The sequence below is a fragment of the Pygocentrus nattereri genome, chromosome 12, assembly GCF_015220715.1.
Source record: "Pygocentrus nattereri isolate fPygNat1 chromosome 12, fPygNat1.pri, whole genome shotgun sequence".
In the NCBI taxonomy this organism is placed as follows: Eukaryota; Metazoa; Chordata; class Actinopteri; order Characiformes; family Serrasalmidae; genus Pygocentrus; species Pygocentrus nattereri.
Genome location: NC_051222.1, coordinates 17400186 through 17544364, shown reverse-complemented (window position 1 = coordinate 17544364; position 144179 = coordinate 17400186). Strand labels below are relative to the sequence as shown.

The 144179-nt window shown below is 39.0% G+C and overlaps 9 protein-coding genes and 1 long non-coding RNA gene across 11 annotated transcripts in view; 5 read left to right on the top strand and 5 right to left on the bottom strand.

Moving 5' to 3' along the window:
- Nucleotides 1-31517: 31517 nt before the first annotated feature.
- On the top strand, nucleotides 31518-36002 carry LOC108434738 (protocadherin-8-like). The gene is made up of 4 exons (XM_017710084.2): nucleotides 31518-33965; nucleotides 34239-34318; nucleotides 34531-34664; nucleotides 35324-36002. Exons 1-4 carry the CDS (start codon nucleotides 31593-31595, stop codon nucleotides 35674-35676), a joined length of 2940 nt encoding a protein of 979 aa, XP_017565573.1. The 5' UTR covers nucleotides 31518-31592; the 3' UTR covers nucleotides 35677-36002.
- A 3390-nt stretch (nucleotides 36003-39392) lies between these two features.
- On the top strand, nucleotides 39393-43628 carry LOC108434722 (uncharacterized protein CXorf38 homolog). The gene is made up of 6 exons (XM_017710064.1): nucleotides 39393-39750; nucleotides 40106-40240; nucleotides 40428-40550; nucleotides 42724-42873; nucleotides 43012-43167; nucleotides 43276-43628. The coding sequence occupies exons 1-6, from the start codon at nucleotides 39541-39543 to the stop codon at nucleotides 43411-43413; spliced, it is 912 nt and encodes a 303-aa protein (XP_017565553.1). The 5' UTR covers nucleotides 39393-39540; the 3' UTR covers nucleotides 43414-43628.
- A 489-nt stretch (nucleotides 43629-44117) lies between these two features.
- LOC108434721 (inactive all-trans-retinol 13,14-reductase-like) lies at nucleotides 44118-47619 on the bottom strand. Its single transcript, XM_017710063.1, has 11 exons — nucleotides 47373-47619; nucleotides 46727-46909; nucleotides 46372-46613; nucleotides 45868-46063; nucleotides 45592-45789; nucleotides 45292-45411; nucleotides 45084-45222; nucleotides 44899-45008; nucleotides 44647-44810; nucleotides 44388-44529; nucleotides 44118-44311 (listed from the first exon to the last, which is right to left on the bottom strand). The coding sequence occupies exons 1-11, from the start codon at nucleotides 47530-47532 to the stop codon at nucleotides 44166-44168; spliced, it is 1800 nt and encodes a 599-aa protein (XP_017565552.1). The 5' UTR covers nucleotides 47533-47619; the 3' UTR covers nucleotides 44118-44165.
- Nucleotides 47620-49453: 1834 nt separating this feature from the next.
- Nucleotides 49454-54275, bottom strand: LOC108434717 (inactive all-trans-retinol 13,14-reductase-like). Its single transcript, XM_017710058.1, has 9 exons — nucleotides 54266-54275; nucleotides 52650-52677; nucleotides 50986-51119; nucleotides 50772-50891; nucleotides 50543-50681; nucleotides 50362-50471; nucleotides 50119-50282; nucleotides 49653-49809; nucleotides 49454-49563 (listed from the first exon to the last, which is right to left on the bottom strand). The coding sequence occupies exons 1-9, from the start codon at nucleotides 54273-54275 to the stop codon at nucleotides 49454-49456; spliced, it is 972 nt and encodes a 323-aa protein (XP_017565547.1).
- Nucleotides 54276-56030: 1755 nt separating this feature from the next.
- On the top strand, nucleotides 56031-76213 carry si:ch211-91p5.3. 2 transcript variants are annotated; one of them, XM_017710082.2, is made up of 21 exons: nucleotides 56033-56358; nucleotides 58507-58638; nucleotides 58797-58922; nucleotides 59622-59777; nucleotides 59931-60086; nucleotides 60423-60591; nucleotides 60955-61062; nucleotides 61980-62159; nucleotides 62379-62516; nucleotides 62641-62766; nucleotides 62985-63215; nucleotides 65282-65464; nucleotides 66147-66284; nucleotides 66409-66534; nucleotides 66769-66999; nucleotides 68800-68964; nucleotides 69257-69469; nucleotides 69570-69710; nucleotides 71927-72232; nucleotides 72494-72634; nucleotides 74208-76213. In XM_017710082.2, exons 1-21 carry the CDS (start codon nucleotides 56182-56184, stop codon nucleotides 74300-74302), a joined length of 3438 nt encoding a protein of 1145 aa, XP_017565571.1. In that variant the 5' UTR covers nucleotides 56033-56181; the 3' UTR covers nucleotides 74303-76213. The 2 variants fall into 2 exon arrangements, with proteins under 2 accessions (XP_017565572.1, XP_017565571.1); XM_017710083.2 differs by lacking the exons at nucleotides 65282-65464; nucleotides 66147-66284; nucleotides 66409-66534; nucleotides 66769-66999 and having other exon boundaries at nucleotides 56031-56358.
- Nucleotides 76214-79636: 3423 nt separating this feature from the next.
- On the top strand, nucleotides 79637-89017 carry LOC108434720 (SH2 domain-containing protein 1A-like). The gene is made up of 4 exons (XM_017710062.2): nucleotides 79637-80208; nucleotides 80601-80661; nucleotides 84368-84512; nucleotides 88689-89017. The coding sequence occupies exons 1-4, from the start codon at nucleotides 80075-80077 to the stop codon at nucleotides 88718-88720; spliced, it is 372 nt and encodes a 123-aa protein (XP_017565551.1). The 5' UTR covers nucleotides 79637-80074; the 3' UTR covers nucleotides 88721-89017.
- A 9341-nt stretch (nucleotides 89018-98358) lies between these two features.
- Nucleotides 98359-115270, bottom strand: LOC108434736 (granulocyte-macrophage colony-stimulating factor receptor subunit alpha-like). The gene is made up of 11 exons (XM_017710081.2): nucleotides 115146-115270; nucleotides 113308-113372; nucleotides 113126-113178; nucleotides 112964-113042; nucleotides 112697-112814; nucleotides 109483-109664; nucleotides 108825-108958; nucleotides 108601-108748; nucleotides 108398-108509; nucleotides 100701-100782; nucleotides 98359-100600 (listed from the first exon to the last, which is right to left on the bottom strand). Exons 2-11 carry the CDS (start codon nucleotides 113363-113365, stop codon nucleotides 100532-100534), a joined length of 1035 nt encoding a protein of 344 aa, XP_017565570.1. The 5' UTR covers nucleotides 113366-113372; nucleotides 115146-115270; the 3' UTR covers nucleotides 98359-100531.
- A 14857-nt stretch (nucleotides 115271-130127) lies between these two features.
- LOC108434735 (P2Y purinoceptor 8-like) lies at nucleotides 130128-140939 on the bottom strand. The gene is made up of 3 exons (XM_017710080.2): nucleotides 140220-140939; nucleotides 136762-137023; nucleotides 130128-135135 (listed from the first exon to the last, which is right to left on the bottom strand). Exons 2-3 carry the CDS (start codon nucleotides 136996-136998, stop codon nucleotides 134335-134337), a joined length of 1038 nt encoding a protein of 345 aa, XP_017565569.1. The 5' UTR covers nucleotides 136999-137023; nucleotides 140220-140939; the 3' UTR covers nucleotides 130128-134334.
- LOC119264760 lies at nucleotides 139067-139508 on the top strand. Its single transcript, XR_005131195.1, has 3 exons — nucleotides 139067-139124; nucleotides 139240-139290; nucleotides 139419-139508. It is a non-coding gene; the product is annotated as an uncharacterized LOC119264760 (long non-coding RNA).
- Nucleotides 140940-141074: 135 nt separating the features above from the next.
- Nucleotides 141075-144179, bottom strand: part of LOC108434734 (zinc finger X-chromosomal protein-like) — a 6741-nt gene continuing 3636 nt past the window's right edge. The window contains exon 4 of the mRNA XM_017710077.2: nucleotides 141075-143522. Coding sequence (XP_017565566.1) covers nucleotides 142440-143522 — 1083 coding nt within the window. The 3' untranslated portion in view covers nucleotides 141075-142439. The remainder of the gene's footprint in view (nucleotides 143523-144179) is intronic.

The window sequence follows — 144179 nt, the reverse complement described above, 5'->3', positions numbered from 1 at the left end:
GCAAAAGAATGAATATTTTATGAGGCGATGTGGTTCCATTGCTTGTAAATGCTAAGCAGAATTATGAATTATGGTCGAAATGTTGTTATTCAGTTGTTTTTGATGTAGAAGTCTCTAAAGTGAGATTTCCTGATTTAAAAACTAGGAAAAAACCCTTTTGAAGATGTTTCCTGAAAGTGGAAGTCATTTACAAGTGCTTTGAGGTGCACACTTGGCTTGGGGCAGACTGTTTGAATATTTTTCACTAGCTGAAAAAATCCTTTAATGACAAAAAAGTTGGACGGCCAGTTGAGGTCATTGCGATATCAGTATCTGTATCAGTATCATATCATGATATCAGTATCAGTATCGTAGGAGGACAGATAGCAGCACAGAAGTATTTATTAGACTCTACATCAGTGCCCAGCAGTCTGGATTCATTGAGCATTGTGGGATCCCCAACTTTTAATGCTATGGCTGATCAGTGAATATGACTTTTTAACTTGTTTTCAACTCCATTCTGGTCATCAGCTTTGGATTTTTGTCCAGGTCAGTACCATAATAAGTCATATTCCCTGTTAGAACTGGTTTTGTGTTCAGCACAAAAAACCTTTTTCTTTTTTTCAACTTGTTTTTCAACACCGTTCTGGTCTGTTGTTCTGTATTTCTGTATTTTTTCCAGGTCAGTATCAGCAGAACAGCCCTCGCTCGCCCCTTCATAATGTAATTGTTAATGAACGTGCGTGCTTTGCATAAAACAAGGCCGTGTCTTGCCTGGACAGAATGACATGAATTTGTGTATTTATGAGTCATTAGCACCCGGGTCTGTGTCTGTTTTTCCACCTTATTTATTCTGCTGAAGTCACATGCACTAATTAGTCCCTAGGAGGACCTTGGGGCGATTTCAGCCTCCCACTGATTAAAAAAAAACAAGAAGTCTGCCTCCACTTTTCACTTTCACCCAGCATGTGTGAGCAAGACACACACACACACACCTACGTCGACACACCATCGCGCACAGAGGCACAAGCCCATGTGACACACCCACACACCCTTACACAAGCAAGATAACACAAACTAATTGCCTACACACTCAGCCTGTCAGTCTGTCCTCTCTCTCCCTCTCACTAACAAATACAGAAACACAAGCTCTCTCTCCCTCTCTCTGACACCGCCTCTTTTCTCTTGCTGTTCCTTCTTTCTCTCCCTTTCTTCTATTCTCTTTACCTCTTCCTCTCTTGCACTCTCTCCCTCTCTGATAAACACAGAAACACAGGCTCCTTCTGCCTGTCTTTCTTTCTCTCTCTCCTTCTGTGACTCTCTCCATCTTCCATCTCACTCTCAGTCCCTATGTCCCTCATGTGCGATCTCTTTTCCTTCCTCCCTTTCTCTCTTTTCTCTCTCCGTTTCTACCCCTATCTCCGTCTTTCCCTCTCTTTCCATACACCTCTCATGTGTGATCCCTCTCTCTCTCTATTTCTCTTTGTCTTCCCTCTCTCTCATTCCTTAGCTCTCTCATGTGTGCTCTCTCTCTCTCACTCTCAAACAAAAAGCTCTGTTTTTGTCTTTATCTATCTATCTATCTATCTATCTATCTATCTATCTATCTATCTATCTATCTATCTATCTATCTATCTATCTATCTATCTATCTATCTATCGACATTTTCCCCTTCCTTCCATTTCTCTCTCTCTCTCTCTGTCCCTCATTTCTATCATTTAAGCACAGGATTTCTCTTTTCTTTCTCATGAACACACTCTCACCACTTCTTTTCCTTTCTCTCTTCTCTCCTCTTCTCTTTCTCTGTCTCAAATACACAAACAGGCACAGTTTGTGTTACGACCCAACACAAGCCAAACCCAGACCCCCCCCACCCCAGAACCCCCTCCTCCGTCTTTACTGCATAATGTGTTGACAGCCTGTGCCCCTGTGAGCAGAAGGCAAGAGCTCCTCCGGCTTTTCCAGCGCACAGCGCCTCCACCTTCACCCCTCCACCCTCTGTCCTCCTCCTGCTCTCCCCCTCTGTCCATCCCCCCTCCTCTCCCCTCAGGTCTGCGCATACAGATTAGCTACAAACTCAACTTTGAGGTTAGACGCCCTCTTGCTGAGAGGCCACACTGTTGTCACCATTCGCCTATAATTGAATCAACAGCTTGATATTAACCCACCGTTAATTTGATTTAAAGATTATGAAGTGATACCTCGCAAATATTTCCATGGTCCATTTAAACTGCAATAAGTTTCATGCTAATTTTACAACGTCTCGGTTTTGATAATCACATTGACTCCACTGGCCTAATAATAAGATGCAGTAAGGGTCCCAGAGAAGACCTAACTACCAAAATAATATGTTGTGAGCTAACCTACAGTTTGGTTCCAGATGTCTCTCAGTCATCACATTTGTTTAACATAAAAAAGCATTGATCAGCCAAACCAGGTATTTAATGATAACTGTAAATATACTATATGTACTATATAATACTAGGCTGCCAAGAGGAGGGGTTTTGTATTATTGTATAAATATATTATTGTAGTTATTGTATTAATATTATCTGTATTGACTGTAATATTAATGTTTTTCTGAGCAAATAAACACTTTCTGCCCAAATAAATATGTTTTATTTATAATTTTAACGGATGCCTAAAATCTTTGCACATGTTTATTCATGCTGAGCAATTCATTTATTGACTATGTGAACTGGGTCATGTTTCTATTCCTATTTTGAATGTTTTGAAGTCATTCAATTTTTTACAAACGTAGTTGTTAAACTGACAAAATCCTACTTATTTGCTGAAACACTGCTAGCATCAAAAGACTGACATTAGCTAGCAAACCTGTGTGTAGTATGTTTGTGACTGACTGCTAGTTGAAACCCTGGAGAGAATGGTATCCATTGGGGGGATCCAGACAGAAATGAACCAATCGAAACTGTTGATGATGTGAAATCAACCAGTTGTACTCCCTAAATCTGGCATGTGATGTTTCCGTTCTCTCTGACCAGTAATGTGGAGTAAAATAAACATGTGGGTATACACATAAACAAATCATTAGAAGACAGTATATAGAAACAGCCTGATAAATGGCATAGTATATGGCATATATGTGTGCATATGCCCAACACGCCACTGAGCATGACATGGTGTACTGTTAATATCCAGGTGATGGGAGTGGCTATGTACTTCCATAACTGCGTTTTTGTGTGACATTATTTGCGTTAAGTATAAGGACTTCAAAAAAAGTAAAAATTGTTTCCAAGTGGAGAATACAGGTTGAAACTTATATACTAAATCGATTGATTTGTGCACATTGTGTTTATTTAATATTAAATAAATAATGTTAGTTATTTAATATTAATTTCACATAGTTTAAAATTACCTCTCTTGCTCTTACACTCCCTTTGCAGGCTTCTCTGTCCTCACTGAAAAAAACATACATTAAATATCTGCCTCTACCAAACCTTAGCTAATGTGAAGGGCAGTAAGCTACTCATACAGTTAACCGAACACAGTATAGCCTAATCTACCTGTTGACTTCTGAATTGCGTGACAAGGCATTACATCAACACACCAGGTTACAATGAACTTTCACATATTTCTTGTTGCATGTGTAGATAACATAATACAACAATTCTGAATTAGCATTAAGTTCTCATTTCTAACACAGCCAGCTATGTAGATTGTAGCCTAAACTGAGCAGCGTCCGTTATGGCATGCTGACATAGCTACATTATCTGTTAATTACCCTCATGAACTCTTACATTTTTATCAATGCTATATCACACTTCAGCCTATAGCATGTATGTTGCACACCAAGGTAACTCTGAATCACTTACAGCTGAACACAGATGGCAACCTGAGAACCAGCTGAGAACCAGTCACGGCTGATTGTGTAGTCTTGAGATTGAAGCTCTGCACAACAGGCTATGGCATCTCAGGGCAGCACTGTTTTCATATTGATTATCTGAAATCAAACCTGCCAGAACTACCGTACCACAGTGTTCTTATGCTGCACATAAATTATATATGTTGTATACGGTACTACATGAAGCTTTTTTGAAAATGGTTCTAAATAGCACCATAAAGGGTACAGCTACTTTCGCAATGTTATGCTTCCAATAGAAGAATCACATAGATTTTACACATTTTTTGCATATTGCTGTTGTTGCGATGTAAACAGAGCAGTTGGTTTGATGTGAAATGGTTCAATTTGTAGAGACTCTGATTTCTGTACAGTGGTGGCAATAAGAACCAGGGGTTACCATGTCTACAACACAAATCTAACAATTTTATTTACTATGCAAAACCTCCAGTGAACCTACACAAGCGTTCTGAGTTTTTATAAGTAATGTTGAGTGATTCAAATCTGAAAATAATAAGTTTTCTTCAGAGACTATTCTGCCTCACAACACTCTGTGTGTACCCCTCTGTCATGAATGGAGTAAAATAAATGGATTAACAAGACATTTTTGGCCTAGACGTTTTCACAAAACGATCGTAAAAACACTTCAGGCAGTGAATTCCTAACCATTTAATGTAATAACTACATGAGAGAGCTTTTAGAGTTGGATGTCTGGTTCCTATCACCACTGTGGCATTTCACACCAAAACACTCAGAATTAATTTGTCCACATCTCAACCATTTAATTATGGGGAAATTTTGAAAAATCAGTAGTTCCCCTTTTAGTGTAAAGCTCTATACAGTGAGCCAATTAATTAAAGCTTTTTTAAAGTCTCCCTGAAAAACACCCTCTCAAAGCTGAGTCATTCAAAAGAAAGAGTGTGAGAGAAAATCTTCTCAGCACTCAACACAAAGTGGTGTGTTTTTTTTATCATGCTCGAGTGAAAAAAAGGGATTCATTTTGGAAATGAGTTGAAGCGTACCCCCCACCTCGAGTGCCCTCTCTTTCAGAGACAGGACGCCCTTCTCAACTTGACCAAGACCTAATTACATTACTAACATAATCGCTAGTGTAGATTGAGTGGCTCCGGTGTTTACGACAAAGAGCTTTCTTTTCTGCTGCCCTCACGCTCTGAAAATTGCCCCATGTGGTGCATGAGGTGCTCGAGGAACACACACATACAGATATACACACACACACAAAGAGACGGGGTGAGACTTGGGGTGGGAGGGGGGAAGGTGAGGTGTTGTGTGGACGGAAGCCACAAAGCTTTTCCAAGCCAGTGCGCCTCAACACTAATCTCTCATTCTCGCTCTTGCACACGCTCCTCACACACACACATACATCAGCACGACATCATGTCTAGCCCTGTGAGAACACCTCTCAGCCTCACACACACCTTAAAGGCTGCATAATGACAAAGTCTGTCATATTCACCACCCTGATGACTGGAATCTAGTCCAATTTCACCACATTGTTATATTGTTACATTGAGACCCTCACTGGCGGTTGCAAGCTGGGTTGATGTATTCTATAAGCTATTTGCATAAAGGCTATTCAGCATGTCAGTCTGGGGGGTCCTTCATTGCCATATTTGTATTCAGGACAGCGAAGAGCCATGTTCTGAATGGTCTGAGCCAGTTTCAATACAGCAAATCACTCCTTTGCCAAGTTCTGGAAATGAGAAAAAAAAGCCTTCCAAGCAAACGGTTATCTCAGGCCCTAGAATGAAAGAGGATCCAAGGACAGAGCCTCTGATCTTCAGCCTAAGAGAGCCTGAGGGTGACAGGCCCGATCCAAAGCCTTGGTCCCTGATCTAAATCTCCGAAGAGATGCAAACCCGACCACTTTATTAGCCCTCGCTTCAAAAAGTCGCCTCGAGATCACAGAGGAGTTGAATAGACATGTGTTCTCAGTGATAGTAGGTTAAAGATAACTCATGAAGGTGAATGCATGAAAGAGATTAAACAGCCCCTGTGATGTTAGCTCGAGAGCAGGTCCTGAAGCCACTCCAATGCAGTCATTTAGCTTAAGAAGTCACTACATGCACACTTGAAACCTACAGGTCTAAAAGGTGTGCGTGTTCAGTTTTTCGTCCTAGTGCATCGTTTGCCTTCCATCCATTTGCGGAATTAAGGCAACGCGAGATAAACAAGAGGGAGGGGGTGGTGAGTCTAAAGCTCATTTAGGTAACCATAATCCAGTTGTTTTAACCATAATAAACAATCTTTTACTGTCCCTAATTATGGATTGGAACATGTGGATGAAAGCTTTCCGCTAAGCTTTTGATGTTTGTGTCTGACCCCATTTAGTGCAGGACAAACCATGACAAACTCATGAGCCTTTTAGCCTGGCGACAATGGGATTTTTTCAATTAAATTATTACCCTAGCTAATCCTTATTAATTCATTTTTGTTCTTTTTTTCCAAGGCTGATTTATTTAATTTGTAGATTAGCCATTACAGCACTTCATTATTTCAGATCAGTTTTTAAAAGCTGATTTAATTAAGGAAAAAAGCAGGGCAGGAGAATTGTCTCTGGATGAGATGTTTTTCTATCAGAGAAGATAATTATCAAACTGATGGATATGGAGGACAGTTGATGTTTTATTAAAACTAAAGCTTATTAACCCATTGCTTTGTATTAGGCAAATTAAGCAGCTCTCTCCAGCCTGTCAACTGTCATTTCATATATACCTGTGCTTTCATCCTCCTCTAATATCTGTACATGTTGTACAAGTCTCTTACTATCACAGAATGAATGAGTATGTTTAGCCAGAGAGTGGGCAACATGACAATACTTTATATAAGCTTTATGTAGCTTTCAATTTTGGGATCGTATGAATGAACCTAAAACATCCCAATGTAAATATTTCTTCTCTTAAAAAAACAGAACTGCTTACAATCCATTGTGGTGATGACACAAAACATTTTCTCAGCACATTCTTTTACTATATTTATGCTTTTTAACAGCCACGAAGTGCTGGAGAACACTGCACTGTGAGCAATGCAGCGCTTTGAAAAAGCAGCTAGCCTGCAGCTTCGGATTTTACAGCACAGGAAGCGCGGATGTGTCTTTAACATCGGCACTGGGCAGAGACTTCCTGAAGGACTTCTGCAGTGCCCCCAGAAACACAAAACATTATGATGCATTCTGAGTATCAGGAAAACACCCTGAGGTATCACAATGTTGCATTTTTGTCATGTCAGCCATCTTCTGCTTAACCACTAACTTTTAAATCATATCCTTAAATTAACAAGGACACTATTGTCTCGCTGTGTGTGAAATATTGTTACTCTGTGTTAAGCTGCTAGTGAGCAATGATGGTGAAATGGGAGGGGTGAGAGCCCCTATACATGTATGCATTTACATACATGTATACAACATATATGTAGGTCATGCTATGCAGTTTCAAACGCTAGCTAATCCTGCTCTCCTGGTGTACAGCAATGTGGGTTTTAAGGTGAAAACTCATGGTCTGAAGAAAATGTCAAACCCACACCTTCACCGGCACATGCTCAATGACATTCATGATGCAGCCTGCCAGCCAGGCTGTATCACTACTTCCACTGCTTCAAGAAGTCAGTTCTAGGCGTTAGAAACCACCCGCAGGCAATCTTTCTCCCTCTCTCTCTTTCTTTTTCTCTCTCTGGTATGTCTAAACCATCCATATCACCTCCAGCTGTCTGCGCCAGTTTTGCTATAGCCTTGTGATGGATTGATTTTTCTCCAGTGCCTTGACACAGGTGTGAAAGTTGTAGTTCTCTCACCAACAGAATGCAATTGTCTTGCAGTACCACAGGCACCACTATGTTCGGGCTCACGAACACAAGCATTGTGGCTTTCCAAATCGCCATTTTATGGCACGCTGAGAAAATGCTATGCTGTGTCATTTGCCACATTCCACCTTCAATAGACCGCCTCACTTTGTAACATCCACTTCACTTTGTAAGCACCGCACCTGCTGCGAGGACGCTCCTCAGCACAGAACAGCAGCACCACAAAGCCTGCACAAACCTCATCTTCTCAAACCAATATCCACCTCCCGCCAGCGAGGGCCTCCAGGAGAGCAGGTTAACAAAGAAAGGACCCTTTTGCTCCTCACGCACCGCACCTCCAGCCTGCCTGGAAACTGGACTGCTGCTCTCCTTGGCCATGCTACAAAGAGGCTGCAACAGCATCATCCATTGTTATGGCAGGAGGGGGAGCCTCTAGGGATGCTTGCAAGACGGAGTAGCCACCACAGGCCTACAGAGGGGATTTATGCCACATTCCTCTGGCGCTTCTCAGAGCGCCATAAGCAGAGGCAAGCAGCGAGCCAGGGAAGGCAAACAGAGCCTTCGGCCAAAGTATAGCCCTTAGGGGCAAGAGGGTATTAGGGATGTGGACAACAAAGAGGGAAAAAAGGAATGGGAGTGGGATCTTCTTTTGTGAGAGGACGCTTATATCAACCAACAGAGGAAACAAACCTTTGGTTTAACTTAAAGACAAAAAGGTTTCAGGACAAATCTGTAGTGTGGCTAAGCCTTAAGAAGAGGACATGTTTTTTGTTCTGAAATTCAGCAGACATGTTCTCATTTAGTGCTAAATAATAAAATCAAAGGTAATTATATGATGTGGATGTGGTCATTCATGGCTGTGGCATATTTAAGGTGCTCTCAACAGTAGAATATATGAGAAAAAAAACATGATTCAGTAGTTTAGCGTTCCACCCCAGGGACCAGGGCATAATAGAGATGGAGAATTAGTTCTGAGACTGGACACCAGCCATGACCTAATACTGGAGGGCTGTGGTTTCAACTGACCATGTAAAGTGAAGGCTTTTGACCTCAGGTTACTCCAAGGGAACACTACAACACAACACTCCTGAAAATAGCTCAGGAACCCTACTGCGCATAAAGAAAGTGTTAGAAACAAAGACGATTCTCACACTGATTTCCAGCATCACCTCAGAAATGACAACCGTAAAGAAGTCACGGTAATGTTTGTAGTATGGAGATCATTTTCTCATTCAACTAATCAACACACTGCCAACCCCTTACTGAGCTGAAGAAGGTGTCTTAAAGCAGGGAAAGCTGTTAAATGTATAGAGCAGGGGAGCAGGACCAGGGCTGGACAATACAATAGTACATCTATCTAGCTTAGACTGCAGCCCACATGAAAATATGAAATATGGCTATTTATGGATTTCAAATATATTACATATATGGATTTCCCATATATATATTACTTACACTCACCGGCCACTTTATTAGGTACAATTGCTTGTTAACACAAATAGCTAATCAGCCAATCACAGGGCCTCAACTCAATGCATTTAGGCATGTAGAGGTGGTCAAGACAACTTGCTGAAGTGCAGACCGAGCATCAGAACGGGGGAAGAAAGGGGATTTAAGTGACTTTGAACGTGGCGTGGCTGTTGGTGCCAGACGGGCTGGTCTGAGTATTTCAGAAACTGCTGATCTACTGGGATTTTCACAAACAACCATCTCTAGGGTTCACAGAGAATGACCCGAAAAAGAGGAAATATCCAGTGAGCAGCAGTTGTGTGGACGAAAATGCCTTGTTGATGTGAGAGGTCAGAGGAGAATGGGCAGGCTGGTTCGAGGTGATAGAAAGGCAACAGTAGCTCAAATAACCAACCAAAATCTCTGAGGAATGTTTCCAACACCTTGTTGAAAGTCTGACACGAAGAATTAATGCAGTTCTGAAGGCAAAAGGGTGTCCAACCTTTTACTAGCAAGGTGTACCTGTTGAAGTGGCCAGTGAGTGTATATTTGTTAAATATGGACTTATCTGTGATATACACTGATCAGGCATAACATTATCACCTTGTTTCTACACTCATTGTCCATTTTATCAGCTCCACTTACTATACTGGTGCTCTTTGTAGTTCAGACTGTAGTCCATCTGTTTCTCTGCATATAGCCCTGTTTTACCATTCTTCATGAACCCTCACAGAGCAGGTACTATTTGGGTGGTGGCTCATTCTCAGCACTGTAGTAACACTGACGTGGTGGTGGTGTGTTAGTGTGTGTTGTGCTGGTATGAGTGGATCAAACACAGCAGTGCTGCTAGAGCTAATATGTAAGATGCTACAGTATGAGTTAATCATCCTCTATTCCTTCATCAGTGGTCACAGGAATGCCAGCTGGATATTTTTGGTTGGTGGACTATTTTCAGTCCAGCAGTCACATTGAAGTGTTTAAAAACTCAGCAGCACTGCTGTGTCTGATCCACTCAGACCAGCGCAACACACACTAAAACACCACCACCATGTCAGTGTTACTGCAGTGCTGAGAATGATTCACCACCTAAATAGTTCCTGGGGGGTCCTGACCACTGAAGAACAGGGTTAAAGGAGGCTAACAAAGTATCAGAGAAACAGATGGACTACAGTCTGTAACTGTATAACTACAAAGTGCACCTATGTAGTAAATGGAGCTAATAAAATGCACAATGAGTGTAGAAACAAGGAGGTGGCCATAACATTATGCCTCATCAGTGTATATGCCAACTTATTTTTGAAAATGGGACACAAATTTCAGCCACACATCAATGTAAACAAACACAAAATCCATGTATGCCAGCTATCAACTACGGAAGTCTGGACAGGCCAGGAGGTGGCCACAGTTTTCTAGACTGTTGAGATAATGGCTTAATTGGCAACTAACTTTTGTTATCTTGAGATCCCAACAGTTAAGTTGTCTCATGGCCTCTCTGGACTTTAAATAAACACTTATGTGTAACTCATATATTTAACAATATATGATAGAAAACATTCATATACAGATGACATATCGTCTGTCACCTGCCTGAATGACTACTGCCCTGTTGTACATCTACAGTTATGAAATGCTTCGAGCGGCTAGTCAAAGCTCACATCTGCTCAACGCTTCCAGTCACCATGGACCTTCACCAATTTGCATACCGCTCCAACAGATCTACAGACGACGCCATTGCACTAACGATACACACAGCTCTCACACACCTGGACAGAAAGAACACACATGTACGAAAGCTGTTCATAGATTAAAGCTCAGTATTCAACACAATCATCCCTGCCAAACTCGTTCCTAAGCTCACAGACTTGGTTTGAACTCTCATCTGTGCAACTGGATACTGGACTTCCTGATGAGCAGACCCCAGGTGGTGAAAGTTGGGAACAGCGTCTCCTCCACACTGACTCTGAGCACAGGGGCTCCCTGTGCTCCCTGTGCTCAGATCTGAACTGAGACACAGTAGTGTGTGACTACACGTCTTATATTTGAGACTACAGCTCCCTAATCCATTACAAGTCCAGTGTTGTGTTTCGTAGGGTCAGTATTACTGCCTAGTATGTGAATGAATAAAACTCCCTTAGTATCTCTTGTCCCAGCACTTTTTAACATAAATTGAAACATTTCACTTTTAAAAATCCTTATTTTCTATAACATTTACACATTTTTTTTTAAAAATGCGATTAATCGCGATCAACTACATGAAATTCTGAGAATAATCATGATTACATTTTTTAACCGTTTGATAGCCCTAATATATGTATAAAATTATATATATATATATATATATATTTTTTTTTTTTAACTTATTTTCTGTAGAGTGATTACCTGAGCCTCACCACAAGCCTTTCAATGCATAAATATCCTGACATGTTGTGCAAATGACAAATAAACTTGAAACATATTACTCATATATGCCCCTTCTTTGTTTCTCCCACATAATAAAGTGAAAATTAGTAAAGATAAAGAAAACTTTAAGCTGTACAGTGAAATCATTTAAACATGAAATTAATTAAAGTTTTGCTCTGGGATGTATTCAACAACATATGAGACATACATGCATGATCCATATGTTTATATGTCCAATATTTGATACATATATGTACACAACATATATGCACATACATTTTTAAGAATATGCTTGACCATTTATATGTGCATATAAAGCCATGTATCAGAATACCGTATTGAAGGACAGCTAACTGTCTGCTGAATTTAATGTAAAAACACACACACACACACACACACACACACACACACACACACACACACACACACACACACACAAGCCACTGATGGTGTGTCCAGGTAATTTACAGGGCTGAAGTGGAAACTCTGTTCCCTGTCATTATGTGCAAATCCTTGTATGAGAGCTAATAACAAGTCTTCTGCTTGAAAATGAAACTGCAGTGGAGGGAAGCTTAGAGATAACCCTTTGTCTTTCACGCAGGTCATATCTTGCTCGCTACTGCCACCTACCGGCAGTCTGCGGCTCCACACTACATTTCCATAGACATCTCGTGAGTCCTTCCATCCTCATTAAATCTCCAGCGGACTAAACTCTAATGACTGTAAGGAGGGGGTGCGTGTCACTGGCTCAATCGTCTCCCTGTATCGTGTAGAAGTCGGTCAATTTATGTCGCCTGTTAAATTGAACAGGTCTGCGAGAGAACGCAACGCTTTTAAGGCCTTCATGACAGTTTAGCGTTGAGAAAGTGTGGCTCTGGAGGTCTGCTGTGATGGGTCCCCCCTGCTGGCCTGCTGAGTCCAGTCACCTTGAGTGAAGCAGTGTATGCGATTGCATCAAACAATGCAATCCACTCTCTCTAAGAGCAGTTGGCTCTGAGGGAGATTGGGGCAGTGTTTACTAAATATTATTTAAAATATCTGAGCAAGGTTAATGATTCTGCTTTTACTAAAAACCCACACATCTCTGCTACACATGAGAATGCAAACTTTCTCTCCAGCAGCTACTTTTAGTGCACAATTCAGCCGAAAGCGGAGCGGAGCACAGCACAGCACAATTGACTCAGTACAGTTCTATGGTGAACTGAATCAGACAAGTTTTCCAACTGCTGCACACCCTTAAAAAAGATGGTTCTTCAGGGTTTCTTTAGTAAAGGGAATGATTCTTTTTAGAACCACGAGTTCCACATAGAATTGTTTCGTGCTTAAAGGGTTCTTTGCATAGCAAGCTGGTTCATCACATTGATGAAGAATGTGTCGCACATGGTTCTATACAGCACCAAAAATAGTTCTTCTATTGTTATGGTCTCAAGCTTCTAACAAAAGAGGAACCGTTTTTGGTGTTTTATAGAACCATTCCCAAAAAGGTTCTATGTAGAAACATATGCAACAAATGCTCCATCAATCTAAAGAGCCATTTCAGCAAGTGTGAAGCATGAAATGGTTCTATCTAGAATTCATGGTTCTATGTAAAACTACTCCCTTTACTAAAACCTTGAAGAAACATCTATTTTTAAAGCGTGTACCATAAGGACACCAGGGTGTGGTTGTTTTGGAAGGTTTTATTATGCTGTCAAAATTCACAGATGAGGTTGCTATTGGAACACAAGAACATTTCCAAGAACACATTCTTCTTGGGCCTCTTTAAGTAAACAAAATGTCCATGGTACCTTTTACCCCAGGTTATTTTGTCCCTTCTTTACTGCAGTAACAGCCTCTACTCATTTGAGAAGTCTACAATAAATGTTTGAACATTGCTGTAAGGATTTGTTTGCATCCAGCCACGAAAGCATTAGTGAGGTCTGCTACTGATGTTGGATGACAAGTTCTGGATCACAAACGCCACTCCAGCTCATCCCAAAGATACAGGATGGTGTTCCATCGTTCCAGAGAACACAGTTGCTTGGGGGCTTTACACCCTTCTAGCTGACGCTTGACATTGGACATTTGACCTAGACTCATGCACAGCTGCTCCAGAGCGTCCCATTCTATTAGCAGTGATTTTCTATGGAGAAAATACAATTGAACTCCTGGCTCAGTAATTGGTACACCTTAAAGTTGCTGAATGGACTAATAAGGAGGCATGTTTGCATACTTTTGGACACATAGTGTACATCTGTCTGGTCATATAAAGGATGTGTTCTGTTAAGGCAATTTAGGGTGAAGGGGGAGTGCTGAAAAGATGCACACACGGTTGCTTGTCGCTCTGGGTTTCCATCACCTTCACCTTCAGGTGATGAAATGCAATATGTGCTGTGAAATTGGGTCAACACAACAGGAGCCACAGCATACGCTGTAGGAAGAAGACATTTGCATATTCATATGGCCAGAGCAGGCCTTCAAAAGGACACTTTTCCTCAGCTCTGCCTTCTTCACTCCACGCCGGCTCGACATGCAGGAGAGGTTTATCATGAACTGTTATGCCAAGATTACAAAGGACACATATGTGGATTTAACTCAATAAACCATTTAATGCATTATGTATCACCTTCACATAAAGCAGTTTGTAAAGACTACATTATGTGAAGGTTCTCTAAACTTGTGGTTCTCAAACTGGTCCTGAGGGCACCCTCCAGGCATTTGCTCGATCCCAACTCAACAAGAATGGAGCAAAAAGTTAATCTTGTGGGCATTAGGGCCAGTTTGAGGACCTCTGGTCTGAAGTTGAAAAGAGCTCTTCACATTTGGACATCTTAATCACAAAGAATGGTGCATTAATTGAAAGGTTCTTTACGGCAGTGGTTTTAAATCCTGCTCATGAAGAAGGTCTGTGTCCAGGACTGAGAACCCTTTTGGCACCTATCTTTTTCAAGTGTGATTTGGGGAACGCATACCATCTTTTCAGTCCTACAGGGGTCACTCTCTTTTGCCTTTTGAGTCTCACTGACCTTCCTCTCAAACATCTCCCATCACAGCACTTATGGTCAATTTCAAGGACAGCAACATTGTTCTGCAGTACCATTTGATGCAGGTGTGTTTATGATTTCCAATCAGTTTTTTCCAATCAGTTACTTTTTAAAAATTTACACCGATTTCTCAAAATTCTGCAGAATTCAGTCACTTAGATGTATCCAAAGACATTTAGAATGGTCTGATGTGATGTACAGTAGTGCATTGTACAAAAACTGCCAACTCATATTTCTTTACAGTGGTGGCGATAGGAACCAGGAGATATCTACACCACATATATAGTCATTTTTAGTTTCTATCCAAAGCAACCAGTGAAAAGGCACTATAAAGAACTTCATATATGTAGTGTTGATGATAATACAATAGTGGTAAATCTGAGTTTTCTTTGGAGACCATCTTGCCTACTGACCTCTTGCCTACATTAGTGGTACACAACTCTAGTCTTGGAGGGCCAGTTGTACTATATGTATATATACATGTATATAACTATTGAATTATGCAGAAATTTTGAAGAAAATGTGAATTTCCCTTTAAAGCAGCCTGTTGTGATCTCCTATTGGTTGAGAAGTTTTAGACTTAGTTTCTGTTTTTCGAATATCAATTTTACATTATTTAAAAAATTAGAACCGGAATAAGCGAATAAGCAAGGTCATCATGCACAGTGTTCGTTCATTCAGCCTCAAAGGGGAAAGGATTTGGGGATTTTGGGCTTAAGCAATGAGGTACGAGACCGCAAGTGAGTGTATGTGTGCGTGTGGTGAGGAGGAGGGGATGGTGGAATTGTATGTGCTTCATTTCGGCATGCTAATGTTTCTTTTGATCTCCCCTCGCTTTCAGAAACAGACTTGCTGTGATCACACGCTGAATTTATTGTGGTGTCCCTCTCAATTCCTTGTTAAGTAAGGGTCTTCAGAAGCGCCGCACATGCATTCGTGTGGACGCACACACACAGATGTCTATTTTAACTCGCATCAAATCCACAGGGAGCCAATTACAGAGATATTTATTTTGCCATGTGCATCCTAAAAGACTAATTAATTTTTCATGTAAAAGTAAGAAATATTTGATATTTACAAACTGCTTCTTGCATTCATTTTCGTAATTGCTCTTTGTTGTACAAATCTCTCTCATTTTCTAACCTACGTTCTCTGTGCTACACAGATATATATATATATATATATATATATATATATATATATACCATCAACAATACACATAAAAACTCAGAAGACTCGTGTAGGTTTACTGATCATTCAAATAAAATGGCTATATTTGTGTCGACTTTGCAACATTTGCGCGAAGAAGTTGGTAAGTTTCTCTACAATGAAACATTTCACATCAAAATATTCTTTGAAAGTCTTTGTTTATATCTCAGTGATTAAACAATTGAGAAATGTTAATCAATGATGGATTTTAAGGACCCATATCAGAGACAGGCATTCCTTACATCTAGCATAATGCTAACATAGTATTCCACAATAAGAATGTCATACCAACAGTCAAACATGGTGGCGGTAGTATGATGATGTGGGGATGCTTGATTGCTTCAGGGCCTGTGTGACTTGCCATAATTGATGGAACCATAAATTCTGCTCTCTACCAGAAAATTCTGCAGGACAAGGTCTGGTCATCAGTCTATGATATGAAGCTCAAGTGCAACTGGGTTATGCAGCAAGACAACGATCCAAAGCACAAGAGCAACAAACGAAACAACACTGTTCATTAAGTTTAGGGGCAGTTATTTTTTCACATGGGTGATAATGGCATTGCAAAACTTTTTTTCCTTCAGCAAATGATCATTTAAAAATGTTTCCTCTTTTTTTCATCCGCCTCATACTGCATTTCATATGAGGGTCCTTAACCATTTAGTGTAACAAATATGCAACAATATAGTACATTAGGAGGGGCAAATACTTTTTCACAGCACTGTGTAGAACAGTATGTTATTGAACTGCAGCTAATGTAATACAGTTGGACAGCTCAACATGCTTAGAGGAGAATGCTAACTGCTAACTCTGTTCTGTCAGCTAACAGGTCCCCACTTTGAACACTAGCACTGAGCTGAGCGGCGAAGAGAGGGAGGACCAGCCTACCTACCCAGAGAGAGTGAGACTTAATTGTAAATGTAATTCAAATGTAATTCATCATTTCAAATAACACTTTTCTTTTGTATTTGCTCTGATTTTAACCTGTTCATGTCCAACAACTAAACACTATTGGTATGATGAAAAGAAATGCCATATAACTTGTTTTGATTGTTCTAAAGCGACGACTAAACATAACAGAACCCATTCGATTTTTTTATCTGACGACATCCTCATACTGTTACTCACAATCAAATTCTGTTGCACAATTGCTTTGTTAAAATCCGTCCAAGACCAAAAGATAGTGATATGTACTGATCAATTACAATTAATTTCTTCAGATTTGTGCTCAGGCAAGTTTATTTATACAGCACATTTCACACACAAAGGCAGTTCACTGTGCTTTATACAAACAAAAGCAAAAAGAACATCAAAAGGAAAAACAAAGACAAAGCGCATAAGAATTGGGAACAATTAAAAGATAAAAAATCTTTTAGAAACATTAAAGAAAGTACAGAGTATATGCAGAAGAATAAAACATATAAGGGAAATGAAACAAATGACTTTAGTGTTATTTAAGTTAGCTAATTAAGGGTAAAATGCAGGAAGAATAGAGTGCAAGTTTCAGAGTTCAGTCATAAACACATGACTAGTGCTTGAAACCTGCCACGTTCGGGGCACATCTAACACCTTTTATGGTCTGTTACAGTTGTTGGCAGCATAACAGCTGAATTCTGCGTCACCATGTTTGGTTTGGACTCTGCTAGTTTAACTGAATCCATGGATCTAAGAGACCTACTCAGTTTCTATGAGAGATGTATTCTGGGCCTAAACCATTTGCAGACTAGTAGCAGTACTAGTACTGTATTCTGGAAATACTTACTGAAGTAACAGTTTCACATCATATCTACTGTGGCTGTACCACCAACCACAATGTGTGGTGGGTGTGTCTGTGTAGTGAAAACTGCCTCTGAAAGACTGCTGAAAATAGAGAAGCCAAAACTCATGCCACAGAAACTGGCTACAAGTAAACCAATGACTCATAATGACACTGGTGTGCTAAGCAGATGGCCATCATTTGAACAACTGCAGTTGCAAAAAAAAACAAAAAAAACCTTTAAAACTATGGTCACTGAGATCACCGACAATGTTGGGGACAAGCTTCTGTTAAAAGGAGATTTTACCAACAGTACTATGTCGCCCAAACAACCGCTGTGAATCTTTCATCAGCAAAGCACACATTATCGTGGGTGAAGCTGAACAGAAGGTGAAACGGTCAGCATCACCCATCATAAAGGAAAGGTTAGAGGGTAAAGAAGGGAACAGTAAAGCAACACAATGAAAAAAAACCTTTCTCATGTCTGGTAGTGTCCGTGTAAGCATGTCTGGCGGCCCATGGAGTTGGCTTACTCATCTTATTGACAGAACTAAAGATGGCCACACTGTAATGACCTTTCAGACATTGAACTACACTCACAGAAAAAAGGTACCAAACTGTCACTGGGCTGTTTCCCTCTTGTCTCTAGGGTGGTACCCTGTTTGTATGTCTTCAGTACCTTTAGTCAGGAACGTAGTGATACTATACTATAGTACTATAGTCCATTAAAATTATATTTTTAAAGCTGTATTGACTTCACACACACCCCATCTTATCTCCAGGCTTTTTATTTTGCTGTTCTGTTTTAAAATATTGGGATATTAAATGGTACAAATATGTACCCTTCCTCTAGGAAAAACATTTATACACACACACACATTTTCTAAGCTGCTTATCATCATGGGTTGCGGAGGTTACTGGAGCCTATCTCAGTGGTCAGAAGGCAGGAAACGCCCTGGACAGGTCTTTAAGGACCTTAAATTCATTGCTGTACTGTTGAAGGTGCATTTATATTGCTCACCCCTTGATGAACAAAAAAAATTTACCTGCACAGTACCTTCTTTTCCGACAGTGTAGATATCTTTAGGTTCTTTGGGTGCCAGTTATCCAGCAAGACCAAGGCCATTTCTCAACATGTGAGAGTCCTGAACTACCCCCTCCCTCCAAACAAACAAACACACACACACACACACACACACACACACACACACACACACACACACACACACACACACACACACACACACACAGCCATATTTTCTTAGCAGGTATAGTGTTAAAGGCATTACTCATTTCTTCACTTAATTTTGATCAGGACAGTACAAACAATATTGTGTAAATATTAAAAAGTGCATACTTGGGGCCCCCTAGTGGTTCACCTAACTTCTACAGGTTACAGCAAGAAACAGTCCTGTGCAAGACAGGTACTTAAAATTCTTAAAAATAGAAAACTATTTTTACTGCTTTATATTGTGAGCTTCTTATTCCAATATTTATGCTAATTTAAAATTAGAAGGGATTAAACCAATTAAACCAAATGCTAACGAATAATAAAAAATAACATTCTATATTACTGGCTTTGCATTATCAACAATATTTATCTAATTGCCCACACGTTTAAAAATAAAGATGCCAAAAGGGTTCTTTGGAGCCACAGAAGAACAACATTTGGTTTCTTAAAGAACCTTGACGGTATCTTGAAAGGACCATTCTGTAAATAAGGCTGTGAAAAGTAATGAGACCGTGTGAAGTGCGAAGCTCCATAATGTAGAGCAGCTGTGCCCAGCTTTTTTTTTGCTCTGGGAGGCCAATCACTGTTTGTACTGAGCCAAAAAGACAAAAGAATGTATAAGTAAGGCTGGCAGGAATGTTTCTAATTGAGTTAAAAATGTATCTTATGATGAAAATGATTTAAATATACAAGTTTAAAATGTAGAATATAGTCGTATGCAACAGTATTAATATCTCCAGTCATATTACACATTTGAAGTTGATTTAAGTGAAAATAAGTTAACCCCTCCTCTACAGCGAACAAATTTAAACTGTGCAAAATTTAGTGCAAAACTTCTGTTTTGAGTTTAACACACTTGATAAAAAAATAAATAAAATGTGCCATAATTTTTCCACAGGCCACATTTGTTTTCCCTTCATATAGGAACAGTAATTGTGGATTACAATGTGCAGACGTGTGTTCATTCTAGACAATATGTTCATTTATTTTTACTTAGAAAATCAACAAAAACATGACATTTGACCAGGTGTGTGTATATATATATATATATATATATATATATATATATATATGTGTGTGTGTGTGTGTGTGTGTGTATAAAAATATGAGAGTTTGTTCTCTCATTGGTTTCTCTCATTCTCAACATTTTGCTGTCCAAATACATTGGGGAGGATATTGTATAGCTCCTCTTCCCCAATATGTTAAATCAATTCTTTCTCTCTCTTGATCTTTCAGTGCCCTTTCTCACTCCCTCTCAACACGCACAGCTAGAGCTGAAGGTGTTAAGTCTCTGAGACTTCTGGCTGGAGTGCCCTGATATGTCATCCTCCCATCTGCTCCCCACAAACACTCACGCCCTCCCATTTGTCACTTTAGCCCTCTGCTAAAACTAATCCGGCTTTTCAGATCAGCCCAAATGGCCCAAATTATGTGTCACCTCGTCCAAATTGCAACTGTCCCCGCACCACCCTTTAGGTGACATGTACACCTCGACTTAAGAAGCCACTAGAGGTTGAGAAGTGAATAGTTTAAGAGAGGCCCTTTGAGAGTGAAGTTAAGACGGTCATTAGGAAAATACTAAGGGTCAGTAGAGGCGAAGTCCACTGACTGTTTTCAAGATGTATGTATAATTAAATAATTAAGATGTAAACATTCAATTTGATATGAAATGCTCCAGTCTAGAGAAACTTGCCAAGACAGAATTGTTGACAGTGGTGGTGATAGGAACTAGATGTCTGAAGAATTTATTGCCAATAAAAGCATTAAAAAGAAGGCGTTAGACAATGTTTTAAATCCTTGATGGGCTCTTTCATTCTGCTCTTTCAAAAACGTTACATTAGCCGCATGGACTTTAATCCCTTAAAATCTCAGGCCTATTACATACTAAGGCTTATTCTTAAGTTACTATGGGGTCTTCAATGGACACTGGGTGAGCTATTCTTAGGGTATAGAAGGGTGTAATAAAACCTTAGGCCTGCCAGTGGCTACTAGCCATTTAAGGGTTAGGTTTTATAATTCTGAAGTAATTTTGAACAGCTTCTAAAATAGACTCAAATCTGTGCACTTTCATTATAGCAAATGGCGCACTGGAAGGTCAAAATTTCTATACAGCATTTCTATACAGTCCTTGAGACCTTGAAGTCATTTAGAGTGATTTGATGTGGTTGCACTGTATAGAAAGCTCAGATCTTTATTACAGTGGTGGTGAGAGGAACCAGGGGTCACAATGTCTACAATGCAAATATTGCCATTTTATTTACTGTCCAAAACCACCAGTGAACCTACACATACCTTCAAGCTTTTGTATGTAATGTTGGAAAAACAGGGATAAATAAGAAACATATAATTTCTTTGGTGGCTATTTTGTCTCATAACACCCTGCATGTACCATGAATGGAATGAATGAATGAAAAAAGACATTTTAGCAAAGCAAATCTCAAAATTATTGTAAAACAGCGTATCAGGCAACAGGCAGCACATTAACAAATATTCCCTGAATAAACTTTCTGTGAAGGCGCTTTTAGAGGCATCTAACACTTCAGACATCTGGTTCCTATCACTACCATGTGAACAATTCTGACTTGGTAGGTTTCTTTCGATTTGAGAATTTTACATCAAGTACACTGAATGACTTTATTTAAAACTTAACCATGTAATTATGCAGACATTAAAAAAATATCAGTTGGATTCCCCTTTAAGAATAGCTGCATCTTTTTGTTTTCTATAGTTACTGAATAAGAAGCCTAAATTTTAACTTTTGACTTAACTTAGCTTAAATTAAACTGTTAACTTAATTTTATTAATTTATTTACACACACACACACACACACACACACACACAGAGCCAAAAGTATTCACTCACCCATCCAAATCATTTAATTCAGGTGTTCCAATCACTTCCATGGCCACAGGTGTAACCAAGCAGAAGGCATGCAGACTGCTTCTACAAACATTGTGAATGAATGGGTCTCTCTCAGGAGCTCAATGGATCCTAGTGTGGTACCGTGATAGGAAGCTACCTGTGCAAAGTCTATTTGTATAATTTCCTCACTACTAAATATTCCACAGTGAACTGCCAGTGGTATTATAACAAAGATAGAATGACTGGGAACGACAGTAACTCAGCCACAAAATGACAGAGCAGCGTCAGCGGATGCTGAGGCACATAGAGCGCAGAGGTCACCAACTTTCTGCAGTCAGTCGCTACAGACTTCCAAACTTCATGTGGCCTTCAGATTAGCTCAAGAACAGCATAGAGAGCTTCATGGAATAATAAAGCTTCATGGAATGGAAAAGCTTCATGGAAAGCTGCATCCAAGCCTTACATCCAAGCACAATGCAAAGTGTGGAATGCAGTGGTGTACAGCGGCACCACTGGACTCTAGAGCAGTGGAGACGTGTTCTCTGGAGTGACCAATCACACTTCTCCGTCTGGCAATCCGATGGACAACTCTAGGTTTGGAGGTTGCCAGGAGAACGGTACTTATCTGATTGCATTGTGCCAAGTGTAAAGTTTGGTGGAGGGGGGATTATGGTGTAGGGTTGTTTTTCAGGAGTTGGGCTCGGCCCCTTAGTTCCAGTGAAAAAAACTCTTAATGCACTAATATAATATATATATATATATATATATATATATATATATATATGTGTGTGTGTATGTGTGTGTGTGTGTGTGTGTGTGTATAAAATAAAACCGATTTCACACTGACACAATTGAAATGCACTAAACTCAGTGCATTCAACTGTATCAACTGTATTCCAACCCATTTAATAAAGTGTTTTGCTCTGAAAACCTCAATCACAAGTTCACTGCATGTCCAAAAGAAGCCAGGCACTACTTCTAATTAGCGAATTCAGCTACTTTGGTGACAAAATTGCTGACATGTTTAGCTACATAAATATAGTTTATATAATCCACACACAAAAGCATTGGCAATAGAATGAAATGCTCTAGAGAAGCCACACGTAACTAAAAGACCACCATCCCAATGCCAAGTATCGGCTAGAGGAGTATACAGTCTCCCAGCGCTGGGCTGTGCAGCAGTGGAACTTTGCTCTCTGGAGTGATGACGCTCCAAATGAGTTATTAAAATGTGCAATTTGTTTAGTTCTGAAAAATAAGAGGAGCTCGTTTGATTTCAGCAGAAATACTGATTGTGAAGGGGTCTACAGAGCTATAAGGTGGCCTGCTACATAAAGTTTAACCCCATACTACACATTAAGGCTTATTATTATACAGTAACTACAGGGTCTTTAATGCAAACTGGCTGAGCTATTCTTGGTTGTAGAAGTGTGTAAAGAACTTTGGTACAGGGTTAAACTTGAAATTTAAAAGCTTTTCTTTTAGCACCTTAAGAGATTAGTTTACCAGGTTCCTTCAAGTTGAGGTAATTCAAAAAAGCTGTGAAGTAAGTTGCCTTCAAATTTTAAGTTTAGCTAACTTTTTTAATGTAATTGCAAATTCCACACACAAGTCATGTAATGCTTTTCACATTTCACAAACGATGTCAAGTTTCCACTTTCCAAACTACTTTTTCCACAGCTTGTGAAAGCGCCTCCATGAATAGCACATCTGATCGCACTCACACCTCAACACATGGCTCATCCTGACTGACTGGTGCTAATGCTCTTACAGGCCCCAGGCGAGGTCCTAATCGTGCCTGTGATCTGCCTTTAGCACCCTGCAGTACGGCCCAGCCCAAGAGGCAGCCTGAGGTCACATGACATGCCAACTTCTTCTCTGTTACTCTGAGTAAAAAACAGACAAAACATTGTTTATTAGTAAATTTAGCCAGCGTTCCCCAACAGCAGTAGAGGGAAAGCTTCGGACATTTCTCAGCTGGACTGAGAACCAAATTGGCAGCTAAAGCTTTTGGCATGCTTAACAACAGGATTATCCTCAAACCCGGATGAGTGGCTTAGTGGCACTCCCATTGCCTTAATTATTCGGCATTAAGGACTGACACAAGGCCGCATTAAGTTTGAGAGCTTTGATTGAATTTCAGTCTGTTTTTCACAAACGCTCTTTGAAAAGAGGGTTCTTCAAGGGTTCTTTAGTTAAGGAACTGCTTCTATTTAGAACCATGAGTTCTAAATAGTACCATTTGCACGTTGTGTTTCTTGGCATGGTGAAATGGTTCTTCAGACTGATGGTGAATGTGTTGTATATGGTTCTATATAGCACCAAAAAGCATTCTGCTACTGTTACATGCTTGTCATCAAATAACGGAAGAACCTTTTTGGTGCTAAATAGAACGATATAAACACTCTTGAAAAAGATGGTTCTTCAAGCGTTCTTTAGTTAAGGGAATGATCTCTGCCCTCGCAAAGAACCACTTAAGCATGTAAATGGTGCTATACAGAACCATGAGGTCTACATAGTACCATTTATATGCTTAAGTGTATCTTTGCATGATGAAAGGGTTCTTCAGACTGAGTCAAGCTTGTAACAATAGAACACCCTTTTGGCGTTACGTAGAACCATTTTCTCTAAGGTTCTATATACAACTATATAGAACACATTTTCCATCAATTTGAAAAACGATTTCACCATGCAAAGGACCATGTAAGCATGAAAATGTTCTACATACATTCTTAAATTGATGGCTCTTTAAGGGTTCTTTAGTAAGAGGAGTGGCCCTGTACATAACCTTGAACACTCAAAGAACAATTTGAAAAGTTCTTCGCTTGGTAAAGTAGTTCTTCAGATTAACGGAGAATGTGTTGCATACGACTCTTTAAAGAACATTTTCAAAAATGGTTTTATACAGTACCAAAAACGGTTCTTCTCTTGTTACAAGCTTGACATCGTAACAATAGCTGAACATGTTTTGGTGCTGCATAAAACCATTTTCAAAAATATATACAACACACTCTCTATCAATCTGAAGATTCATTTCACCATGCAAAGAATCATTTAAGCATGAAACGGTTCCATATAGAACCACTGCCTTTACTAAAGAACTCTTGAAGAACCATCTTTTTTAAGTGTGTATATACTCATATATGATTTGAAAGCCCACTATAAGTAATGTTAGCCAGCTAACATGAAATAAATGCAGTTGTGTCCTGATGTGGGTAGGGTTGGTGGCAGTGTCAGCCTGCCCAAGTGTAGGGCTACTGCACATCCACAAATACATAATATTTTACAATACACACTGCACTCATGTTAAATAACACGGTAAACAACTCAACTATAATGCTATTCCAAGATGAAAAGGACAGACCTAAACTATTTATTATGTTCAAATATGATTCTATTTATATATACTTAGGTTTAACTTTATTTAAACTTATATTTTATTGTAACGAGAAACTGTTTAATTTGCAAAATATAGAAAAAATGTTGCCTAAACAGGAGACAAAATATTCTGGAGAGTGGCTAATGAAAGAAAATAAACGATTTTTAAATTGAAAAAGTGGAATTTTTTTGTATCATCGTTTTCTTACTGTTCTTTAATATAAGCTTGTGATAAAATACATAAAACAGCCCTCATATGTAATTCAAAAGCCTTATTAGGTTGCCACTAAATGTTTATATTTGTCATTTGGTATAAGTTTAAAAGCACTGATTATCTCTATCTGCTGCTTCATTCTTTGAAATGTGAACGTTGCACCGACCGACTCCATGTCGTGCCAACCAAGCCGAGGTTGGTAATAGCTGGCACACATGCGCAACATGAATTTAGTCATGAATTCACTAATTGTTGTAAACACTTTCTGTTAGTGCAAGTGGCTGTTTTAAGCTGAGATATTCAGCGTTCATGTACACGATAGCCGGATGTAACGTGGTCGGAGTGGGATTTACTGTAAAGCGAGAAAACTGTACCAGCCCCGCTCTCCTGATTTCAAACCTGTCTAGCTTCTTTATGTTAGTACTGTAAACTTAGAGGAATTCATGATGTCCGTTTTATCACATAATATCACAAAACGCCCTATATCTACCTCTACCTCCAGACTTGCAGTGTTACAAGAGAAGAGGAATGTTCCTAACTTTTAATGGCAAGCGGCAATTCATTTTTGGAAACAAAAAGCTGTAAAGTAAGTATGTCACCTTCAAATTTCACAATGACCCACTTTACTTTTCTTCTTTTCTTTGTTACAATGTAATTTCAAACCCCTTTCAAAAGCTGCGTCATGTTTTTCACACTTCACAAATGACGGCATGTTTCCACATAAAAGTCCTGACAGTGACAACACTGAAAAGGACAATTCACCGATTTTTCAATTTCATTTGGCATTTGGAGCAGTTTGATATGAAAATGTAGAGAAACTTACTTCAATTTAAAGGGCAATTCCAAGGATTTCTCAACATTTTAGCACAATTCAATCACAGAGACGTAATCAAAGTCATTCAGAGTGCTCTGACGTGAAATGATTCATTGGAGAGAAACTCCAACAATTTTTTTTTTTCAAAACAAAACAAAATCATTTTGTTTACTGTCCAAAACCACCAGTGAACCTTCATGTGTGTTCTCTGGATGTGTATGTAATGTTGATAATGGACAAATAGTGGAAAATCTGGTTTATTTTTAATTGAGGTTTATTTTCTCTTACAATCACCTGCATGTACCTCTCAGCCATGAATGGCAGGCAGCCCATTTGTACATTTCATGTAATAACCTTCTGTGAGAGGCATTAAACTCTTCAGTCGTCTGGTTCCTATCAGCACCACTGTGAACAATTCCCTCTCTCTCTCTTCACTTCAGTTTGGGACTTACTTGAGAACAAAAGGGGAGGCTTTCTTGTTTTATCTTGTTTTAGTCGGGTGCCATATGCTGAGCGGGTAACAGGTTGCAGGCAGCCTCACTGAAGCACTTCAGCTCCCTGTGCTGCTCACAGTCAGTGAGCCATACTGAGATCCTGTCGGGATGAGCGCAAAGACAATAGGAGCTCAGACTGGACAAGTAAAGGAATGTAAAGAAGGACGCTCCATTTAACCTGAGGCCTCGGCAGCACAAAGACTGGGTGTTTAATTAAAGAGCAGCACTGAGGAAGGTGCTGTGAATGGGGCCATTTACACTGAATAACCACATTACTGCCAGACACCTTTGATCAGGAAGCTCAGTAAACATTCATAGCAATTAGTCACAATCGTGTCTGTTGGAGTCACTGTCAGCACCATTTACTAAAGCTTTTCAAAGTAATTCGAAAACTAAACACGAATCTCACACCCTCGCGTAAATGAACGGCTTTAAGGAGACATAAATTGATGGATTGATGTTTTGCAAACCTGTTACGACAGACTAGTCTTACGTATATTATGTATGCAAACTTTAAACACACTACACCTCATGTTGTAATTACTGATGCATCCCCGCATTTTATTGTCATCTTTCATTGGCATTTTCATTGTCATCTGTCATTGGCATTTGAAGGACATCAGCAGCCTATACACTGGATTTTGGCAAAAGCATTGCCATTTTGAATGTCTTCAAAGTTAATGATGAAATTGTACCAGTTCCTGGCAACTTTTTGCTTTTATGCTCACCCTTACATTATTCAAAAATACAAATATTTACATGTTGACTTTGTCCATTTAGTTCTCTACATTTTGATAAAATGATTTTGACTAAATGTAAAGGTGCAATGGAAATAAATGCCACAAGATGCAAACATTTACTTATTTTACAAGGCTGGAAATTTCCTTCAAGACATTTGTTGATATTTTTTTAAGCGAATATAAAGTTCTCCTTAGAGCACAATTTCAAGTTTGAGTTAAAACTGAAATTGTATCAAATTCATACTGGACTGTGTGACTTGATACTGGGAACAAAGACGGTAATAAAATTTTATAAAAATAAAATGGTTTTATTTTTTCCAATATCTTAAATTCACTAACAGCAATTGTGCATGAACTGTGCAGAAGTGTGTTCACTGTACAAGATGTGTTGACTTATTTTCACAAAAACAACAACAGGGAATTTGACATTATAAACGTGGATGGTGCTATGCTTGAAATGAAGTTTAAGAAATTACATGGTTTCCATTTAATTACTTTGTATTCAATAAAGACGACAATAAAGGCGCTGTGATGAAGAAAGCTGTTCTATATAGAACCATGAATGCTCAAGAAACCCATTTGCATGATTAAAGGGTTCTTTGCATTGTGAAATGTTTCTTCAAGCTGATGGAGAATGTGTTGTACATGTTTCTATATAGAACTTTCTTGAAAAGGGTTATATATAGCATCAAATAGGGTTCTTCTACTGTTACAAGCTTAATATCGGAACTATAGCAGAAACCTTTTTGGTGGAGAACCATTTACAGCACATTCTCCATCAGTCTGAAGAACCATCTCATGATGCAAAGCATCATTTAATCATGCAAAGGGTTCTCTTAGTGTTCACAGTTCTACACCGATCAGCCAGAACATTATGACATGATGACCACCTCCTTGTTTCTACACTCATTGTCCACTTTATCAGCTCCACTTACTCTGTAGCTGCACTTTGTAGTTCTACAGTTACAGACTGTAGTCCATCTGTTTCTCTGATACTTTGTTAACCCCTTTTTACCCTGTTCTTCAGTGGTCAGGACCCCCATGGACCCTCATAGAGCAGGCACTATTTGGGTGGTGGATCATTCTCAGTACTGCAGTAACACTGATGTGGTGGTGGTGTGTTAGTGTGTGTTGCGCTGGTCTGAGTGGATCAGACACAGCAGTGCTGCTGGAGTTGTTAAACACCTCAATGTCACTGCTGGACTGAGAATAGTCCACCAACTTGAAGAGTTGAAGAACCCCTTGAAGAACCATCTTTTTAAAGAGTGTAACTAGCCAGTAACCTAGATAGATTAATTTTATGGAATATTTTTCATGTTTTTTTTTTTTTAAGTTGTGTTTTTTTCCAAGTAATGGAAAATGGATATTTAATCACATATATTTACCTTAAGTTTCATCACTGAGGCGCAGGCGCTCAAGGATTTTAACAAAGAATATGCTGGACTGCGAACACTGGCACAGAAACCGGCTGGGACGTGTTTTATTGGACACGGCTGGATTTGTCCCACCTAAAAATTACACGGCGAGTGAGGGAAAAACTTCATTTTGAAGGCGACAGACAGAAAAATCAGCGCGTTTGCCAACAACTCAGACAAAACTTCCCTCGTTGTTGGCGCCGGGCCTTCTTTGGCCTTCGTGAAGGCTCGTGTTCAGGTGCCTGTTCAAAAATGAAGAATAAAATTAAAGCTAGGTTTGAATATTCTCCAGTTATTAGCTTCACTGGCCTCAGCTTTCGCCTGGTTGGTAGTTAGTGAGGTTAGATTTCACCAGCTTTGAACATGGGGCTAATAACGAGAGCACAACGAATAGCCACGACGGCTAATTACAGCTCTGAAACCAGCTTTGTGTGGAAGTTGTCGTTCCGCTAACTACCGCACTAGGAAGGTTTGGTTAGATAACCTTAACGTTAGCTTTGCTCAAGTTGCCAAAAACACTCTGAGACGTTAACGTTAGCCTCTGGCTGCGTCCCAAACTGTATACCGCCACACCAAGTAGCATGTGTAAACAATACAGCAGCGTCAGAAGTGCTTGAGGGAGCGAAGTGTGTGAAATTCCAGAGGGTGCCGATTGGGACGCAGCCGCGCTGTCTACCGTTAGTCTCGCCTACAGTCTTGTAGCGCTAGAACTTTCTCGGTATTAACACCAATGTAAATGGTTCTTTCAGACCCCTGAATGATGATCGCTCCTTCAAAGCTTACAGAGACCCTCGTGATATTCCAGCAGCGTTTCTACTCTCCGCATCTCTGCTAGCTGCAGCAGCTGATTGCCGGTCTGCCTGCGGAACCTCGCTGTGAGGCCGCGGTTCAATAATCTGAAGTGTGACGAGCAACAGGCTGTAACATCCTAACACCTTGTGCTTGGCACGTCTGACAGATGGCGGGCTGACACCTGCCTCGCCCCCCGGCTCACAGGGTGACAGAGCTCCGCCGCGAAGATACAGGCGCTCATTTGTCTCCCATCCGTTTGTCGACCCCACAACGTGTACGAAACTTGTCCTGTCAGCATGATGTATAATAATAATAAGAATAAGAATAATAATAATGCTGCAATGAATTATATGTGGTAAGCTGAGTTCAGGTGTCAAGCGAGGCACAAAAGCTTTAGTGGCATTGTGTTTTGTTTGTTTGTCGACCTATAGAAACAAATGTTGAATAGACGTTTCCCGTGAATAAACGTGTTCACATCATAGATGTGGGTGTGGCTACATTTCCTAAATCAAATACGCCGGTAAAGCTCATGATAAGTGGTTCTTGACAGTTTCGTGTATTGCGTTATCGCATTTTTCTTTTGTTTTAAACTTTTTTGTTGTTTTTCAGCTACTGTGACATCATAGTAGTGGGCGTGTCTGTGGTTCTTAATTCAAATGCATCGTTAAAGCTCATGATTAAGTTTGAATGCAGAAGAATTCCTGGACAAAAATGTTGAGGTTGTAGTTTTGCCAAGTATTACGTCATTGCAATTTTTTCTTTTTTCTTTTTTTTTAAAGTAATAGCTTCTGCAAGTGATTTATCTAGAATATATGTTACTGAAATGTTGCTGTATGAGTGCCAAAGATTAATGTTTTTCTACTATTGTGACGTCATATTAGTAGGCGTGGCGTTGGAATTCTTATAAAAGTGTATTTTTTAAGGTTATAAAGGCGTATTTTTGCCAAGTGTCCTGCAGTTGCAAATGTCTTTATTGCTGTACAATAGATTTAGGCTCTAATTGAATTACATCGAAAATAAATATTACTGATGTATGTGTGCTAAATATGAATAAGCGTTATCAAATGTAGTGACATCACAACAGCGGGCGTGGTTCGATTCTGTAAGTCAAATGCATCAGTGAAGCTCATAAGTTTGAATGCATAGGAATTACTATTCAGTTTGTAGTTTCCTCAACTGTAATGCATGTTTGATGAAAATGAGTTAAATCAAGGTCTGGACAGTGATCTAAACTAATCCAAACAACTGTAATCTTTTATCAGCTTTTGACACCGAGCTGTTGATAATGCTTATCGAATGCAGAAGTATTGCCCCACTTTATCTCTCCAGTTGTGCCGCTCCAGCTGAAAGTCACTGTGAGAGAGAAAAGGTATCAGATCTTCTTTAAGCAGCTCGCGGTGAGAAAAACAAACATCAGCACAGACGTGTAGATAAGCACCAATGTAGGTGAAGCTGATAACACTTGTGAAGTTTTGATGGCCTGTTGTGATGTTTGTGTTTCAATAGTAGGGTTAGTTACTTGTTACTGAATATGTTCGTTTAAACTTCCCAAATGGCTAAATAAAAGTAATCTTTATTGTTAATGCACTTAACAAGATCCTTCTGGAAAATTGCACTCTTAAAAAGATGGTTCTTCAAAAGGTCTTTCATATAAGGAATGGCTCTTATTAGAACCTTGGGTTTTATGTAGAATCACCCAATGCTTCAATGGTTATTTGCATGGTGAAATGGTTTTATATATATATATATATATATATATATATATATATATATATAGTGTGTCAAACCCATGAGTAAAAGATACACGTGCCTTAGTCCATGTGCTTAAAGTTAAATAAACACAGTTTGCATTTGTGTTCAACAAAATGTGAATTAAAACAGCCCCAACTGGCGTTTTGCTTGTCCATAAGGAGACAATTTGTAAGGAATAAATGTCACACTTTTGTCTGGGCTAAAAAAGGGGGAGCCTTTTGGTGGGGCAGAGCTGAGCCATTGGCCGTGGGGGCCCTAATTTGCATAAGACCCGTGGCTTAAATCCAGCCCTGTCACACACCTTCACTTCAGATGAGCTTTGGAGAAAGAGCGCTTCATCAGCTTTAGATGGCCAGCCACTAGCTTTTTTTTTCTTTAGAAATCTGCTAGTTAGTTCAGTCGGAGATGGAGCTCAGAAAGATGTTAGTAAGTCTGAGCTTAGTTGTGGTTTTTGGTGCTTGGGCGGCGACAGCAACAACCACAAAGTATTACACCTACGAGGAGGACGCGCCAGGCACTTTCATTGGGAACCTGTCAATGGATCTGAACATCGACCCGTCCGAGGACCCGCACACGAGCTTCCGCTTCATGCAGGAGGGCAACTCGTCGCTCATCCGCATGCGCAAGAGCGACGGGGTCCTCACGGTGGCCGAGCGCATCGACCGCGAGAGCCTGTGCCAGCGCTCCCCGCAGTGCGTCATCGCCTCGGACGTGGTGGTGTTCTCCAAGGAGAAGTTCAACCTGATCCACATCGAGATCCACGTGAGGGACATCAACGACCACGCTCCTCGCTTCCCACATGACGAGACGCAGCTCGAGATCTCCGAGGATGCGGCCGTGGGCGCGCGCTTTCCCTTAGAGGTCGCCAGCGACCTGGACGTGGGCAGCAACTACATCCAAAGTTACCAGCTCCTTCACAACAGTCACTTTGGCATCGAGGTGAGAAGTGGAGACGATGGTGAGAAGGTCGCTCAGCTTGTGCTGGTGAAAGAGCTGGACAGGGAGCTGGAAGATGCATACATGCTGCTGGTCAGTGCAAGTGATGGTGGGAGCCCACCAAAGTCTGGGTCGACGATGGTGCATGTCAAAGTTTTGGACGCCAATGACAACAGCCCCCAGTTTGAGCAAGACACTCTTAAAGTTGAGCTCCCTGAAGACGCACCAGTGGGGTTTCTCTTGGTGAAAGTGCAGGCGTTCGACCCCGACCACGGCATGAACGGTGAGGTGCGCTACGACTTTGCTGAGGACGTGCCCGAGGACATCAGAAGCACTTTTGATGTTGATCCTATCACCGGAGTAGTGATCCTGAAGTCCGTGGTGGATTTTGAGGAGCGAAAGTCGTACGAGCTGAACTTAAAGGCGTACGATTTGGGAGAGAACTCTGTTCCGTCGTCTTGTGTCGTCGTAGTGGACGTCGTTGATGTGAACGACAACGCTCCAGAAATTAAGATCAAGCAGATGACATCACCAAACGAAGAGATGGCCTACATCACTGAAGCTGCAGCGGTGGAGAGCTTCGTGGCGCTCATCAGCACCACCGACAGAGACTCGGGTGCCAACGGGTATGTACGTGTAAGTCTGCATGGCCATGATCACTTCAGACTTCAGCAGGCATACGGCGAGACGTTCATGATCGTCACGACCTCAGCTTTGGACAGAGAGAAGATCCCTGAATATAACCTCACTATAGTAGCTGAAGACCTGGGTTCTCCACCATTTAAAACATTTATGCAGTACACCATCAGAGTTAGCGATGAGAATGACAACCCCCCGCAGTTCAGCAAGCCTGTGTATGAGATTTCAGCGATGGAAAACAAAGCACCAGGGTCCTACATCGCTTCCTTAGTAGCTCGTGATCCTGACGAGGGAGCCAACAGCAAAGTCAAGTATGAGCTTATTGAAAAGGAAGTTGAAGGAGTCCTGCTCAGTTCTTTTCTCTCAGTGGACTCAGCTTCGGGAACTCTCTATGCAGTAAGATCTCTTGACTATGAGTATGTAAAGCAGATTGAGGTTGTCATTCAAGCAACAGATGGGGGCTCTCCTCCATTGTCGAGCACAGCTCTGGTCAAGGTCAGGGTAGTGGATGAGAATGACAATGCTCCTTTTATCACTCATCCCATTCTCATCAATGGCTCAGCAGATGTGCTCCTACCTTACAATGCGCCGGCTGGTTATGTCGCCCTGAGGGTCAAAGCACGTGACATGGACGACGGTATGAACGCCGAGCTGTTTTACAGCATAACGGAGGACAAGCAAATGCTGTTTTCCATGAACAAAAACTCTGGTGAGGTTGCTCTGAAGCACAGCCTGATGCTTGAATATGGGGATGTGCTGGAAGTAAAAGTGGAAGTGAGCGACCATGGCCGGACACCTCTGTCTTGCACAGCCACCGTCCGTTTTGTGGTTTCAGATGTGGAGCCCTTGGAGGAGCGAATAGTAGTGGTCCTCGAGGCCAGTGAAGAAAAGAATGAACCCGACTTTGATGCCTCCCTCATCATTATTGTGCTTCTAGGGGTTGGATGTGCCGTGTTGTTGGTTGCCATTGTGGCAGTGGCCTTGTCGCGCAGGAACATTTCAAGAGGAGGCACCATCAGCAAAATGGAGCGGGCTTCTACAGGATACTTCAAAAAGAGTCCACTGCCAACACATAGCATCGACTCATCTGACTCGAACAGCTTCTCTGGAGGCAGCACCACTATCACAGAGCAAATTTCCACCTCAAGGGATGACTCATCTTATTCTTATGAAGAGGAACCCAGCAGAGACTCTGACAATAAGGTAAATGGCATTCATAGGAATATGGTGTGTAAGAGTGTTTCTCAGCCCTGCCCAGCACATTTTAGTGCTTTTCCTGCCACTTTAACTCAGTAATGGGATGTTAATGATAAGCTGAATAGTTGTGTTGGGAGCAGGGAAATCACTAAAATATGAAGGACAGTGGGTGTCCAGTACCAGGCCTGAGAAACACTGGTGTGCAAGTTGTAACCTCATTTATTGTTGGAATGTGCAAATGTGAGTGCAAGTACTTACTGTCTTTTTACTTATCCCTAGGTGTTTCGACCTCTCTTCAATAAAGCCAGCTTTGAGCCCGTTGCCATTTGGCAAGGAGACCGATACACTCTTCAAATGAGGTATGTTGTACACACTTCCTGTTTTTGATGAGTCTGTGACTTTGACGTGACCAGTCCAGGGCTTTAAATAAATCTAAATATACAGCGTCATTGACCCCAATGTGCATTTGTTCTAGATGCAAATTATGGCTCAAATCTGCCAGTGTTTGTCCTCTGGCATTGCTATTATTGGATGTCTCTGCGCTCCTCTGATTTTGTTATTCCATTCACAGTGGGATCGGGTCTACTGACCAAACGAGCGTGAAGGACAGCGGGAAAGGAGACAGTGACTTCAACGACAGCGACTCTGACACCAGTGGAGAAGCCAGCCGAAAAATGACCATCGTCAGCCACCAGCGGGCTAACAGTAAGTTTTGTAGGCTTTTTGCTTTCGTTTTATAGGGTAGGCCAAGTACAATTGCACTACTACACAAAAACTGGAGGTGGAAAAATCTGATTGTTTCTTTCCTCTGTCTACTCACAAATTCAGAGTCAAAGATACATGTACATTGTTCATATTTTCCACAATATGTGCATAAATACAAGGTACATCAAAAGGTGCAATGGGACAGTTGCAACACTTACTTATTATTCCATAAATTAACCTATAGAATAATTAAAGTAGTGAAATCCAATTTTTAAAAGAAACTTTTATAGTTTGGTCTGTTAGTGGTCACATATTCCTTTTCAGAATGTGACAGATTGCTGTATTTTCCAAAACAATTAATGCAGCATTTTTTATGCATTTGCAAATCTGCAAACTTCAGTTGTTGCTCTACAAACTAAAGTAAACATTATAGGTTCATAAGACGATGCTGTACAGTGGTAACACTGTCCTCTGCTGACCATGCTGCCTGTTTGTATTTCTCAGAAGCCTAGTGTCCTGGCATATTACCAAATGTGTTACCAAATTTTCAGTTATTCGAATCACATGATTGTGGTCTGACTTTCATAGATTAACACATTGCACTGGACTAAAATGTTCTTTTGGTGAAAACTAATGCCTTTTATAACTTTCAACCTCAGGTTCATTCCACCCTGGACCTAAGGATGGAGCCTACAGAACCAGAGAGATCCCAACACACGCTACCAGCACTCATTTGCGCAATGGTGGGTACACTATAGCCTATCGGACACCAGCCTATGGACATCATCAAGCTGCCATGCACCAAGCTCCTTCCTGGAGGGACTACAGTTACAACCCAGTCTTTCCACAAGCCTCTGAACACCCACCAGGGTCAGTGTGTCAAAGGATGGGGACACTCCCTTCTCCTTTATATTATTACCAGCATAATGTGCAAGCTCAGGTCAACAGGCAAGCCACATCTACCACAGAACTGAAGACAGACATGATTGCCACACCTGTAACTTCCTTTTGAAGACTGACTGTGGTAATTATGAACACAAGCCCAACTGTGAACATTACAGCAGTCATTTCAAGCCTATGAGATCATCCTGCATTTCAGGCTAAACACCTTCAGGCTTGAATTAAATATTTGAAAGCTTGTTATTGTTCTGCTCTATGTTCTTGTAAGGTAGAATAGTCAGCTGTAAAAGTAGACCTAGTACTCTGCCTTATTTGGCCTCTCAGAAGGGTTGATGTATTTAATCATTGCACATAACAGCTCTGTAAATAAGTGTAAATACTGTTTTATATTTATTGATTTTTCATGGATGTACTTCCATAATGTATATTTGTGAATAAATGGATGAAATTAAACAATTTTGCTGTAATGTTTGAATCCTATGCACTGAAAAACATTCATTTAATTTACTTGATTCAAAGTACATCATTTCCACATGAATAAAATATATCAAAATAACATCAACACACTTGGTGCCAAAAATCTGTGCAGGCGTATATGTCAGTCAATTGTTCCAAAATGTGTAAAATGCCACTTACATTAATTTTCTTTTTTTCTTCATATACAATTGTGTGCAAAGGTTTGGGCACATAAACATAAAATACATGTACATAAAATATAAAATGTTTGTACCGGCCACATTTTATATTAGATCTTTTCTCCCAAGATGTTAACCTCGGCCAATAAACAATGAATGCATTAAAATGAAGAAGTGTGCTGTCTGTAGAGGATATGTAACTTTTGTAACTAGATAATTTGATTAGATAACCTAAACTTTTGCATACAAGTGTATGTTTTTGGAAGAGGGCTCCATATGTACCAGAAATATCAATGCTATATTATGATTAATGCTGCATTGATTGAGGAACTTGAGATAGTCTATCTGGACTCTAAGGCTTCCTAATTTCCACCTCAGAAGCGTTCAAACAACTTCAGCTGTTTGTGGTCAGAACATATGGAGTTAAAGAGTTCTTTGGTCAGAGCTCAACTTATTTAAAAGAGTAGCTGGAGACTGTAACAATTCACTGTCTTTAGCAGAAACTCCAGCTTTCTGATTGGGAATTACTAGTTGGAGGGCCCTTCAAATGGACCTCTCCTATTTGAAAGTTGCAAACTTCCCAGTTCTAACCTGGTCATGAATGCAGCATAAGACCACCTGCAGTAGTCCCTTTGTTAGAGAAATAAAAAGGTGCGTTGACAAACTGCATTAAATGTCAGTTGTTATTCTGTTCAAAAGTGTTTATATCCAAAATCTATTTTTATTCATGTGTTATGTATTTTACTCGCATGAAAATGACATGAATGTTACAAATACATAAAAACACTTCTTTCAGTGTGGATACCTGCACACACACACCTGCACACACACAAGCACATAACACTGAAATCTGATACATGGCCATAAATGCAAATATATCACAAAGGGTCAGGCATACATATTCAAAAAATACACACACACATAAATTGGACATATATGCATATTATATGGAGCACACATTTGTGTGTGATGTGTTTGAATGTATCCCGGTACAGTTCTATGTAACAATTCTACACGTTTTCACTTCATTACGAAGTATGCAGAAGGACAAAGAAGATGCTTAAAAACCTGTTATTATATAACATGATGCTACTATATATGTAATCCATATATAAATAATGTTTACTATATATATATATATATATATATATATATATATATATATATATATATAGTAAATAAATATATATAGATATCTACACCACCGTGGACTCCGGGCGCATGTGGCAAGGACTACACCCACTACCAACAGATGAGCAGGGCGGTCACAACCAGCCACGCCACACTACCTGATGAGCTAAATAAGTTTTATGCTCGCTTTGAGGTCCTCAACCCTGGCCGACCGAGAGACATTATGGCCACACAGAACACATCACTCACTGTGACATCCGTGGATGTGTGCAGGACCTTGAAGAGAATAAAGCCACGGAGAGCAGCCGGCCCAGACAATATCCCCAGGTGTGCATTCAGAGTTTGCTCATCAGAGCTGGCTGACTTGTTTGTGGACATATTCAATCTGTCCCTCGCGCAAGCTTTTGTGCCATCCTGCTTGATGGTCCACCACCATCGTACCCCTCCCAATGAAAAGCATTGTGACCTGCCTAAATGACTATCGCCCTGTTGCACTCACCCCAATCGTGATGAAACGCTTCGAGAGAATAGTCATGATTCACATCCAGGAGACCATTCCAAACAATATAGACCCTTTTCAGTTTGCATACTGTCGGAACAGGTCCACAGATGACGCAGTGAAAACGGCTCTTCACACAGCCCTCACACACCTGGACGGCACATATGTCAGAATGCTCTTCATCGACTACAGCTCAGCATTTTACACGGTCATCCCACGCAAACTCTCAGAAAAGCTCCTCACCCTCGGACTGATACCCGCCCTCTGCAACTGTGTGCTGAACTTTCTATCTGATAGACCCCAGTCAGTCAGAGTTGGCAGCCGCACATCCAGCTCAAGAACAGTGAGCACAGGGGTCCCACAGGGCTGTGTGCTGAGCCCCCTTCTGTACACACTCTTCACTTTTGACTGCGTGGCCTCACAGAACAACACCAGCATCATCAAGTTTGCTGATGATACTACAGTCGTTGAACTGATCACTGGTGGGGACGAGACAGCGTACAGGAAGGAGGTGGCAGAGCTGGTGGCCTGGTGTCATAGCAACAATCTTTCCTTGAATGCAGACAAGACCAAGGAAATGATTGTTGATCCAAGGAGGAAGCGGGAGCTGCACACACCCCTGTACATGGGTGAGACAGAGGTGGAGAGGGTGAAAACCTTCAAATTCCTCGGCATGCACATCAGTGAGGATCTCACCTGGTCACACAACACACACCTCACCATCAGGAAGTCCCAGCAGCGACTGTACTTTCTGAGAAGACTGAGGAAATTTGGCATGCCAGCCAAAATTATCAGCGCCTTCTACAGGAGTACGATCGAGTGTTCTTACCAGCTCCATCACGGTCTGGTATAGAAACTGCACTGCTCAGGACAGAAAGGCTCTCCAGTGTGTGATCAAAACTGCCCAGTCCATCTTAGGAGCAGCCTTCCCCTCACTACAGGACATTTATCACGCCAGGGTCATCAGGAGGGCCCACAACATCATCAGGGACAGTGCACACCCCCAGCACCACAAGACTTACCAACAGTTTCTATTCACAGGCCATCAGGCTGGTGAACACCTCACTTACTACCTCTCCCCCCCTCCCATTCTGAACTGGTTTAACCTTCACTCAACAACTGCACCTTACATACACTGTACTGCTCCTGTTAGAACAATACTGTCTACATCTATTACTGCACAGAACCGAACTGTTTACTGTTTACATCTGTTACTTGATGTACTTTATGAACAGCTGCTCTACATATTTGCACATATGCACGTGTAACTTTAATTTTATTTCAACATTGCACATACTGTACGTTTTTACTTTTACTTCTTACTACTGTTTTTAGTTATTATATTTTCTGTTTTTAATTCTCTTAAGATTATATTTGGTGAATGGAGGAACAGCAAAGTAAGAATTTCATTGTACAGTGTAACTGCCTGTTCTGCTGTTCATATGACGATCAAACGCTTGAATCTTGACTCATTTAGCAACAGCGCCGCCTACGTCATCGTGGAACGCGTGAAGTCGTTACTGCCTACATTTCCCATAATCCATTTCTAATTGTGTAGTGCGGAAGAGATTCCTGTAAACAAAAACTCGCACTGCTCGTTTCAGAAAGACTATTCTTGTGTGGAAAACAATCGTGGACAGTGATTTTTCTTGACGTTGTGTCGTCGCCTGTTCCTCTGCTCGCCTTCACGGAATGATTTTATTCTTCGGAAATGGTTCACGAAGAGTTATTTGCACGTCTGAACGAAGTCGGGTACAAGAACTGGCTCAAAGCCGGTTACTGTCTTCTGAAAGTGAGGGACGGCTTGTGTGGATTTGCGGACAATGAAATGAGGTCTTTTCACAACACTGTGGTCAGGAACAACACGGTTTTAAGGAGAGGACAGCAGTGCAGAAGCAACTGCAGACCAAGAGGAAACCAGGTAGAAGTTTTTCCACTGTTTGTAAATAATTCCGAGGCCACAGGACCGTCAAACACATACAACCATATGACATGAGTAACCATATGAGTAATATAGGTTAGTTAACTGCTCTGTTAAGGTTATACAGTTTTTATGACCAAAGGTGGGTAACCAGTTACATTCTACTTAGTTAGGTGTGTGCTTTTATTTCTTCTCAAGTCACTGCGAGGAAAGGAATCTACTTTTCACCCAGTAACATGTAATTAATTCCTTTTTTCTGTTTAAGTTCATTATGTTTGGTTGGTGACAGCATCTTTATGCTACTACACCCACCTCTTGTAATTGTCCAGTCATTGCACTTTGCTTTCCCTTTCAGTTTCAGTCAGCTTGTCCTGTCTGTAGTGAGTGGCAGAGGGAAATACTGAGGCACCACACAAAGCCATCCAGCATGATTAACTGGGGAAACTGCAGAACCTGGCTGTGGCCCACTGAACATTGGGAACTGGCAAAGGTAGGCCACACAGACTTGAGTAACTTGATTTATGGAGCTGCTGTAGTCTGTAACTGTACAGTCTGGCAACACTGAACATCACCTCTATATGCTGGGTGGAACGGCTCCGACTGTCGGTCTTAACTTCTCTTCAGTGAATAAGATAGCGAGTTTGAATGTGTTTAAACGGCGCATTTTATTTTCAAAGGCTTTCATGCCGCGAGGACTAGCAGACGCAAACAGAGCTGAGCACTGTGATGCTGCAGCGCTACTCAATCTCCTCCACTTCTGTGACCATTTCAGCTTCATCAACCAGGGCCTTGTTACAGAGGTAAGAAAGTCACAACTGTTTTAAAAAAATATATTAAAAAAACACACCTTGCATGTCAAGACAGGTCAGACCTGATGCCAGGACAGCTTTGTCGAAGAAGGTGTCTGTTGTATGGATGCATTTTATACGTCTTTCAAAGCACTATAACCTGTTGCTGACAGCAACATTATGCTGTCCAGTCCAAAACTACAATAAAATACCAAAAAACTTCTCAGGGAGTTTTCCCAGGCCTTCACACAGGCAGACGTCAGACTCGTTACAGACCTGTTACAGATATTTAGGCCATATTAAAGTTAATTCAACATTTTATGAAGAATTGTGACCACAGTCCATCCATCCTGTACATAGATATGTAGTGTTTCCCACAAATTTGGAATAAACTTATTCTATCCTATTTATTTTTAATTTCACCCTGATTGCCTCATACAGTTTTAATAACAGGGTGCTACAAATATTAATCATGTTTTTTTTATTTACAAGCTAAATATATTTCTTTGTCATCATTGAGGGCGAGTGGTGTGTTTTTTGTAACTATATACTATCATATAAATATATAGAAAATATTTTTTATACACTCTAGCAGGAGAATACCAATGAACTGAAATGTTTTATGACTATCGAAAGGAACAGTAATCACAGGCAGAAAGGTTTAAATAACATCTTTTACTGGAATATCAATAGCTGAAATGACCAAAATGCATCTCTTTAAGATGCAGCCCTTTCTTGTGCATTTCAGTAAGGTTTTTTGTAAACATCAGAGCACTTAAGCGACGAGTCCCTCCTCCCCCTCACGTGGTTTCTTGTTATAATTTTCTCAATAGTAGTGCAACCACAACTAGTCATTCTATCAAACTAAGGGAAAGCACTCTGTCTTACTCTCCCACTCCCCAAACTGCATTCATATTTTTTACTGAAATATACATACCCAAATGTATTTAGCATTTTACATTATCAGCATACACTCACTCTGAAACTGATTCCTGCACCATATTAAAAATGTAGTAGCAAGCAATTTAAGATTAGAAACATTGTGAAATGTTCAGAAAACATTTAAGAGCAGCATGTAAGAAAGGACAAGTCCTTTATGAGCAAGGACTTCGCCAAGAATGCATTTCAGTGTTCACCAGGCGATTGCAAGTATTTAAGCTATATCACCCTCTGCAGACCATAACATCATCAAAAGATTCAAGGAATCTGGGAAAATCTCTGAGTAAAGGGCAAGGCCGAAAACCACAACTGCATCCCTATGACCATCAATCCCTTAAATGGCACTGCTGTAAAAAAACAATATTCAACTTTTGCTTATTTTTTTAACTGCTTCTATGATCTACATCATCTCATGGGTTCAGAATCACTTTGACAAACCTCATCAATACACACACTGTTCATCGCTTCACCCACATATGCTAGATAAAACTGTACAAACTGGAAGTCATATGTCTACACTGTCTAGAAACGCTCACTTCTCTGGCCTTGGGCCCATTTGAAATGGACTAATACACAGTGGAAACGTTTTGTGGTCTGTGACCAGGCAACTCTGTCTTCATCTGTTCATAGCACATTGTTTTAGAAGTCCTATTACTTGCCTTGTTGGGGCAGCCTGTCCTAGAGATGCTGGCAGTGGTTTTAAATCATCTCCACTTCTAGATGATCTTCCAGACAGTGGAATGATTGATCTCCAACATATTTGATATCTGCTTAAACCCCTTCCCAAATGCATAGGCATTTCTAACTTCAAAATCAAAACCAGAACAAACCAGACTAGATATGTGAGCTTTAAAAAAGACAAGTTCTTCTAATGACGTTCTAAATCACGATCACCTGATTTTAGTTTGACACTTATAAAGTAGTGCTGTGTGTAGGGGTGTACTTACTTTTTCCACATCAGAAAACTGTTTTCAGTTTTATGAAGAATAAAAATGTGTCGCCTGTTAAATTATATCACCTTTGAATATCAACAATGGTTAAAGGATTATGTGAAAAGTCTAAACAGTCTAAACAGTCATGGACTGTTTGTTTTCACATCAGTATAGTTGAAGGCACCCCTGACAAACACATTTTGAGCAACATATTCTGCCTTCTAGACATACAGGTACCCATATACCGGACCACACCACCAAAACATAACCTGTGTGGGGAAACACTGTAGATCTCATCCATCTGTCTCTCACAGGTGATTCGTTGCAGGAATGAGCTCATGCACTCATGTGAGATGCAGGTCTCAGATCAATGGATGGGCCGCTTTCAGAAGAGTTTATGGCAGCTGCTAATACAACTACAGCATGTACCTGAAGTGGCTGCAGCAGGTCAACAGATCCAAGAGGTAAAAGACAAAGTGCTCCTGTTTAAAGACTAACCTGATGACGCTTATACATTACCACCATAAAATGCTCCTAATCACCTAGTACACCATGTTATAATTATACTGAATGAGTGTTCCCTTTCATACTTTGGTCTTCAGATGCTGTCAGTTAATCTATCAGTGCATGTCCCTGGGGTGGACAGTGTGGATGGACATGAAATTGAAGGAGTAGCAATTGAGTCAGTCAGCCAGTGGGAGACAGAACTGCTCAGGGAAAGTCTAAAGGACTTGTTAAATAATGATCTCGTACCTGTGGTAAGTTATGTAAAGCAGTCACACTGTCCCTAATACTTCTAAAGTTGACTTCACAAATGCATCTTTAATAAACTAAAACAGCTAATTTTCTGGCCTTATTTTCCCCAGGATCTAAAGAAAGTGCAGGCCTTTCACAGATTTTTGAGTGGACATAAGGACCTTGAAGAGCAGTTTAAGACTGAACTTCAGAGCATGCAGGTATTGGAGGAAAAACTGCAGCTAAGCCTAAATAGTAAGGAAAGTTGAAATATTCGTTTGAAGGAGCTGAAACTGACACTTTTACATTTTTTTAAATGTTCATTGTTTAGCCCTAAGCTTTTGTAGATATGTGGATAACAAGCAAACATCAAGATCATGATTTTTTTTTAAAAAAGGTATTCAAGTCAACATGTCAAGTTGTCCATCACTGTATTTTCTAGAAGAACTATAATAAAGGCTTGGCTCTCAAACATCTCTGAAAATCTTGTTTCCTGTCAAGTGTACAGAGCCAATACATTTCCTTTGTACTGAATGTTCACACCAGTTTGGAATACCTGCATACATGTAATGAAAGCAGTACATTAAACTTTAGTGACCTGTGCTGTAAAATACCTTGAGTTAAATGTTTAATTCAAGTCAGTCAAAGAAAGGGTTGGTTTTCAACATGACTAGGTACTCATTTCCATGTCTAAATGCATTTCTTGCCAGATGTCTTGTAACTCCTGAATGTTGCTTAATCAAAGTAACATCAGGTACTCCCCCTGCAGCTTCACCTTTCTCCCAATGCACTACCATAACTTGGTTTGAGCCAAGTCTAAAATGAAGTGAGGTTTAAACTGACCTAAATCATTGCCCTTTTCATCCAACCTTTTGTTTTGCTTAACTTCCATTAAAGTATGATTAAAAGCAAGTTGCTTAATACACTGATGTTGACAGGCCATCTAGTCTTAAAATGACTACTTGCCAGACAATTCAATTTGCAAAGAGATTTTATTGACCAATATGGTTTCATCCAAGGACTAGTCCAGTTTCTTGTCTGCATTCTGCTTCAGTCTCTTTTGAAGGAGGAGAAGGTCAATGTAGACCACATGTCCCAAAACAGTGGAGGCACAAAGGAGTCCACCATGCAATGCTCCACAAAATCCAGTGCTGAACACATCCTGACCTGCATTAAGTGATTACATCAGTGATTATACAAGTGCCAACTTTATTTTAATATTCTTCTGATTACTGCATTTTACCTGATAGGTAAAGGTTCTTGATGGGTGTGGTGCTCCTGATTTTAGCAATGGTCAAAGGATTAAATCTCTCCAGATTGTGTTCAACAGACAGTGTAGCTCCTGCATGCTTGTTGATGGGACTGACTGCATGTAGCATTACCAGCTACCAGAAGAGGAATGACAGTGGCAAGTTAGGGAAGACATGCAAATGTGCATCAATACATTTTCCACTGATCATTTGTCTCATTTATGCAAAAAGGAGATGTTTTAATATGAAAACCTTCTCTCTCAACTTGGGGAAGTGGACACAGGCCCAGTCAAACATATGATTAGCAAATCTCATCTTGAATTTATTGAAGTCTTCTCCATCTTCCTCTGGAATTCCCTTCCACTTTCCAAACCACTGGGTGTTTACAATGGTATGAATCATCATGCAAGATTGCCCTGAAATAATCCACAGCACATGCTTGAGAATGACCATCATGAAGTGACCAGTCACCAGAATCTGAAGATGATGCGTGTGCATGACTACCTGGGAATAGGCTCTTTGAAGTGGGGTCTTTGGCAGAGGGGAATGACATGTACATCATGGGAATATTGTCAGGTGCATCCTTCTCATCCAGGCTGAAGTACTCTTCCAGCCTATGGAGTACACCAAGTTAACACCTTAGCAACTCAACTTGAACTAAGGTGGTATAAGAACTGGCCATCACTCACGCTGTATCCATGTTGTTGCTCTTGTAGAGATGGTAGGTGGTTGATGTAATTCCCAGCTCCTCCTGAGTGGCATTAAAACCTGCAAACACCTGGAAGTACCCTCTGCCTGGTTTAACACCATCAAGATGATCCATAACCTCTGTGACAGATAAGAGCGGTTACTACAAGGCAGTGAAAATTCAATTTTAAGCCCATTTTCAAAACTTACCTGGCTTAGATTTGATCTCTGGTGGTAGAAGGTTATGGAATGTAGCAAGCAAACCAGCACTTGATATGATTACCGGAGCTCGAATTTCAACTTCTGTGTTAACAGTTTTCACAGTAACACCTGTCCAATGCAAAAAAACATTTGGAAAGTCATTTAGTACTGCAAGCCAGTGACTCCTCAGAGCTACTGAACCACTTAGGTTTCCATGTCACTCAATTATACAAAAGTCACTACATCATTAACTGGCATGCAGGTTAAACCATTCATTTTTGGTATTGAAATCTTGCCCAGGGTAGTTACCATAAGCACATCCACTTGTGTCAACCAAGATTTGAGATACTGGGGCCTTGACCAGGACTTTGCCTCCATTTTTCTGAATGACTGGAATGATGTGGTAAGGGATCTCACTGGCACCACCCTTAGGATAGAATGATCCACGCTTGGAGTGATGCAGGAATAGAGCAGTAACCATGCCACTGGAGTCTCTGGGTGGAACACCTGCAGATTAAGTGGGTCATTAGGCCATTATTGATCTGAGTGCAGATGTGCACACAAATTGGAGACATCTGGTCCTACCATGAGAGACATGGGCAAGGACAGTGAGGAGGTCCTTATTGTCAGTGAGGGAACTGATCATTTCTAAGGTGCTGGTGCGAGAGTACTTGAAGATTGGAGAGATCCAGTCAGCAATTCCACTCCACAGAATGAAGCGAGCAAACCAGAGTGGAACCAACTTCAGGTCACACAAGAGATGGATCTTTCTGGAGCAGATCTTTGGGAGAGAGGACAGTTGAATTTAAAAGCTAGTCTGCTTGGAGAAGGTTTCCCAACTATAAAAGCCATTAAACATCTGCCAGTCACTTGTCATTTTTGTATTAGCATAAAGGGTGACATGCAGTTTTAGCTTTAGACTACTCATTTTCACAATATCCACATTCAAGAGGTCTGGAAACCCAGGAGTTCCAATGACTACCCTAAAAAGCTAATGCTGCTGTAAACTCCCCACAGAAACAAGCAGCCCCAAACCAAACAAGTGAGAAGTACACAATACTTTACAGGAGTAGTACAAGGTTGACATACCTTCATGATTTTAAAAAACTCCTCAATTGCGCGAGTGTCATTAGGGAACTGCTTCTTAAGGTGAGCCTCCATCTGTCGCTTGCCTGCATAGATAGTGTATTCCCTGCATCCATCTCCCTTTCCAATGACTACAGTGTCCATATGAGGGTCCAGTTCAGCAATCTGTAGCTGCCCATCAGTAATTTGATCCAAAGCAATTCTGAGCAGACTGTTCTCATGAAGTTGACCAATGTAGTGGAAAGCTTTGGAAGGAACATGTAGAACATACACACCACATTTAACACAGCAGCAAGTTGTCATTTGAGTTTAATTAAGTGAAACATAGGTACCCTTCTGGTGAAAGAGCTCCACTCACCAGAGTCAAACTGGAAGCCTTTCACAGTGAAGGACTGACACAAGCCACCAGCCTTATCATGCTGTTCAAGAACAAGAACCTTCTTGCCAAGTTTGGCCAGCACTGCAGCAGCAGTCAGTCCACCAATACCACTACCAATCACAACCACATCCAGGCCAGAAGCTACTTTGTCCGCACTGAACTCTAGACACACACACACACACACACACACACACACACACACACACACACACACGACATTTGTACACTCCTGCCATAACATCAACTGGAGGGGGCAGAATGACACAGCAGTATAGATATTTGATCCTAACATTTCTTTGAGAACCAATAATTAGAGCTACCTTCCTGCAGAGTTTAGTTTCAACATGCATCAAATAAACTGCACGGCTTTTTAACCACATACAGCTGATCCAGCTAGTCAGAAACTTGAAGTGGAAGATTAGCTGGAGCAAGTGTGCCAAACTGTGGCTGGAAACAAGCTCTGCAGGACCAGGGCTAGAAGCCACTGCCTTAAGCAAAAAAAACAAACATTATGAAGAGGTCTTCAATGAAAGTGATTTCAGCAAACACATCCATACAATAGAAGATCATGGAGCCCTCAGTCCATGAAGTAGGACATCTGTACAGTTTCCTACATTAAAACTACCTTGTGCCAATACTCTGTCTCTCGCCTGCTGGTCAAACTCCTGCTGGCCTGGAGGACTGAAGCACTCATTACACAGAGAACTTCTCTTTCCCACCAGATACCAGTAAGTCCCACGGGCCCAGTCCACCAACCACTCGAAAATCAGCAGCAGCCACCTCATCGTGTCTCAACTATCCGGCTTTCTCAGGCGAATAACTGAGTGTTGCAAATACAAGATCGACAAAACCCACAGAACAACAGACGCTATACGGGCTTTTTTTTATCCACGTGAATAATTAGCCACTCCACCCAATCACCTGTCTGCGCTTAATTAACCAAATGAAGCTCCACCAGGGTTGCCAGATTGCTTCTACAATATGTAGAAATATATTGAGGAAAAAAAATTGCTTTAAAAACGCCCAAATTTACACAACATTGACATTTTTTCCCAGGTGTGCAGTTTTACAAGATAACTTTATTCATATGGCACCGTTCATGCAATGCTGCCATTTAAGGTGCTTTACAAATGAGAAAATACAGAATCGTTTGAAAAAGTAAAGGAGAATAGAAATTAAAAACATGATTAAAGCAATAGATTTAAAAGAGAAAATTGTTCCTTTAAAAATCTTGGAATTAATATACACTGAACATTGAGTGGTTTGAAGTCTACAGCACAGGGCCAGCATATAAACTGTATGTAGTATGTGTAATGTGTAATATAGCCTGTGGAATGTTTTTGACTTTTTCATCAATTAACTCAAATGTTTCAAGCATTTGTTCATACAGTAGATACAGTAACGTCTATCAGTGTCTATGCTTTGTGTTAAAAAGCTCTTTACTATTATGATATTAAAACTTGTCTTGAAAATGATTGTTAGAAGGCAAGTACACACTCTCAAAAATAAAGGTAGTAAACTGTCATTGGGGTGGTACCCTCAAGAGTACATCTCAGTACCTTTAGTCAGGGAACATAATTATACCATAATCCATTGAAATTATATTGTCTAAGTTGTATTAACTCCACACATCCTGCCTCGCCTCTAGGCTTTTTATTTTATTGTTCTGTTTAAAAACATTAGATTATGAAAAGGTACAAATATGTACTTTTCACCTGGAAAATCTTATTTAAGGTACACAGTTGAACCTTAAAACCACTGTTGTACCTTTAAGGGAACATTTACATCATTTGTACCTTGATGTATGAAAAATGTACCTGCACAGAACCTTTATTTCTAACAGTGCAGTGGTTTTAAAGCTTCCTCTGCAGTAGATGATCTTCCAGACGGTGGAATGATTGATTTCCAATGTTCTTGAATATTTTCTTAAACCCCTTCTCAGACTCATGACTTTCTTCTTTCAGAGAGTTCTTTTGATTTAGGCATGAAGATACCACATAGTCCAATGACAAAGAGCAAACCAGTCCAGATATCTGAGTGTTAAATAAGACAAGCTCCTTTAATGGCAATCTAATCAACATTGCCAGATTTCAGTTGGACACATTTGAACCAGTGCTCTGTGCATGGGTGTACGTACTTTATCCACACAAGAAAACTGCCCTACTGTTTATTCCAGTTTTATGAAAAAGGAAAAAAATAAATGTTAATTCCAAGCATTGCCTGTTAAATCATATCACTTTTGAATATCAACAATGGTTAAGAGGAAGACTTGATATCTTTCTCCAATTGTTTTCATGGAACGTATATCTTTATATGACTGTAGTTGAAGGCTCCTCTGACAATGATCACATTTTGAGCAACATATTCTGCCTTCTAGGCATACCTGTACCCATACCCATATACCTGACCACACCACCAAAACGTAACCTGTGTGGGAAACACTGTAGATCTCATCTGTCTCTCACAAGTGATTTGTTGCAGGAATGAACTCATGCACTCATGTGAGATGCAGGTCTCAACCCCACGAGTTTGTACATTACCCCTATATACACTCACTGGCCACTTTATTATTTGCTAGTAAAAGTTTGGACTCCTTTTGCCTTCAGAACTGCCTTAATTCTTCGTAGCATACTTTCAACAAGGAGTTGGAAACATTCCTCAGAGATTTTGGTTGGTTATTTGAGTTACTGTTGCCTTTCTATGATCTCAAGCCAGGAGGAAAAGGTCAATGTAGACCACATGTCCCAGAACAGTAGAGGCACAAATGAGTCCACCATGCAACACTCCAGAATAACCAGCGCTGAACACGTCCTGACCTGAAACAACAACAACTTGCATTAAGCAATAAATTATACAAGACTAAGCAGTCCGGCTATTTTAGTGAATAGTAAATGCTGCAGTTTACCTGACAGGTATAGATTCTTTACGGGTATAGAGCACCTGCTTTTGGCCATGTTCAAAGGGTGGTATCGCTCCAGGTTGTGCTCAGCAGACATCATGGATCCATCTTTGGCTCCCAGCCCATGCATATTGACTAGACTGACAGCATGTAGCACTGCCAACTTAAATTATGTATTAGCAAGTTCAAATCGACAAAATATGTCCACATTATTTTTTTTTTGTTTGCATTCATCAGTTGGGTTCAGCGGCAGCATTCAGTAATTCAGAGCTTCTAAGCATTGCAAGCTCAGCTAAAATGTGAGTTTAACAGCTGCATTCTATGTAAAGTTACTATTACAATTAAGAGTGCTGCAGCAGGACTTCATTCCAGATAAGCAAAAGTACATTCAATGTCACTTAATTATATGCCAAATGAACTGAGGGTACTTGTTTGCATCTCTGCAGGTAAGACCATCACTACCCAACCTTACCTTCGCTCTCAGCTTGGGGAAGTAGCTACAGGCCCAGTCAAAAAGATAATTGGCAAATCTCATCTTGTAATTCTCATGATCAGCTAGGGTCTCCACAGGCAGCTCCTTCCATTGTGCAAACCACTCATATCTCACAATGGTATGAATCTCCATACATGATTTGCCTGAAAGGTTAAGGATATAACTAGGACTCCCCAACATGTACTCTTGTGTGCCACAAGTCACATCAAGTGTGCATCCTACCTGGAAAGCGGTCCTTTGAGGTGGGGTCTTTAGCAGAAGGAAAGGAGACAAACATCATAGGAACATTCACAGGCGCTTTATCTTTATTCAAACTGAAGTACTCCTCCAACCTTAAAAAGAGATGAAAATTTAGTTTGAGAAATTTGCCTCCAATTTAAATTTTCAAAGCTCAGGCCCTTACAGGTCATCGAGATCATTGCTCTTGAAGAGCAACGTGTTTGTTGATGTAATGCCCAACTCTTCCTGGGCAGCATTGAAGCCTGCAAACACCTGGAAGGATATTTTACCAATTTTGAAGGGACTCAGGCGTTCTTTCACCTCTAAGAAACAACAGTTCAGGTGCCATCAAATGGCAAGCCAATTTGGGAGGAATTTAAAATAAATAAAAAAATTTAAAAAATGCATCGAACCTGACTTGACTTGGATCTCATAAGGCAGAAGCTCCTGAAAAGTGGTGAATACACCAACACTTGAAATGACTACAGGAGCTTTAATGTTAATCTGCTCACTACCCCTCTGCACAGTCACACCTAAGAGGGGAGACATTCTTAGGTAAGCCACTTTGAACAAAGCACAGAATTTACACAGTAACTGTTAATGCTACTTTGAGAAAGATTTACGCACCATAAGCAGCACCATTGTTATTAACCAAAATCTGAGAGACTGGGGCTTTGACCAGTACTTTTCCACCATTTTCGATGACTCGAATGATGTGGTATGGGATTTCTCTCGCACCCCCTTTAGGGTAGCATGCACCACTTTACAATCTCCAATCTCCTTTAGGTGGCGTCTCCTGCTAAGCATATAATCCACCTGTGTGAACCTCCCTCCACTCTTGTATGTCACCCTGTGTTCTTCCCTCTTCTGAACATTCACCACAGCCATTTTCATTCTCTTTGCAACATCTACAACCATCTGACCTTCCGCATTTCTGTCTTTCACTGTCTCTCGCTGCCTTCTATATTTTCCATATTCCATATTCCATATTTTTAATGTTATATTTTGTTCGTAAAGATACGTCATATACTATTATATTTATTTCAATCTATTTCAGTCTGCAAATCAAAGATCAGATTAAAGAAAGAGCATACAGAATATTATCATGCAGCTCAGCATTATAAGAAACATTCTCATCTTAAGCATAAAATTGAAAAACAAAGAGACTTTGAAAACAAGAAAGAACAAAACTGTAAACTAAAGCTAACAAAGCCCATAGACAGGCTTCCAGAGTTGGGGTAGTTCCTTAGAAAAAGCATTTCATTCAAGTTACCACTTACTTTTCTCAAAATGTAATGGGAAAATTTTACTCACTGATTACTTCCTGGAAAAATAAGCTCATTACTTCTACATTACTCTGTACCAAATAATCTTTCTATATTGGCAAATAATTTAGCTTGTTTCAAGTATATTTCTTCAAACAAGCTAAACAATCTGCCAATACAGTGAGATAAATTCCATTCTATTCCATTTTCCAAGCCGCTTCTCCCTCAGGGTCACGGGTGGGTGGGCGGGTGGGGGGGTGGTGCTGGAGCCTATCCCGGTGGTCATCAGGTGGAAGGCAGGATACACCCTGGACAGGTTGCCAGTCCAGCGCAGGGCAGACAGACAGACATACACAATCACTCACACCTAGGGGCAATGTAGCACGTCCAATTGGCCTGACTGCATGTCTTTGGACTGTGGGAGGAAACCGGAGAACCCGGAGGAAACCCACGCAGACACAGAGAGGACCCTGATCACCCGGCTGGGGAATTGAGCCCAGGCCCTTCTCGCTGTGAGGCGACAGCTCTACCCACCACGCCACTGTGTCACCCATGAGATAAATTCACATAATAAAATTACTTAAAAATGTCTAGAAGTAAGTTTAATTATGTGATGTAAGAATACAGCAATGTCCAAATGAGAAATATTAGATACAATATTTCACACTGTGAAATATCATGATATTTTGCTGTGTGCAGTTGCTTCTCTAATTTAAAAATGTGCATCCAGGGGCCCCCCATTAATGTCTTTTGCCTAGAGCCCCACAATCACTAAATCCACCCCTGAGATTATGTATAGAAACATCAGGACCCTTTTTTTAAAGGAAGAGTGTCTGTTTATGCGGGGGTGGAAAAGTCCAGGTTTTCATAGTTCTCTGGTTTTCTTTTAAACGGACTGTTTCTGGTGCATTTTCATACTTCCATACACCTTCACATATATTCACAGACATTTTTGCATTCACAGATTGTAATGATCCAATAAATGCTTGACTATAGAGCATTTCAAGCTTCATTCTTTGTTCTTACCTTGACTTCACATAACAATAAGTGTCTCCTTTAATGAGAAACAGTACATAATTAACAATTAAAAACACATTTTTCATGTCCTGCGCACACTTCTCCACTTTCTCCACTTAAAATCTTCATGCTGCAAACAAGTCAGACAAGAGTCAGCTTTAAACTGACAAGAGTCACGGGATGTTCGCTGTCGTGGTAACAGTTACTCTCAGCGCTGCTCCACGCATGCGCATCATTCTGCATCGGATTATTTGTAGTGAGCTGTAAACGAAGATTTTCATCAGATTGTTGAACAGAGTGAGAATAAACACCTCAGGCTGAATCTGTAATCTGATTAATTAAAATTCATAGCTGGTTGGCATGATCCACCAACTCAGGGGGCTGTGGCTCCACTGACGGGGATCTCTCCTTCCTAGCTAATCATTGCTGCATTGTGTAGCGCTCATAGCTATTATAACACATGCTTTCGCTGACTGTACCCTTAACAGTCTCAAACAGTTAAACCGTCAAAGTTTAACTGTTTTATTCACAAAGCCTCTCCTGAACTATACAGTTATGCAGTTTTTAACCCATAACTGGGTGGCTGAGATGTAAATAGAGCCATTAGAGTGGTTTGATGTGGTGTTAAGATGCAAATATACTTTAAAAATAAACATTTTTTTTGTATGAAACATTTTCCCTGCTGCATATTAAGTAATACATGATTTTTTTGTTTGTTTATTTACTAAGCATAGTGTAATATTCAGTGCCCTGTACACTGGACATTTGGAGACATCTACTGGACCCCAGCAAGAATAGCGGCTATGGTCATAGCGGCTAATGGGGATCCTAAAAATAAACAAATAAACGCAAAAATGTTACTGGACTCTTTCAACTACCTTTGCTTCTGCATGAATAACACCTAAAATAATATATAATTTCCATAGTAATATGAATACCATAATATTAAAAAAGAACTTTTTTAAACAATGCATATAGACTGATTTATATTACTATATCTACAATGAACAAATGGTTAAAACATTAGAGTTCAGTGATGCACATATGTCAGGAAACATTTCCATAAGCTATAATACATATTACATAGATTCATTTGTCGTATTACACATATGTACATTTTATACACTAGCCCTGTGACATAGACAGATATAATGTTAAAACAGATATAAAAAAAAAAAAAACAACAAAAAAAAAACACAGGAAATATTCTGTTTTTTGGGGGGTCTGTCATTCACCTGATAATCAAAATGTTTATTTGTAAGATCATGCAGACTTAATGTGTCTAATTCCAATGTCCAGTATACTGGACAGTGAAATCCAATGACATAAAATAAAATAAAAATCTCTAAACAATTACTCTCACTTTTAAATACACATCAGATTCAACCTTTAACAAATTAAACAAAAACTCTGAATCACAGCATTACTTACTAACTGAGTCCAAACGCCCAGATTACTGGACATTAAACTTTATCTCAAAATTTGTAGAAATAAAAGTCTACTTTCTTTTTTTACTTTTCATAAGTGTGATTTTCTAGAAGGACATACATAATAAACATTTCTGAAATAAATACAGGATCACTTAGAAACGTTACTATTAGTCTTGGAGGAGGTGTCTATCTCACCATCTGCCATATTTATCTTTGTTTACCGGCAGATAAAAAAAAGAAAACATTCTACTAAATGTTCAACCAATACAGAAAATGAGTTCTCAAGAAACACATACAAGCGAGTTTGCTTCTAAAATACCTGTGAATAAATGCCCAGTATACCTGACATTTGGAAAGAGGAGAATACAGCCATTTATATACTGACCAAAATGACCACTCTGAACCTACACATGCCTTCCGAGTTTTATATGCAATGTTGACAATGATAAAATTATAGAAGCCTGTTTCTGTTCTGTGTTCACTCACCCATTCAGATCATTGAATTCAGGTGTTCCAATCACTTCCATGGCCACAGGTGTATAAAACCAAGCACCTAGGCCTGCAGACTGCTTCTACAGACATTAGTGAAAGAATGGGTCACTCTCAGGAGCTCAGTGAATTCCAGCGTGGTACTGTGATCGGACACCACCTGTGCAACAAGTCCAGTCATGAAATTTCCTCGCTACTAAATATTTCACAGTCAACTGTCAGTGGTATTACAACAAAGTGGAAGCGATTGGGAACGACAGCAACTCAGCCACAAAGTGGTCAGCCACATAAAAAAACAGAGCAGCGTCTGCAGATGCTGAGGCACATAGCGTGCAGAGGTCGCCAACTTTCCGCAAACTTCATGTGGCCTTGAGATTTGCCCAAGAACAGAGTAGAGAGCTTCATGGAATGGGTTTTCATGGCTAAGCAGCTGCATCCAAGCCTTACATCACCAAGCGCAATGCAAAGAAGCACCGCCACTGGACTCTAGAGCAGTGGAGACGTGTTCTCTGGAGTGACGAATCACAATTCTCCATCTGGCAATCCGATGGATGAGTCTGGGTTTGGCGGTTGCCAGGAGAACAGTACTTGTCGGACTGCATTGTGCCAAGTGTAAAGTTTGGTGGAGGGGGGATTATGGTGTGGACATTGTCATGCTCCCAACTTTGTGGAAAGAGTTTGGGGGTGACCCCTTCCATGTGCACCAGTGCACAAAGCAAGGTCCATGAAGACATGAATGAGCGAGTTTGGTGTAAAAGAACTTGACTGGCTCAACCCAATAGAAAACCTTTGGGATGAATTAGAGCACTGACTGTGAGCCAGGCCTTCTCATCCAACATCAGTGTCTGACCTCACAAATATGCTTCTGAAAGAATGCTCAAAGTTTCCCGTAAACACCCCTAAACCTTGTGGAAAGCCTTCCCAGAAGAGTTGAAGCTGTTATAGCTGCAAAGGGTGGGCCGACATCATATTAAAACATATGGATTAAGAATGGGATGTCACTCAAGTTCATTTGTGTGTGAAGGCACACAAGCAAATACTTTTGTAATATACTGTATATATAGTCATTTAGTAATTCTTAACCAGTACATTATGATGTACTTTCTTATACTTATGACTTAGAATCTCCTAATTAATAATCATAATTAGATGATTTTTTTCTTTTTATCCAGTATGAATGGATTATTAAAAAAATACTTTTAAGGCTAAATCTTTATCTCAAAACTAAAACGATGTATCAGCATCCAGGCAGCATATGTTACAGTTTCATATAGTAACTTGCGAAGGAGGTTTTTGATGCGTTTAACTCTGGACGTCTGGTTCCTATCACCGCCACTGTCGTCAGTTGTCTCTACGCTGCAGCATTTCACAGCAAACTACTCTGAATGACTTTATTTACATCTGTACCATTTAACCAGAGAGAAAATCTGGAAAATCGGTGAACACCCCTTTAACCACCGTGACAATCTGGCAACCCGCGACGTCAGCTGTGCGATGAGCTTCCAGCGCTCCTGACACTGACGCTGCCGCTGGGCTGGGCTGGGCTGCACTCGGGCAGCTCTAACAGAGAAAGAAGGCTTTAAGTCCTTCCATAGGACTGTTAATGCGGAATCTTCCCCACCATGGACTCCTACCAGCGATTTAGTGACGAGAACTACAAGAACTGGCTGAAAGCCGCGGAGAGCCTCTACATACTGAGGAACTACATTCGCGATTTCGTCGAAAAGGAAACCGAAACTTACCACAGCTCTCTTCGGGAAACTCTGAAGGGGGGGACCTGTGCAAAAAAATGCAAAAAGGTAAACCGTAAAGGAAAAGCGAGCGGTTTCACGGTGTTTGGACGATGTTTGTCATCAGGCCTGTATATATTAGCATGTTAGCACAGTTTTAGCACTGTCATGACAACGAGTGAGCCGTTAGAGCTACAGGTCATTATAACTCATACAGATAAATACACTACAATAGTCGACACGCCCACACACACACACATATATATATATATATATATATATTTACTGCCCAGTGATCAAAATTAAGGTGTGGCTTTGGTACCAACTTAAAAGATGGTTCGTCTGGGGTTCTCTGGCTCTCTACAGAACCATAAGTTCTATGTAGAGCCGTTTCGTGCTTAAGTGGTTTCCTGCATGGTGAAATGGTTCTTCAGACTGAAGGAGGAAGTTTTTGTGGTTCTGTACAGCACCAAAAAGTATTCTTCCATTGTTTCAAGCTTGATGTAACAACAGCAGAACCATTTTTGGTGCTATATAGAAGCCTTATCATGAAGGTCCTATATAGAACCATGTACATTCTCCATCTGAAGAACCATTTCACCATTAGAACCATCTAAGTGTGTATATGTCATAAATAGTTGCATGGTTAACGGTGCTATCAGAAGATATCTGTGTGGATTTAGTGTGAAGATACAGCTAAAGTCCCCTTACAGCAAGTATCTTTACTTTCTATGTGTTTTGAGCTGATACTTCCTGAAGTTATATCTTTACACATACTCAAGTGGTTTTACTTCTACTTAAGACAGTATTTTACTATACACACAGATTCCATTAGTAGGGGATGTGAGGCTTGACATGCTTTTGGTCTAAAATATGTTGCGGAAGTCTGAACTTGAGAGTTGTGAGCAGCAACAAAAGAAATAATGTGCTGAAGCAGCCAAACTGAGTAAAAAGTGGCGATGTTTAAGTGGATGTAAATGTAATGTAGCGTCATCGTTATTGAAAGAGACGCAGCTTTAGAGACAAAGACCCAATCCCATTTCTTATTTTTGCCCCTACTCCTTGTTTTTTAGTGTCACTCTAACACCTTGGAACCCACGAAATGGGCCAACCCTCAAATAAAAACCAAAACAAAACGTTGCTTCATTAACAGGCTAATAGCGCTGCTCTGTAGGCGACCTGGCCCACCCATAGTGGTTGGTGTAGTGTCGTGATCAAATTGTAAGTCGCTGTAGATAAGAGCATCTGCCAAATGCCATAAATGTAAAAATGTAAATGTCTTCACTGATAGCAGAGAAGGGAAAGGTTCAACCACGCTGCTGGGCTTTAGTTACATTTAGGGCATCATATGCCTTCAAAGAGGGGGATAAGAGAGTTATTTATTATCGCCCTCTCCTAATTCTTTGGTGATAGAAGTCAGCTATTCACCAGCTTATAACTCGAATTTTCCCATTTCACCTTAAATGGTGCAGTAGTTACATTCTGGCGCTTTAGGCATCAGAACGGCTGGACTATTTAAGGTATAATGGGAAAGTTAGCTAATTAGCTACTGAGACATTACCATGCTATTAGCCTCTTATAAAGAAAACAACCATAATACATTGAAATAACATTAAACTAAGATAATACAATGGGTATTAATTCTATCATTTTTTTAACAGAGAAAATTCTCACATTTTTGAGTTTCTCTTGTCGCTCGCGCAGACATCTTGTCAGTTTTATTGTTTTTCTTCTCATAACACTCCATTTGGAGTGTGACTCTGAAAACCCTCTGTTTGGAGGGCCATGTAGCCCAACACTTCGCCCTGCCCCTCTATCTCAACAAAAATTGGGACACCCTAACCCTAGACTGAATGTGCAAAACAGAGGGCTGAGGGCGAAGTGGTAGGGGCGAGGAGTGAAATGGGATTGGACCTAAGTCATAGTGCTTTATTAACCAGATGTTGTACATTATCAGGATTTTTCTTAACTGCTTTCTCTAAGCCTTAGCTCTGGACTCTGCACTCTCTCAGCTCCTAGATCCAACACAGATCAACACACCTCCACTGAAGGCGAACAAGCCTCGCTTTTACAATTAAGAGTCCTTAGCAGAATGACCCCACGAATAAATGAAAAATGCACACATTTTGTGAACAAATTGAGTAAACCTCTGAATAAACTCAGAATTAATTATTAATTTATAGATGTGTTGTTTGTTGGAAACGTTGCTGTCCACAGTCACCTCTATGTGAGAAGTGTAATCTGTGGAAAGAAGAGATCTTGCGGCGTCGTGTTGGAAAGGGTGCTCTGGTACACTGGGAGAACGTCGAGCCACATCGCTGGCCTACAGAAAAATGGGAAGTGGCCAAGGTGAGCTATGGGCAGCACCACTTCATTCTCATTCTGTCATTATTATTTGTGTTTATTCTTTGACACTGTTCTTTTGCTTAGTGAACAAAGTAATCCCATTCTGGATTTGGCACAATTTATGTTGTATTGATTTCACTTTATTTACAATATGACCTTAGGTGTATATGCCACGTGGACAAAGTGGGCATCGCCGTTTTGAAGAGTTTGACATTGCTGCTATTCTGAACTTCATGGCTCAGTGCAAGCATTTTAAAAAGTTTCACCAAGGCCAGCTCATGACCAAGGTAAACATACTGAACGCCTTTAAATCCTTTGAAGGAAATTCCATATACAGTGTTAACAAAGTCTTTCAGAGTGGTTTGATGTGAAATGCAGATTCAAGAGAATCTGAATCAGAATTGTTCACAACGGTCGAGATGTCCAAGGTAATATTGGTCTTAACTCTGCTTTTCTGCACCACTCACTGCTGTTCAGACAGAGCTAGCAACCAGCTCCCGGTTGCCAGATTGGGAAAGTTATCATATTTTTGCATTTTAGTGTAACTTTCCAGGAAAAGATCATCAATGATGGTTTATCATTGCCTTTAAATATTTCAGTCAAGCTTTATCAAACAGCAAAATTTAAAATTTAAGTTAAAAGCCTGGTATATTTGTGTAGTAGACATCACAAAACCTGGTTCCTGTCACCACTATTGTAAAGAAATCTGAGTCACCAGGTTTCTCTACAATGCATCAACTTTGTCAGCAAGTGAATTGTGCAGAAGCGATTCCACTTTTAAGAACTTGCTTTTTCTGTGCCTTTATTTTTTTATTTCTGTATGTGTATGCATTTTAAAAATAAAGTCTAATGGAACATTTACTTTTTTCTGATTCATGTTAACCTGTCTTATTTCATCTACCTCAATGATAAAGGTAAATTATAATGGGGATTCATGATAACGTGGCTCTATGAAGCTTATGTTCCTTTTTTTCTCTGGGATGAAGGTCATCAACTTGAGGAATACGGTGATGCATTCCCCTGAGTTTAGGCTCAACAAGGAAAAGATGAGCAATGGCAGAAATAATGTTCTGTTGCTGGCAGAGCTTCTAGGGACCTGCATACCTAAACTGCATGAGACCATATCAGAGGAGATAAAGCAGGTACCTAGAATTATAGAGATTTTATAGAGTTTTATTTTATGAAGACTGCTAACATGTTTATATACTCCAGATCATGACATGTCTAATATCTTGAAATACTGTGTAATGGTACAGCTGAAACTTTTAAAACTGTTTATATGCTGTATTGTATAGTTTGATACAGTTTTGGAAAATTATCCTGGTCAAGTTTCCCAAGTGAATTTCAAGACAGAAAATCTGAAGCTGCTGGAGAGAGAACAGCAGGCCCTGAAGGAAAAGATTGAATTCCTCGCCCAACGTTATGACGCAGACCAACAAATAGAAATTAAAGTAAGACTAAAGTCCATGTTTCATTGAAAGTTGGCATACTTAACAATAGATTTTTGTGCCAACACATGTTTGTGAAGAGCCATAGAAAGGCATTGTAGGAATATGTTCTTTTTTCCCCCAAGTCTTTTACGTATTTTAACATTTATAAAAGCAAGCTGCATAAATAGCAGATTTTAGAATAACCATTATTCATGCAATAAGTTTTACATTACATATTTTATTGGATATAGTAGAGTAATTATTGACTGCTTATTGTAAAGTAACTACTGATTGCAGCTTTGATCCTGTAAGCAAACATAATTATGCTGTCAAAAATCATTTACCTGGTGTGTTCAGGAAGAACTGCAGGGTATGAAGAATTTCCTGGACCAAAACAAAGATCTCCTGGAGAGCCTGAGGCCTCAAGTGAACCGGCTAAATGAGATACAGGAGACAGTGGAGAAGCATGAGTTCCAGCTTGACAATCTGAATAACAGGGTTGGAAATCTGGAGAAGGTTACGCATGGTAGGTGAAAAAAATCAATAAAAAAAGAAAAAAAAAAGAAATAAGGCTCAATGCTACAGACACATGCAAATTGTAAAGGATAGATGATACCATGACAGATTTCTGTTTGGTCAGAGTTTTTTCAAATCCATCTTAATTCCAGCCAACCCTAACTTCAGTTTAATCTCAGCCAATAAATGTGGTGTTTATGGTGGTAATACTGGTGGTACACTACTAACAAATGCGAAGAAGACGGGAAGGTTCCTTACAATTTAAAAGATTGGAAACACTTTTTCAGTAGCACAAGAGAATCTGATAGACGGCACAAATAGAAACGGTTTGTTTGTGTTTAGACTCTTATATTCAGCTGTTTGTGATCTACAGACCCAATGTTCAGTGATGATCCACTCAAGTTCAAGAATCATCTGATCGAACAGGCTCGAAAAAGGAAATGGCCAGAACCTTTGTTTACAGAAGAACTTGATGCTAATGGCAAGGGTTCAGTTACTTCCATTATATTTAATGTATATTTATTACAAGAACTAAGGTGTTTGCATACATTTAAAGGTGTTTTAATTAATACTCAAAACACATTTTAATAATTATGTAAACAGTTAAACCAGTGAATAATTAAGATGCCAGTAAATAATTTAAACACCTATAATAATGAATAATTAAAACACCTTTAATGATTATTTTTGATGTAGTATCAAATCGGATCATAACTGCAGTGTACAGTGAGGGGGAAACGAGTATTTAGACACTTTCATTTCTGTTATTTAATATAATTTTAGTGCTTATGTTCACTTTGAATTTACATATTATTTTGAATTTACACATTATAATTTGTTTTGACTTTGTACTTTTTGTGTATTCATAAGCATAAACAAATATATGTTTAAAAACAAAACATTACACTCTATGTATATAGTACTGCACAAAACTGTTAGATACTTGAGAAATATTGTTTTTCGAAAGCTATTTATTTGAGCAAGAAGTATTTATTTGCTCTAAAAAACACATATTAGAATAAATACAAATAATATTAAGGACTGACTGTATTTGCCATGTAACCATTTTAAAGGAAGCTCAGTATTAACAGTATTAGCTTAATCTTGGACATTGACTGTTGAGCTAATACTGTTAATACTGAATGACTGTATATACTGTATAAAAATAAAAAAACATGAAAAACATTAAGATCAGTTATATCCCTAGTTAAGTATTATGAACTTAGCTGCTGACAGCTTAATAAGTTGGATTAAACAGGACTATATAGTTTAACTAAAACAAAAATGGATGAATATTTGTTTCCTCTCACTGTATTCTTCATAGTAGGTCATTCTTCATGTAGCATGAACACATGTATAGTTCCTCACAGTTTAAAGTTCCACTTAATGTCTTTACAGGTTATAGAGGTCGAGTGGTGGTGAATGGACGCACCTTTACTGGTTTACAAGTGTGTAATAACAAAAGGAGAGCTCACCAAGAGGTGGCCAAAATAGCTCTGGAAAACCTCAAATCTGAGTTTGAGGACACAGAAGAGGCATCAACAAGTGCATCATTGATATCCAGTACATCATCTACAAGTAACATGTCTTTCCTACATTATTGCAATTGAGATCAGTAGGCTTATTCTCAAAAATTGAAAAAGTGATTTGTAATATTTCAGTGTCTTCTGTGTTATCCTGCAGGAGATTATAGCTTTCCATGCTTGTTCTATTCTCAACAAAACACAGAACTTTTGATTTGGACAGCAGGCAGTTTTTACAAATTTGCAGCTTTTGATTTTAAGCTCTGCATTACAGGCAGCCTCTTTTATGGCACTGTGGCTGTGGTCCTCAGCAAAGAGGTTTGTTCTGATGGGTTTGTAAAAGAGGATGAAGCCCGTGAATCAGCGTACACAAACCTAGCTCGACAATTCGGCCTGAATGATCCTGGGACTGGTAGGTATCAGTGAAACTGGTGTACAGTCAGGGTTGGATCTGTCATGACATCATGTCAGGGGATCTAGTCAGGGGTTGGATCTGTCATGATATGATAATATCTGGTGTTTTTTCTATCCAACAGATAGTACTTTCAGGACAGTGGTCCTGGAACATTTGGCTAAATGTGGTATCCAGCCACCATTGGAAATCACAAGTCAACAGGATGATAAGAATTTCTGTAAACTTCAATTTACCTTTTGTGACAAAGGTGCATGGCGTTCTGTCTACTTTCATAACTGAAGAACTACTTATGCTATTAATTTCCTCCAAATAAAGTTTTCTGATTGTTTTAACCATGAGCAACATTCCCATGAGAACACTAGTCTGTGTCATCATTCACCATAGTAGCTTTGCTTGATTGATGTTCTCTTTCTTTGTTACCCATCTCTGATGAATATTATATGGTTTATGGTTTAAATCCTTCAGATGGCTCCACAACGAAGAGAAAAGCGGAACAGCAAGCGGCTAAGGTTGCACTACAACAGCTGTCTGGGTTCTTTAACTGTAGTTCTGATGATGTTCCTGATGAAAACTTCAAAGGCTTTCTGAAGGAACGTCTGGATGCTCTTGGCATGGTGAACCCTGTCTACAAAGCTGAACAAAATAAGCCCCCTGAAGATGCAGGGACCTCCAGCACCAGCAGAGATGCAGAACACAGTGAGTTTGGCTTCATTTGTAAATTATCAAGATTTTGATACCTGTGATGCTTGCTATGACATGAGGCAAGGTGTCCTTGAAAACTGTCAACATTTTTTATGCATTTCACAACTGTATTCAAAGTATCTTTCTTAGTGGAACTGCCTTAGATGATGAAGCGGTCAAGAACTGCAGTCCACCTAGCCCGCAGCCTAGTATTTGGAATGCAGCTACTAGGTGTGGGAATCTCTAGGCACCTCACAATTCGATTAGATTACGATTACGATTCAGAAGCTGTGATGCAATTATGAAACAATTATCGATGCATCTTTTTTTTCTATTCAGGATTTCTGTTTTCTCACTGTGTGAGGACTCGGTACTTTCAAAGCAAAGTATTTGTAATGATTCATAATGAATTTACTTCCAAGATCTTTTATTAATAAAACAAATGGAAGTGATGTGGCAAGTGAACTGGAAGGCTCTCATTCACTGCTCTTGTTTGGAGCACATGAGACGCTGCTGCCATTCATCTGTGATAAAATGCAGTCCGATTTTGGTCTTGTAGAGAGTCGGGGGGTTGCTGTGTCAGTAAAATATCTTTGCGACGAGAAGCAGTATCTTAGCTCCAAAGTGTCCAGCATAGCGCGAAAGCTCTGGTTCTCAACGACTGAGAATGGACACAAATCCTTGGTTGGCAGCTAGTACAATCTGTAGGAAAATGTGTGGAAACGTGTAATATGGTTTCCAAAGTATTTTAGTTTAGTGTGACACAACAAGTATATATGGCTCTTATGCAGGTCCTTTTCCCCTGATGTGCAGACTGCAGGTCACCTACCAATGCAGTCTTGCTTAGCTAGTAGCTAAGGAAATGCAAAGAGAGAGATTTAAGACAAGCATTTGCAGATGAATAGACTTATTCAGAAGCAACGCAGTTGGTTTCCAGGGTGCATTTAATCTACATTTACAGACTGTCAAACACTAAAAAGTGGTGAAGATGAAGTCAGCTTCTCTTTCGATTTTCCTGGTCCACTTTAAATGGTGCCGTATTTACATTCTGGTGACATTTTACAATAAGCTGTTCTACTTTTTGAGGAAAAGTGTCCTGGTAGAGACGGGAGGGAAGTGGCTGTAGATAAAGCTTAATGCAGACCAAAGTAAGTCTGCATTTTCATTTATATAGTTTAGCCTATACTAGGACATTAGCATATACCGAGACACATTGGACATAAAATGTTGTGGCTCCCAAGGTGGTTTGTTTTTTTGTTGAAAGGACAAATGGTCTCTTCTTAACATTTGTGTTGTGACTCCTGACCTAACCTGGCTTTTAATGCAGAGGGAGCCGGTTGGATTTCTCACTCATCCACAGACTTGCCAAGCACTGCACTTCAGCACTTCCAAACTTCGTCTTTTGTGTTCTGTCAACGTTATGGTATAAATTAAATATTTTGAAAATCGTTTATTGACATTTGTGTATCGATTCAGAATCGTTCACATCCGCATCACGATGCATCTAAGAACTGATTTCCCCCACCCCTAGCAGCTACAGTGTTCTGTCTACACATAACTGATGTAGATTATCAGCTATTTATGAAGTGTTTACTGAACTGGATCACGTGTTTTCTGTAGGACAGCTGGTCTCTTGGAAAATAACACACATTTAGTTCTTGCATTATTGCTCCAAAAAACCTGAACCTTTAACTGGCCTGTGTTATTTTCGATAGCATTAAAAAAGTCTTCTGAACAAAATTATGTTATGAAGTCACTTTCTGAGTGATTTTAAAAGTTGTGCAGACGTTAATTTTAGGCTCCCTCGCTGTATGAAAGACATGTGCCTAACATTCTCACGTGTGAGAGCACTTTTTTTACACTTGTGCTAACACATTTTACATTTTTTTCACAGATTTTTCACATTGTGTGCAAAAATGAATATGAGGGTTGTCCAACATCATGTGATCATTCACATGAAATTCATGTCTTTTTCTGTAATGACATAAACTCACTTTGAAAGATAAAACTATACGTGAAGTATATTCTCCCTCCCACTTAATAATAAAGTAGTTTATGTTTAACTTGCTGTGACTCTGCAGTATCCAGCACACAGCCAACACACGACCAAGAGAATACTAGCCTTCAACCAAAGGACAGTCTTGCTGTTGTCCAGCCTCCACCCACAACACCCTCAGGCTGTGCTGCTGTCGGGCTTAAAATGGAGGCTTGCGACTCCTGCCCTGCACCCATACCAAGAGAAGTGATCATGGAGGATCACACAGGTACACACAGATCTGCTTTGCATGAGAATGTGGTCTTACAAAAATATCCAGTAGGGTGTGCCATAATCAAAGAAAAGGTGATGCATCATTTTCCTACACATTGTGGAAAGCAACAGATCATAAGTTCTAATCAGTTTTTAGAAATAGAATTTTTTTCATTAAAGTAGTAAAGTATTGCTGTAAGTCAGGGGCTTCCAGATCCAGTACTGGGGACCCCACACAGTGCAGGTTTTTGTGCTTTCCCCCATCTAGCACACCACATAGAATTCATTAGCAAGTTTCTCATGTGGCTCAGGATGTTAGAGCAGGGAAAACACAAAATTGAGCAGAGCATGATGTCCCTAGGACTGACTTTGGGAATCCTTGGTCTAAGTAATCTATACTTTTACATTTGACATCATTGAAAAAAACTTAAATTATCTGGTTTCTTAAAGATTCTGAGTTCATTGAACGTCTAAACAAGAGTTTTTAGTTCTGTCTTAAGTACCATTTACTTACTTACTGTTTTTTTTAACAGTGCAACTGCATCTATGACTGTGTGTTTTACAGAGATCAGTTTACTTCTAGCACTGTATCATCTTAAATCTCCATCTGTAACAGTAGAGATATAAAGGTGTCAGCCTTTAGAGATTAAACCTTATATTTAATTTTGCAGCTTTTGATTTTAAGCTCTGCATTACAGGCAACCTCTTTTATGGCACTGTGGCTGTGGTCCTCAGCAAAGAGGTTTGTTCTGATGGGTTTGTAAAAGAGGATGAAGCCCGTGAATCATCGTACACAAACCTAGCTCGACAATTTGGCCTGAATGATCCTGGGACTGGTAGGTATCAGTGAAACTGGTGTACAGTCAGGGTTGGATCTGTCATGACATCATGTCAGGGGATCTAGTCAGGGGTTGGATCTGTCATGATATGATAATATCTGGTGTTTTTTCTATCCAACAGATAGTACTTTCAGGACAGTGGTCCTGGAACATTTGGCTAAATGTGGTATCCAGCCACCATTGGAAATCACAAGTCAACAGGATGATAAGAATTTCTGTAAACTTCAATTTACCTTTTGTGACAAAGGTGCATGGCGTTCTGTCTACTTTCATAACTGAAGAACTACTTATGCTATTAATTTCCTCCAAATAAAGTTTTCTGATTGTTTTAACCATGACATTGTTAATCTGTTAGCAACATTCCCATGAGAACACTAGTCTGTGTCATCATTCACCATAGTAGCTTTGCTTGATTGATGTTCTCTTTCTTTGTTACCCATCTCTGATGAATATTATATGGTTTATGGTTTAAATCCTTCAGATGGCTCCACAACGAAGAGAAAAGCGGAACAGCAAGCGGCTAAGGTTGCACTACAACAGCTGTCTGGGTTCTTTAACTGTAGTTCTGATGATGTTCCTGATGAAAACTTCAAAGGCTTTCTGAAGGAACGTCTGGATGCTCTTGGCATGGCGAACCCTGTCTACAAAGCTGAACAAAATAAGCCCCCTGAAGATGCAGGGACCTCCAGCACCAGCAGAGATGCAGAACACAGTGAGTTTGGCTTCATTTGTAAATTATCAAGATTTTGATATTTATGATGCTTGCTATGACATGAGGCATGGTGTCCTTGCCTCAGAGATGCAGAACACAGTGAATTTGTAAATGATCAAGATTATGACATTTGCGATACATTTGTGAGGAATTTTATGTAAAAAAACAAAACAAAAAAAAAACACACAGAAATGTTTTGTCAGTATTTTAAATGTCCTATGACACTATAATGGAAGTGCTTTGACAGTTTTGCCAAAATTTGCCATTACACGATCAGCACAAACAAAATCTGTTTTTTAAGCAGCTTGTTCTTTACATTGTGTGAACATTTCATGATATAAGGACCAATAGAAATTTTTCATTTTTACATTTCAAATGTTTACTTTTTATATTGTCTTACATTAAAGGCTAAGAATGTTTTTGCTTTCTCCTGTTTCTTACTGTTTTGGAGATCCATGTTTTTATATGATGTATTATACTACAAATGAACCACAGTAGACAAAGCAGCGAGGTTTTCCCATAAATCTTTCCAATGAATATGGCCTATGGCACGTTAAAGAGGAGTTCCACCTTTTTTTAAAATGTGTGCATAATTCAGTAGTTCAGATGAACAAAGTCATTTCACAAAGTCATTTCACACTCAAAGTGCTTTGGTGTGAAATGGTTCATTGCTGAGAAACTTGAACATGAAACTGAAATTTACAAATGTCTTTAGAGTGGTGGTGATATGAACCAGGGGTCACAAAGTCGACAACACAAATATAGCCATTTTATTAACTGTCCAAAACCACCAATGAAGCTACATGTGTCTGAGTTTTTATATGTAATGTTGATGGTGGTAAAATAGCGGTAAATCTGCAATATTTATTTGGGGACTATTTTGACCTACAATGTTACTATATAACTGCATGTACCTATGTGCCATGAATTTAAATGACTTAAAAGTATGTTTTAGGCCAAAACTTTCTCTATTGTGATAATGTCTCTGGCATCATGCGGTGTGTTCATAACTGTCATGTAGCCTAATAGCTTTCTGTAAGGGAGCTTTTAGAGGCATTAAATTCAGCTGTCTGGTTCCTATTACCATCACTGCCCTGCACTGTGTACTACCTATACATAACTCATACAGCTAATGAAGGGCTCATTAATCAGCTGATGAACTGGATCAGGTTTGTTGTGGAAGGGGATAGTTCAAACAGTGCAGTGCTGTAAGTTCCAAGGAGCAAGATTAAGAAACAGTTCTACTGGTCATTTTTACAACCATGCCTGCCTCCTATCAAATGCATAGGTTTTCATTTAAGTTAAAATTAAAGTTCAAGCATTTTTCTATTTTATTTCATTTAAAACTACATACTAAATATATTGTAAATCTGCTTAATGTCTGTTGTGTGTTGTAACTGAAATATCATTTCTAAACATATAACAGTCTTTTTCCTTCCCAGTAAATCTTCCTAAAGTTTTGCACATATTGTTATATAGCAAACCAGAACGTCCACTAATGTTAAGAGGGCACTCCCTGTTATCTGGGAAAGAATTGTCATTGGCACCTTACATCTATAAATAAAGATATAGTTGTCATGGAAAAGTGTATACTCTTTAAACAGCATTGAAGGCATTGTGACTGAATATAGTTTTGCCAGTCATACCACTTCTAACAATGTACATTTATAAATAGGCCCTATGTGATGGAAATGAAAAGCTGGCTGAAAATGTAATAAAATTTAAAATGCAAACCTAGAGAGGGCGTACATTACTGGTACCACTAAAGTTGTTTATGTTGACCTTGCTGTGATTCTGCAGTATCAGGCACACAGACACAGAAGCACGGAAAAGAGAAGGACAGTGTGGCTGTTGTCCAGCCTCCACCCACAACACCCTTAGACTGTGTCATCGGACTGACAACAGAAACTCGGGACTCCAACCCTTCACTCATACCAAGAGAAGTGGACTTGCAGGATCATACAGGTGCACACAGATCTGCTTTGCATGAGAATGCTCTTAAAAATATCTTCCAAAAGTGCTGCATAGTCAAAAAGGGTGACTCCATAATCATTTTCCCACACATTATGGAAAGCAATTTACTTTAATAAGTGTCTAATAAGTGTAGTTTTTTTTAAATAAAAGTAATTAGGGTGATGTAAGTCAGAGATTCCCAATTCCAGTGCTGGGAACCCCACACTAGAACCTATTAGCAAGTTCCTCAAGTAGGTCACGTACGAGTAGTGACTGATACTGTGTACATATGTATGTTTTGCAGAGATCAAATCCCTTCTGGCCGTGTATCACCTCAAGCCTCCATCTGTAACAGTTGAGCGTGTTTGCACTAATCAGAATTTCAGCCTTACAATGAACATCAACTTGGACAAATTCACCTTTAAGAACAGCAATGTCTACACCTCTAAAAAAGATGCCATACGCAAAACCTATTATTCACTCGGGTGTGCGTTGGGAGTTTTCCAGAAAGACACAGGTATCCTTCTGTTCTTTGATTCTGTCTATTTTTTAAAATAAGCATTTTTAAAAGAGTATGGCTATTGCACTAATGTTATTGGTTTGTCTCTCTCTTTAAGATGAAAGTAAGGCAACTATGTTGGTGAAACAAGATTTTTCACAGAAGTCTCTCACTCATCCTAAGGAAGACATTAAGGATGATAAGAATTTCTGCTGCTCCCTTACCGAGATAACATACAGCTTAGTCTGTGATGGACAAGGTTAGTCGGTTGGCTGTGTAGTGCCACATGCACTTTAAATCTATGTATTAAAAAAACGGGTGACAAATTAAAAGAAAGAACCATTTAAAGAGCCTTGGTAAGGTGTTGGGCCACCATGAGCTGACAGAACAGCTCCAGTGTGTCGTGGCATAGTGATAGAACACTGTTCTTCCAAGTGGTATTATTTCAGTTGATGTTTTGATGATGGAAGTGGAGAGCATTGTGTAACATGCCAGCCCGGAATCTCCCATGAGTGTTTAATTGGATTGGGATCAAGTGACTGTGAAGGCCAGAGCATTTGATTTACCTTACTACTGTTCTCATCAAACCATTCAGTGACCCTTGGTGCCCTGCAGGTCGAGGCTCTGTAACCCCCTCTCCAAGTATTCAGGCCTGTATAATTCTCACTGTATATTCAGATTCAGATTCAGATTCAGATTCTGATTCCTTTATTGATCCCAGGGGGAAATTGCAGTTGTTACAGTTGCAGCCATTTATGTAAAAATAAACACTTTACTAATAATTTAAAACAATATATAGAATTTACAGTATGTATAATTTAAAACAATATATAGAATTTACAGTATGTATAATTTAAAACAATATATAGAATTTACCGTATGTATGTGCACCAGATTTAAGTACTCTACACACACAATTGTTGTTATTGCACATATGAACAGTTTCACACACTGAGGGAGGAGTTATGGAGTTTGATGGCCACTGGTAAGAATGACTTCCTGTGGCGCTCTGTGGTGCATTTTGGTATGATGAGTCTTGAGCTGAATGAGCTCTTGTGTCTCATCACCGTATCGTAGAGTGGGTGGGAGCCATTGTTCATAATGGCCCGCAGCTTAGACAGCGTCCTCCTCTCCGACACTGCCGTCAGCGAGTCCAGCTCCACACCCACAACATCACCGGCCTTGCGGATCAATTTGTTGAGTCTGTTGGCATCTGCCACCCTCAGCCTGCTTCCCCAGCATGCAACAGCATAGAGGATAGCACTCGCCACCACAGACTCATAGAAGATCCTGAGTATAGTCCGGCAGATGTTGAAGGACCTCAGGCGCCTCCGAAAATAGAGACGGCTTTGGCCCTTCCTGTAGAGGGCGTCAGTGTTCTTAGCCCAGCCCAGTTTATTGTCAATATACACACCCAGATATTTGTAATCATCCACAGTGTCCACACTGACCCCCCTGATGGACACAGGGGTCACCGGTGCCTTGTCCCTCCTCAGGTCCACCACCAGTTCCTTTGTCTTTGTCACATTGAGCTGCAGGTGGTTCCGCTCGCACCATGCGACAAAGTCCTTCACCGTTGCCCTGTACTCATCCTCCACTCCCTTGCTGATACATCCAACTATTGCAGAGTCATCAGAAAACTTCTGAAGGTGGCAAGTCTCTATGCCACACATGCACTGACCCACTTGTAGAGAATATGACGAAAGATGACTCATCTCACCATTTCACTTTTTTCCACATCTCTGTAGACCAGTGTCAGCGTTTTTGTACCACTGAATTCTCAGATGGTCATTTGTCTTTGTGACGAGGGTTTAACTGCAACCCATGATATCTTTCTCTATGTAGTTGTACATTGACTATTAGTGCTGACACAGCCTGATCACATCCTTACATTTTCCCTTACATATCGCACTAATTGGCGAGCATCAGAGTCGTTAAATGGGCATTTGTAACCACAATTTCCGGCACAGTGTACTGACATCTTTCCTATAGATGTAAATGCAGGTGCCACTTTAGTGACTGTTTGTATTGAGACACTAGCCAGTAGAGTAGTCTTTGTGACTGAAGCTCCCACTGACTTTGCTAATGAACCCTCTATCGAAGTCTTTCCGATCATTTTCTTAGAACCCAGTATTCTAAAATTTCTCACTTATGTATTAACACCTAAAATGTAATTGTAAGATATGCACTTAACTTGGTCAGAAATTTAATAAAACCTAACAACGTAATAACATGCCCATTAACTAACAAGAGCCTCCACTTTTAAGACTGGTTCTGGTTGCAACTTGCCAGGTCTGGACAAATCTTATGAAATAATGACACCTTATAAAAGTTTTTCCTTTGATTTGTCACTCAAATATATCTGTCTAAATACATTTTATTTTGTGTACATTGAAACACAAAACAAATTCCTATGTTGCCTTCAACTAAAAAGCTAGATCATGTATGATAAGTGTCTACATGTCTTTTCCACAGGCTCCTCAGAAGCAAAGGCAAAACAAGACGCTCTGCAGAAGGCCCTGTGCACTCTGCCCTTGCTCTTCGGTCATGAGGCCTTGCCTGCATCCAGCAGCACTGAGGAAACTGAATTCCAGATTAATACCTTACTGAGAAATGCGTGCCAGAAAGATCTCGCTTTCTCTCTCAAACCCAACCAGCACAATATCTCTGTTGACCTCCGATTCAAAGACTTTATCATGGCTAGCAAAAGCCAAAGGACCAAAAAGGAAAATCGAAATCTTCTCAGCAAACGTATTCTGGGTCTGCTGGGGGAGGAGACAGGTCAGAATGTGATGGCGATGCTTAGTGTGTGGTTGTTTTATGACTATGATTAAAAAATGGAAGTCATGCTGACTATTAGTGCTGACACAGTCTGATCACGTCCTGCATTCACGTCCTACATTCTCAGTCAACTGAGTAACAGTTGCTTTTCCAAAAAATTGGAAATCATGCTGAAAGGCTGTAAAGTGCTTAAACAAGTATATATTGTCATACATTTAATTACATAATAGTATTTTGTAATGTCTTATTGTCATTCCACAGAACCACATTGTCCATCATTAAGAAACTGCTTAGATGACTGGTTTAAACAAAGAAATCTGCAGCAGCCTGTGTTTGAGGATACGGATGAGGCACAAGGATCTAAAGCTACTTTTTCAGTTGAACTGTCCTTTAGACATCCAGGTAAGAACAACATATTGTCAAATATATATGCTCTCTTTTTTTCTCTCTCTCTCTCTCTCTCTCTCTCTCTTCCTCTCTTTCTGTCTCTCTCTTGCTTCAAATATATACAGTAGCATTAAAAAGTTATAATTGCTAATAATTGTTATTTTACTTAATAATAACTTCTGCAGTGTAGATTTTCAGTCTCTAATACTATGAACTACTGACCAGATAGTACACTGAATGCCCAAAGTTATGTGGATACTTTTCCTAATTATTAAATTCCCGGTGTTTCAGCCACATTCATGGCTAACAGGTGTATAAATTCATAAATCTCCATAGACAAGTATTGAGTCAAGAATGAGTCATACTGATGAGCTCAGATACTTTCAACATTGCACTTTGCCACAAGTCCATCCATTCATGGGGGGGGTGTGTACACACTGGGCAGGTTGCCAGTCCATCACAGAGCAGACAGACACAGACAGTCACTCACACCCAGGGGCAATTTAGCATGTCCAACTGGCCTGACTACATGTCTTTGGACTGTGGGAGGAAACCGACGCAGACACGGGGTGAACATGCAAACCTGAACCTGATCACCCGGCCAGGGAATCGAACTCAGGCCCTCCTTGCTGTGAGGCGAGAGTGCTACCCACCACACCACCGTGCTGCCCACAAGTCACAAGTCACTGCCACAAGTCAGTTTGTGTAATTTCTGATCTGCTAGATCTTCCCAGATCAACTATATGTGAGGAGAAGAGGAGAAACAACAGCTTACGAACACTAAAGCACATAAAAATGTACCTGTCCACTGGAAGCAACATCAGCACAAGAACTGTACATCGGAAGCTTCATGTAATCTGTTTCCATGGACAAGCAGCTGCACACAAGCCTAAGTGTGGGTTTTGTGCCAAGTCTCTTAGTTCAAGTGAAGAGTAATGTTAATACCACAGCATACAAAGAACTTTTAGAGAATTATAAGCTTCCTACTTTGTGGCAACAGTTTAGAGAAGGCCTTTTCCTTTTTAGCATGACTGTGCCCCGGTGAGGTTAATAAAGACATGGTTTGGTGCAGAGGAACTTCAGTGGCCTACACAGAGCTCTGAGCTCAACCCCACTGAACACCTTTAGGATGAATTGGAATGTCAACTGTGAGCCAGGCCCTCTCATCCAATATCAGTGTCTGGCCTCACAAATGCTCTTCTGGATGAATGAGCACAAATTTCCACAGACACACTCCAAAATCTTGTCGAAACCTTCCCAGAAGAGTGGAGGCTGTTATAGCTGCAAAGGAGGGATGACTCCATACTAACGCCAATGTTTTTGCAATGGGGTGTCCACCAAGCTCATATAGGTGTGATGGTTGGGTGTACACATACTTTTGGCCATAGAGTGTATTTCAAGATTTTTTTTATATTTCAGGTTTTAAAGAACACCACAGTATTGTTAAATGTTAAACAATAAAAGTCGTAGCTTCATAATACAATCGTGATTAAAAAACAGGGACCCCAAACATTTGATTTCTGTTTCCAATTTTTTTGCATGGTAGTATACATCCCTGTAACTGACCTATGGTTTGTTTAATCCTTAGACTGGGAAGACAGCATGGAGAATGCGAAGAAAAATCTGGTCCAGGAGCTTGAGAAAAGGTTTAAGTATTTGATTGACCAAAGCAAACAGGATTAATGTCATCTACTAAGTATGCACTACCAAGTTGATCTTAAATGTACTTTTTCAAGTGAAAAGGAAGCTTTTAGAATCTATGCACTTTAAGTAGGGTATGAACAAAACACAAGGCTTATGTGAGGCACTTAGAGCTATAATCTGGATTCACTGCTTCTGGACTGGAGTTTTTAAAACCTGTATCAATTAGGAGGCAGTTTTAGTAACAGTTGAGATGAAATCTTACAGTCTTTTACAAGTTAACTCATCATTATCTGAAATTTTTGCATTAACTTTGGTCTCTCTTTTGTCTGAACTTTCCTGAGCACAAATCAGAACAAGCTCTGGCATTTGAACTGATAATACTAAATGTAGTTGTCAGACATAAATAGGTTACATTGCCTATAAGTGCTGAACTTAATGGTTTTTAAAACAATAATGTTTTTTTAAAACAACATGTGACGCATTTTAATGCATTTTCTTTACATTTTAAGGGTGAGATTCTAACTTTATGTCCAGTTAAGTGAAATATTATACTGCATTTTAAACTTAGGAGCATGTTTTTTATTCACTCCAGCAGGGGTGCAGAACTCGGTCCCAAAGGGCTGGTGTTTAGCATAGTTTGGTGGTTCCTCTACTCAAACACACATCCAAAACCTGGCAATTGACAGATGAGTTGAATCAGGTATGTTTGAGCAGGAACATCACCAAATTGTACTGGACAAGCCCCCCACGCAGATGCCATTTAAGTTGTCATTAATACATTTTATATGTTAGTGCTGCAAATATTAATGGTCCTAGGACCATCTTGTAGATTTTCAAAGGGGTTTAGGTCAGAGGACTGGGGTGACCATGTCAAAATGTCAAAAGCTTGATTCTGTGGTTATTGAACCCTTTTTGTGTGGATTGTTCTGCTGGAAACATCCAACCTTTACCCAGTTTTAGTAATGCGTGTGTGTCAGAAGTGGGTTCCCAGGGCTTTTGGAGGGAAAAGCAGCCCCAAAACTTTCTCTACTCTAGAGACCATCTGCTATACTTCAGAGTGAGGATGAGGTTCTTTTCAGTGTAATCATCTTTCTTTTTACATCAAACATACCTTGAATGTTTGTTGCCAAATAGCTCTATTTTTGTCTCATCTGACCATAGAAACCTGTTTTGGTAGAGTCTTGAGAACTCCAAGTGCTTATATATTTTTTTCTGTCATGTCTTCCAAAACTTGTTGGCTTGGAGGTGGTGGAGCCGTGATGAACCTTTCAGTCTGGGCCATCTGTGGTTATTTGGAAAATTACACAGAAGCTGCATTGAAAACTGCATACTATCATACACCTCAATTACTAATACATTCATTTACATACGTATTATGTAAAGCACAGCATGTGGAGCTGGACTGACCAGATGCTTTATCATGTACTAGTCGGTCAGTCAGTCCACTTACAAAATATATTGCGGATACTGCCCTACATGAATTCATCTCAAATAAAGCTTTAGATGATGAAGCTTCATATATGAAATATGTCTTTTGGTAACTCCTGGAAACTATGACAAAAAATATTTAAGCTTGGATGAGAAACCAAACATTTGAGTGTGACTTTTGAACATCAGCCATTTTCCTGTCCTGTGTCTGTAGAAAATTAGTCTTAATATGGTATTTGCTGTAAAGTATGGAGTGGATGAATATGAATATTTGAATATACTTTTTACGAATCTTTACAAACATGGTGGGATAAATGTCATGAATGTCAATTTCAATGTCAGTATTTTGTGAAATTGTTGAAGCATGAGGATGGTAAATTATATATCGGCCAAGCTTTTTGCTCACTGACACATTTGTGGAAGAGATACTCGTCTGCATTCCTAAATATTTGAAGTGTTGACTGGATAGTAGAGCCGTAAGTTGCTGAGAAAACAGAAATAAATGATCATGGGGAAACAGTACCTACAAGTGTGTTGTTCTTGTCTATCCTGAAAATATTTTATGATACATTCAGATTTTGTACCAACAACATATTGCAGTACGTTGCACATTAATATGGGGTCTTATTAAGGCTAATGAAACTCTTACATAACATCATCATCTCTTTCATCAGCACTGTGATCATCATCTCCATCATTCCATTACGACTTGAACATATAGCTGTTAGTGTGAAACTGAAAGAGCCAGTTCTGTGTGCAGTAAGGATATAATGGTGCTTGTCTTTGAGTGTCTGTAATTGGAATGAAAGTTCAGTCCTATGTGTGTGTTTTTACCACATCCTGAAAATAAGACAAAAAACAAAGAGCCATTACACAGGAAACAGCATGTGTTCGTACTGTAAAATGTGAGGACAGCTTTAGCTCCATGCGTGGTTTATAGCACAACTGAAAAGAGATCATTTTAATGGCATATATGGAGCCATTCCTGTTTTGACTTAGGATTTTATTGCATGTAAAATCCTGTCTCTATAGTTTTAGAAACATACACTGCCTGGCAAAAAAAGGTCACCACCTGAATTTAACTAAGCAAATAGGTTATTAAACCCTAACTGATGCAGTGAGTAGCTTCTCATTTGTTAAACAACCATGCTGAAAGACTGTGGTCGTGGAAAAGATGTTAATCTGTTTCAGAAGGGTCAAATTATTGGCATGAATCAAGCAGAGAAAACATCTAAGGAGATTACTGAAAGTACTAAAATCGGGTTAAGAAGTGTTCACCGCATTATTAAAAAGTGGAAGGACAGTGGGGAAACATCTTCGAGGAAGGAATGTGGTTGAAAAAAAATCCTGAATGATCGTGATCGGCGATCACTAAAACGTGTGGTGAAACCAAATCGTAGAAAAACATCAGTAGAACTCAGGAATATGTTTAATAGTGAAAGTAAGAGCATTCCCACACGCACAATGCAAAGGGAACTCAAGGGATTGGAACTAAACAGCTGTATAGCCTTAAGAAAACCACTTATCAGTGAGGCTCACTGGCAAAAACGACTTCAATTTGCTAGAGAGCATAAAGATTGGACTCTGGAGCAATTGAAGAAGGTCATGTGGTCTGATGAGTCCAGATTTTCCCTGTTCCAGAGTGATGGGTGCATCAGGGAAGAAGAGAGGCGGCTGAAGTGATGCACCCATCATGCCTAGTGCCTACCGTACAAGCCTGTGGGGGCAGTGCTATGATCTGGGGTTGCTGCAGTTGGTCAAGTCTAAGCTCAGCAATGTTATGTGCCCAAAGAATGAAGTCACCTGACTACCTGAATATACTGAACGACCAGGTTATTCCATAAATGGATTTTTTCTTCCTTGATGGCATGGGCATATTCCAAGATGACAATGCCAGGATTCATCAGGCTCAAATTGTGAAAGAGTTCAGGGAGCATAAGACATCCTTTTCACACATGGATTGGCCACCACAGAGTCCAGACCTGAACCCCATTGAGAATCTTTGGGATGTACTGGAGAAGACTTTGCAGAGTGGTCCAAATCTCCTAACATCAATACAAGATCTTGGGGAAAAATTAATGCAACTCTGGACAGAAATAAATGTTGTGACATTGCAGAAGCTTGTGGAGACGATGCCACAGCGAATGCGTGCCGTAATCAAAATATTAGTGTGTGTCACCTTTTTTATTTTTTTTTTGGCCAGGCAGTGTATATGGGACATTTTTCCTGGCTTACGTTGACCTGGGCTGCCCTTTTATCTATGAAGACCATTGTTTCTTATTCCGCCTGAGGAGAGTAACCCAAATATCAAGACTAATACCATGTACAGGACTCCACTTAGTTATCTGAACTCATGTCAGCCTTTCAAATACAAACACTGTTAAAGGAACAGTTCACCATAAAAAAAATTGATTATGATCATGATATTCCATAAATACATATATATATGGATATACCACAAATACAGTCGATTAGTCATGAAGACGTTTCATGTCAAAATTTTACTTTAGTTTTTATTTAGCTTATTTAATGTCCAAAAGATTGTGATCTCTGTCTTCGACATTATATTTTGTTAAAGATAGATATGTACAAAATTATTCTTACATGAATTGTGGCAAGCTGTAGAAACTGAGGAAATGTTAGCTTTTGTCTAGAATGATGAACAGAGCTGTAGTTGATTCACTTAACATATAATAACTTCTTTATTTTCCCAAGAAATTTAGATGTTGATTAAGACATCTTAAAATACTTCCTGGTATCTAGATTACAGTATTTAATTCTACATTGTATAGTTATTGTTGAAGAAAACCAGCAATAACTAATATGACGAGTTGTTCCAAAACATTTTAATGGTAGTTTACGTACATCATCAGTCTTAATGGCAGAGTAACAAAACGGCCTGTCTAGTTTTAACAGGTGAAGAGAGGTCAGGCAGTGGTGCAAATAAATTATGGGCAGTACACTGATATTCTTTTGGCACATTATCTTGTGGAAATCAAATAAAACATGCAAGTACCCCTATAGCTATACTGCTTAGAGTGCATGAAGCAGAGTAAACACAGTGTGATCGAGCTTACGAGCTTATGAACTTTGGTCAACATCTTAGTGTTTCCTGTGGAGCACTTGTACGCCTTTCCCATCCATTCTCAGCGTGACACTTCGCTCAAGAAAAAAGCAAAGTCTGGTGAGAGAGAGGTTTCTGTTTTGATTTGTTTGCAATTGTGGCTTGCAGAGGTATAACGTTTCTTGTGGCAGGGCCTCTCACGCAGCTGAGACCCCTCAACGCTTGTTTTTTACATTAAAAAAATTGCAATTATTTTTGCCAACAGTTCGGGTACAGGCAACTTGCATTTGCTACTGGAGTGTCAGTCAGGTCATATGGGGTCAAAATAACTGGACAAGCTGACTGACATCACCCTGCTGAAAAACAAAAGTATAAACCATTAGCCATCCTATTGTCTCAATCAATGTTTAATAGCGCTAAATAAATGTCTGACATCATTTTTTGCTTTATTTTATACTTTTCCTAATGTAGTGGGGAGATGTAGGTAAACACAAGATTAACATAATGAAATGACTTCAATGGACTGTACACAATTTATATGAGTCTGTGTTTTCTGGGGTCAGTTTGAGCCCAGGCTGTTTTAGCTGTTTAAAACATTAGAAATATCAACATCTTACACACATTTGTTTTGGTTGTTTCGGATGATATTGAGATCAATTTTATGTTCAAATAAAACTTCCCTCAACTTTTACGGCCCCAACCTAACACAATAAGTATAGCAGTGTGAGAACCACTCATAGTTCACACAACATGGCGGAGGAAAAAGCTGAAATCCCACCAGAACACTTTGATATTTCCCAATTTCCCAGAGGTTTAAACTGCTGGAGTCAAATGAACCCCAAGGATAAAAGATGTTCAAGGAGGTGTTCCTGGTGGTCTCCAACAGTCACTAATGGTATTCTGTGTTTTCATGATGGCTTGACATCAGGTCTTAGTCTAATGGCCTAAACGCACAAGGCCCAACAGTTCACGTGCTGGTACTGCATTTGATTGTGAAAGGTGCCTAAACCAGAACTATTACCCTTTTTTAAACAATGTCTTATTGGCACCTGTCTTAGTTTGTCCTTTAAACGAGGCCCTGCTCTTGCCTTTGGCCTGCAGACCCAGGGTTCCAGTATGTTCATTCAGACTGTTCCTTATTCTGAGGTCTTCTTCATGCACTGTTGCTCGAGTTTGTGGCGTGACGTTTTTCTTGTAAATCATGCTCTTCACACCAACGGTGTGAAAGTGCAGCTTTCTCTGCCACGCCTCTTTCTTCAGCTCATATTCGCGAAAAGACCCCCCGATATACAGCAGAAGAATCTCCCCCTTTGGCGAAAATGCTCGGATGTATGTATTACGGCCAAATCGGCAAACAGGACACGGAGCGCTTGCTGGAAAAGTATGGAAAAGAAGGAAGCTTCCTCCTGAGAGACAGCCAGAGCGTGCCAGGAGCTCTGTGCCTCTGCGTGAGGTAAAATTGAACCTACATGTTTTCATGGGATTGGGTCTCTATTGGGGAACACATAAAAATACTCCTCACTAGAAAATGGGAAAGATAGATTACAGTACATTGTGTCCAATTTTGTAACCGCCTCAGACGTTAAATATGACCAAAATGAATGTTTTCCCTTTTAGAAAGTTCTCGACGCATCAGTCAAAGCTAACCGGCTAAAATCCCCTCGCCTTTTTATCCACCACAAAGTTGCAGCATTTAACGTAAGAGTAGGAAAGTTCATTGAATGTCACATGGATTTCGGCTTTAAAATGCAGTGGGGGAAAAAGGTCTTGTGTGGAAAATACAGTTGAATTAAGTAAAGAGTGATTCAAATGTAACTCAGCGTACATGTGTCTCTTTCCACCAAGGAGAACTCCATTTGTCCACACTTACAGGATTGAGCATTCATCTCAAGGCTGGGCTGTTGAGGTAAGCGGGCAGTGTTTGATGGACCATGTGGAGACACATGTTCATATTTCACAGTTTATCAATGAGAAAAATTGTGCCTGCATCTACAAAGTGGCTATACAGTGAAAACTGAATACAAAGTGTAATTAAATTTTATGTGCAAAGGCAAATGTACGACCACCATCAGTGTTATTACCATCAGTGTTACAGTGCTAGAAGTAACGTCTGGAAACCAGATCAGTCTAATAGTCTATTAGTCCAATTCACCTAAATGAAATGGGTCTGATTATGAATGCCATTTATATATTTTCTAGTATTTTTCTTTTCCAAGCAGTGATGCTCTCAAGTAGTTTATACCTTAATATGGTTGCTTAAGTCTTCTGCCCAGATGTTCATTTTCTTTTTCTTGAGTCTTTGTTTAGATGGTCAGATTCCTCTGATGTGCTGTGGTGTTTCTTTAAGGCATAGACTTTACATATTTCAAATTGTTCATATTGGTGAAATAAATCAAGCTGAAATGGCTAAAACCCTGTTTTCGCACATTAACAGCTGCTCTGTTAGAATGTTGGAGTAATATAATAAAACAGCACCGGCGTCTGGCCCAGAAACCCACAACCCTTAGAATCTGTAGTCGTACTGCAGATACTGTACAGATAAAATGAAGTACAGTTTAAAGGTTTACATTTAAAACTTAAAAAAAAAACCCTTTATTATTTAAAAAGAAAAACCTTCATCAGTGCTTCGGTAATTTACAGTTTCAACCAGACTGGTGCTTAAGGTATATTGCTTATAAAAAGGCCACAATGCTTTCAATTAGAGCAGGTTATATGGTAAAAGTGTATTATAATACCTAAAGACATTTTCACAATTCACAGGTCAGACACGATGCATCATCACTGTTGCATGTCTGTGCTGTCGACCGGATACAGTGGTTTTTATTAATCCAGTGTTGTTAATCCAGTTCAAAAAAAGATTTATTATTATTTTGTAATGAAACATGAAGTAGTCAGAGGTCTTAAAGTACCAATCACATCCTCAGAAAAGCATATTGATAGCAGTTTATCACATTAACGATAAAATGTCAGCATGTTGCTCACCCCAACTTTCAGGACACCTTTTCTTTATGGATTTGTGTCAGGGATCCACTAAAATGACTCAAAGCATCTATTCAGTCTCCATAATGTAAAGTAGGACTTGATTAGTTATATTAGTTTAGTTAAATAATCCAAAGCACAACCTCAAATGTTTGCAAAGCTCTTATTTCTTTGCCTTATTTTTTACTTATTTTTTTACAATTCTCTGAAATGTGTAGTGTAGATAAACATTAGCTTATCACAGAGTTCATGCAGACAGAAGAAAGGTGTGATACCATAGCTGAGTATTTCTGAGTCACAGACTACAGATATAAAAGTCAAGGAGGTATTCTTTCATGTCTGTGGTTGTTTGTGAAAGTGTGGTCTGTCAACATGCCATAGCACTGACCTTACACACATAAAGAGTTTATTAAACATGCAGGCCTAGTGTGTACAATTATAGAGGATGTGTGCTCAAGTTAAGGAGGAACTAAGCAGAGATCATGCTGAATTTTTTTTATTTGATCGGGAAACCCCCCCACTGAAATAGAAGTTTCTTTTCAAGCATGATTTGGTCCAAAAAGTTGCAGACCAAGACACAGAGAAAGGCAGAAGTATTTTATAAACAGAGTTATTGACCACTTATGGCAGCAATTCTGCATTTTCTTGTTGTCCTGAGTGTTTTATAAATGTGATGCTGTTCATGAGTGTCATTTCTGCTTACCTACTAATATAGTGGAAGCCAAGGATCACATTTAGACTGTGGCTGTGTGATTTTTAACACAAAATGAGTTTTGGGCTTTTTATTTTTTTAACAAAGATTATTGACCCAAATATTACAGTATATTTAATAGTACAATTAATGCAGTCAGAGACCACCCTTCACTTATTTAATTTCCGGTCAAAACAGCCATTAAGTATGAGTTTAATTTTCAACATCAGGGAAAAAGAAGAACACATATGTAACAGAAAGTCACACAGAAGCTTCAACATCTAAATGCCTATATTTTTAGTGTGTCCAGCCATTGCCTTTATTACAGTATCCGTTCTTTTCGGGAGGCTTGCATTTAGTTTTTCAAAGAAATCTGCAGGAATGTTGTTCTGGTACAATCTTAGAAGTTGGTTGCATTTTCTGTTCCTCACGATCCCAATAATCCCCAACACATTCAGTGATATTGAGGTCTGGACTCTGGGGTGGTCAGTCCATTGTTCTTAGAACAGCAGCTTCTTTGTTTGATTTACACATTTTCTTAATTTTTCATCTCTTTCCTTTTCTCTGTGATTTAAAAGTTTTAAATCATTTTTACCAATTTCTTAGATTTTTTCTTAATTTGTCATATTTAAATATTTCAGCTCATCCGAGCCGAAGAATTCTGGCCCACTGCTCTTTGAAGAATTGTTTTAATTAGGCTACTTTTGAAGGTTTTCAATGAACTGCCTGTTTAAGGTTTTGCCACAGCATCTCAATGGGATTCAAGTAAGGACTTTGGCTCAGCCACTCCAAAACCTTAATTTGGTTTCTTTTAAGCCATTCTGGACTTGCTAGTGTGCCTTGGATCATTGTCCTGCTGCAAAACCCAACTATGCTTAAGCTGTAGGTCACAAACTGACAGGTGGACATTCTCCTTCAGGATTTTCTAATGGAGATCAGAATTCATGGTCCCATCAATTAAGGCAAGTCATTCAGGTCCTGCAGCCGCAGACCATCACACTACCACCACAATGTTTGATGGTTGGTATGATCTTCTTATGGTGGAATGTGGTGTTAGCTTTAAGCCAAATGTAATAGGACCCATGTCTTGCAAACAGTTTTACTTTTTAAGTTAATTGATTTTATTTTGCATGTGTAATTGAATTTCTTTAGAACAAGACATCATGTGCTGCTGTTTGAGACCTTCTTGCCTGCTTCATATTGCCAAACAGGTTCTGTTTAAGTGATGTTTAGATTAAACAGGTCTGGCAGTAATCATGCCTGGGTGTGGCCAGTAAAACTGAACACAGTATTCTATTGAATTTGGTTCATGGTTGATTTAGTAGCTAAGGGGGCAGTTACTTTTTCACAGCAGTGTGTGTGTGTGTGTGTGTGTGTGTGTGTGTGTGTGTGTGTGTGTGTGTGTGTGTGTGTGTGTGGACACCTGCTCATCCAGTGTTTTTTCTAATATAAGAGTATTACAATGAGTTTGTCCCCATCTACTGTAGTAACTATCTCTATTCTTTGGGGAAGGCTTTACACTAAATGTTGGAACACTGCTGTAGGGATTTGATGGCATTCAGCAGTGGGAGCACTTGTGAGGTCAGGTATTGATGTTGGATGGTTAGTTCTCGATCACAAATGCCACTCCAACTTATCCCAAAGTTAATGGTTGGTGCTCCATTGCTCTAGAGAACACATGTATATGTTTTTTGCATTCACTGTGCAAGTGGATCTAATCACCTCAGACATATCTCATGAAAAACCTTGTGTGTAATGGCTGTTTTGACTGGAAATTAAGTAAATGATGGTTGGTTTTTTATTTTTTGCACAGCATAGTTTATCTCAGTTCAAGTCTCAGTTGCAGTTTTGGTCTTTCAGAATCTTTTTACAGAGAATGGAATTTGAGTTTGTTTCATGGAAAACTTAAACATTCTTCTCACCTCTTTTTAAATTCTTAAAGACTATCAACAGAGAGAAGCCACAGTGGTTTCAGTCCCTGGATGAGCTCATTGAGTGTTACAGAAATCTGACCCCTCACAACATGGTTCCCCTTCTGTATCCTCTGGAGAAGGCACACCTGAGTAAGGAGGACAGGCAGTACACGGGTGAGTTTGTGCTAGTATGTTGTCATGTGAGCAGGTCTGGTGTTGTGATGTCATTGTTTTTCCAAAACTACTGCCAAATCTAACCTAAAGCCCACATCTGACATTTATCATGTATCATTTTTTTCTGATGTCCACTTACATAATTTTTGTGGTTTTATGTAGCAAAACTGTGATTTATTTTCACATGACCATTTTCCAAACTCTCTATCAGTTAGAATTAAACAGATTGTTTTTAATGCTGTGCCTTTAAGAATAATATATGTCAATGACATCTCTTGTATCTCTGCCCTGTATTGCGCCTTGTTCAAAAGGAAGTCTTGGCTGGAAAACTCCTTATGATGTCAGCATGAATGGGCAGAGCTAAATCACTATAGGCCCAGTAGGCAGATATATATACAGGTGCTGGTCATAAAATTAGAATATATCATGAAAGAGTTTAGAAAAAGTTTTTAAAAAAGATTTATTTCAGTAATTCCATTCAAAAAGTGAAACTTGTATATTATACTCATTCATTACACACAGACTGATATATTTCAAGTGTTTATTTCTTTGAATTTGATGATTATAACTGACAACTAATGAAAATCCCATATTCAGTATCTCAGAAAATTAGAATATTGTGAAAAGGTTCAATATTGAAGACCCCTGGTGCCACACTCTAATCAGCTAATTAACTCAAAACACCTGCAAAGGCCTTTAAATGGTCTCTCAGTCTAGTTCTGTAGGCTACACAATCATGGGGAAGACTGCTGAATTGACAGTTGTCCAAAAGACAACCATTGACACCTTACACAAGCAGGGCAAGTCAGAGAAGGTCATTGCTAAAGAGGATGGCTGTTCACAAAGCTCTGTGTCCAAGCACATTAATAGAGAGGCGGTAGAAAAAAGTCTACAAGCAATAGGGATAACCGCACCCTGGAGAGGATTGTGAAACAAAACCCATTCAAAAATGTGGGGGAGATTCACAAACACTGGACTGCAGCTGGAGTCAGTGCTTCAAGAACCACCACACACAGATGTATGCAAGACATGGGTTTCAGCAAATTGGCCAGCAAACTCGCCTGACCTTAACCCCATAGAAAATCTATGGGGTATTGTGAAGAGGAAGATGCAATACGCCAGACCCAACAATGCAGAAAAGCTGAAGGCCAGTATCAGAGCAACCTGGGCTCTCATAACACCTGAGCAGTGCCACAGACTGATCGACTCCATGCCACGCCGCATTGCTGCAGTAATTCAGGCAAAAGGAGCCCCAACTAAGTATTGAGTGCTGTACATGCTCATACTTTTCATGTTCATACTTTTCAGTTGGCCAGCATTTCTAACAATCCTTTTTTTGTATTTGTCTTAAGTAATCTAATTTTCTGAGATACTGAATTTGGGGTTTTCATTAGTTGTCAGTTATAATCATCAAATTAAAAGAAACAAACACTTGAAATATATCAGTCTGTGTGTAATGAATGAGTACAATATACAAGTTTCACTTTTTGAATGGAATTACTGAAATAAATCAACTTTTTCATGATATTCTAATTTTATGACCAGCACCTGTATGTAAATGTGTTGGTTTTTTTCGTGACCTCACAGAAAAGATGAATTCAGTTTTGGAGCGTATGGACTGTATAAACTGAGGAGTAAACAGTATATCGTTAACACACTGCATTAAAATAGTTTATTTCAAGAAAGTGAGAAAAATTTAATTTTCCATGATAGAAGCCCTTTAAAGGTAAAAGAAGTTCCACATATGCTTCATCGGCATTATTATACAAAGTATCTTTGGAAAATAAGAGCGGAGTAGCCCATTTGTTTCTGCACAATTGATCAGCCCTCCTCTATCTGTATATCAGAGGGAAATCACCACCATGAGGCCACCACTGACTCATACTTTAGCACAGCAGTGACACCAACATGGCAGTGGCATGGTAGTTAGTGATATTAGTTTGTCTGTCACAGCAGTGTTGCTTGTTGGTTTTTAAAAATGTTGGTGTCACCGCTGGGCTAAGAATAGTCTTCCCACCAAAAATATTGAGTGGATTAAATACACTAACTAAGTGCTATGCTGAGAATGGCTCACAATATCTGGACAGTAATGGTCCTATGATGGTCCCTTTCCATTGATGAATGGGGTAGAAGATTGCTGAGAAAATGTGCAGCAACAAATGGGCAACAGTCACTAATGGTAAACCAATGAATTGATTTGTTGGTGTTTCTAATATATTGGCCAATAAGTGTAGGTGCACAAAGGTGAAGGAGGAAATGAGGAAAAATGGCCCCTCGTAAGAGCAGTTGCTAATTTACTGTAAATATCTGTGCTTCGAGTTGATCATGTTCCGGATGTTGATGCATGAGCAAACAGAGTTGGAGGAAATAAAATGGAGCAGCTGACCGTTTTGTTTTTATTGCAAAAAAGAAAATGTTAAAAACGGCTGGGACAGGAAGGCCCCCCACAAACACACAATTTAAGAAGCTACAGAATGTAGAGTTTTTACAGAATGTACAATTTGTTCTACAGGATCTAGTTGCTGTATTTACAACATCTGCAGTGCATGTGATTTTTAGATATAAGATAAATCAGGTGTGAACATCTCATTTCCAGCTAAAACAGCTAAAATATTGCCTGATTCTAACATTTGTTACATTAAGTTAGTAAAACTCCAATGAACAGCTTTGTGTCTTTATGATGTAAATCTAGCTAAATTATATATTTGTCATTTTCACTTGAAAATAAATCCAGATCTACAGCTCTTTCTACATCCCTTTCATAATTGAATAATAAAAACTTGCCATGTATAACTTCATATAAATGCATTTGTCAATATTATCTGACCTCAAAAAGTTTCTGGGGCAGTAAATCCCTGGAATGCAGTCATCCAGATGAAATTTCAGGTTAAATTAGACCATAGTCATTTTGTAAGTGTGTTGAGATTAGATTTGGCATTGGCATTAGATTAAATCATCAGGAAAGAAAATAAATGGGGGAGGGCATAGTACCTTAGGGGGCTTCTCCCAAAATGCCCTAACTATTCAACTAGCAACTCTGTATATACTGATTGCTGGTATGGGACAAAATGTGAAGTAGCTGGGAGTTCTGAACAATCTGAACAGAGACCATTTACTCATATCACTCTTATAGAAACAGCTTGTTTAATTCTGAGACATTAGCCACGTTTACATGCAGCCTAATAATCCATTTAATAGCTCAATCGGAATAGAATACATCCATGTAAACATCAGTTTAAACCAATTAACCAACCATGTAAACATCTGACATCAGTTTAAACCAATTAATGTTGGTTCGCTGTCATGGTAACATGTACTCTAAGCGCTACTCCATGCATGCGCGTCATTTTGCATTGGATTACTTGTAGTGAACATGTAAATGAAGATTTTCCATCAGACTTTTGAACAGAGTGAGAATAAACACCTCAGTCTGAATCTGTAATCTGATTGTATTCAGTCAGATTGGCAAAAATATTTGCATGTAAACACAGCCATTATGAGAGAATGTGAAATGGTCATGTTTTAAATGAGTTATGGCTGTTTTTGGTACATAAAACCATTCAAACCTCCTAAGTGGACATGAAAAGGATATGGGCTAATGCCTTAAGCCTTAAGTCTTAAGAGGAGTCTTAACTTTGGCAGTATAATAGTTATGAAACATTTCAGAGAGATGAGACACATCTACACAGACATATGTCGTCATAGTGTTTGGCATATTGTGCAGCTGTGAAACCTGAACACAGTAGTTAATCGGCTTTGTCTGTTAGTATTTGAGCTGTCTGAGCAGAAGCCACAGTGTGTTGAGCATGTGAGTAATGTGTTTGTCTGCATATGTACATGTGGGTAATCCCCCTCCCTTTCTTTACGTCTGTTAGTCATTCTGAAAGTGTTGATCTTATTCCGTATGTCCAAAAGATTTTTTTTATTATTAGAGTAGTAAATGTGAGAAACAATTTCGAAAGTAAGGCACCCTTCAGCTTTCATGGTTTCTATGAAAGACAGACCTCACTTATTATCTATCCTAATGTTTTATTGCCTTTTTGTTTTGGTTGCTGAGCTCCTTTGGCTGATGATTGCTGTGTGTGGTTTTAACCACAGTCCTCAGTAACGAATACAAAACCAGCCCAGCCCAGCTGCATTTTATATCTCTAACATGTCCTCCTCTGTGTGTTCAAGCACCGGCTCAACTGGCCTACATGGAGATGTGAAGACCTGAACTGATTCTCAGAGTGAATGTGTCTGGAAACAAAACTGTAAATTTGTGTTTTGACAGTTATTTTTTTCCTTTTTCTTTATATTTTTGTTTTAATAAGTAATGTGAGCTCACTGTGTTGATATTGTAAATATTTTACTTTTTTGTCTGAAATATGAAGCAGAGTTTTCCCTAACTGTCTAATGTTTGTTAAGGTGGTACATTCGCTTCTTTCTAGCGAGCCCATCATTTTCTGTTAGTTGAAAACATTCCACAAGATGGCAGTAAAACTATTAAACGGAAGTCTTTTTCATTGGCTTCTGTTTCTCTTAACATTCACCATCATGCATTGCTGTTAAAACCTTGGAATCACTTAGTCATATATATATATATATATATATATATATATATATATATATATATATATATATATATATATATATATATATATATATATATATGTGTGTGTGTATATATATATATATATATATATATATATATGTATATATATGTGTGTGTGTGTGTGTGTGTGTGTGTGTGTGTGTGTGTGTGTGTGTGTGTGTACACATTCTCACAGATATCCACACTCATTTCAGTATTATTTTTCATTAATTGAGTGTCCAAATAAGGTGGAATAGAAACACATACAGCTAAGGTTGCATCTTATGTTGCATGAAATGTATCCTTGTTAGATAGAAAATATTGTGGACTTTGTTGAAATGGGATAAAATAGAAGTTGGAATTTATTAAAATGGGACAAAATATCCTTGGGTGGTTGTCAGTATACTTGTAGGACAGCGCTGTTTAGAAAAGACTGCATTTTAAAATTTTGTTCACAATAATATGAAATATACAAAATGATAAACTGCAATTACCCATTTACAGTGTGGGTAAGTTTGTGATGTTACCTACTACATTTGTTCACCGCTTTTTAAATACAAGCCATTCTCTATATTAATTTTATTATAATTTTATTCTCTATGTTGAGCTGCTTTCTCAGTTATTATAAAATTATGTACAGCTCTGTTGATCGTTCTTTTCCCTTTCCTAGCGTTCTGTTAACTATTTGAATGCAGGTCATTGCAGAGGACTCACATATGAGTCATTTTATACATTTCTCTGCAGCCAAATTGGTTTTATAGTATTGAAAATACTGATTCCAAAATTCGGAATGGTTGTGTATAATCCTTTGACTTGAACTGAAATGTGTACAGTAGTATGTAGAAGTTTGAGCACCCCTGGACAAATGACATGTTTTTGACAAGTGACATCTTTCTGCAAAATGTATACCACTGCTGAGTTTAACATATTTACGAAAAAGACAATATATAAAGTGTAACTTTTGCACCTGCCTCATTTTATATATATATTATTTTTCCCCAATATGTTAAGCTCAGAAAATAAGTAGCAACTGTGCATTTGTAGAAGATGCGTTTTTTTTACTTAACAAAACTTATGACTGTACAGTGGTAGGACTGTTGAAGATTTTTAGGTAGAATTAACATTAAGAAGAAATAATTTTGTGACTCTCAGACAAATAATCATCTTTGTGACTCTTGTAGTACTTCCTGTATCAGTTATAACTCAAACTTGTGTCAAACCTGGTGTGACATTTTGAAGGAAAATGGAATATTAAAACATGTCGGTTGTTACATTTAAATGGGTGCTGTCTGAGTATTTTTCCTACCACTTCTTTTGTTGCTTTGTGGTTTGGGAGTGCTTCAAATGAGGGGTGGCACAACAAAGTCTTAAAGCCAGACCATTTTGGCTCTGCGTTCACAATCAACACCGGTGGCACGTGTCAGCTTAGTGCGAATGAGTCAACACAGAAGAAGCTTGTGCTCGAATAGCTTCTGCACACTTAATAATAAGAGGGACTCCAAAGGTTCTTTGAATTGATGCCATAGAAGAATCACTTTTGGTCTCTTAAAGAACAGTTCAGTGGATTCTTGAAGAAGACATTTCTGTAAATGAAGTGTTTGTGTGGACAACCTTAAAGAACCTCCACACAGTCTCCTCCTGGAACCATGCGCCTAACGCAGGAACCGTATAGAAACCTTTATTTTAAAGAATCCATTATGTAATCTTGTTATTCATAATTACTAAAAGCAATTTTGTTTTTAAAGGAAGACTAACAAACAACAAATAAATCTAATGCCCTAGTGTAAGTCTCTACGCTGCAGTTCAAGCATTTGGAATGCGTTGTTGCTATCAATTATTGTGTATAGAAAGGTCATACAGTGTAGATTTAAAGATTTACAAAACATAACCTTTTTGGCACTTATGCACTTTTAAACAGTGAATATTGCATACAAATGACAAAAAGTCATAACTAGATCTGCTACTAAAGCTAAATGTGTCTGGCTTTTCATTTTCTAAAATCCCCTGCGAGCCCTCCTACTTCTTTGAATCATCAAATTCTCCACTGTAAACACTGAATGTAGGCAAGTGGAAAAAGATAGCTCAGGGTTTGGTTTATATGTACTTTTAAAAACTTTATGTTGCTGTTTCTTTGTCATAGTGCAATTGAAGTATAAGTCTGTCCAGTAGAAGGAGAAATAAAGGTCATACTTCTGGACCTTCTTCACTTCTGGCTTCTGACTTCATGTGAAACGATCCTTTGTTAAAAAGCAAAATAAAATAAATGAAATATATTTCTATATATTTGTATATAAGTTAAGAAATTCATACGTAATGGCCTTGTTTATTCAAATCGCATGGCAGAATGAGTTGTACTGAAGAGCTCAGTGACTTTAAATGTGGCACTGTCTGAGGTTGCCAAGTACTAAATGGTATTACTGTGAAAAAGAAGCATAAAGGAGCTACAACAGCTCAGCCATGAAGCAATAGACCCTGGAAAGAGAGTGGCTGACGAGTGCTAAAGCACGTAGCGTATAGAAATTGCCTGTTCTCTTTTGCATCACTCACCACAGAGTTCCTCTGCTGCCTCTGAAAGTAACATCAGCCCAAGAATGTGCAGTCCCAAGGTTCAGCTGGAATAGTGACACACCAACAATAGACTGGACATTTAAGGAGATTGCCACCTACTGGAATACATAGTGCCAACAGTGAAGTTTGTTGGAGGAGGGATAATGGTCTGGGACTGTTTTCAGGGTCTGGTGGTCTGCTTGATATGAATGTCTAAAGTTTTGGAAAAGGATGTCAACCAAGCTCATGTAGGTGTGATGATCAGGTGTCCAACTACCTTTGGTCATAAAAGCTATTTTCCAAAGCCTAGGCTGCAGCCAAGGTAGTGTGGGTGCTCGGTGGAACTGTCCTATGAAGACTCCTCTATAGCAGCCTATCACTCACACAAATGGAACAATCCTAACAAGGCTGTGTGGTGACATCACCAGAGCGGCGCGACACTCGTGAGGGAACTGGTGAGAGAAAAAGAAGCGTTGTGGAGCTTGTTGCTTTTTCATTTCTTCACAGAAATGGAGATGTTCTCAAGTAGTACGATAAACTACATATATACAAAAACTTCTAAATAAAACATGATATATGGACGATACACAATACATGGATAAATGCTGTAATTAATCAGTGATTTTACACTTTATATACACAGCTCAAAAAAATAAAGGGAACACTTAAACAACACAATATAACTCCAAGTAAATCAAACTTCTGTGAAATCAAACTGTCCTCTTAGGAATAGGAAGCAACACTGATTGACAATCAATTTCACAGCTGTTGTGCAAATGTAATAGACAACAGATGGAAATCATTGGCAATTAGCAAGACACACTCAAAAAGGAGTGGTTCTGCAGGTGGGGACCACAGACCACTTCTCAGCACCTTTCTGCTTTCTGGCTGATGTTTTGGTCACTTTTGAATGTTCGTGGTGCTTTCACACTCGTGGTAGCATGAGACGGACTCTACAACCCACACAAGTGGCTCAGGTAGTGCAGCTCATCCAGGATGGCACATCAATGTGAGCTGTGGCAAGAAGGTTTGCTGTGTCTGTCAGCATAGTGTCCAGAGGCTGGAGGCGCTACCAGGAGACAGGCCAGTACACCAGGAGACGTGGAGGAGGCCGTAGGAGGGCAACAACTTAGCAGCAGGACGGCTACCTCTGCCTTTGTGCAAGGAGGAACAGGAGGAGCACTGCCAGAGCCCTGCAAAATGACCTCCAGCAGGCCACAAATGTGCATGTGTCTGCACAAACGGTTAGAAACCGACTCCATGAGGATGGAATGAGGGCCCGATGTCCACAGATGGGGGTTGTGCTCACAGCCCAACACCGTGCAGGACGCTTGGCATTTGCCAGAGAACACCAGGACTGGCAAATTCACTACTGGCGCCCTGTGCTCTTCACAGATGAAAGCAGGTTCACACTGAGCACATGTGACAGACGTGACAGAGTCTGGAGACGCCGTGGAGAGCGATCTGCTGCCTGCAACATCCTTCAGCATGACCGGTTTGGCAGGTGGTCAGTAATGGTGTGGGGTGGCATTTCTTTGGAGGGCTGCACAGCCCTCCGTGTGCTCGCCAGAGGTAGCCTGACTGCCATTAGGTACCGAGATGAGATCCTCAGACCCCTTGTGAGACCATATGCTGGTGCGCTTGGCCCTGGGTTCCTCCTAATGCAGGACAATGCTAGACCTCATGTGGCTGGAGTGTGTCAGCAGTTCCTGCAAGATGAAGGCATTGAAGCTATGGACTGGCCCACCCGTTCCCCAGACCTGAATCCGATTGAGCACATTGGGACATCATGTCTCGCTCCATCCACCAATGCCACATTACACCACAGACTGTCCAGGAGTTGGCAGATGCTTTAGTCCAGGTCTGGGAGGAGATCCCTCAGGACACCATCTGCCACCTCATCAGGAGCATGCCCAGGCGTTGTAGGGAGGTCATACAGGCACAGGCCACACACAATACTGAGACTTGTTTTAAGGACATTACATCAAAGTTGGATCAGCCTGTCGTGTGTTTTTCCACTTTAATTTTGTGTGTGACTCCAAATCCAGGCCTCCATTGGTTAATAAATTGGATTTCCATTGATTTGTGTGATTTTGTTGTCAGCACATTCAGCTTTATACAGAACAAAGTATTCAATGAGTATTTCATTCATTCAGATCTAGTATGTGTTATTTGAGTGTGCCGTTTATTTTTTTGAGCAGTGTAGTAAAGACAAATTCAAGGATGTGAACAAGCCGTTTTTGTGGTGCTGTTTTTTTTTTTTTTTTTACTTCTCGTCATTCATGCGCAGAGAACTGTGGGTAAGGCCTGGAAGAATATATCTGACGCGTCCTTGCATCAATCTGAGCATTTCTAGGCTGCATACAAAGGGGCCTTCACTTTGGAATGGCCTGCTATGATGTAGCGTCTGAGAAATGCAGCCCATCTCGGCTGAAGCCTAGGCTTTGGAACACAGCTACAATGTATGTTTACTTGTATTCACTGTATTGCTTTATGAAAATATAGGGACGCAATTGAACTCGAAGATCCAATAACTGAGTATTCTGTACTCACTACTTTTTAACTTGGTGTCATGGCCTAAATCCCACAATTTAGTCTTTAAAAGAAATAAGGTTAAAAAAAGTTGAGCTGTCTTGTCCCTTTCCTGCTCAGACATTCTTGAAGATGAACCAAGATGCTAGGAAGTATTGCTCAAGACAGCCACAGGATGTTTCATTTCTGTGTGGCATTTCTTACTTTTTGCTCAAATTTCTGTTCTCCATTTCAGGGTCTATTCTAGGGAGCTGTGGTTAGCTTATGGTTAGTTCACACAAACTGTACAATAAACACAGGCATACGTCATGTCAGCATTACAGTTTCGGTTGTGTCCAGTATAGTTGTAGCACTGGGGTCTCTAGTCTTCTCCACAAAGGACCAGTGTGGCTACAGGTATTCAATCCAGCAAAGAAGGAGATTTATTAAACTGAAAGGAACTGATTAAACAAGGGGAGTTAGTTGTGCTCCAGCTTGTTTTGAGTGAAAACCTGCAGCCTCACCAGCCCTTTGTGGGAAAGATTGGACATGCCTGTTGTAGAACATCAGAAAGAATCATGGGAAGCATTACATTTTAAAATAAAATCGCAATAACTTTGGCCAGATTGAGTTACTTTACATTTGCTTTTAGTGGTTGCTCTTATCCAGCGTCAAATGAAACATGCTAAAAGTGGAAGCCAAAATGATACAAAGTGCATGGAGATACTGTAAGAATCTATAACCCAAGAGAGAAGAGTTTTACTATTGGACCTGAAACCACACTAAGTTGCCCTTTTACATACATGATATAAACCAGTTACTTATTGTAGCCTATCTGTTGCTGCACTATTTACTATTTAAACAACCTCAGTGGTTTGAACCCTACTGGACTGAGAATGGTCCACCAACCAAAAATATCCCGCCAGTAGTGGTTCTATGATCAGAAACTGCACACTGGATAGACAATATCGAATGACAAATTGAGTGGGACAAAAAGGTGAGCTGTAGTCCCTAGACTCACAAAGTAGACCAACAAAGTTGGTTTACACAATAAACGAACTATCCATTGCTATGAGGCGCTGACTGCTTGCAAAGGACCAACAGGTCACTCTCACGGTAACTCCACAAAGCCTCCAGAACACGCCAGAGCCCAGAGCCCAGAGCCAGCATGTCTTCTGGTGAAAAAAGTGTCATACTCCCTGTATGTTGGTCTTTGTATTACAGTGGACCAGCTCTAATGACAGAAAAGGGTATGTATAGACAATGGTGTGCAATCATGAACTACTGAGAGGGGAAGCACGTCCATGAGGTAAATGACCACTAGATGGGAAGTTGGCTTGAGGTTGTGATTTGGCCATGTGCTACACAAGCCATTTCCACTGATATATTCTAAATGTATGTGGCTAAAGCTACATACAAGCCACACTGCAGGCTCTTTCTGATTTGATCGTTCACATTCAAGTTCAAAAGACACCCATGTCTGACTTTCATGCATCCAAATCAGGATGGTCAGGTAATTGATGCATGTGTATCACAAACAGGGAAAAAAACGAACAAATTAGCAAGACTTCGCTGCAAAGACTGTTTGCTCTGAAGCTCTTAGAAGGCCAGAAAGCAAGCTGAAGTCTATATGGAATAGTCCTTTTGCAGCCATAACTGCCACACATTGGCTGCTACTACCACACTGCTCATACTGGATGACAACAGTAATATATGCATGCAAAGTGGAAAATAAGAATAGTGACCATTCACATTAAAGTCACTTTACCACAAATTAGATATATATGTAGATGTCTGATCAAGGACAACATATAAAAGATTGGATTTTTGCGTTCACACAGCTCTGGGAACGTCAGACCTGTCTCACATTTGGGCATCCCATAACATTAGTGACGCTTCAACCTGGTCGTGTGAACACAGCGTAATTGCTTCTGAAATGTAGACAATGACACTGGTGTTCTGATGCCTCTATAAAGCCATTTCCAATAGTTTTAATGGCCAAATTCTTTTTAAGCTCCTACATCTGCAAGCCAGTGATACTAAAAGCCAAGGATAGAATGCATTGGCCTATGTATTGCTTGCCCAGTTTATCATGGCTTAATACCTTAAAACTCCAGCCTTATTACATCCTAAGGCTTTTTATTCACTAACTACATAAAGTACATTACAAACTGGCATCATTTTTAAGTTAAGAGAGTGTTATATAAGTGTGAAGTCACACCGCCCAGAGCACTTAAGGGAGTTTTAGTTCTGTATTTTGAGAAATCTGAAATAATTTTTCTGAAATAAAGTTTTTTACATTATACGTTGTTAAATTGTGATCACTTTCTCATGTTTTTAAATGCTTTTCCTGTAGATTCAGCACTGAAGATACTCTTGAAATATGCTTTAAATGCAAATGAAAAACATGTAAATACAACAGCCCATCTTTTGTCTATAGACTGTAATGATTCAATGTTTCAACTTAAAAAAAGGAACCTGGTTACCTTAAAATTTTAAGTTTAATAAACTTATTACAGTGTGGTAATTGAATTCAAAACAGATTGTTGTGTTTACTTTAACTAACCCTGGTTCTGTGAACTAAGTTCAGTTCAACTTCCTACATGTTCTACACATACGAGGGTAGAGTATAATCTTTGGCTACTTCTCTGGTGCATGAACATTAAGACAAAAGTCTAAAAAATAGACAAAAAAATTCAGAATAAACTACCGACACAGAGGCATAATAGTGCATAGATGGTGTGTTCAACATATGTGACAAATATCTGCTGCATTTTTAGAGGTATATTCAGTGTAAAGATTATAAGTGCTCAGTAAATTATGTCATGAGTGTTTGTTCAAGTTTTCATTCCAAGTATATGAGAGGTCAGTCAGCAGTAACTTGGAGAGACTTCAGAAGTGGAAAGTTAATGTAGTTTGGAAAGTGGTGATCTGGTAGAAGCTGTGGATGTGAACATTTTAGAGCTATTCTAAGACCAGTTCACTTACTATTAGAAGTTCAATGATCTGAACAACTAGATTAGTTCATTATTTTAAAGTTAATACACAATCATTTTTACAGCGTTCAGGATGTCACACTAAGGCTAGGGTGAAAGCATTCCACGAAATGAGGTAGGCCTTCTAAGAGAGCTCTTTCTGGAAAGCCCCTGACTGTAGGCGAGGCGTCTAAAAGCAGTGTTTTCTGATTACTCACATGTGAATGTGACAAACTATAACCAAATTCTAGTCAACTGTAACCAGTTTCTATTTAAATGTGTAAATGGGTGACTGTTGTGCTCCTTTTAAAGGCATTCTGGGAGCGACAGCATCAACGAAAAAACAATATTAAAATAATATTTACAGAGCTAATGGCATTCTTAAGAAACATGCCAGAAAGGGTTCTGCCATAAAACAGTGGTCTTCAAAAACCAGTGCTCATATCACTGAGAAGAACTACTTCTGGGTCCCTAAAGAACCATGGGCCTCATTCACCGATATCTTTCTATGTTTTTTTCGTATATTTGTTCTTGAGAAAGGTAATAAGAAAGCTCCACTTTAAGTGAAATTAAGTTACCCTGTCCAGATTATTATATTATATTACAGATAATGCATTTGTGAACATTATAAAGCACATTTAAATGAATGTTTGCTGAATTTAATATACTGGAAAAAGGTGCAACGCAATAGCGTCTGTGCAAAGGTTTTGGCCCATTTTATATCGCATGTTTTTATTTTTTTCCAATATGTTAAACTGGGCAATATGTAAACACATAGAAATTATGCATTAAAAACTTGCAGAAAAAAATGCCAATTTTAATTTTAATGCATAATTGGTTCTTCTCAATAATGGAGCACCTGTGGCATATGGTTATTTTAAGAACCTTGGTTCAGTGTAGCTCTTAAAAGGCCTTGTTAATGTCAAAGTTGATTTTCTTTGACATTGTAGAGAACCTATTTGAACAGAGTTGAAGCTGGAAACGGTAGAAACCAAAGAAATTACACAGAAAACAGACGGCGATTTTTGCAGTTCCAAGCGGCTGACCTTGTCTGTTTAACAGTCCAGACCACAAGCTGAGGTTAACAGTGATGAGGAAACTTAGTGGCTACTGGTGTTCTGTCTCAGTTGCATTGTAGAATCTATTCCTCTATCTATTTAAAGTGACCTTGGTGCTTTAATATACAGATTAATACACAATAATCATGGCAATATTCAGCTTAAACTAAATAATGTGGAGATTTTATGAATATACAATGTTTTATTAGCAAGGCTTAAAGGCATACAGGCATACAGAACCCTTAATAAACCTTTATTTAAGCTTGAAATCATGAGAAATGACATTTAGGTATTAAAAGCAGCCATTCTGCAGGTTCCAAGGCACATTCAGTGGAAAGTACCCATTTGAAATGCTCTACTGACTAAGACAGAAGGATATGTACTCTCTTTGTCACGAGCTTACAGAGAATAAATAGCTGGTATTACGTTCAGACCAACAATGCATCTATAATACTGTTGCTGTTTTATACAGTTGATAAATATCACTGTGAGCAAGTGCATTCAAGCACAAAAGCAAAGGAAAAAACCTGAAAAAACACGCACACATGCATGAGCACACACACACACGCACACACACACAGACGCACACACAAACACACAAACACACACACAGATATACGTGCATAGATTTATGATCTACTGGAATACATGGTAACAACTTCTCAAAGTGTGGAATAACTCTAGACAATAATAACATACAATTTAGATGTAAATCTTATAGAAACCAAAATGTATGATGTATGTCTTATTCAATATTTCAATGAGTTATTCTTTCTGTAAATTCCATCATGTAATTGTCTAGTACTTACAGTAATGTTTTGGTCAACCACTACAATCACCAATACTCACATATGAGACATTCTGAATATTTTATTTTTATTCTAAGCTCGGTTCATCATTCTGGACATCCTAAACTTTTACAAGACATTTACATATATCCACCAATTCAGTCTACTGCGGTTAAGCCCTGCACACTCATACTGTAGGTTATAAGGAGTGTTTCAGCTCGGGTTGCTTTTTGAATGAAGCACATTATAGAGCATCCAATCAGAACTGAGCTCTTTTACATATAGCCATATGCAAAAGTTTAACAACAACTACCTGGAACAAAATTAAAATTGTAATTTTTTCTGCAAGTTTTTAGTGCATGGTTTGTTTAACATATTGGGAAAAAAATAACAATATTTTTTCCCCAGTATGTTCAATTCAGCAAATAAACATGTATTTAAATGTGCTTTAAACTGTGCAGAAATGCATTATCTGTAGTGGATGCATCTATTTTTCCAAATGAATTAATCGTTTAACATTTAGATGTAAACAAAATCATTCAGAGTGATTCGGTCTGAAAGGTGCCTTTCTAGAGAATTTTCAGAATTGTTTACCATTACCAAAATAAACTGTAAACACCAACTGCTGCTGGCATTAGCCATGTTGAACAGCTGTAGCTACAAAAGCATGTTAGGTTAAGCATTGATCTCACTTGAAAATACGGTTGTCACAGGACACACAGGAGTAATCCTGGAGTATCGTTTATACTAAAAATACATTTTGGACCAAAACTATCACAAAACAATGTCTCACGTTTCGTGCAACGCATTCATTTTGTGTAATAACAGGATGAAGGTTTTAGAACCATGAAATGCTTCAGACATCTGGTTCCTAGTATTATAATGGTGAACAATTCTGACTTGATAATGTTTGTAAAGGCGCATTTCACCCCAAACCACTCTGAATGATTTTGTTCACATGATTGAGTAATTTAGTAAAATCTGTTGCCCTTTAAGAAAATCAACTAGGCCTGTCATTTGACTGGGGTACCCAACCTTTTGCAAACAAGTGTACACCAATCATACAGGCATGGTAGCAGAAACTGCCAGCATGGTGCTAGAGGATAAAGAGAGGCTGGAAAATGGTTCTGTAAAAAGGAATTATGGCTGTTTTGGTGCATAAAACTCACAATAATATAGAAATGATTATACAATGCATGGGCCTTTTAACATGCAGTCAAAAAGTGAACTATGAAAGTCCTGTGTGACCTCTTGACTTAACATCAGCGCTTTAGTTCAAAGTGTTTTGAAGAAAAAAAGATAAGAGAGATGTTAGCACACAGCCCCTCCCCTTTGGGAAGCCAAAGCCAAAACCACATTTCTGCTCTCGCACAGCCCTTCCCCAAAGCACCAGGCCCTGTTATCAGCGTAGTCGTCAACAAGCATGTTGCTTTCAAGCTATGGAAAGTTCTGTTGTTCTATGCAGTTTCAGCAGTTCAGCTTTGAAAAAGAGGAATCAGTTGAGCAGACATCAGTCCTCTTCCCCAAACTTTCTCTCCATGCTGCCTCAGAAGACCTTTTTGCATCTTTAACTTGTCACTTGAAAGATTTCTGTCCCTTCTTCAGCCTCTGGTCCACACGGTTTTGGTGGCATGACCTGGCAAAAAACCAAGACAAATCAATCCTAACATGGTAAAAGCACAATAAAGCCTAACCCACAAATCATCTACATAATGAGTCAAAAACATTTGCTTTACCAGCCCGAAATCCTCTTTCTCAAGAAGTGTTTTGACTTTGATGGACGGGCTTGGGATGGAGGGGAACAGCTTTTCAGACAGCCTGGGGAATCAAATAGAAATGACATCTCAAACATGTTTAACATGCTAATAGCATTTGTGAATATGGTGATTTTTTTTGGTCATTTTGTTTGTGATTCAGAAGGAGATTAAGAATTTGAGTTTTGAGTTTGAATTCTGACCCTAGTCTTGCAGGACCAGACAAGATCTCATAACAGAAACGTCTGGGGACAGTCATGAGAACTTTTGTGCTACATTGGTGGGAATGTAAACTTGAGGCCAAGCAAAGTGTGAAATTTTGAAACCAGTCCAACACCTCATGCGATGATGCACTCAGACCAGTTTTATTTGGCCATTAATGAAGAAATCTTCATACAATGTAAAGCACTGTCAAATTATGCACAAAAATATCAACTTTTATGCTTTGTTTGTTCCAGCAGCATCAATATATTCTTTATATTGAATTACACTGAATTAGTTCAAACTGTCATAAATAAATAGAACAATTAAAAAACTATCAAGTATTCAGATATTTACAAGGATTATGTTATGATCTACTTAAACCCAAGGCATTAGTTAAGATCATAAGTTTCTATTGGGAGGTGCCTGTCCCAAACACTAATCCCCAATTTTCAACTTCAGAAAATAATCCTTTTTTTTCCAAATTGGTTTCAACATGTTGTTTTTTTTTTTTTAAAGATCTCTTGTCCCACAGTTTCATATCATTAGTGAATTTCAAAGGCAAAAAATTGTCATAACTGAAATGGTCATTACTGAAACATTGTCAGTAGTGTTGTGATTGTTGTGGAAGTGAAAAATGAAATGTTTGAGTTAATTAAAAATCCAAAATTAGTTTTCAACTCTGACTTTGAATAAATTCAGTAGAATGATCCGTATATCATGCATATCCACAAACCATTCTATCATCCCACTGTTACTGGCATCATGTGATGGTATCATGTGATTACTGAGGTTTCAATTGGCCTTACTTAACACTGCTTTACATTCTCTGGTACTACAAGTAATTCCAGTAACTTTATTTGGATGGTCCACCGTGGATGCTTTGTGCATGCTCAGTCTGTCTTTAAAAAGCATTCACCTAAAAACAAGCTCTGTGTGAAAGACTTTATTAAATCTATCCCTAACACTAAAGCTAACCCTAACCATAACCTCAAGACAACACCTACACCTACTCTTAATCCTAACCATAATAGTGTTGAGAATCAACTAAACATCACCAGAAGGTTTGTTAATGATTTAGATATCTTTAGAGTGTCTATAGGGGACCATCCAAATAAAGTGGGGCCATAATTCTGTATAATTTCAAGCTATATTTAATTAAATCATTTTTTCATCTGATATCCAAGCTGATCCGATGCCATCTCTAATGAACTCCTTTCTTCAGGCCCTGTAGTGGCCAGTCTGACAGCAGAATGAAAACTGACTTAGGTATTTTCAATTAATATGATCAAAGATTTCTCTGTAACTCTCTTATGAGATTAACCAGAAGACTGTTGGCTCTGTAGATGTGGTAGAAATACATTATTACTACACAGAATCAAAATCTGGTTGCAAGTAAGTGAAAGCAAGCAGAGATTGAAGACTGCTTCAAAATCAAAGATTTTTCGAATATTTCTTTTTAGAATTTGATATATTTTCCATTAGTGTCCAAATTCTAAACTTGAATTATGTGTGCAATGTCTTGACAAACCGATCTCTGCATGTTCAAACTGCTACCAACTACTAATAACAATATTTTTTGTGATCAACTTTTTATTGCACTTTTCTTATTACAGTAGTTATTTAAAAAAAGGAGAATAAGGTGATTCACAAGGGAGAGAGCTTAATCAAAAAGAGATGAGAATGAGAGAAAAGAGAAAGAATGAGAATGAAGGTTGTAATATGATCCATATTTTCTAGCATGAGCTTCTTGCAGCTCTATATTGCTGTCATGCTGTAATGCTGTCATGTCCATAATGTAACAGATGCTACAATTTTACAGTTATTTATGAGACAGTTTACAATAACATACTGTTTTTATGCCTGTTTGTTCCTGTATTTTGATATTAATTCTTGGACCTGATGTCCTTTCTTAAAGTTCTTCATAGCTGGTCGCATGCTAGTGAGTAAACATCAACCATAGCCCAATAAAGTAAAGGCAATTAAACTGATAATTACCGTCATTCAGTGTAGTTCTGATGTCTTGTTTACTAATTGTTTTTTTAGCTGTAGTTACAGTAACTACTGTGATTTTGATGATTTGTTCAACACATTAGCACTGCACTTACAGCACAATTCCAGGTTACGCTTTAATTTACAGTCCCCTAAGTGAGACAAGGGGAACTCTTGTTCTGAAGGGCTGGACTCCTGCTCACTTTGGTGATTTACCTGCTCAAGCACACCTGATTCAACTTATCAGAAAATTCCAGCTCTCAGTTCTCCAATCTCACCCTAAGCTACAGGAAGGTATTAACCAGTTAGGCATGAGGTTCTAGGTAACATCGTGGCATGTTCTGAGACAGTCAGTATATCAACCAATTGATAGGTAGAGTGTTTCTATACAGCACCATATAAGGCTCTTCCACTGTTACAAGCTTGATATCCTAACAATAGAGATTAGAACACATTCTCCAACAATCTAAAGAATCATTTTAACATTATTGATTAATGAGCATATAGTGGTTCTATATTGAACTCATAGTTCTAGAAAGAACCATTTAATTTACTAAATAACCCTCGAAGAACCATCTTTTTAAGACTGTATATATTTCTTCCATCCATTCCTTTCACATATACACTTTCCAGAAAAGGTCTTGACGCAAAACACAGGAAGTGGTAATGCAGGACATCCTGACAGCATTTATTTATTTCACATTTCTGTTCTCTGTTCCACAACTTATTCTTGGGAACTGTGTGTAGGATGGGGTAAAACACACTAAGCTAATGTAATGGCTTCAGCTCATGATTGTGTTTCAGATACAGAGGAAGTGAAGCACAAACTAACACAGGAAAAAAGTGTAACAGACTATTTATGGTGGTCTTCTATACCATAAAAGCTTTCATAATATTTTTTGTCTTTTTTGACTACTGAGGTGTGAATCAGTACTTTGCATAGTCTCCCTTGTCTATGTGGGTTTCCTCTGGGTGCTGCAGTTTCCTCCCACAGTCCAGACAGGCAGTTAGGCAAAGTAAGCCTCCCAACAACAACCAACTTACCAATATTTACAACTGAGCCTCCCAACATCAACCAACTTACCAACAATATGTACAACTAAGCCTCCCAACAACAACCAACTTACCAATATTTACAACTGAGCCTCCCAACATCAACCAACTTACCAACAATATGTACAACTAAGCCTCCCAACAACAACCAACTTACAAACAATATTTATGACTAAGCCTCCCAACAACAACCAACTTACAAACAATATTTACAACTAAGCCTCCCAACAACAACCAACTTACCAATATTTACAACTGAGCCTCCCAACATCAACCAACTTACCAACAATATGTACAACTAAGCCTCCCAACAACAACCAACTTACAAACAATATTTATGACTAAGCCTCCCAACAACAACCAACTTACAAACAATATTTACAACTAAGCCTCCCAACAACAACCAACTTACAAACAATATTTACAACTAAGCCTCCCAACAACAACCAACTTACAAACAATATTTACAACTAAGCCTCCCAACAACAACCAACTTACCAACAATATGTACAACTAAGCCTCCCAACAACAACCAACTTACAAACAATATTTACAACTAAGCCTCCCAACAACAACCAACTTACAAACAATATTTACAACTAAACCTCCCAACAACAACCAACTTACAAACAATATTTACAACTAAGCCTCCCAACAACAACCAACTTACAAACAATATTTACAACTAAACCTCCCAACAACAACCAACTTACAAACAATATTTACAACTAAGCCTCCCAACAACAACCAACTTACCAACAATATGTACAACTAAGCCTCCCAACAACAACCAACTTACAAACAATATTTACAACTAAGCCTCCCAACAACAACCAACTTACAAACAATATTTACAACTAAGCCTCCCAACAACAACCAACTTACAAACAATATTTACAACTAAGCCTCCCAACAACAACCAACTTACAAACAATATTTACAACTAAACCTCCCAACATCAACCAACTTACCAACAATATGTACAACTAAGCCTCCCAACAACAACCAACTTACAAACAATATTTACAACTAAGCCTCCCAACAACAACCAACTTACCAACAATATGTACAACTAAGCCTCCCAACAACAACCAACTTACAAACAATATTTACAACTAAACCTCCCAACATCAACCAACTTACCAACAATATGTACAACTAAGCCTCCCAACAACAACCAACTTACAAACAATATTTACAACTAAGCCTCCCAACAACAACCAACTTACAAACAATATTTACATCTAAGCCTCCCAACAACAACCAACTTACAAACAATATTTACAACTAAGCCTCCCAACAACAACCAACTTACAAACAATATTTACAACTAAGCCTCCCAACAACAACCAATTTACAAACAATATTTACAACTAAACCTCCCAACAACAACCAACTTACAAACAATATTTACAACTAAGCCTCCCAACAACAACCAACTTACAAACAATATTTACATCTAAGCCTCCCAACAACAACCAACTTACAAACAATATTTACAACTAAGCCTCCCAACAACAACCAACTTACAAACAATATTTACAACTAAGCCTCCCAACAACAACCAACTTACAAACAATATTTACATCTAAGCCCCCCAACAACAACCAACTTACAAACAATATTTACAACTAAGCCTCCCAACAACAACCAACTTACAAACAATATTTACAACTAAACCTCCCAACATCAACCAACTTACCAACAATATGTACAACTAAGCCTCCCAACAACAACCAACTTACAAACAATATTTACAACTAAGCCTCCCAACAACAACCAACTTACAAACAATATTTACAACTAAGCCTCCCAACAACAACCAACTTACAAACAATATTTACAACTAAGCCTCCCAACAACAACCAATTTACAAACAATATTTACAACTAAACCTCCCAACATCAACCAACTTACAAACAATATTTACAACTAAGCCTCCCAACAACAACCAACTTACAAACAATATTTACATCTAAGCCTCCCAACAACAACCAACTTACAAACAATATTTACAACTGAGCCTCCCAACAACAACCAACTTACAAACAATATTTACAACTAAACCTCCCAACAACAACCAACTTACAAACAATATTTACATCTAAGCCCCCCAACAACAACCAACTTACAAACAATATTTACAACTAAGCCTCCCAACAACAACCAACTTACAAACAATATTTACAACTAAACCTCCCAACAACAACCAACTTACAAACAATATTTACATCTAAGCCCCCCAACAACAACCAACTTACAAACAATATTTACAACTAAGCCTCCCAACAACAACCAACTTACAAACAATATTTACAACTAAGCCTCCCAACAACAACCAACTTACAAACAATATTTACAACTAAACCTCCCAACAACAACCAACTTACAAACAATATTTACATCTAAGCCCCCCAACAACAACCAACTTACAAACAATATTTACAACTAAGCCTCCCAACAACAACCAACTTACAAACAATATTTACATCTAAGCCTCCCAACAACAACCAACTTACAAACAATATTTACAACTAAGCCTCCCAACAACAACCAACTTACAAACAATATTTACAACTAAGCCTCCCAACAACAACCAATTTACCATCAATATTTACAACTAAGCCTCCCAACAACAACCAACTTACAAACAATATTTACAACTAAGCCTCCCAACAACAACCAACTTACAAACAATATTTACAACTAAGCCTCCCAACAACAACCAACTTACAAACAATATTTACAACTAAGCCTCCCAACAACAACCAATTTACCATCAATATTTACAACTAAGCCTCCCAACAACAACCAACTTACAAACAATATTTACAACTAAGCCTCCCAACAACAACCAACTTACAAACAATATTTACAACTAAGCCTCCCAACAACAACCAACTTACAAACAATATTTACAACTAAGCCTCCCAACAACAACCAACTTACAAACAATATTTACAACTAAGCCTCCCAACAACAACCAACTTACAAACAATATTTACAACTAAGCCTCCCAACAACAACCAACTTACAAACAATATTTACAACTAAGCCTCCCAACAACAACCAACTTACAAACAATATTTACAAATAAGCCACCAAACAACAACCAATGTTTGATATGCCCTCTTTTCACTAATCATATTTATTTTACTCCTCCGTTACATTTGAGGCACTTATGGGGTGAGTTGAAATATTTCATCATAATGCTGATGTGTAGATTGTTAGACTAAATGTAGGTTGTGAAATGACGAACACCCTCCTCTGCTGTATGTCAGCTGGGTCATGTTAATGACGACATTTCCTTTTTTAAACTTTACAAGTGCAGTGGCTTTAAAAATCAACTGCACAGTGAACAGCACTCCAAGCAATGATGCCACACCCTCTGAATATACAATACTACGCAAAAGTCAAAGACTATCCTTTCATGTATTTCATTTTTCCGTGAAATCTTATATTTAACAGAAAAGGCTTCCAGTATGTAATGAGTTTACCCTTTGCCTTTTTCCGCTGCCTTTTCAGATGTTTTTCAGAGAAATCTACATGAAAAATTTAAACACAGTTCAGTTGGCTGCATTTTCTTCCTTTCACAGTTTCCAGGTAACCCCAATTACAAATGTATATTAATAACTCCGTAAAACCTTCCTCCACAGATGTCAGATGTCCAGTTTTGGTGTTTTAATGCACATATTCTTTTTTTATCTATTTCCTTTCCTCAGCTACACATCCTTTCAGACTCATAGTGTTGAGTTGTCTTCTCACAGTGGAAGGATGCACAGAAACACCTTTTTTTCAGATTTTTTCAGATCTGAATCAAGAGTAGAGCTTGATTTTCTCCTCTCTTTTCAAGATAAAAGTTTTACGTAGTGTTTATCTAATGGTGATGGTCTGGTGGTGTACCAGGTCTTGCATGATTGTTTAGAGTTCCCAATTGTCTTTTTACATATCCACTCACTTATTTTCTTGATTTTCTCCTTCCTTATGTGAGTGATTATCTTATATTTATCTCCTCAAAAACGTCTCCTTCACCCATTTTAGTTGTGTAGTTGCTTGTGTGAATATCAGTATCTGTTTGAAAGGGGAACAATGTCAGTGGCAGCCCTGGGACCAGCGTTTGTTGGGAGGGCCCAGCTTTAGCTCACTGCTGGAATGGTGGAAGAATTAAAGTGCAGCAGTAGAGTGCACAAAGGTAGAGAGGACAAGTTAAATGATGCTATAATTGATGTTAGGCTTAGTGTTGGAGGCTTCTGTATAATTTTCTGTGAAACATATTTGCTGACACTGAAAAATGAGTAATTTATACTTGGACTAGGATTTGACATTTGACTTTTGCACAATTCTGTACTTCCACTTTTTTACTGTAATTCCACTGTTCAAAAAACAAGCAGTAGAGTCTATTAAAAAAAAGAAAGAAATAAAGAACGCCTTACCTTTGGAACTTGCAGACCAGAAGAAAAGCTAACAGAATCATGGGAAGCACAAACGCAATGGACGCAATCACGTAGACATTGAGTTGGTAAGGGTTTTCAGTTGGGCTGACCACTAATTAAAAGAGCATACACATATACCATCATATTACAGTCTATTCAATGTAAATGTCAAGTGCCAAAATTGATACCAAGATATAGCTCACCTTTGCTTTCACTCCAATCACTCCAGTCTCCATCAGAGACACAATAAACCATTTTTGTTCTTATTTGAATGCTGTAGCTTCTTGCCAGATCAATGTTTTTTTTAGTATATGTCAAATTGTTATGGGACTGCGTTGGTATAGTGACAGTCTGTGACAGTAAAAAGTGAATTAGAAAATGGAAATGTGAATAATAGAGAGAAGTACAAAGTCAGACAATTTCTTACCTCATCGTTGATCTTTAACTCATACTCAAAACAGTGACTATCTACAGAATTAATACTTTTTGGCAGCGACCAATTTATTTCCAAATCTTTTGATTTTATTGTGGCAGATGTGATTTCAGGGGGATCCAAGATCTCTGAAGAGAAAAAAAAACAAGTATTAAAATACAGTTTTCATATTGTAAGACCTAGTATCATTACCCTCCACAATCCGCAATACATTTTTTAACTACTGAGCTAATAATTTAATAATGTTCCAACTAGGGATGTAGCTTGCAATAAACAGTATAAGCAGTTACGAGGATTTAAAGACACAAATGGATTTATTTATTTAATCAATATTGATATTGCCAAAAAACATCCTTTTAATATACTATATATTATATATTATATATTGATATAATATATCATCAATATAATAATATATATTGATGATTTTTTCCCCCCAAACATCAAGACAGCAGAAATTTATAGAGACACTGTTGTTTAAAGATTCTGTCATCCCATGTGTTGTTAGTACTGCTTTTTCCATTGTTCCCTATGCATTTGCTAAACTCACCGACTTCAGGGGACCCTGAAGTAAGACTTTGGTTAGGGTCCCCAGGAATGGGGGGTGCATTCTCAATACTTTATGAACAGAATTTTTATGATGATTTCTCACCAATGTCTTCTTCTGCGAATGTCTTGCAAGTGATGTACCAATGGCTCGGTATGGAGATATTGACTTGCACCGTCACATAGAGCGCTGATTTAATTCTCCCTAGGCACTCAACTCTTTCCATTTCATGATTTGAAGAGCAATTTAAATGGAAGGGTGAGTCCTGTAACTCATTGTTACAAAAACTGAAATAAGAAAACATGACAACAGCAGGTTTTCACACGAGAAGTACTTTTAACAGTAACAAAGATGAAGACTTCATAGTAGCAAAAAGTAGTGTAGCAAACACATTCGCTAGACAGGTTCAAAAAGGGACACTTTACAAACACTCTCTAAAAGCACTAGGAGGGTGAAAGCTGGCATCAACTTCCCAGTCTTACATTGCCCCTGTCCCAACATTTTTGGAATGTATTGCAGGCATCAACTTGGAATTAGTGTATATTTACAAAAGGTAAAAAATGAAATATCTCTTGATGTTTTCAATTAAATACCTCTTTACCTCTTTATTGTGAATTTCCCCTCTTTGGGACTAATAAAGGATTATCTTATCTTATCTTATCTTATCTTATCTTATCTTATCTTATCTTATCTTATCTTATCTTATCTTCGCTTTCTTTTTAATTGCATTTTACCTCCTGTCCCAAATTTTCCATGAATTGAGTTGAGATTTGAAGTATTATTATAACAGTACACTGCGTGGACTGCACAGCCACATCGCTCAAAACAAAGGGTGGGGGACTGTGAGTGTTTGTGAATGACTGATCTATGACCTCTGTTCTTCTGATTCATGTTCATGATGATAAGATGCAGGCCCTATTACCCTTACCTGAGAATTTACTGCGGTTATTGTTGTGGCTGTTTACATTCCTCTACAAAGCAGTACTAAACTAGCACTAACTACGTTAGCTAAAGCTATTAGGAAGCAGCAGTCTCGTCATCCGGAAACTACACTTATCATGGCAGGGGATTTTAATCAGAATGATCTCAGTCCAGTGCTCTCCGAGTTCCATCAGCACGTCTACTGTATGACATGAGGGGAAACACACTTGACACACTTGACATCTACAACAATGTCACGGAGGCTTACAGCATCACCCCCTTGCCTTCATTCGGTAAGAGTGACCACATCTGTTTACTGAAGAAGCCCACACACTGACAGCTGCTGAAATGGGTTAAAGCAATGGTGAGAGGCCTGTAGAGGCAGAGTCAGGCAGAGAAACTAAAAGCTGCCAGACACAACCTAAAGGCTGGTATGAAGGTTGCAACACAAGCACAACACACAAATTGCAGCCTGCTTCAACACCAACTGGCATACCTGACACTTGTGGCAAGGGATCCAAGCAATCACTGACTATGAGAGCAAAGTCAGTATCATAGCAACCACAGACACCTCCCACTCTGCTGGGCTCAGCTACCCACCACTACCCTGCCTCCCTCCACAGAGGAGCTAACACTCATACTGGCAACAGATGAGGTGAAGAGGGCACTGTTGAGAGTCTCAACTTGGAAAGCAGCAGGTCCAGGCATCATTCCAAGTCAGATCCTGAAAGTGAGTGCCAACCAGCTGGTTGCCATCATCACAGATTTCTTCAATATTTCCCTGCCGCACCCAGTTTTAAATCGCAGTCCCAAAGTAACCCATTTTCTCACACCCATAGTGATTAAATGCTTTGAAAGCGTGATCTTAGCTTATATAAACTGCGGCACTCCAAGCATTGTGGACCCCCACCAGTCTGCCTACTGTGCTAACAGATCTACTGATGATGCAGTTTCCCTGGCAATGCACACTTATGTCAGAATGCTGTCTACTGACTTCAGCTCTGCCTTCAATTACATCATCACGTCCAGACTGTTCTCCAAACTATGGACTTCCTTACCTGCAGACCACACTCTGTTAGAATGAGTGTCCACACCTCCGTCCCTCACACTCAGCACAGGATGCCCACATGGCTGCGTTCTTTCAGCCATGCTCTACATGCTGCACACCTACAATTGTGTTGTAAAATACCACTCCAACAGCATCATCAAGTCTGCTGATGATACAAAAATAATCAGCAACATCACCAATGATTATGAGGGGCCATATAGAGAGGAAGCAAAGGTCCTTACAGAGTGGTGTACTGCCAACAACCTCTCCCTCGATGTCAGCAAAACCAAAGAGTTAACTGCTGACTTCAGGAAGGGGAGCAGACTGCACACTCCCCTGAGCACTGAGGGGACAATTGTGAAACAGTGGAGCAGCTTTAGCCGAGGATCTCACATGTTCATTCAACACATCACACCTTATTGAAAAGGTTTGTATTTCCTTTGATGGCTGAGGGCAGTCAACTTGCCACAACAGCACCTCTGCATCTTCTACAGATCCACTGTGGAGAGCATCCAACTGACAAGATGTGTCCTAAGGCCCTGCACAGGGTGGTGAAACCAGCTTAGCACATCACCATAGCTGCCCTCCCACCCATAGAGGACATCTATAACAAGAGAGATGAAAGGAAAGCCATCAACATCTCCCACATACCCCAGCCACTCAGTTTCAACCTCTGCCATCCGGGTGGCAAGAGGTACCAGAACTTTTGAGCCAGAGCCACCAGACTCAAGAACAGATTTTACCCACCAACACCAACCAGAACGTGAATGCACACACAACGGACTATTACTGATCTAATCCCTGATTCTCCCAGTTTACTCTATCTACACACTGAGCTCTGCTAGTTCACTGGACTGTATGCACATTGCACTTTTACTGGAACTCACTATACTTGAACATTTGTGTGTTTCTTCATACTCAGCAACCTTGTATTGGTATAATAATAAAGTTAATTTAATTGATTATTAAATTTAATTTATTATTATTGTTGTCTTGCTGTTGTTTTGTTGTTGTTGTTCATGTTATAGACAGTGATGTGATAGTGAACGTTAGTTAGTGTAAAGTTAGTTAACATTACATTGGCAAATGTTAGCTGTACAAACTTTACACATTGATACTTTTAAAAAGTAACGACTGTCAAATCAAAATGCATGTACCTGTATCCTGTGTCACAGACACTGCTGGTGATGGTCCAGTTAAAGCAGGCTTGCCTTGTCTTGTTTATGCATGGTAACATGGTACTAGCCTCTACTACTCTGCCCAACTCTGGCCAGCAAAAATCTGTTGCATCAGCCAAGATTAATCAGATAACGCTAAGTGACAAAGGGACAAAATATCACTGGCACTTACTGAATAAAAGCAGAATATTGTGCATCTGCAGGAAGCATGTGCGTGCTCCAGGAGCAGTTCAATAGACTTGTCTTATAGATGAAGCAGGATATGTTGCTCCAGGAAAAATCCTGAAGACCTAAAACATAACATGACAGAACTGAATAATTATTGTAATTATAACTATGCTGGGTGGAGTGTGCTTGTACAGTAAGAAAATCATGTTTTTATTTACTATTGTTTGTTGATTTAATGTTATTGTTTTTGTTAAAAAATGCAAACACCTACTGGCAAGGAGATTTGAATTTTCAGAGGTATTTTCCATCATATTGCCATTCTCAAACAATATAACATCATGTTCATTCATCTAACAAAAGAGAGGAAAAAAATACTTGTAAAAAGGGTTTAAATGAGTTTTCTGAGATGCAAAAATATAATATAAAATCATACCTCAGCATAGCAGAGCTGGTCAGAGTCAGAGCAAAATCCTTCAATTTCACTACCTAAAAATTGTGTGTAAAAAAAAAAAATAGTGATTAGTGTATTAATATGAAGACACATCATGTGCTCTATTGCTTGTGACAGTCAACATGAAGATTTTGTCTTTATTCATTATTTGAAAAACTACTAACCAGCAGCATTGCCAGCCAGAACCAAGGCAATGATCAGCAGCAATCCATACAGCCTCATTGTGAAACTGAGGTACGAGGAAGGTCACAGTTAATGAGAGACGCATAATCAAGGGTAAACACACATACAAGTGACCAACAGTTCTCACAAGTCCCGTGACTGCAAATCCAGCATGTGTAGGAATGTTAACAATAAGCAATCGTACATTATTAAAAAAAAAGTTTCTCCATTTAACCTAAAACAATTGCTTCAAATGCCAACTAGCAGTTTGACTTGTTTTACTCAAATAAAATTCAAAATAGTTTAACAACAATTCATACCAAAAAAATCTGAATCTGAACAAAAATACATACAGTACTGTGCAGAAGTTTTGAGACTTTTGTCTCTTGAGAACAGTATTTTTGAGCACTTGAGAACAGTATTTTTTTAGAAAACATTTTATCAGATCAGAAAGTGCTTACTTGCACAGAAAAAGCATATAAAGAAGAATAAATACAAATAACATTAATACGATAAATAGTGATTTGTGTTTGTTTCAAATCTCTCCTCATAGCAGCCCACTATTATTATTAGTAATGATCAGTGGGGGACAGTAACTAAGTAAATGTCATTAGTTTCTGTACTTAAGTAGTTTTTTAATGTATCTGTACTTTACTGAAGTTTTTCCATTTTGGGCGACTTTTTACTTTCACTCCACTACAATTCAAAGCATAATATCTGACTTTTTACTCCGCTACATTTTGAGAAATCTGTCGCTCCTTTTGGTTTCTGTGTGTATAAAAACGTAACATGTCAAAACGGAAGAAGCACGAAGCAAGAGCACCAAACAGGGCACAGCGGTCACTTTGTTCTGAGCTTGTTTTGACCTGTTGGTCATACCGACCCAGTGCAGCACACGGTTCAACGTCAGCGCAGCAGCGTAAATTTTGGGAGAGTCTATTCAACCTAACTTTGTGTAAATAGAGCACAATATAGAAATATGTACACATGTGCAGTCGTGACTGATGCAGCATTTTTCTGAATTTATACAAACACTTTCATTTTATAGTAAATTAGTTACAGTTAGTTTATGTTTATGAACAGAGGTCTACAGATCAACACAGTAAAGGAGCTCATTTGTGATCCTGAGTTTAAAGCCAGTTTTTATTAAACTTAAACTTGGAACTAAGTTGAATTAATTTAAATAATATTTAAGTACTTCTACTTTTACTGGAGTAATAATTTACCTTGAGTATGTCTACTTTACCTCAAGTACATGACCTGTGTACTTCGTCCACCACTGGTAATGATCCAATATCTTGTCTGTCTAATCAGTAGTTTGTTATGTCACATCAGGAGCACTTGGAATGGATTTTAAGTCATCCACAAATCTATGTGTTGGCAGGGAGAATTGAGGAGAAATCTGGAACCAAACTTTGTTCTTAGATATCTATCTATCTATCTATCTATCTATCTATCTATCTATCTATCTATCTATCTATCTATCTATCTATCTATCTATCTATCTATCTATCTATCTATAATGTATAATTTGAAATTGCCTGTTGCCCTTTATATTGTATTGAAATTTTATGATGGACCAAAAGAAATGGCACAAAATTGTTTTAAAAAATCCGGTTCTTACATTAAATGTAAAGTATGTTTACTTTCATATTCTAGTCTGTGTTCTGTGTCTAGACAAACTACTAATAACAGTTAACAAACAGAAAGAAAGAAATGCTGGTAAAGCAGCTCACATGTGACGGCAGTATCAATTTCGATACAACAGCTCCTCATAAAAGTCTTTGAAAAATATAAATGTTAAAGCTATCAAGACACACATTAAAACAGAATGGTTTACCTCTCAGAGGAAGCCCATATGACCGTAGACGTAGAGATATGAGATGAATTTTAGCCAGAAACCTTTGCGTAGAGCGGCATATTAGCGACGCACTTTCAAAAAGAGGAAATGTTTGAGATATTTACTGGAAAGCATATTCAGGAAGTTACAAGAGAGGGAGGAGTTTTCAACCAGCTGTCTGCTTCTTAAGATAAGAAATCTGGAAGAAAACTGTTGTTCTCCAGTCTATTCATTATTGTTTCACTGAACGTTAACATGATACAGAAATTCCCATCAGAACAAAATTCTTTCCATAATGTTTTGAATATGTCCATTCAAGGGACAGCTCTTAGGTTCTCTCTCAGGCTGTCCAGAGTGTGAAAACGCTGCCTCCCTGTATTTGGATGCAAGAAGGTGCCCATAAGATACAGTCAGGAGGATAAAACCGGCTGAAGAGACCAGCATCGTCATACTGGTGGTACAGATCTATATGTATAGAACATGTTTATTTATTACTGGCTTTGTCTGTCCAGTGTTTGTTCAAACAAACTGCCATCAGTGACGTGTACAAGATTGAGGCAATTAGGGGGGGTTGGGTGAGCGGGGGATGGCACAGCACCCTAAGTGGTGTAATTATGTACAGAACAAAGGCAACTGTATTTCATACAAAATAAATGTCCACACAGTGACACTGTCTGTGTCGGCTTCATATTTACTCTGTAGTTTACAAACACCACAACTATCTGCAACATGTACATGTAGACATACACTGACTTTAAAGTACATTTAAACAACGTTTTTTGTTGAACAGATTTTGTTGTTTTATTTTTTCTAAATTGCATTTGACAGTGTGCAATATAGAACAATTTACCATGGGATAATCATGATTTTGAGCCTTCTAGTTTAGAACAGTATAGAATATTCATAATTTGAGAGACAGACTGAATATACTGAAGAATAAGCTGCCTGGGGTTCTGGGGTCCGTCTGGGGTCAGTTATATGTTATATATTATCTCCTTATTATAGCACTGTATGCCACATTCTGATTTAAATGATCAAAAAATCTAATAAAAAAAGGTAAATTACTTTGCATGACATCATCATTCAAATCACATGTATGCTACCTCAAATATCAGCACCCCAACTTAAAAAAAAATCCCCCATCACTGCAGATGTGTCTTGTAATTTCTGGTGATCGATGGGCTCCTTGTGTACAGTGGGGAAAATAAGTATTTGATACACTGCCGATTTTGCACGTTTTCCCACCTACAAAGAATGAAGAGGTCTGTCATTTGTATCGTAGGTACACTGTGAGAGACAGAATCTAAAAAAAATCCAGAAAATCACATTGTATGATTTCTAAATAATTAATTTGTATTTTATTGCATTAAAGAATTCTGGCTCTCAAGACCTGTTTTTCTACTCTGCACTCATTACCTGTATTAATTGCAACCTGTTTGAACTTGTTACCTGTATAAAAGACACCTGTCCACACACTCAATCAATCACACTCCAACCTCTCCACCATGGCCAAGACCAAAGAGCTGTCTAAGGACACCAGGGACAAAATCGTAGACCTGCACAAGGCTGGGATGTGCTACAGGACAATAGGCAAGCAGCTTGGTGAGAAGGCAACAGCTGTTGGTGCAATTATAAGAAAATGGAAGAAACACAAGATGACTGTCAATCTTCCTTGGTCTGGGGCTCCATACAAGATCTCGCCTCGTGGGGTAAGGATGGTTCTGAGAAAGGTCAGGAATCAGCCCAGAACTACACGGGAGGACCTGGTCGATGACCTGAAGAGAGCTGGGACCACTGTCTCAAATATTACAGTTAATAACACACTACGCCGTCATGGATTAAAATCCTGCATGGCACGCAAGGTCCCCCTGCTCACGCCAGCACATGTCCAGGCCAAAATAGAATTCCTTGGTATCAACTCTACTCGCCATGGTTGGAGGAAGCAGAAGGATGAGTACAACCCCAAAAACAACGTCCCAACTGTGAAGCATGGGGGTGGAAACATCACACTTTGGGGGTGTTTTTCTGCAAAGGGGTCGGGATGACTGCACCGTACTGAAGGGAGGATGGATGGAGCCATGTATAGCAAGATTTTGGCCAACAATCTCCTTGCCTCAGTTAGAGCATTGAAGATGGGTCGTGGCTGGGTCTTCCAACATGACAATGACGCAAAACACACAGCCAGAGCAACTAAGGAGTGGCTCCGTAAGAAGCATTTCTAGGTCCTGGAGTGGCCTAGCCAGTCTTCAGACCTGAACCCAAAAGAAAATCTTTGGAGGGAGCTGAAACACAATGTTGCCCAGCGACAGCCCCAAAACCTGAAAGATCTGGAGAAGATCTGTGTGGAGGAGTGGGCCAAAATCCCTGCTGCAGTGTGTGCAAACTTGGTCAAGAACTACAGGAAACGTCTGACATTTATGTACCAAATATTAAGTTCTGTTTTTCTATTGTATTACATACTTATTTCATGCAAAATGCAACTTAATTATTTAGAAATCATACAATGCGATTTTCTGGATTTTTTTTAGATTCTGTCTCTCACAGTTGAAGTGTACCTACGAAAAACATTACAGACCTCTCCATTCATTGTAGGTGGGAAAAGTTGCAAAATCGGCAGTGTATCAAATACTTATTTTCCCCACTGTATATGAGTAGTAGATTTCTACCATAGGCTTGTCCACTTCATGAGTTTTAGGAGTGTGGACGTGATGTTTAACCTCATATGCTGTACAATTGTGCATCATATTTAAAAGCTGCAGAATGGGGTGGCAGGCAGAAGGGAGGGGGACGAAAATGTCTGCAGTGTCAGCTGAACAATTTGCCGGCATATTGTTGTGTCTAAGTGAATAAGCTTAAGAGACACAGTACACCCACTTCTATTAAATCACATGTGTCATCGGTCGTGATACTTTATAGGTCAGTTTGCTTCTGCAAATTGGGAGCAGACAATATTCAAAATGAAACTCAGAAGAAAGCGACCATGTAGGCCTCTAAAGATATGCAAATTTAGGGTGGAATGACTTTTTTTTTCAATGAAATGAACTAACTGTGTACATATGGGCATTAATGTGAACAGCTCATCATGCATGAAATACTTTTGATTCTTGAAACACTGTTTTAAATAAGAATATTTTAAAACTTTTATCTTCTTTGTTTCTTCCACATACTTCCTAATGCAGTGAAAATTTGTTTCATATCAACATAACCAAACTCTAAAAATATGCACATTGAGAGCCAAGTTATAAAATCATTACACTGTGAAATAAATAAAAAAAAACTGTTGGCTGTAATATTTTAATAATTTAATATTTAAAACAGATAACATGATCAGAACTGTACTGGGGTGTATTCAACTATGTATCAGACATATATGTATAAAGATAAGATAAGATAAGATAATCCTTTATTAGTCCCACAGCGGGGAAATTCACAATATTACAGCAGCAGCAGAGTAACAGGAGTAAGGCACTCAGTAATAGAAATGTGAAACAGTATAAACATTATCAACATTATAAATAATAAAAATTAAAGCTAAATCTCTACACTATTTACAACAAAATAAGGATAATAATAAAATAAAATAAAATAAGAGTTACATAGGAATCTGTATTGCACTTAGCATATTGCACAATGAAGAATGTTTGCATTCTGTATGTGTGTATATTGTGTGCCTGGGAGCAGTGCTGGTTGTACAGTCTCACAGCAGCAGGAAGGAAGGACCTGGAAGGAAGGATAGCGCTCCATCACACACTTGGGGTGAAGGAGCCGGTCACTGAAGGAACCGCCCAGCGCTGCCAGAGTCTCACGCATGGAGTGGGAGTCGTTCTCCAGCGATCCACCACCAGTTCTTTGGTCTTCCCTGCATTGATCTGTAGGTGATTCCGCAGACACCAATCCACAAAGTCCTGAATCAGTTCTCTGTACTCTCTGTCGTCCTCATTTGTGATGCGGCCGACGATCGCTGAGTCATCAGAGAACTTCTGTAAGTGGCAGTTTGGTGAGTTGTACATGAAGTCTGCAGTGTACAGGGTGAAGAGGAACGGTGCTAACACCGTCCCCTGTGGGGCCCCTGTGTTACAGACCACCATGTCGGACACACAGTCCCTTGTCCTCACATACTGTGGACGGTTGGTGAGGTAGTCCAGGATCCAGTGTGTTAGGTGATGGTCCACCCCTGCCTGTTCCAGCTTGTCCTTCAGGAGCCCAGGCTGTATGGTGTTGAAAGCACTGGAGAAATCAAAGAACATGATTCTCACAGTGCCCCCAGGCTTCTCCAGGTGAGAAAGAGCTCCATACAGCAGGTAGATGATGGCGTCATCCACCCCGATGCCAGGTTGGTAGGCAAACTGAAGTGGGTCCATAGATGAGCTCACCATATGGCGGAGTTGTCTAAGGACCAGCCTCTCCAGTGTCTTCATCAGGTGTGACGTCAGTGCCACCAGCCTGTAGCTGCTGAGGTCATTTGGGTGCTGTGTTTTTGGCAATGGCACCACACAAGATGTTTTCCACAGTTGTGGTACTCTCCCCAGCTTCAGGCTTGTGTTGAGAATGTGCTCCACTATCCCACACAGCTGATCTGCGCAGGACTTGAGGAGCCTGGCACTGATGCCATCCGGCCCTGTAGCCTTCCCCGCCTTGATCTTCCTGAGCTCATTTCTCACCTGGGCCATTGTGAAGGTGGAGCAGGGGGGGTGCTGAGTGTTGAAATGTGTGAACGGGGTGTTACGACAACCAGCAGAAGAACCAGTGGGGGGTGGGTGTGTGCTGAAAGTTGTTGGGCTGGGGGTGAGTGTGAGAGAGGGGGTAGAGCAGCATGCTGGAAGTGCGAGACAGGAGGGTTTCAGCAGAGATGTCTGTGTAGTGGGAGGGGCGGGTGAGTGATCAAACCTGTTGAAAAACAGATTGAGATTGTTCATCCACTTTTGGTCCCCATACCGCTTGAGAGTCTGACTTCTTGTGGCCAGAGATTGCTTTAAGGCCTTTCCATACTCCACTGACATTATTCTGCTGTAGCTGTTCCTCCATCTTTCTCCTATAGCTAGCTTTCCCCTCCCAGATCTTCCTCCTCAGCTCCTTCTGCACAGCTTTCAGCTCGTCCTTATCCCCTAATCTAAAGGCCCTCTTTTTCTCCTTCAGGAGAGCCTTTATGTCAGGGTTAATCCACGGCTTGCTGTTAGAGAAACACCGTACAGTCTTGGTGGGTACAGTGTTCTCCACGCAGAAGTTCACGCAGAAGTATGATCCATATATTATGCATATACAAGGGTAATATCTAATACTTACATATATCTATATATATTTAGGGTATATATATGCCTGACCCTTTGATACATGTATATATGGCTATATTTGTGATGCTGGTGAAAAGAGCCCTCTAGTGCATTAAACAAAGATCACACCCTGATCTGTTGTGAAAATATGCCACAATGCCACAAAGGTTCGGATGTATGACACTTATTTGCTGTAAAACAGAAAATTCCACATCAGTCATGAGGTTTTTAGTCCCAGCAGGATTATCCTCTCATTTTATGCATTTCCTACCTATTTGCTACTCTTCATTGTGGGCTAAGCTGAAAAGATTCCCAACAATAGAGGTAAAAGGGCTCTACTCAGCTACCAGTTTATTATGTACTCCACCAACTTTTGCATAAGTTTTTGATTCCAACAAGTCAAACAGGGTAATAATGTTGATATAGAATTCAAGGGTAAAACATAGTCTGTAAAACTGTAACACCACTGACTGAGCAGCTCACCACTGACAATGTCGGAACTTTTATAATATATAGTAAAAATGTAAAAGTAACAATTATTGCACAACAGATTTAATACACAACTTGAATAAAGTAGACAAACATCAACTTCACGTTGCCATATTAAAAACTCTCCTCAAATCTGTGGGCCAGAGGAAAAAGTTTTTATTTAATGTTTAATTAATGTTCTCAATTTCTGAGCTGCTGAGCTAATGTTAATGGTTTTTATTGGTTGAACTGCAACTAAAAAAGCATTTTGGTGATATGACGTGTAGTGTTGCGCAGAATTGTGTAGAACCCCTGTTCCATAGATTGTTGTTAGGGGTCACATTACATTGCAGTGCATACTAGGTACTATAGTGCAGCACACTGTGAAATCGGCTAATTTCTACATTTTCTACACATACATTTTCTAAACCGCTTATCCTTCTGGCTCAGGGGGAACTGGAATCTATCCCAGCGCTCATTGGGCAGAAAGCAGGGTACACCCTGGAAAGTTCGCCAGTCGAAACGGGCTACTATTAATAGAAAATGAATACTTTTGCAGACTGGATAGGATCGTGTGGCGGGCCTGAGCTGACCCACTGGCCTTGTCTTTGACACATGGGTTTTATATTGAACGTACTGTATTTACATGGCTTTAAAGTTATGGGACACCATTTGCCACCCCAATTGTAGAATCATCCTTGCATGCTGGTACCTTTTTCTGTTTGTGACTTCCTCTGTAAGCCCATGAAATGGAAACTGCAAATGGAAAGCTGATGACAACAGACGCAGCGCAAGCTAGCATGCAATGATCGACGTCTCTGTAGTCAATCATTTTTAGCTCAGTTGAACACAACATACTTGTGTGAATAAACTTGCGACTTTCCATTCCGGCCAAAATGACGTCAGCCAGCGGCGGGTGTCATGGGCCCTAGTGCAAAATCAATTATTACTTGTGCCCCAAGATAAAATATGCTTTCGACTAAAAAAGACAGTGTAGTTTGCATGTTTATTCACAGGTGTTATGTCTCAAATAAGTTGATGCTCTCAAGGCATGCCACTCCACCCACATGTTTATGTTGGTTTGATATATAACATGTAAACACAAACACAGTAAAGTACATTAAAAAGAATGTGTTTTTTGTCAGTGAAATTATTTATTATGTATTATGTATTTATTATGTATTAATGTATTATTATGTTTTTGAAACAAATAAACAATTACTGTGCAGACAAATGGCTTTTCAGTCTATCACAGGGCAGAAACACAGACATACACATTGACACACACACTCAAACTCAGAGCTAGAGGCAATTTAGTATCGCCCATTAGCCTGGCTCCATGTCTTTGAACTGTGGGAGGACCCACAGGAAACTCACACAGATACGGCGAGACATAATGTAAGACACAGTCTAAACAAAAAGCCTGGTGTTAGTGGGGGGATTTGATGAATATATTTCATAGAGAAATTTAATGTCAGTGAGGTGGGACAGCTCAAAATCACCATAGTAAAGGCAGGCACAGACATTTTATGTGTTTTGTTATCATTTAAATGCTAACTTTGAAAGTGTTAAGTTAAAGTACAGATGCCTTCACTTTTCATATTAGACATTTAAAATCTGTCACTTTTTTGCTTTTAAAAAGATGATGGGACATAAAGTGAATTCTGTTCAAGGAAAGTGCCTATAACTGTCCCCCAGCTGTTGTAGCTGGCTATTGTTTTAATATGTACAGACAAAAATCTTCCACTTTCCCTTTTAAAAAGTGATTTTCACTTGAATCGCTCCCAGTTCTATTTTGATATTCTAGCTCCAGCTGCCAAGCACGTCTCTTCCTTTGAAAACAGTAGAAGAAATGCATCCCTGTTTCCAAGAAATGCATACCGTGTGAGCCCCACCTCATTCGGATGTTTTCCTGAGATCAAATATTTGAATTTGACAGTTTATTTTAATTTGTGTTAGGAAACATCTGTGCAGTTTAGAATCCTTAAGTATGATGATCATCATTGCTGGAAATGATGATTTAAACCTTGGGCTTCCTCAGCCAAAACAAACTTCATGAGGTTGTGAGACAGTTAAAAGCAGAATGAGCCAGCACCCCAACAAATGAACAATCAACCTCAGATCAACAAGCTTCAACTAACTCAAGCATGTCTATTATATTTTTCCTATGGCTCTTGTTAATAGTGTTTATAACCAGGAGCTGGTATGTGATGTATTCAGCCAATGTGTATGATAATTGGAATAGGCACACAGAAGCCCACTCTTAACAGTATTCAGGCTGATATTTCATTTATTATGAACACAGTTAGTGTTTTTTTTATCTCCTTCTGGACAGCACTGTGGAGCAGAGCAGAAAGGACTCCAATGCAACAGCAGCAGAAGCTACAGTTAAAGTTGAGCGATATCTGGCAGAAACGTACTTGCCAAGAGCAGAAGATTCTCTGGATTACTGGAAAAAAAAAAAAAAATATCTGTACCCCCACCTTTATCAGCCAGTGCTACAATTTTTATGCACACCAGCCTTCTCTGACCCTTGCAAGAGGGTTTTCTTGAAGGCAAGAGAAGTTGTTTCAAAGTGGCGGAACCAGCTCAGGCCCAAAAAACAGCTATTATCTCTGAATAAAAACCAATGAAATCCATCCCTTCCCTACTGTCTCACAAGTAATCTGAAGTCTATGCAAAATCACAAGCATTTTTATCTTCTTTCTGTACACTGATCACTTATTGTCACTTCCTCTTGTCTTCAAATGTGGCTGATACTGCTGTGGCCAATCTATTATCACCTTGGCCATAATATTGACTTTTACAGTTACTAACTGTCACACTTTGATAAGTGAATGAAATGAACTAAAAACAGTTTTGTTAGATTTGTGTTATGCACAACAAGCTTGTAATAACGATGTGTTGGTGCAATGTGTGAAGCCGCTTAGCCAATGATCTATTGACCTCGCTATAACATATAACAGACCACAAGTTGTCACTGTTTTCAATACTCTGAGGCTTTGAAGCATTTCCCTGCCCAAAACAGGGAAAAGCCTTAAAGCTTCATAAGGCATCATTCAGACATCCCTAACATGAGCTAAAGTACAGTGCCTGGCACTGTGGAAATTAGAGGCGGGCGATATGAGAAATTTTTATGAGATATGATGTCACTATATTGTTTCTTCAGACATCTGATGACCTGGGATTGAGAAAAAGCACCACTAGTACTAAATAAAACCAAGTAGTACTAAGTAAAAATTTGCCATGCTGTGTTGCACTATATCCAGTTAATCTTGCTGTTGCTATAGTGAAACACGCAGTCAGTCAGTGTTGATATACATGGTGTGTTCAGAAAAGCGTGCTGTGATATACTGTATCATGATAATGACCTACAGTATATTGTCATATTGCCTGGACCAAACTGAAATGATTCTCACATTCCCACAGAAGCTCCTGCACACAGAAAGCTTCTGAAAGACTCACCAACTTTCTGGTGGCTTAATTAAGCCACTTTGAGGAGGCACTTAAATGATTCCCAGAGGTGTAAGTAAGGAATTACATTTACTCTCGTTACTGTAATTGAGTACAGTTTTCCATGTAACGGTCCTTTTTCGAGGATAATTAAATCATAGTACTTTTACTTGAGTTCATTTTTAATGAAATACTTTTTCACTAACGTTACAGAGTAAAAGTAAATAACGAGCGAATCGGCTCAGAAACCAGTACTGAATACATTTAAAAGACTCACCACTCAAAAAAACCGCAGCTCCGGCAGGAAAAACACCACAGAGAGGTCCGGTTTAGTGGAGAAACCCAGAGTAGAACTGAACCAGCACACAGGAGGAACGGATCGCGCCCAAACGGTCATCTGTATTCATTTAACATGAAGTGAGGAAAACAGCGTTATTATCAGAGGCCAAACACGAAGCCGCCGAGATCCGCTCCCGTAGCTCGGCTCCAGCCTGGGGGAGCGTTAGCCGAGCTAGCTGAGCTAAACGGGCGCCGTGTTTACAGGTTTCTTCTTTTATAATGATTCCGCTCATTACACTGGAAATCTGCGGAGTGTATTTTAGTACAGTGTCTATCAGCTACTTTAGTCAACAGTTACCCACAGACTGCAGTTTAGCCGTTAATACGACCTAGTTTAGCTAGTTTTGGAGATAAACGGTCGTGAGCGGCTAAAAAATCTAGTCTGTTACAGAATCTTCTTAAACTGTGGGCAGTGATTCTGTCGCGCTGTAGACTCCCCTGATCTGATCCCTCTCCACCCCACACCATGGCTACCAAGCACCTCCCCAAGCACATGCCACGTAGCCTCTTAGAAACTATTCAACCTCCAGAGCAAGATTTTCCAGTTTCCAATAAATAGAAAAAACTCTGTCTGATGATGTTCAGAGAAGGTGCGAGGAATGCTTGAACTGCCTATCCAGATAGTTTTGTGTAGTCTAATTTTTAGCACTATCTGGCTAACGCTGAAGAAAGACATAAAGATAGTTAACATCATTGCTAGTGATATCTTACTACCACTTACTATCTTACTTACTACTGGTTTTCATCAAGCCATCGAAGAAAAGCATAAACCACTCAAGTAAACGTAATTGACTATCAATGTGCTAAAAGCAAAAATTGGCTAGTTAGCTATCTAGCTATCTGGATACATTACTCCAGGTGGGCTTTCCTGTTTAATATAGATGGAAATCTGGAGATCTCGGAAGTATTCGTGCTAGCTATGCACTGAATTTATGTCTAAAACTACTTATGTCCTTTCTAATGGTCAATCACAACATTTTAGGAAACATTTTTTTTCAGGTAAAGAGTGAAAAGCAATGTATTTGCATATCTAGCAGCATTTTTGTTTAGAGATATAAATATTAGTCCCTTTCTCTGGGACTCTGGGCATGACATCTTGGTTTGCTGAATTTGAAACAAAGGTGTTAGCTAGTACACTAGCCTACCGTTTCTTATTTTCTACATCGTAATATATGAATTTTGTATTTTAGAAAAGATTATTTTAACAATTAAAACAATTACAAATCTATAAATGCAGCAAAAAATATATCCCTCACACATAAACTGTACCTACAATTACAAAAAGACTTCCTTATACAAGGAGTCATGTCAATAAAGTTAGCTTCTTTTGCAGCAAGATAACAGGTAATAGCATGCGTATCATTCTAGGCTGTGAAATCTGGTGGTCAGCTTCATAATCCTGACAAATTAAACCACTGAAGTCTGAAGTTAAGAGTCAAAAAGAAACTGAGTGGTCACTGGAGATCTCTATCAGTTGTGTATTAGCTGTTATACTGTACAAACTACAGATTGATTACACGTGTAAGCCATGAACATATCCACCATACTAAAGTTTAAGAAATGTTTTATACATGTTTAAATCACAGGAAATGTAAAATTTATGTAAAATAAGCAAATTAATGAATTCTCATTAAATTCAATTTCCAATTAGAAAATTAAAAAGCTAAAGAAACGGTAAATGACAGTTTTACACACTATAGTTTCACTCAGTTGATAATAGTAAGTCATTCTCAGCCTGTCGCAGCCTAATCTCTTCCCATCTTTGCTTCTGAGAGACACTGTCTTCTCTAAAATGCTCTTTTTATACTCAGTCATGTGAGTTAATTGCAAATTGCTCCTGTTTTTTATTAGTACCATGTACTTTTCCAGCCTTTTGTTACCCCTGTCCCAACTTTTTTGAGATGGTCTGCTGCCGTCAAGTCCTAAAGTTCTAAAACACATATCAGATCTCTTTCAATATCTATGTGTTCTATGTTCTATTGTGAATCAAATACGGGACTATGAGATTTGTAAATCATTACATTCTGTTTTTATTTACATTTATTTGCATTTTACACAGCCTTCCGCCCAGTGACCGCTGGGATAGCCGACACCCCAACCCTATAGTCATATAGACTACATGAACTACACAAACAACCTACAGCATTTGTGAACATTTAACTGATCTGTTTACTGTGTAATTGCTTTTCACTGCAAATCAAGATTCCAGTACTCACTAGATATTTACTGTTATGCATATGATGGGTCTCATTGAGATAGACTAATTGTAGTTTTCTGTTGCGTATTCAAGTTAACAGAGGCATGATGATACATTTTTATTGTTGTTTTCAACCTGCCTGTTTTCAATTAACAACAACAACATAAACTGGCTCAATAGGGTAGCATTTCAAACTGGAAACTCAACTTAGTATAGAGAATCTTACCTAAGATCTTTACAATTTCTCATTAGGTTGAATGAGACTTTTGTCAGACCATGTTTGTTCAATTCTATCCATACCAACCAATCATCTACCTCAAGAAATGCTGTAAATTGGTGGCCCAATTCTGACCAGTCCTGGCCCTGGATATCTACCACCCTACAGAGTTTAGCTCCAACTCATCTCTAACACACCCAAATTTAAGCAAATTTAATATTGTCCAAACCTGGGCCACACCCGCTTTCACTTGTGGTCACAGGAGAGAGCCAGATGCACTTGCCGAAATCCAGCCTGTTTACTGCCATTATAGTTAACTCATCATCAGATTAGTTTTATTGTTCTGTTAACTTACTATTTGATGTTTGCAAAATAATAAGCAGCCAGATTATTTTAGACTAAATCTGAATTAAGCTGAATTAAATCTAAGTTCCTAGTATGGATACATATTGTGCTGGAGTAACTGAGATGAACATTTTAAGTGTTGGATTTTTACAGTACCGTGCCATAAATGGCCAAGATCTGAAGTTAAACTATGCTCCCCCCCACAATCCTGTTAACCCCCTATTTACAACCTATTTTCATGCAGCTCATGTCAACACTGGCAGATCTGTTTTAAGACATGTGGGCCAAATGAACATTTTTAATAAGCGGGCCAGTTTTGGCTCACATGCAGTTTGCCAGTGTCAATGGTAGGCAACACTGCCATATTTCTGCCAGAAGTGGCCCAGATCTGTTTTGGCACATGTGGGCCAAATACGTTTTTATTCAGTTTGCCATTGCCAACCATGTGCCAACAGTTATGACAGTAATGAAGGCTTTCAATAACCGTCTGCATATTAGAGTCTGGTGTGTCAGAATGTGTTAGCTCTCCTTGGGCACCTCTGTACAAAAACAAGGGTATATGTTGAACTTCTTCTTGTTATCCACTAGAGGTCACCTTCCTAGTATTTCACTAGTGCTGAGCAGACATTTCAGAAGTGAGTGGGATGAAAGGAAATAATTTTTTGGTTGTAACTGAATGTCTGTAGTGTCTGCTGAATAATTTAGAGGCACCCTGTTGAGTACAAGAAATGCAGTTTATGAATAATAGCTCCATATTTCAGTCATGCTGTAGAAATGTTACCCAACTCCCACCAACCATTTGTGTCTTGATTTCATGTTTCTGTATCACATGGCATGCACTATAGGCTCAGTGGATGGTATGCACTATAGGCTCAGTGGATGGTATGCACTATAGGCTCAGTTTGCTGCAGACAAAATTCAAAACGAAATGCAAGTTCAGGGACGAAAAAAGACACGTGCCATTTTCGAAATGAAATGCACTTGGTAAATATATGTATAATGAACAATGCTAAAGTGCAAACCTTCAGCCACATCTGTTGCTTCTCAAAACAGTTTGGTAAGCTTTGGACAAACAAGGTCAGACCAAACTGTGCTCTTTTTCAGTATGTACAATGTCCTTTTCAAGGAAATACTGAAATTCTAAGTGGTTCTTGAACTGGATGCATGGTTCTGGGGAAACCCTTTCATTGCCACAGAATCTATTGTGGCACCTTTATTTTTTTAAGTGTGTACCAGAAAGTGTTTTTTTTTTCTGACAGTTGACGAGCTGACTGGTATAAAAGCTTGCTTCTCTGGTGACACTTATGATGGTCAGAAGTGACCTCTAGTGGATGAAGCAAAGATAAAACCCTGACTGGAATTTGTCAAGAAACCACAAATGTTTGACCTATGCTCCTGCTCTAAAACAGAAAGTTACCAACTACCAAGTCAAGAAAATATTTCATTTTTTTTCTTTTACATTAAAAACACAATATAACACTATCATATATACAAATAAATGTTGTATAAATTTTAATATACAAAAAATATATTTAAAAAATTGTCAGGTGCACACCTGACAAAATTAGATGTTTTGTTAATTTTTATTTTCTTTTTGTGAAAAGAAGTAAAACAATGTCAAAACAATGTACTGCAAAATAATTCTTCAAATGTTAATACACAATTACTTTGTTTAACTCAAAAACAAGAAAAACCATCATAGCAGGTGGACTTCACACCCCTTCCAGTTGTGAAGTCGCAGAACTTAGTTAACTCATTACATGACAGTGTCAGTAACACTCAACAACCATGGGCTCCTCTAAGCAGCTGGCTTAAGATCTGAAAATGAGGCTAAGCCCATTTCCCATTAAGCAGGAAAAGGCAGCAAAAAGATACTGCTTCTAGCTCCCAGTATCCTTTTTCCAAAATGTCATTTAGAAGTGGCAGGTCAAGGCAAGATCTGGAAGAAAACTCTCAGCTAGGCTGACCAGAAAGTCAAAGCAAGCTTCCATATGACAACAATGAAAAGAAAGTTAAAGAAAGTTTAATGAAAGTGGCACAAACATCAGCTGCATGGCATCAGAAAGAAAATGTATCTGTGACAACCATCACAAAAGTCAATGTCTGAAGCCTAAACAAAAATTCTACTGAATCAAATTCTGCAAGCAAATGTGACACAGTCAGTGAGGAATCTCAATCTGAAAATAGGATGTCTTCTATAACAGGATAACGACCCCAAACATACCTGAAAATCACCATGACTTACTTTCAGTCATAAAACTTTTGGAATGGATCTTAAGCGACCCAAGAATATCACAGAACTAGAAGTTTTCTGCAAAGATGAATGGATATATTCCTTAAACAAGAATAGAAAGACTGCTAGCTGGCTATAAAAAGTATTTGCAAACTGTGACATCTGCCACAGGGACTTTTACTAAGTACTGACTTAGTAGGGTGTCCAAACTTTTTAACATGCCAAAATGACTTTTTCTATTTAAGTTCGGTTTGTTCTGTATAAGTCGTAAAATTCTGTCTTATTCTGAGCGCAATAGCTTTAGCTCCCAAGAGTTCAAAAATGACTTTCAGATATTTGAATCAATCAATTTAACTGACTACAAAAGGTTCAGTGCCTCTAATTTTCCATTTCAGACATTTAGCAAAGCCAAACTGACCACAGAACAGAAATAAAAGAAAGGCAACAACATCTACCAAACTTTTACAATTGGCATTTTAATGCATTCATAAATAGCTGACTGTACATGCACCAAACTTCGTGTACGTTATTTTGTGGTTATAGGCTTGTGGTGAGAAGCATGCACTACTTTATTTTGAACCATGACTTTTTGTACATTTTTTTCTGGGTCATGCTTTTGCCTAGTGAGAGACTAGGCTGCTCACTTTCTCACCAGGTGTGAGGGAGCCACACTACTAAGTAACTGCTATGTGACAGTGAGAGACAAATAGAGAGCCCATGAGAAACTGGTACTTCAACAAACTGCAAAACATCACAATAAAAAAAATAAACAAACAAAAAACAATTTGTGTCGTCTCCTAGTTGTGATCATATTTAGATTATTTTTCTGTTCTATCTTTTTTCTCACAGTAAAAGTTTTTAGCTATTATCGAGTTTAATCCTGCACCCCATGACCCATTAGGTATGGACAGAACCTCTGGCAAAGTGTATACAGGCAATGTGTTAAATGCTAACATGATAAAACAAATGTAAATAATCTTGTGTGCAATTTTTTTTTTTGGGATGATGATCAAATTTTTGTGTGCCAATATTTGTGATCAGTTCATCAACAGAAACCTGAACCTGCAGGAGAGAAACTCTTTGGTCAAAGCATTCACTGTATAGCCTTCACTTTTATTATTTACTTTAGAAGTCATTTTATTTTAACTTTATAAGTTTGTTTACACTGTTATTTACATACATAAAACTGTAAAGCTATTGCACGGCATTAATGCAGAAATCTGATCATTTGCTTTAGCTTTTTTAAACCAGGACTACGTTAACGCTGCTCATATGTTCACCATAGTATGTAGCATCAAGCTAGTGGGTTTAGCTCAGCACTATATTGGACTTTGATGTTAGCTTTAGTTTAAATACATGCCTTTCAAGCTCATAACAGACATCCAACTAACTCTTTTCTGTCTCAGTTTTGAAGTTACCTATTTTATGAAGGCCAAAACTCAATTTGTCTGTCTGTCTGTTTTGTTAGCCTGTTAGCCATTATCAATTTGCTAACCCACAGTGTACTCTAGTGAGGGCAGAATATATTCAGCTACAGAGAATCCAGTGAAAACCACTTAAATAGATTCTGTGAAGGCCTAAACTCAAAGTCTATCTTAGATTGTTAACCTGTTAGCCACTAATTTAGTGAGGGCAGAATATACCCAATCACTGAGAATGTAAAGTATAAACCAGTTAAACAGAGTCAACCAGTGTTCAACTGGCAGTTAGTTTTCAGGATTTTATGGGCACAGATTCCAGCAATGACATCTGGGCTGTTCCAAGCAGTGATTATGAAGCCGCATCATCTTTCTATCTTGAGAGGCTTGTGTTCTTTCTGTCTTTGTCATACTTTCAGCTTCACTGGCTGTAATGACAGCCGCAACCTACATGTTTTCATGCAGCTCACCATTTAATGAGACAGAAAACAATAACAAGTAAGAATCTGAGACTTAGATAAAGCAGTAATGATTGACACTTCTGTTCCACATCTGGATATTTTGTCCATAATCTCAAAATACAACAGTCTTGTGGAAAATAATTTGGAATGAGTCATTTTTTCACCCATGAAATCTGACCCGCTGACACGACTACATGCTTTTTGATGTTTTTAATATCTCCACACAGAGGCAAAAAATCAGTATTCATAAAAAAATACCCGTTAAAAATAAACATAATATTAATGCAAAATACATCCTGCAGGCCAGCACATTACAAAAACTGAAATTACCAGAGGAACATGCTGTACATTTCAAAAACACATCATTTAAAGGTTGGACACATTAACAGAAACACATCAAGACGTTATCGTGCTAAATAGCTAAATCAGAATTACAAAGGCAGCTAAGCAGATGAGTCATATCTGGTTGAATGTCAGTTAACAAAAACATCAGATGTTAAAGACTGGATTTGTGCGTTTTCAGTAATACACGAGGCAAGCAAAAGACCATGTGTTAGTTGGCTCTGCTGCATGTACAAAAATGCAAAATATGTAACTGTCTTTATAAAGCTTACTCAAAAACTTACAGCTAAACATGACAAACTGAGAAAAATTGGCCTCATAAATTAGGACAAACCTAATTCAGCATCTCCATAGCCCAGTTTCAATAAAATGCAACCCTTCTGTAAGAAGCACAATGCTGCCTTTAGGAATGAAAAAGAGGTATGATCATCTTTCACCATTCCTACATCCAGACATTTTTGCATTGGAGAAAGTCAAAAGATGCTTTCAAACCACAGCTGTTTACAACTCTTAAAACATGGATCCATAATGTCACGGACAGCCACCTCACTGTGAGTCATCAGGTCTAATTCTATGCATCGTTTAGATAATAGTCAATGAATATGAAACGACTGTACAAGATCAACTGGCGCACGCACAATAGACCAAAGAGACTGCCCTTTTGCTCTGTAGGAAGGTAGCTCTCCAGGACTAGGGTTGCAAACCACTGCTCTAAAGCCATGCTGTAAATTAAATTCAATTTCATTTCATTACATTTTTCTTTGATCTCTTGCCCTCTGAAATGTCTGGGTACAGGTCTGAGCTGTAGCCTGTGGCGAAAACACTGTTCTGAATGTTCCCACGTCCCAAGATAAAAATGACCATAAGGACTTTGCTAAACAAACTTATGAATGGTGATTACAAAGCAAAATGCTGTGCTTCCACAACTAAAACCTCTCAAGAATGTCTCCATGGGACATTTTCTGCGGCACAGAGTATGAAGATTTACACCTTATTCTCTCAAAAACTGGAGTCTTTTCCTTTCAGGATGGTATGGTTCAAGAATGACATCGATATAAGAATGACTGAAGGTTTTCTGAAGACAATGGATGCTCTGCATCTTATTAAAGGAATGGTTTGGCAACCAGTATTCCACTAACTCTCTGTAGCCAGTCAGCAATGACAGGTTTGGAGTCTAAATTGGAGTCTAAATTTGGTTTAGTACTGGAGCTACAAGGCTAATGTAGCTAGCAAACAGTAGAACACAACAGTTACTCAAATGGCTTGTAAAAATACATCTTCAAAACTCCTCTCAACCCTCTCAAACTGCACCCAGGACTTAGGATTAAGGTTGTAAAGACTTGCTGATGTGGTTTAGAGCACTGTGAGCTATAAGAACATACTAAAATTCACGGCTATGGTGAAGTTTCAGACAACACCAGAGCTGGTGTTCACAAAGCACGACTGATCTTAGATCAGATTGTCACACACTCTAATTCTAAATCTGCAGTCCTCCTGTGGTCAGGGGCGTAGCAGGCATTTTAAAAGTGAGGTGGACACAGTTGTCAGTAAGCAACAGGGCACGTACTTCTGGACACTTGACAGCACATTTTCTAAATTCCTTATCATGCGTAACCCTTCCTGCATGAATCATTCTCTTAAATGCATATTCACATCAGTTACTATGAAAAAGTTGACAGTTGACACCCCATCACTAGTAGCAGTAAGTGAATTTGGCAGCCAACCAAGTCTTATCAAAAATTTGAGCATGCTTGAAGTAGCAGTACATAAACATCCTACCACAAAAGGTATAATGCAAAATTAGAAGGTGTTGCATCTCTGTAGGTGTTGCATCTCATAACTGAAGAGTTATGTTAGTCAACAGCATATCCACTAGCGGATGACTGCTATAATAGCAAGCTACTACTACCAATTCAGGAAACATGCAAGGTGTGAAAAGTGTGGGGACAGAATCCCTTGACTGTGAGAGTGCAGGGGTCATGTTCTCCACGTCGCCCACATCTGCCACATCTTTATCTTTGGTGGTTTGTGAATACAGACTGTTGTTTAAAGTTGATTCCCCTGAATTTGGTTTGAGCGGTTTGAAATGTTGGTAATGTATTTTTTACACAAATAATTAAGGGGGTCTGGGTGACCATTCGCGACCCTGAGGGAGAAGCGGCTTAGAAAATGGATGGATGGATGGGGGACCATTGAGTTCTTGTTTTTGTTAACAATATGAGCCTTAGCATTCAAGTTATAAATTAAGGAAACAAAATCTGGACTCCTAACATATCGGCTACATACAGGGTAAGTGAGGAGTTGGGCAAACTTGATATTTCACCAAACCATTTCTTTAAGTACTTTAATATTGTTGGTATTCACATTATTTTGTCTGTGCACCATAGAAAAAGCTCCGCGTTCTCATATAGCTCTTAGAAGCAAGTTATCTTTTTACTGCATTTCATTATTGACTTATTAGGGCTCTACTGTCATTCTGATTTCCTCTGGTGGTAGTGGGCAATTCAGACAAATTTGAGGCAGCAGTCTCCTCTCCCATGTAATTTGGACAGCATTTCCCCCAGCCAAGCACTCTCCACAGCGCTTGCCGGAGCTCCCTGGAAGCAAGATAGTACACAAAAGGGTCAAAGCAACAGTTAAGGCTGTTGAGACCCAATGTGAGCTTGTAGTAGGCATATATGCTATGGCCTTTGCTCCGATAAACCATGTGGATAGGCTGGATGATCATATTAGGTAGGTAACAGGTGATGAAGCAAAGGGCTGCAACTATCACCAAAGTCTGTGTGCGCTTGTGTGAACGCTGGACTCCTGCATCAAGCGTCTGTCTAAGGGCATGAGCCACTGCACAATAACAAGCAATTAAAATTATCATTGGCAACACATAGAAGAGAAGGTATATGGAAACAAAGTAGAGATATCCTTTCCATCCTTCAAAAACCTTTTTAGGAAACACATCAAAACAGGTGGTAACATTGAGCTGAGGAATGAACAGAGTAAAATCATGCATGAAAAAAGGCAGCTGGAACACAAGCATAACAGCCCAAATGAGGAGACAGATCAGAATGGCTTTTCGGGTGCTTCGCAGATGTCTGGTTTTCAAAGGGTGTACAACACCGCAGTACCGCTCCAGAGCTATGGCACAGGTTGTGAGGATTGAGCAGGTCATATTGCAGTAGAAAGCAGCTGTTGAAATTCTACAAGTCATTCTGTGAAAGATCCAGTCATTGCGTCGAAGATGATAGACCACCTAGAAAAATCAGGGAAGTGACTGAACTGTCAGTTGAAATTAAGCAGTATGATGGTATTTGACATACTGTTTGTTTATCTAACCATGCCAAAGGCCAAATGTCAAAAGATATACTTGCATAAGAATCACAGAGTTTCAGCACAAAAAGTAAAGTATGATGTCCCTCAAGGCTCTGTTGTAGGACTACTGCAATTTTTTTCCATATATCCTGCTGTTAATGCTCTCCATTAATTTAGCATTTTCTTCCACTGCTAACACATAGCTGCTTGTATCAGCCATCAAATGATACATTTGAACTAATTAAAACATATGACTTTATAAAAGAAAAAGTTTGTAATGGCAAGTAATTAATATTTTTCTAAAATTCAAACAAAACAGACATTTATGGTGGCTTTTTACTTGCATTAAGTGTAGCTGTGAAAAACTTTGGTGTCAGTCTTAATTCTAATCTCACTTGACATATAGATGACTACTAAAATATTCATCCTCAATCTAGAAAATCTATGTTAAGAAATGTACTTCACATGATGTGGAGAAAGTAATTCATGTTCTCTTTAGGTTACAAAACTAATTATAAAATAAAAACTTAAAAAGCTCTAAAATGGCCTTGGCAGTTAACTGAGTGAACTCATCACCTATTATGATGTTCCATCCCTTATGCTCTCAGATCTGTGGAATAACCATCCTGTCAGTGCTTGGTTCTCATACACAGTCTTATTTTTGAAATAAGCTGCAAACCTTGTTTATTTGAGGCCTTTGGTAATTGGTTTCTCTCTATAAATTAAAGGTAAAGAGGCTATAAAGGTGAACTGAGATGTTGGTAGTCTTGGTACTCATTCAGGTTTGTTGACAGTGGAGCAGAGGGTAGCTGATGTCTCAGGAAGATCTTGTGTCTGTGTTATCTTCTGGGTGTCCTTTAATGGATAAGCTGTTGTACAAGTGCTGCTCTTTGATGGTTCAGGAAACTTAAATGTGATTCTCCTAAAATTCCTTAGTTACTCACAGCATGAAAACTGAGAGACTCTTAGTCTAGGATGTGAAATGGTTAAGTTCATATTGTCATTCCTATCTATTAAAGACAGTTACAGATAAACTATTATTATCTCTGTAAATTTGAGCAAAATTTGTGACTACTGAGATCCCTACTGAAAAATTAAGATTGCAGGAGTCTTTCGTACATTAAGTAAAAGACGCCTGCATTGAGGAGGTAAAGGGCCGTCCTATGTCCTAGGGCCAGTTATGTTTTCTAGGACTCCTGGCCATGTATGGTTGTGGCAACGCTGGAGATCAAACAATGAGTCAAAGCTTACATGGCTGCACCACTCGGCAGCCCTAGGTAACTTCTGTTGTTAGCCATTGGCATATGCCACCCATCAGAGTATCTCACTTTTACTCATGTATGACTTTTATCACAACTCAGCTTTCTGCTCATGTTCTGGGCTGTTTTGAGTCTTGGTTCCTCTCAAGGTTTCTTTCTCATGCTGGTAAAGAGCGTTTCATTTCCGTTATTGTCCTCAGCTTGCTTGTTAAGGGTTCGGATTTTCTGTAAAACTGCTTTGTAATGAGATCTGTTGTGTTAAATGATTAAAATTTAATTTCAATTTTTAATGAGGTGTTTGTTCTTACTTGCAGCGGTAGAGTGATGCTGTAGAGCAGATCTGAAAGACAGAGGTTAATGGAATAGATAACTGTGGGACTTGCACGTTTCGTAAGGCCGCAGAGAAGAACAAGGGCGATAAGATTGCACGGAGTGCTGATAACAAACACCGTGATGTAGATGACAGGCAGAGCAACAGTCATCAGAGGGCTGATCAGTGCATCCACTGTGGCATTGTCCACAACTGCAACTTCTAAATTGCTCATTTTGGTGGAGCTGGAGTTTGTGGGTCTAAAATAACACACAAAAAAAACAAACAAAAAAGTGAGCATGTACCCTCATCAATGGCAACGTTAATACATATTACTCTATAACTAATAGGCATCCTGCTATACTTTTTACTGAAGAGTTGCACAACCCTTTTTATTTTGTTAAAAAAATATCAAAATAATATTCAGAAAATAATCGACAGTGAAAAAGAGTGTTTAATAACATAGACTGGTGCTTTTTGTATATTGTGTGGATGTTTGTGTATATAACTGCACAATACAGTGCAAAAGTTTTAATGTGTAAAACCATTTATCTGGATATTTATTTGCTCAGAAAAATGAAAAATAAAAACAAACAAACAAGATATTGCGATTTGATGTCTATTGGTGTGTCAGCTTAATCATTTCCAAAGCTCTTCTCGAGAAGTCTCGTATTTACAGTTACCATCCAATACCTTCTTCAACTAATCAATCATTCATTCCGTTCAATCACAAAGTAATTTAACAAGTGTGTTGAGAAGTCAGGGACCAAAACTGTGTGCTTCTAACTGTATTTTACATAGTAATCACTTAAATAAACATATATAGTATATACATCTATATGCAAACATTTCTAAATATATACAATACAGCACACAAGTCTTAGGCACCTGAGAAATTTTTATTTAAAATACTATTTAGATAGTGAATGTTTTTTCCTCAGAAAAACACTAATATTAGAATAAATACAAATGACTTTAATGCAAAAAAGAAAAGTTTTCAGATTTACCTTTATCTAGATTATTTAAGTACTATTAGATTATTAATTGTAATCTGTGGATATCATCCAGTCCCTCGTTTGGCACTGTCAGTGCATTATTAAGTTAAATCAAGTTTGCTGGTGATGCTTTTCAAGAATTTGTGTGATGGCCGAGGGCATCGAGAAGAAATCAGGAACTAAACGTACGTTCTTCTCAAAAGATATCATCATTTTTAAAGAAAATACTGTGGCTGTTGCATATTATGTGTTGTGTTTACATGGAGGAGCACAATTATTGCCCACATAAACAGTTTTATCACATTTTGCTGAAGTGCCCAAGACTTCGGCACTGTACTTTATATAAAGGTGACACAAAAGCGCCAGAGTTTGTGTCGTATATAAAGACATGTAGTAACCATGGGAGCAGATAAATCGTCACTTTTAAATAAAAAACCGCATGTTTTCTCCAGTAATTAGTCATACCTCCACACTGAGACAACAGTGCAACTGTTTAGAAAGCGCTGGCTTTGGGGTGTCACTAGCTAAACAGTCTTTTACAGAAAATGGGGGTAATAGGGCAGTAACAGCCTGTCTCAATTTACTTATATTTCTACGTTCTGCATGAGATATCTCCACTATTATTTAGCTAGCACATTTGGTCAAACCTGATCATGTAAAAGACTGAAAAAAGGCACAAATTACACAGAGTGCAAGACTCTGCTACAGTTAGTCAAGTGTTCGGAGTAAAACAGCAGCGCCAAAATGTTTAGATTTTAGTAAACAAACTGGCTGTAAAAGATTTACTGGGATCCCTGATTATGGGATCCCATTATAGCACTGATTTCTTTTCTTTTTTTATGTGTAAGTTACATTAACTTACACTGAAAATATGAGACAAAGCAAACTTTGCATTTAGTAGCTACTTTGCTGCAGCCTTTGGTCAGTATAACAGCACTAAACCTTCTCATTTAATGGTTGAGCTTGGAGAGCACATAAGTCGTTTGCAAAAGTTTAAACACCCCCAGTCAAATGACACGTTTTGTTGATTTTCTAAGTGAAAATATATGAAAACATCCTCTACAGAGAACAACTTAAAGATGAGTTTGGTATTTTTTGCACATAGTGCACAATTATTTCAATTTATTTGCTCAGTTTAACACAGAATAAAATAAACAAAACATCAATGTGTCACAACTTGTTTTCCGAAATGTAAAAATTCAGTGAATAAACAGTAATTGTGCATTATAATGTACAGAAGTGCGTTAGCAGTAAAGGAAGTGTTAACTAATTTTCCCCCGTAACACCAGCAGAACATGTTATTTAACAAGCGGCCCCACACTTCTGCATACGACTCTGTAAAGAGATCTGAGACGTTTTCTTCACTGTAAAATCTCTTTGTACTATAACAGTTTTCTGTAGCTTTTTTTAAAAAAATGATTTTATAATGCAATTCTAATTATGTTTTAATGACTGCATTTTGTACATTACATTTATTTTAGAATGCAGTCTTGCAGACAGCTGTACGGCATCCTGTGGGGTAAACGTATCAGGTAGGTTTCCTTGATGTTTTTCACACTCAGTGAATATTTGTATATTATTATTGTTTTAATCAGGCATTTATGAGCAAAGGTGGGGGTTTACTTTAACCAAATCTCAGACATGCTAATTTCTTTTCTAGATATGACTTGGTCTTCAGTGATTTTACCACACATGAAATGAGCTGGCGCTGATTGTGTCAAATTGCTACGTACAGAAGCTTTCTAAAGAGGTTATTTATATTAGTTTACAGCGACAAAGTCAAGCACCAGTGTAAATGCTATTGTATTCTTTATCAATGAACTTTAATTCCATTTATTTTTTACTGAGTTCGATATTAGATTTGGTTGAGTCATTTTAGACATGTCTGATGGGTTCTCAGTGATGAAAGGAACATGTTCTTGAAGGGAAATTCCATTCACACATTCATACATTTTGTTTTCTCATTTGTGACCACATAGGAAACTAAAATGGAAAACACCACAATGTGAGAATTTTTTTTTTTTTAGAGAAGTGTCCTTTATGAGATCTACTTTTCATTTCTACTGCTTAAGGCAGCTGTTCTTCCTCTGAAAATGTGCAATTGCTAGACAGTGTTTGAAAACATGTTGTGAAAAACTCCTTGTAATTTCCAGTTTTGTACACAAAACGAAGGTAAACAAAATGAATCAAACAGTATCATCTTTGAATCTAGACTTATGCAGTTAGTTTATATTTATATATATAAACGTGTGTGTGTGTGTATACACGTTTATCTACATATGTAAGTACACACACATAACATTCATAACTTTCCTTTTCACTGTAAAGCCACATGCAAAATTGTACAAAGCAATTTCATGCTAAAATGAATAAACGACAAACTTCTACCAAAGATATTTACTACTTATGAGATACAATTTACTATGTAAAATGCAAAAAACAGTGTGAAATAAAAACATACCCAAGAAGGCTGTGGAAAACCGTCTTAATATAATTTACGGCGTGTCAGATTACAACCACAAGCACATGCTTGCTTCCTTCTCAGTTCACATGGCTTGATAAAGTGGAAGCTATCTCTGGAAACGCCTCCGATACTCAGTCCCGATTCCCCTGCCGATGTGTCATGTGCTTACAAGTTTATTGTGGAAAGTAAACTCAAGCTGTGTACGTGGTTAAAAATGCAGAGAAATACATTACTAGTGTACCTTATCAACTGTACCCCCTCCTCGGTGGTAAATACACTGTCTGTGGCATAAGAGGGCGTTTCCTATGTAAAAACAGCCTGAAACATAGAAAAACCCTGAACGTACTGCTACTGAACATTGAGTTCCACAGGAAGCAACCATTAATGATGTCACCGCCAGGAAACCACACCTGTTAAGAACAAAACCCTCCAAACAGACTCATGCATGAACCTACAAAGCTCTCTGAAGCCGCGTTCTCATATTAAATGTGATTATCCACTTCATTTACTAATTTACAATCATCTCAGCTCATGGCGTGTCATTTTGAAACTGGACGACGTGACTTGCTACACGAGCGCATGGGTCTGTTTTTCGCTCAGGTGAAGTCAAAAGAACAGAGAATGTCAAAAACCCGCAGAACCGAAAGGTTATTCATAGCTGAAGTTTGGTATAGTTCCCAAGAGATTTAACTGAAGATTCAACTGATTTTACCCCTCAAAAAGATATTTTTTAAAACGGTAATAAAAGGTTTGTCTGTAAAGCTGAATGTTGTAGAGATTACATTCAGTGGGAGTATAATGCAGCTTAGAAAAGGTACAGACTTAAATGCAACGAATAAGGATCACTTAATATATGACAACATGCAGTTTTTATTTAAACACTGAAAGGACTGAAACATTAACACTGTATTTGCTAAAACAGTAAAGAGGTACTGACACACTACACTCGTACACAAACACAGCTAGTGTAATAATAGTGTAGATAGCTATCTGACAGTAACTGCTACAAAACCATAATACTACTCAAACAAATACTACTGTACAGTTCAGTTCCCACGGAGCATTCAACAACTGAAGCCCCAGATGAAGACAACATACAGTTGTATTTAAACGTGTGGATCAAGTCTGGTCATGTTGGGTTGATTTTCTGAGTGAGAATAAGTGAACACATCCTCTACAGTAAACTTAAATATGGCAAATAACGCAGATTTAGTGCACAATTTCTATTTGTTTGCTGAGTTTTAACACATTTGAAAAATAAAAGACATTAAATGTGCCAGAACCTTCATACACGCCAAATAAATGTGACATTTACCATATGGCGTTATATTGTTATACTGAATTCAGCAAAATAAAACACAATGTGCAGAAGTGTAGAAGATGTGTACTAATTTTCAGAATGGAAATAAACATGTAAATTATCCAGGAAACTTGGGCATACGCGCTGGTTTTCATGACATCACAAAAACAGTGAACTCAAAACAGGCTGTTTTTGCAGCCTGGCCTTCATTTATGGACAGAGAAGTGAATGTTACCTTTTGAAACTTTAAAAGTGTTTGTGCATTACATCTAAAAAACAAACAAAACAAAGGGAAAAAAATCCATATTTGGTCTTCCATGATATGGGCCCTGTACTACAAATACAAATATCTATTAAGGTTATATAATTATTGTCAATGAACTGTGTACATATGTATAATAGCTTTTTTCTTAAAACAGCAAAATGCTATTGTGAGCAGATTCCTTGACTTTCTCATTTCAGCTAAAGATAATACCAATAAAAACCCATATACTTAAACACTTTACAAGGCAGTATCACTGGCAACACAAAAACACTACAGATTCTTTCTCAGTTTCTGAGACATGTAAAGGTGTTGAAACATGTCCATAGCTCCCATAGGTTTCCATTCAAACAATACAGTATAAAAAGACATTTACTAGGATGTTGGGTTCAAAACTACTGGCAACATAGACAACAAAGTTTAAAAAGTTCTTGAAATGTAAAAAAAAAAAAGCTCACACATCTCATTTGTTAAATGTTCCTTGAAGAATAATCCATTGAAAGATTCTTTGTTGAACCAAAGACGTTCTTATGTGGCATCACTTCAAAGAACCCTTTTTGGCACCTTAATTCTTAAGAGTAAACAAGGAATTTCAATGCAAGTCGAAGCTCAATGATCTATAAGCACCATATTCCAACATTCTCAATTCCCACTCTTATTCCTTTTCTTCAGTATCCATGTGTCCTTCAATCTCACCCCCCTCCTCTCCTCTACAGTTATTGAGGTGACGGCGGATCCCTCGAAGGAAGTTGGACTCGAAAGGACAGAATGGGCACTGGTACAGCCCTTGTTTATGGAACAGTTTAACATGTTTGGTCAGCAGGGTTTCCAGCATGAAGGTCTTCTTACACTCTTTACAGGCATGTGGTTTGGGGACGTCATGCTTCTGGCTGACGTGGTACAGTAAAAAGCCTTTCTTCTTGGAGCGCCACTTGCAGAACTTACAGTAATAATAACGCGTGCTCAAGTGTTCAGTGTATTTCATGACTGCAGCATTTTTCTCCTCTTTAGCTGCCTGGCTGCTGTCCAACTCGTCCTCATCCTCCTCTTCGTCGTCGTCATCTTCGCTGCAAGATGCAGAGCCTCGCTTCCTCTTTAACAAGCTGCTGGAAAAGTTGGAGTCTTCGTTTGATCCATTCAAAGCTCCCCCTTCAATGCTCTGTCCTTCTTCTGTTTTTAGAGTGTCTACATCCATCAAACCGTCGGACTGCATCTTGGGACTAGGGACTTTGTCCCGCTCACTTCCTTCCCCATGTCCAACCTCAGATGAATCTGAATCTTTGCTGTCCTTACTGGCTCTGCAGCTTTCCTTGGCTTCGTCAGATTTCTGCTTTAACCCCAATGCTTCATCTTTGCGTAGTGCTTTGCCAGAGAAGCTGTGCTGGACCAGCAGGTGGTTGAACAACTTGCTGTAGTCTTTGGACGTGAAGAAGCAGATGTAGCAGTGGAAGAGCTTGGCAGTGCGCTGGTAGAAAATAACTTTTCCCAAGCGGCCCACAGATACATCTTCACAGTGGAGGGGATGCTGAGAGCCAACGTGGATTTGAAAAGAGCATTTAGTGTTGCACTGGAAGTAGCAGTATGGACACTGCAGGTTACTGCCTCCATTTCCAGAGCTCATCATCTGCTTCTTGAAATCTGCTGTGGCTGAGAACTTAGGTTCCATGTCCTGAGCTTCTCTGACAACATGAGTTGCTTCTGAGATTCTTGCTTCATTCATGGCTTTTTGGGGTGCTCTCTGAAGAAAGAAGAGAGAAAAAAAGCAAAAGCACTATTTAATAACAAAACAAGCCAACATGGAATGATACTGCTCTGTTTATGTACTGGCTAGAATACTGTACAAAATTCTAAAACCACTCTTCACTTTTCATTTCCTCTAAAAATGCACAAAAACTGTCATTCATTTCAAGAGATATGTCTGATTCCTTAACTTTCTCAAAACAGCTAAAGGTAATACCAATAAAAACGAATACATCAACGCTTCACTAAGGCAGCATCAATGCCAATTTGACCATGTTTTAGAACACTCATTTTTCATCAGTTTCTTAATCAAGAATTTTCACCACCACATGTAAGTGCTGAAACATGTCCATAGCCCCCAAAAATTTCCATTCAAACGGCACTTAAAAGAAGACATAGATGATATAGGATTCTCAAGTTCTTGACATGTTATTGCTCACATACCTCATTAACAAAAAAAAAGTTCCTCAAAAAACTATCCACTGAAAGGCTCTTTGTGGAACCAAAAGTGGTTCTTCTGTGGCATCATTCCAAGGAACACTTTTTGGCACCTTCAATTTTTAAAGAGAAGATGCAATTTCAATCTCAGTCAAAGCTCAATAACCTACATGTACCATACTCCAACATTCGCCTCATTCCTTTTCATCAGTATCCA

Excerpts from the sequence above, each read along its gene's own strand:
- LOC108434738 (XM_017710084.2), top strand. The coding sequence starts at position 31,593 with ATGGAGCTCAGAAAGATGTTAGTAAGTCTGAGCTTAGTTGTGGTTTTT. Across the intron at positions 33,966-34,238 it reads GCAGAGACTCTGACAATAAG|GTGTTTCGACCTCTCTTCAA; the intron begins GTAAATGGCATT and ends ACTTATCCCTAG. Across the intron at positions 34,665-35,323 it reads CAGCCACCAGCGGGCTAACA|GTTCATTCCACCCTGGACCT; the intron begins GTAAGTTTTGTA and ends TTTCAACCTCAG.
- LOC108434722 (XM_017710064.1), top strand. The coding sequence starts at position 39,541 with ATGGTTCACGAAGAGTTATTTGCACGTCTGAACGAAGTCGGGTACAAG. Across the intron at positions 39,751-40,105 it reads GCAGACCAAGAGGAAACCAG|TTTCAGTCAGCTTGTCCTGT; the intron begins GTAGAAGTTTTT and ends TTTCCCTTTCAG. Across the intron at positions 40,241-40,427 it reads AACATTGGGAACTGGCAAAG|GCTTTCATGCCGCGAGGACT; the intron begins GTAGGCCACACA and ends TTATTTTCAAAG.
- LOC108434721 (XM_017710063.1), bottom strand. The coding sequence starts at position 47,532 with ATGAGGTGGCTGCTGCTGATTTTCGAGTGGTTGGTGGACTGGGCCCGT. Across the intron at positions 46,064-46,371 it reads AGTTTTTTAAAATCATGAAG|ATCTGCTCCAGAAAGATCCA; the intron begins GTATGTCAACCT and ends TCTCTCCCAAAG. Across the intron at positions 44,811-44,898 it reads TTCAAAGAGCCTATTCCCAG|GGCAATCTTGCATGATGATT; the intron begins GTAGTCATGCAC and ends GGATTATTTCAG.
- LOC108434717 (XM_017710058.1), bottom strand. Across the intron at positions 51,120-52,649 it reads TATTGTTATGTGAAGTCAAG|TGGTGCATGCTACCCTAAAG; the intron begins GTAAGAACAAAG and ends GAGATTGTAAAG. Across the intron at positions 50,892-50,985 it reads TAACAATGGTGCTGCTTATG|GTGTGACTGTGCAGAGGGGT; the intron begins GTGCGTAAATCT and ends CTCCCCTCTTAG.
- si:ch211-91p5.3 (XM_017710082.2), top strand. The coding sequence starts at position 56,182 with ATGGACTCCTACCAGCGATTTAGTGACGAGAACTACAAGAACTGGCTG. Across the intron at positions 61,063-61,979 it reads AGAAGAACTTGATGCTAATG|GTTATAGAGGTCGAGTGGTG; the intron begins GCAAGGGTTCAG and ends ATGTCTTTACAG. Across the intron at positions 63,216-65,281 it reads CAGCAGAGATGCAGAACACA|TATCCAGCACACAGCCAACA; the intron begins GTGAGTTTGGCT and ends GTGACTCTGCAG.
- LOC108434720 (XM_017710062.2), top strand. The coding sequence starts at position 80,075 with ATGCTCGGATGTATGTATTACGGCCAAATCGGCAAACAGGACACGGAG. Across the intron at positions 80,662-84,367 it reads CTCAAGGCTGGGCTGTTGAG|ACTATCAACAGAGAGAAGCC; the intron begins GTAAGCGGGCAG and ends AAATTCTTAAAG. Across the intron at positions 84,513-88,688 it reads GGAGGACAGGCAGTACACGG|CACCGGCTCAACTGGCCTAC; the intron begins GTGAGTTTGTGC and ends TGTGTGTTCAAG.
- LOC108434736 (XM_017710081.2), bottom strand. The coding sequence starts at position 113,365 with ATGAGGCTGTATGGATTGCTGCTGATCATTGCCTTGGTTCTGGCTGGC. Across the intron at positions 109,665-112,696 it reads CAATATTCTGCTTTTATTCA|TTTTTGTAACAATGAGTTAC; the intron begins GTAAGTGCCAGT and ends TTCTTATTTCAG. Across the intron at positions 100,601-100,700 it reads AGAAAGAGGATTTCGGGCTG|GTCATGCCACCAAAACCGTG; the intron begins GTAAAGCAAATG and ends GTTTTTTGCCAG.
- LOC108434735 (XM_017710080.2), bottom strand. The coding sequence starts at position 136,998 with ATGAGCAATTTAGAAGTTGCAGTTGTGGACAATGCCACAGTGGATGCA. Across the intron at positions 135,136-136,761 it reads GCATCACTCTACCGCTGCAA|GTGGTCTATCATCTTCGACG; the intron begins GTAAGAACAAAC and ends TGATTTTTCTAG.